General features: G+C 38.6%; 16 protein-coding genes, 2 long non-coding RNA genes, 1 other non-coding gene and 3 pseudogenes across 20 annotated transcripts in view; 13 read left to right on the top strand and 9 right to left on the bottom strand.

Annotated features, from left to right (window-relative positions):
* Positions 1-2,401: 2,401 nt before the first annotated feature.
* On the bottom strand, positions 2,402-9,467 carry LOC131796397 (cell adhesion molecule Dscam1-like). The gene is made up of 8 exons (XM_066168615.1): positions 9,446-9,467; positions 6,807-6,909; positions 6,419-6,571; positions 5,955-6,275; positions 5,475-5,786; positions 4,455-4,796; positions 3,829-3,989; positions 2,402-3,159 (listed from the first exon to the last, which is right to left on the bottom strand). The coding sequence occupies exons 2-8, from the start codon at positions 6,898-6,900 to the stop codon at positions 3,097-3,099; spliced, it is 1,446 nt and encodes a 481-aa protein (XP_066024712.1). The 5' UTR covers positions 6,901-6,909; positions 9,446-9,467; the 3' UTR covers positions 2,402-3,096.
* A 2,504-nt stretch (positions 9,468-11,971) lies between these two features.
* On the bottom strand, positions 11,972-15,058 carry LOC131796438 (uncharacterized). The gene is made up of 2 exons (XM_059114024.2): positions 14,848-15,058; positions 11,972-13,582 (listed from the first exon to the last, which is right to left on the bottom strand). Exon 2 carries the CDS (start codon positions 13,563-13,565, stop codon positions 12,678-12,680), a length of 888 nt encoding a protein of 295 aa, XP_058970007.1. The 5' UTR covers positions 13,566-13,582; positions 14,848-15,058; the 3' UTR covers positions 11,972-12,677.
* A 391-nt stretch (positions 15,059-15,449) lies between these two features.
* LOC131796424 (inactive tyrosine-protein kinase PRAG1) lies at positions 15,450-26,184 on the bottom strand. The gene is given in 5 exon segments (XM_059114008.2): positions 15,450-18,194; positions 18,386-19,839; positions 20,634-20,915; positions 23,991-25,676; positions 25,679-26,184. Coding segments are annotated over 5 exon segments (4,830 nt in total). The 5' UTR covers positions 26,073-26,184; the 3' UTR covers positions 15,450-17,180.
* A 1,400-nt stretch (positions 26,185-27,584) lies between these two features.
* On the bottom strand, positions 27,585-27,712 carry LOC131796470 (U11 spliceosomal RNA). Its single transcript, XR_009341135.2, has one exon. It is a non-coding gene; the product is annotated as a U11 spliceosomal RNA (small nuclear RNA).
* Positions 27,713-29,022: 1,310 nt separating this feature from the next.
* On the top strand, positions 29,023-36,214 carry LOC131796381 (methanethiol oxidase-like; annotated as a pseudogene).
* Positions 36,215-36,230: 16 nt separating this feature from the next.
* Positions 36,231-37,383, bottom strand: LOC131796383 (uncharacterized). Its single transcript, XR_009341132.2, has 3 exons — positions 37,180-37,383; positions 36,848-37,062; positions 36,231-36,510 (listed from the first exon to the last, which is right to left on the bottom strand). It is a non-coding gene; the product is annotated as an uncharacterized lncRNA (long non-coding RNA).
* A 19-nt stretch (positions 37,384-37,402) lies between these two features.
* On the top strand, positions 37,403-42,020 carry LOC131796382 (uncharacterized HIT-like protein Synpcc7942_1390). The gene is made up of 4 exons (XM_059113962.2): positions 37,403-37,651; positions 39,035-39,139; positions 40,878-40,953; positions 41,110-42,020. Exons 1-4 carry the CDS (start codon positions 37,403-37,405, stop codon positions 41,199-41,201), a joined length of 522 nt encoding a protein of 173 aa, XP_058969945.1. The 3' UTR covers positions 41,202-42,020.
* Positions 42,021-44,280: 2,260 nt separating this feature from the next.
* LOC131796443 (microfibril-associated glycoprotein 4) lies at positions 44,281-46,594 on the top strand. The gene is made up of 4 exons (XM_059114033.2): positions 44,281-44,568; positions 44,815-45,198; positions 45,665-45,965; positions 46,401-46,594. Exons 1-3 carry the CDS (start codon positions 44,361-44,363, stop codon positions 45,934-45,936), a joined length of 864 nt encoding a protein of 287 aa, XP_058970016.1. The 5' UTR covers positions 44,281-44,360; the 3' UTR covers positions 45,937-45,965; positions 46,401-46,594.
* Positions 46,595-48,750: 2,156 nt separating this feature from the next.
* On the bottom strand, positions 48,751-51,081 carry LOC131796431 (uncharacterized). The gene has a single exon (XM_059114016.2). It carries the CDS (start codon positions 51,003-51,005, stop codon positions 50,511-50,513), a length of 495 nt encoding a protein of 164 aa, XP_058969999.1. The 5' UTR covers positions 51,006-51,081; the 3' UTR covers positions 48,751-50,510.
* Positions 51,082-51,658: 577 nt separating this feature from the next.
* Positions 51,659-52,485, bottom strand: LOC131796449 (uncharacterized). Its single transcript, XM_059114039.2, has one exon. It carries the CDS (start codon positions 52,408-52,410, stop codon positions 51,937-51,939), a length of 474 nt encoding a protein of 157 aa, XP_058970022.1. The 5' UTR covers positions 52,411-52,485; the 3' UTR covers positions 51,659-51,936.
* Positions 52,486-53,090: 605 nt separating this feature from the next.
* On the top strand, positions 53,091-53,889 carry LOC131796398 (uncharacterized; annotated as a pseudogene).
* Positions 53,890-54,418: 529 nt separating this feature from the next.
* On the top strand, positions 54,419-60,260 carry LOC131796419 (large ribosomal subunit protein uL4B-like). The gene is made up of 7 exons (XM_059114001.2): positions 54,419-54,459; positions 55,702-55,974; positions 56,740-57,036; positions 57,376-57,539; positions 57,722-57,811; positions 58,688-58,771; positions 60,025-60,260. Exons 1-7 carry the CDS (start codon positions 54,457-54,459, stop codon positions 60,194-60,196), a joined length of 1,083 nt encoding a protein of 360 aa, XP_058969984.1. The 5' UTR covers positions 54,419-54,456; the 3' UTR covers positions 60,197-60,260.
* A 7,280-nt stretch (positions 60,261-67,540) lies between these two features.
* LOC131796455 (leucine-rich repeat-containing protein 74B-like) lies at positions 67,541-74,816 on the top strand. 2 transcript variants are annotated; one of them, XM_066172945.1, is made up of 8 exons: positions 67,628-67,661; positions 68,006-68,043; positions 69,600-69,878; positions 70,369-70,539; positions 71,502-71,693; positions 71,815-72,090; positions 73,224-73,515; positions 74,307-74,816. In XM_066172945.1, exons 3-8 carry the CDS (start codon positions 69,674-69,676, stop codon positions 74,791-74,793), a joined length of 1,623 nt encoding a protein of 540 aa, XP_066029042.1. In that variant the 5' UTR covers positions 67,628-67,661; positions 68,006-68,043; positions 69,600-69,673; the 3' UTR covers positions 74,794-74,816. The 2 variants fall into 2 exon arrangements, with proteins under 2 accessions (XP_058970026.2, XP_066029042.1); XM_059114043.2 differs by lacking the exon at positions 68,006-68,043 and having other exon boundaries at positions 67,541-67,661.
* A 2,147-nt stretch (positions 74,817-76,963) lies between these two features.
* LOC131796444 (uncharacterized) lies at positions 76,964-79,804 on the top strand. Its single transcript, XM_059114034.2, has 2 exons — positions 76,964-77,103; positions 77,872-79,804. Exon 2 carries the CDS (start codon positions 77,975-77,977, stop codon positions 79,562-79,564), a length of 1,590 nt encoding a protein of 529 aa, XP_058970017.2. The 5' UTR covers positions 76,964-77,103; positions 77,872-77,974; the 3' UTR covers positions 79,565-79,804.
* A 2,128-nt stretch (positions 79,805-81,932) lies between these two features.
* On the bottom strand, positions 81,933-89,232 carry LOC131796460 (uncharacterized). Its single transcript, XM_059114050.2, has 2 exons — positions 87,368-89,232; positions 81,933-83,107 (listed from the first exon to the last, which is right to left on the bottom strand). Exon 1 carries the CDS (start codon positions 88,936-88,938, stop codon positions 87,391-87,393), a length of 1,548 nt encoding a protein of 515 aa, XP_058970033.2. The 5' UTR covers positions 88,939-89,232; the 3' UTR covers positions 81,933-83,107; positions 87,368-87,390.
* Positions 89,233-97,826: 8,594 nt separating this feature from the next.
* LOC131796459 (melatonin receptor type 1B-B-like) lies at positions 97,827-98,999 on the top strand. The gene has a single exon (XM_059114049.1). The coding sequence runs from the start codon at positions 97,827-97,829 to the stop codon at positions 98,997-98,999; it is 1,173 nt and encodes a 390-aa protein (XP_058970032.1).
* A 4,272-nt stretch (positions 99,000-103,271) lies between these two features.
* LOC131768822 (piggyBac transposable element-derived protein 4-like) lies at positions 103,272-105,289 on the bottom strand (annotated as a pseudogene).
* A 1,469-nt stretch (positions 105,290-106,758) lies between these two features.
* On the top strand, positions 106,759-108,743 carry LOC131796400 (G-protein coupled receptor 161-like). Its single transcript, XM_059113980.2, has one exon. The coding sequence runs from the start codon at positions 106,824-106,826 to the stop codon at positions 107,898-107,900; it is 1,077 nt and encodes a 358-aa protein (XP_058969963.2). The 5' UTR covers positions 106,759-106,823; the 3' UTR covers positions 107,901-108,743.
* Positions 108,744-109,506: 763 nt separating this feature from the next.
* On the top strand, positions 109,507-111,087 carry LOC131796454 (G-protein coupled receptor 161-like). The gene has a single exon (XM_059114042.2). The coding sequence runs from the start codon at positions 109,823-109,825 to the stop codon at positions 110,837-110,839; it is 1,017 nt and encodes a 338-aa protein (XP_058970025.2). The 5' UTR covers positions 109,507-109,822; the 3' UTR covers positions 110,840-111,087.
* A 7,736-nt stretch (positions 111,088-118,823) lies between these two features.
* Positions 118,824-120,520, top strand: LOC136283554 (uncharacterized). Its single transcript, XR_010718833.1, has 2 exons — positions 118,824-118,953; positions 119,916-120,520. It is a non-coding gene; the product is annotated as an uncharacterized lncRNA (long non-coding RNA).
* A 5,421-nt stretch (positions 120,521-125,941) lies between these two features.
* LOC131796428 (uncharacterized) lies at positions 125,942-135,884 on the top strand. The gene is made up of 10 exons (XM_059114012.2): positions 125,942-126,045; positions 129,483-129,814; positions 130,255-130,475; positions 131,018-131,125; positions 131,442-131,536; positions 132,255-132,408; positions 132,846-132,909; positions 133,344-133,612; positions 134,278-134,473; positions 135,426-135,884. Exons 2-10 carry the CDS (start codon positions 129,496-129,498, stop codon positions 135,596-135,598), a joined length of 1,599 nt encoding a protein of 532 aa, XP_058969995.1. The 5' UTR covers positions 125,942-126,045; positions 129,483-129,495; the 3' UTR covers positions 135,599-135,884.
* Positions 135,885-137,245: 1,361 nt separating this feature from the next.
* The window catches only part of LOC131796461 (lysophosphatidic acid phosphatase type 6), a 9,910-nt gene continuing 6,245 nt past the window's right edge, over positions 137,246-140,910 (top strand). The window contains exons 1-3 of the mRNA XM_059114051.2: positions 137,246-137,579; positions 138,855-138,985; positions 140,721-140,803. Coding sequence (XP_058970034.2) covers positions 137,247-137,579; positions 138,855-138,985; positions 140,721-140,803 — 547 coding nt within the window. The 5' untranslated portion in view covers position 137,246. The remainder of the gene's footprint in view (positions 137,580-138,854; positions 138,986-140,720; positions 140,804-140,910) is intronic.

The following is a 140,910-nucleotide window of genomic DNA, read 5'->3' as shown; positions in this document are numbered from 1 at the left end:
ATCAAAGCATACAAACACAAATTAACAAATTTTAGTTTTTTCTTTTCTATTTCAAATTTCATAATAAGACCGATAACATTTCTGCAGGTGAAAACAAGACGAAAATGTTGAAACTGTTCAAAATGTGGATGCGTTTAGCAGCTGAACATTCTGCCACTGTCATATTTATTTTAGCTGACAGCTTGGAATGTAAGATATTTTTAAAAACTTATAACGTTATCCTCTAAGTTCACCTTGACCCTTGTAAATAGCCCGAAAAAAATTTAATAAGGGGTAAACTTCTCGAAGTTTCTAAATAGGTTACAAGTGAAACGTAATATCTGACAAAGTGCATAAAATGCTTTTAACGATTCGGTGACGATATTTAAACTAGACCCTGTGAGCAGGGTAACTGGGATACCTGGATAGTACTGGATCCTTGAAATCAAGTGTAGTGATACTACGGGTGTCGGACTAGTATACTGAAATAGTGAGCTCAAGTCTGGCCAAGGGCGTACACCTACTTCAAAACATAGGCACGCTATGCATGTAAGAGTTATTTTTTGTAGGGTGGGTGGATTACTTGAAACATTGTAAGTGGTCTACATTCTTACAAAAGGAAAGAAGAGTATTAACGCGGAAAAGAACGAAAATGTCGAAATACCTCACACACAGGAATTTTTTGGTAGATTATGTGTTGTGCGAATAAATGTAACCAAAAATAAACTGTATTGATGCCACGGATACCTGTTAATACAAAATGCAGACAGCAGACCGCAGACCGGATACAAAATATAGACTGCAGACTTCAGAGTGGATACAAAATGCAGACTGAGAATCTGAAGAGTTTCTATGTCTGGTATATAATAACATGTCATCTTACAGCTTATCGAGCGTCAAGCAATCGCTTTTCCGCGATCAGCCTTCACGATTATTTGCACTATTGTGGAAAATTCCTGGCCCATTTCTTGATGAAAATCGATCGTAATATAATTTCAAGCCTTCAATATAGTCTTCTTACTATGCGCGCCAGTTGCTTAGTGTGAAGTCTGTACAGATTTTACTGTTATGATTGGGCTACCACAGGTATCCCAGTAATAACCCCTTCATTGACATTTCCCTGAAACTAAAGGTCTCTAAATTCAAATCGAGTGAATTGGAAAATCAAGTTAAATACTTAAGCGAAACGTGACTTCTCAACCAGCACTTCTGAAAAACTACCCTAGAAAGCATTTTCTTGTTGTAGCCGACCAAATAACAACAATTTACCTGTATCAACTCGTCCAAACTCTCTTGCAAGCTGTTCCCTAATGTGGTGTTTCGGCTGAGTTAGTAGCTCATCTTCCTGTGGCAGCTCGGAGTTTTTATAGTGTGGTCCCTTTAGCCGCTTCCTTTTTCGCTGTCTGAATCAGCCGCCATTTTGAATTTGACCATATATGGTCTGGTGCCCTAATCCCTTCTTCAAGCTCTCTCTGACAGCTTTTACTTAGGTAGTAAAATAATTGGTAAAAGGTACCCGGAGTTACTTTGGTTTTGCTTGCTCTCTCACCATGACAACGATTCACCATGACAACAACGCGAGAAGACCTGGGAAAGAAGGACAAGAGGGAAAGGAGGAAAAAAGGTAGAAAAGGGGATTGGAAGATAAGCAAATAGAGGAGGTTATTTTTTCGTGTGCTAAGATTACCTTACGTCAGAAGGCCCCTCAACAACACTGAATGCTGAACGACCGTGTGCTAATTCAAATCCATCCTACAAATGAAGTTGGTTGGTTGCTAACTTAGGTTTTTTTCCACATCATCGCTTTCGGAGTTTCATGTAAGCTTTATATGGGAGCGGTCGACAGTAGTCGATGATGCTGACAAATCATCAGCTGCTCTACTGTAATTAGAAGTCATCTTATGTTTTTTCGTTTGGCACGAAAAACGGTAGACTGAAGGCACTGGCTGGCATTACAGGGAGTACGATCCCTGGTCAACGCTATCAAGGCAAGACGAACTTGTAATTAAACAATTGATACAAGGAAAGGAAGTGTAATATTGTGTCAGGACAACGTGAAGAAAGGACAGATTTTCTTGTATCGTGTTTTGGGCCTTGTCATGGTGAATCTCTGGCAAAGCTTGAGACTTTTCTGTAATCTCTCAGGATGGCGAGACAGAGAAAGCATCTTACCAGTCAAGTTGAGACACGAGATCAGATGAAACTGTCGCGAGAGCTGAGTGAGATGATTTGGATCGAAGACAACTGATGGAAGGCAGTTAACGCCAGCTCTCGGGAAATAAGGTATGCTCACGAGTGATAGGGGAAGGACAGTTACGAAAGTGATTTAAATGGGAAGGGCGGTTGGAGAGGAGATTTTTTAAATACCTAAGATAATATTTCTTATTGCGAAAATGCGCGGACTCTCCCTAAAAGACAAGAGTAACGGCTCAGGACTAATTACTTTAATAACAGTTGCTAGGAAATCCACAACACCACACCACTTTTAATTGCAGCCTAGTTGCTTATGGTTCACCTGTACTCCAGCACTAATTACAAAGATTAACAAGTGATCAATTTTAATTGATTCTACTTGTAGCTACTTTACAATGTTTATATCTTTCTAGAAAAGTTCTATGATTTTAAATTTTAAAATTTCTGACACTAGAAATTTAATTATCAATTATCTGATAGCACCTTTTTCTCTAATGTCCTGTGTATCACTAACATCGCTAACTCTTGGTTATCCTTATGTTCTGGATTGTTTCTTCTAACCAGCAGATGAATAAATTAACCCTGTCTATCGGGTATGATCATGAAAAGAGGCGAATCTAAAAACACTACGAAGGATCCATCACTTCGTCAAATTATGGGCAGAGTTTAAAATTTAAAAAAATGCAGTAAATTTTCTCTCGGAACCACGGAAAAATCGATGATTTACGGTAAGGCAAATGCAAGCAGTAAGACTTTTTCGATCAAAAGAAAACGGTCTCGGCACTTTTGTGATACGCTACGGCTCCTACGGGAACTAGAAAGACCTGGGTATTAGTGTATTCATGTGCACGTACAGCAAACTAACGCAAACAGATTAGCACTAGGATTATGCATACGATTCCAAGACGAGAGAGAAATTTGACGCTACTCGATCTGTTTAAATTCGTTCTTTCCCTCCTCACAGTCGTTTGCAGGATTGAAAGTGATCTGCCAACAAATGGAAAAGCATAGAGTATTCATTATTGAGAGTATAGAAAGAAAGACTTATTCAATATTGAGAATGTAGGTAGAAGGACCTCTCTCATAAAAGTGAGAATCTATTATATAGTGTTAGCTCAATCATAGGCTGCTTTTGCATATTTTAAAAACTTGTCGAAAAAAAAAAACGCTTAGAATCACTGAGCGGACTCCGCGGTTCCCTTAAAGAAGGAGGATGATTTGGACGAAACCTAACTTCCTAAAGTGAAGAACATTGTTCGAACTCCAAGGATGATCGAGAGCTTCGTTAGAGCAATCACTGTTCAGAAGGAGTGTAAGGCTTGACCATAAGCAGGGGATTACATGATTCCCCGAGTTCAAATTCCCTTTTTCAGCGGTCAGCACCTGTCGTTCCGATAAAAGGGTGCCGAGAGAGAAAGCTTTGGGAACGCAATTTCTATTCTTAATCTTAACAAATTGTGTTTGTTGGTCCCTACAAAAGATCTAGTGATTCTGCATTTTAGTTAACAACAAGGGTGGCACGGTGAAGGGGGGGAGGGGGGGGGAGGGGGGGAGGGGGGAAGGGAGAAGGCATAGTAAGAAGGTAGGGTGTACAACGATTTGCCAAAAAAGATGGCCTCTTGATTTGGAGAAATTAAAGAGATATTTAAAACATACCTTTCCACGGCGTCTGGTAGTTCTGAGCCAAAACCCCACACATATTCCACCAATGAAGGCACCGACAAAGGTAGCAATTATAGCGTAAGATAAAGTGGAGAAACTAATGTGGGGGGAGGTTGAGCATTTTTCCTTTTCTGACTCTTGGTTTATTTTGGATTCTAAAAGGGAAGTGACAACAAAATATTCTTATCGGGGTGAAAATACTTCAGAGGGTTAATTAAACCGAAAGACTAGCCAGTACTTTCTAACAACTTCGTGCAAAGATCATCCAGTTTCTATTTCTTCAGTGGTCTCACTATGAGTATGAACTACTACCATACATCCAGCCTACTTAGTACGCTGTTAAAGAGAAGGCAAGTTACACGTGCACGCGAGGGCCGACACCCGTAAGTTCTCGCCCGCGCTCGTTGTCATTAAATCACTCGCGCTCAGTGCCTCAACATCCTCCTATGCAGGATAGCGCGTCACCAACTTATTAGGACCCCTGAAGCAGAATAAATTTTAGCCTTGGGTTGGACTAAACAGAGAGAAGGAGTGAGAAGTGAAACATTTCTTTGCAATGTTTATTGGCCAGAGTCAACTGAATAAAGCTAAGATTTGACCACAATGTAAGGGAGTCTTACCTAACTCTTTTATGTACAAGAAAGCCGCTGACGATGTCCTCTCACCATCACTGTTTCTTGCAATGCACTGATATTTGCCATTATCTTCTATCTTCACTTCCGTTATTATCAGCTGACTGTGATTATTTTTGTTCTCTGGAACAACCCTGGCTCTCACATTAGATTTTACCGCATATGAGTCGTTGTTCTTCATCCATGAGATGGCTGGTTTTGGAAGACCGATGACAGTACAGTTAAAAGTTACATTGGAGCCAGTGAAAGCGCTTTGGTTCTTTGGGTTTTCAACCACCTCAGGAAATAGAAGACGGGGTCCCTTTGTTGTGTCAGGTGGACTTGAGTTTTCTGCAAAATAACCAGTCAAGAGTACCATGGCAAGTAAGTGGAAACTTTGGGGTGACGGAGCTAACTTTCTGAACTTTACATACAATTGAGAATATTTCCACATTTCTTTAACATTTGGTTACTGCTGATTAAAAGCAAAAAACTGTGACTTTTACAACCATTTTCAGTTGAATTGCTAATAAAAAGCAAGTAATATGAATTTTAATTCTGGTGTTACAAAACAATGGATCAGCAGACTGTGGAACCTCCAGAACTTCCGGAACCCGTGGTACCATTAATTTTTTTGTACAAAAATTATGATGAAATAGAATAGAAACTAAAAACTCTTCAGTGCTCTTCGAGACTTCGTTTCAGGTATAAAGAAAATAAATATAAATGATAAATATGTTTCTCTTAAACTACTTTGACGTCCAACCACAGGGTGCCAAGTTCACACAATGATCACGGTGAATATAGAAATATATTCATGCAGTAAATTTGCTCCAAATGCCCCGATCACCCCGAAATTCTACCAGCATCACAGGCGATGATGTTACTTTATGCTCATGTTCCTCATTCCTGGGTCATGTACAATGAAGTACAGCTTAACGGTTTGCTGAGAGCATGTGTTTATAAATATTTATTGGCCAGAATCAACTGAATAAAGCTAAGATTTCCAACAATGTAAGGGAGTCTTACCTAATTCTTTTATGTACAAGAAAGCCCCTGACGATGTCCTCTCACCAGCACTGTTGTTTGCAACGCACTGATATTTGCCATTATCTTCTATCTTCAGTTTCGTTATTATCAGCTGACTGTGATTATTTTTGTTATCTGAAACAACCCTGGCTCTCACATTGGATGTTACCGCATATGAGTCGTTGTTCTTCATCCATGAGATGGCTGGTGTTGGAAGACCCGTGGCAGTACAGTTAAAAGTTACATTGGAGCCAATGAAAGCGCTTTGGTTCTTTGGGTTTTCAACCACCTCAGGAAATAGAAGATGGGGTGCTAAAAGAGATAATCAAAAAGCTAAAACAAACGGAATATGCAACTGATAGAAACTAAAACTCTTCAGTGCTCTTCGAGACTTCGTTTTCAGGTATAAAGAAAATAACTATAAATGATAATATTTACCGTGCCCAAATTTATTTGTGTTGGGAATAATCTGATTGTTACCTTTATGAAGAATTTCAACGGATTTTCTCGTGCAGTATCCAGCATAGTCATTTTCTGCTTCACAAGTGTAGTTCCCGAAGTTTTCTATGGTCAGATTCTTGAGAATTAATGGACATTTCAGATTCTTCACTGGTTGTGGTTTGAGGCATTTGTCTCCAATTTGTCTTCCATGGGTATCATACCACTGGATATACTTGATCCATCTCCTGGGAAAAGACACGTCTTTGTACTTGGGCCACGCTTCACAGGTCAGATTAATGGCTGCTGCGATGGGTTGCGTGCGGTTTGGCGGACTTGAGAAGATTTTAACTTCAGGTATAACTGTAAAAGCCAGAAATTTTTAAAAAGCTGGCTTATCATTAGCTAGTTCCCTATTGATTGAAGTGTCAACAATTGTAGAAATAAAACTGTCACTGATGATTATATTCATAGACGAAAAAGACCTGGGTAATAGTTATACTTACCAGATTTGGTGTTACATGTTGCAGCATCGCCTGTGACTGACGAGAAGTGCAGTAGAGAATTGGCAACAAGAACTTGTAGCAGGATAACCTTTGTTGTGTCTCCTCTCCAGAATGTGTTAACCATCATGATATGCTGTCGAATAGTTTTTGTTTCTGGTTCAAAAGAAAGGAAAAAAGGAAAGAACTCCTTGTAACTCCAGTTTTCATACTGGGTGTCTTCTTAATGTGCGGCCCTGCACGTACTTTTGTTTTAGAAGATTACATATATGTGGGAGCAGAGCTGGAAAAAGTCGCACGAGTTTGTAAGTCCCTACAAGATTATTTAACTTCGTTATATTTAGACCGAGATTTTATGTAGATATGCAATTTTCAGAGCTTTAATCATAACCTCGATTTCCGCCGCTCTCTCGTGTCGACTCTTCGCTGAGGGAGGAGCGCGGGCTCGTATTCCCGAACAGCGGCTGATAATTGAGCCCATTCATAACGGCTCCCTGTAAGATTCGAATAAAAAATTCTGTGAACTCATAATCTATCGATAACGTGGTTCGGCCAAATGAAGATAAAATGTCAAATGAAGGTAAATGCCGCTCATATTATTAAGGAAAAACACCATGTTAGTTCTTTCTATCCACCGCAGACCGCAGACTATGTTTAGGCTGGCACAATACGGTAAACCAAAGCATACAAACACAAACTAATCGATCAAAGTTTCTTCTTTTCTTTTAAATTTCATAAGAAGGCCGATAGCATTTCTGCGGGTGAAACAGGACGAAAATGTTGAAACTGTTCAAAACGTGGATGCGTTTAGCTGCTGAACATTCGGCCACCGCCATATTTGTTTTACTTTTTGATCCGAATTAATCGTTGGATCTTCCGAGTAAAGAGAGCGCGTGAATCTTCGCAGCGCAAGGATCTTCTCATCTCTCAGCAAGAAACATTATAGCCGGCAGAGGCAAAGTACGAACTCTAGCATGTAAAATAATTTTGAAAACTTTTGACGTTGTCCCCTAAGTTTTCCTTCACCCCTGTAAATAGCCCGAAACAAAGTTAATAAGAAGTAAACTTCTCGAAGTTTCTAAATAGGTTACAACTGAAACGTAATACCTGAGAAAATGTATAAAATGCTTTTAACGATTTGGTGACGATATTTAAATAACCCCTTCATTGACTTTTCTTCTATAAGTCGAGTCGACAAGAAAAAGCCATTTAATTGGCAGATGGCGAGTTAGCAGTTGGTTGACAGCCAACTTCAGCTAGGAGTGACTGAAATTTCATCTCGTCCGTTAAATTAAAAACGTGGCATCCAAAGTCTTCCTACGTAACATTTTTCAGAAATGAATTTTAAAACCGGATTAGGTGGAAGGCTGAGAAGAAAAACCTACCATGTCCTTGAAAGTCAGATCTAGGGCGAGGGAGAAGTCCGACTGATGAAAATGAAAATGAGCCAGAGAGTAGTTCGAGTAAGTTCTTTAAAGAGCGCACAAACGGCCATCTGATCTTGAAGTTATTTTTTTAATTGCAAAAAGTGCTGAATTTAGATAAGCACTTCCAACACACATCACCAAAGACTTTTATTGGCAAAAACACATTTCTCTAAGGAAAAAAGAATAACGGCCGTAACTTCTAATTCAGTCTTAGCTTTTTATATGTCTGAAATGCTGTCATATAGAACAAGAAATGATTATAAAAAGAAAACAACACACAACTCTTCCGCGCAAAAAGAAAAAAAAAACAGAAAAAGAAAGAGAAAACAGCATTGTTCTCAAGGTGAGTTCGATTTTTGTGTTGGATCCAACAAGAGAAAATACAGATGTTTTGTGTAACTGCGCGTTCATGCAATCAACTGTTCGTAAGTCGATTTTCAAGCGCCGAATTTTAGCACATAATTGTTGGGACACCACAGATGTCGAGTAACATAACGCATATAAAGATTTTAACGAATTTCTCGTCGCCTTATTAAGTATGTCCAGGGTTTTGAAGAGGATTGAAAAACATTCTAGGTGACGCGAAACAATTTCAAAACTCAGGTTACTGTTGACTCAACAAATTTGCATATAAAGCTGTCAAACACTGGTGCAGTGAAAGATCGGCTCTTTTCATCTAACCTTTAGAATCAGAATAATGCGAAGCCGTTTTGTCATCTCGTTATGACAAAAAGTTCTGATATATTATGCCAATCAATCGATTTCCATCAAATTAATACTTTCAGCTGTGAAAAAAAGAAGGAATATAACTTAGAAAGACGAGAAACTTGAGGACAAGAGAGTTGCTCTTATAAACATTTTTTTCTTTATATTTCATAAACTTACAAAATTTAGGGCCGCCAGGAAATTTAATCGTGGACAAAAGATGTGAACAGGCTTGCTGATTTTCCCTCCTTCGTTTTTGAATCGATTCCTGATTAACTTTCCAAAGAAACCGGCGGGGAAAATAACTTTTAAAAAGTCTGCTTTTCCAATGAGAAGCTCTCTAACACAGTCCTTTAATTTCAGCAATTTGACCGAACAATGGACAAGCGCTATACACTGATGATGATGATTTGACTTATTTCATGTCCTGGCATTTCAAATGTCCAAGGCAAAAACGGGAAATAAAGAGTACTCATTTTTCTCGTAGCAAAGAATGAAATTATGATGCAATTCATAAATAAGAATTTGCGTATCTAAACCACTCTACAAGGCATATCATGCTATAAAGCCGACTTGGGGAACGGATTTTCAAGATTATTAAAAATTAAACGAGCGCCTATAGAAACGGTCCGCAAGTGTTCTTGTTATGCATTGTTTTTATGAAAGCCGGACCGGAGAGGAAGGCAAAATTTTTCTTTCTTAAAAAAATGATTTTTTCCTATGGTGGCTATACCAGTTCTAATCAGAATCGTTGCAGCTTTCTTTAGGTCAGGACAAGAATGCCACAGGTGAAGATTGTTTCTCACACCGCTTAAGGTTCCAAACTGTAAAATGTTTCTAATAAAAGACCATAGCTTGACATCTTGATGCGAAACAAAAATACTTAAACTATGCTCACCTCCGCGTGTGGGTGTCCCAATGTTGTCGACTGCAGTATCTGAAGCGGATGTCATAAAAAAACAAGAACAAAATAATTAAAAACGAAATGTTTAACAATTCAAATGCCACTGACGCACTTCATCAAACAAACATTAGGAAAAGGGACGTTTTTAGGGAAATTTCAGTGACAAGTGACAAGTGCCGCGTCGGGAGAGTCCAGAACCCTCTGTAATTAATTGAAACTTTTAAATTAAAATACTTGCTCTCGAGGGAAACAGTTAGCTTTGTTTTTCCGTGAGTCTCGATGTTTTCTTAGACCAAGTAAAGGAAAACTGAGTCTTTCGGGTGGGGTGAGATAAATGTCTGGCATAATCTAGGGCATAATGACATAATTTTACAGTCAGAGCACCGAGCGTAATACCGGTGTAATGACTAAAATTTTTGAAAATTACCTTGATGTTACAGTTCAGCAATACCGAATACTGTCGGCTGTACCTTAAGAATATGATTTAATAAAATGCTGTGTTCTGAAGATTATAATTTTCGGGACAATACCACGTTTTAAGGAGTCTCACTCAAATGCATAATGCACAATTGATCTAACCCTATTCTCAGGAAAACAAAACTGTTTCCTAAGGGACCACAGGACCATGCAGACATTAAGAAGTGCACTTTGTTATACTTCAGCGGACGAACATAAGCGAAATATGAGCATTTGCATCGGTACAACTTTATTTAATATAAACACTGCAGATGTACCACCGAAGTTCGGAGTCCATCTGCTCTAGCAATTTTCGATTTTGCCTTCGATAAAGTAAAAAAGGGCTATTTTTTTAACTTCAGATTGTTCCACTGCGGTTTTCAGAGCTAGTTGCGGAGCTAACGACAAATTACCTGCAATTGCCGGGACGTTCCGAAAGGAGAGCTTCACCGTGAAGCTACTTGAAAAAAAAATTTTTTCCGGAATAATAATTTTCTAGAACGATCTGGATAGGAAAATTTCCTCGGCCTGTCAGGTGTCCATCACGTTCATAACGCAATTTTTTTTATCTTAATCGAAGCATTTAAATTGCCTTTAAAATGAAAAATATTTGCTGGTTATAATGAAGGCTTTTTCAAAATAAATAAGCATGGCTTTTACATTTTAAAATGTGGTCTATCATTTCATAGGTAATTGATTTTTTTTAGCACGTGTCGGTATTATGCAAACGAGGAAAGTGGCGCGGTTATACATTGTGCATCTAGAATAATAAATTACAAAAGCTGTAATATTTTAAGAAATATAAAGTGCTCTTCTCCAGATTTGGCATCATAAGTGTGCGACAGAGAAGACACATGATGATGCCCTTTACATTGTTTTGAGCGTAACACTTTTCCTGTAATAGTTGTTTCAATTTCGACTGAAATGTCCGAAAATATTATTCTTATTTCAAACAGAACTGCTCTGCTTCTTTCCTTGAACTTCCATTGACCCTTGAGAGTGACTGGCGTCTAATTTCTCTTTACAAGATCAGCCCTGAATCAAACTTAAACGTCACGAGAATAAAGGAAATAATCACCAAATGAAGAAGCTCTAAATTGTTCAAAGCTGAAGTCAGTACCCAGAGGCCACGGGGTAAGGCACAATACCAGCTCCTACAAAGGCGTAAGGGTTATGGTGGCCTGCACAACCAGCATCACTTTTTGCCCTTTTCAGGTGAAAGGAGCCGGGCTAGAGCTGATCGCGAGGAGAAAGACGTGCGCGAGGGGAGGAGCGTGTCTCCCTCCATGCGCTTGCCTCGTTTTGACATCTGCTCGCCGGAAAAACGCAAAAAACCGTTCGTGCTGCAGGTTAGAGTGATGGGTTTTGTGCACTGTTTGAGATCACTACACGACAAATCATCGTCATATCAATCAATTTATTAAATGATTATTAGTCACAAGGGCGACTCCCGCAGTTAATTAAAATCTCCAAAACTAGCCTATGAGAAGGTATCTATTGGTTGCAGTCAACTTGCTCCACGAAGTTTAAATCGTCGCTTAGATATTTACCTATAAAATTATATAAGGGTCCAGATTCTTGTTGGTGGCGATAGACACGCTGGTGATTTTCATTTCTAATCTAACCCCTTGAAAAAAACTTTTCACTCTTCGAAAAATTACGATTAAAAGGGGCAATACTTTAAATGCGGTATTTTCGTGTGCCGCAAGGAAAAGTGTAATCATTGGCTGCTAAACTTTTACTCACCTCAATGAAATTCCACGACTCTTTGCAGTTTCCTCGCTTAAATGCCAAACAAAACAATGGACCGATTTTACATTTCGCTCTGCGGAAATTAGAAAAGTTGAATCAGGGCAACTTCCTTTTGGTCGGGATCTGGTATCGGCTGAAAATTACGCAATATACTGTTGCACTTAAACTTTATCCTGGATGTCTTCAAACGCTTTCCTTCACCCTCCCCCTCTCCCCCCCTCTCCTCTCTCTCCCCCTCTTCCCCCCCTCCTTACACTTCCATTATCCCTTATGACTTTCTCCAAAGGAGGTGGAAAGGAGAGAAACTTTGAATGACTCTTTCGTGTTTATTTCTCTGTTTTTCACCGGAACGCCACACAGAATGGTATAAAACAGGTGTTGTTGAGAGACATGACAAGAATTATTAGTAATTTGCTATGAGCTATCTCGAGCTCCTCGTTACTTTGATCTATTTATCGTAATATCTTTACAATTCATTCGTAGTTCATGGAAATAATAACTATTCACTAAGCTAATTTGATAATTCAGTTAATTGTATGACGAATTAACCTTTTTTCAGTTAACACATTTCCAATGAAATTAGAATAAAAAAACGCATTCTGAGCTGGGAGGCTAAATTGACCTTGTGACTTCCTAGCAATTAAAAAACATACAAGTTTTGGTGCGTACTCTTTTTATTAGTGCAGGATATAGAAAGCGGAAATTTATTCAAAACTTTTTAAAACAACGTTAACAATGAGAGTAACAACATCAACAGTGCATTCCTATGTTTACAACTCATGGCTGTTGCATGACTTTCACACCCGACACCTTACTGGTACGGTCTACTTTAAATGGCTTCTATAATAGGATAGGGGAAATTATTTTATGAGAAATGAATAAAAAAAGGAACAAAATTTCTCTCAGAAACAGAGAGACAAAAATATCAAACTATCACGCGAGGGAGACGACTTTTGAAAGGATATATGTTTATAATTTCACAATAAAACCTTCCTAAAAGGGTTTTTCTACCAACTTGTTACTTTTCTTTGCCTTGGTCATAGTTATCTTTGTCACAGGACAAAGACACCAAGATAAATGCAGCGAGGATCATTTCCACACTGATCAGGAAAACGGATAGACTTGTTTCAATCCGATTCGCAGCGCCTAAAACAAAAAGCACTAAAATATTGATTGCCACGCGATAAAAAACACAGCCCTTGTTGAACGTTGTGCTCACTGCTTGACCATTGGAGATATACAGTACTGCATGCGCCGCATTCAGGCTGAAGTAAAAACTCAGGAAAAGCCCTGAATAACCTAAGAACGGATCCAAGCTGAGTGCGTGACTTAAACGAGTTACGTCTTTCAAGTAAAGACCTGCTGAAAACTGCACAATTCCTAACAAGAGAACCGCGATAGAAGAACAAGGACCGACGGGAAATCGTAATAGAAGATCAAATATCTCCTTGAAAAACAAACCCAAGGTTGCACCCTCTTCAGTGGAAATCCAAACCAAAAAAACACCAACAGCCAAGGAATTGTCGAGGGCTGCAATAAACGCAATGCAACGCACTGGAGCTGTTCCCTTCAAGTACAGGATTGTTAAGGACATGTTGACAAGGATCAGTCTTGTGAGCACAGTTATGTTAATATGGCCATGGCCTGGGAATTTATGCTCAGATTTTGAGGCTATCACTAGCAAATATCCCTCGACAACGAAAGCAAGCCCTCCAAGCTGAATGTAGCCTGCGCTCCGGCCAAGGAGCTCGACTTTGTACAAAAATCCCCACAAGGATGGTATAAAAAGCATAGATGTGCCCACAACGACGTATAGTAAAGATGACCACTGGGTAAAGCGTTCTGTTTTGGTCAGCGGCTTGGACCTTTCGACAGATAGCATTGATTTGAGCCAGGCAGTCAACATTGTTAGGCAGGTGGTTCCTAAAAGAAAGGAAAACATGAATTTTAACATTGCTTCCTTTCTCAAGTTTGTATCATCTTCTTTAACTCTGAGTGCTAAAACGTGGGAAACTGATAAAGCCTTCAATAATTATTTCTGATTGCTGTTGATATCGGTGTTTATCAGAATGGGCGCGGTAGAGTCTATCCTTTTAGATACGTTGCTAGACAGCAGTCTTTATATGATTTAAAGAGCAAGCTATGACCTCAAACGTTGACTTTAGGGTTCGAAGAGAAAACTGAATTGCTCCCATAATGATCACACCTTAAAATCATAATTAGAGACCGGTCATTACTCTCGCCTGACGGGAGTGGGGGTGGGGGGTGGGAGTATATAATTTTGAAAAGGATCACATGGTTTTCAGGGAAACAGGAAGACAAGTCGTGACTTACAGAGTATAAAAAGTAAAGAGGCGGCCGTAGAATACTACAGGGCCTTAGGAGGATCAGGTACAACTAAAAACCTTCGACTCCCCTCCCCCCCGCCCCCCCGTCCAGGCGATAAGTAATGACAAAAATAATAAATGGAAATACGTAATCATTCTCCTTCAAGATGGGCCGCGTAACAAGTGATCATAAAATTAATATTTACAATAATAAAAGGAAACACAAAAGAAGTATAGATATTATTCCAACGAACGAGACAATAATAACGGAAATTCTTATTGACTTAAAAAGCTCTCGAATTTTTTTTTTTTTTTTTTTAATTAAAAAACAATACGTTATCATCAATGGATCAATACGACGTGGGTGTACTTGGTTCATTTGCAAATTTGGAACGAAGTAGAATTACTACAGAGCACGTACGCTAACTACTCTCGAGGCCTAGTTCAGTGATCTCTCAGCTTTTCCGACACGAACAACTCAAGGATATAAAACTTTGAAAACTGGCAGAAATAACATAAACGCAGGCCAATAATGTATCTTTTAGAAACAAAAGATTTTGAATAAATTTAAACATGATTTTGACTTCATGCTTCAGTGAAAAGTCATTGTGCTTCTTCGTTAAAGGAAAATGTAGGACTGTTTTACATCAAATCGCGCTCATTTAAAATGAACACCTCCTCCAAAAGTTATACAACATTGTGAACCTGTATGAGTTCTCCTGAAAACTTTTAAGTTCTATAAAACAACCACAGCGATAATGAAAAGGCAAACACAGAGCTAGACACGTACGACTAATTTTCACCGACAAAGACGTATAAGATATTCACAGCCCCGGTAAGCAGTTGTAAAATTCTTCTCACCTCTTCCAGTCTCTACAAGTATTATACAGACAGATCTCTTGCTCTTACTGGTACCCTTTGCACAACAGTACGACTGATTGCACTGTAGATTCCGCGTGGAAAATGTTTCAAAGATATTTTTGCTGTAGTATCTGGTAAAATATTTACGCTGTGATTGAAATAGCTAATGACGTTTAGGAAACCTAAAGGTGACCACCACAACAAAAAGACTCTTGGGAGAAAAGGAGTGAATAGTGCCTCGATTTCAAATCGAGGACTATTTCAAACTTCGAATGCGTGTACATCCATACGACTTTCTTAGTATTAGCTTTATTTCTTGACAGACGCTAGTGCATCCGAAGCAACAGCTGTTTTACCTTAAAATGTCACTTTTAAATAAAAAATGTTACGGAAGAGAAATGTGATAAACATTTTTCAAATTTTGGAGTTAGGAGTTATGCTTAATTTTTATGCTTTCGAAAAATATTTACCCTCTTGGCACGCATGAACCGGTTCTTTTTCTTGTATCACCCCTTCTGTCTTAAGACTAAGTGCACCTATTCCCTCACCTCACAACATTTTACCAAAAAAAAAACTGCAATAGTTAAGCAGACTGAAATAAATAACTTTCCTATTCCTTTAATCAGAATGACGTCAAATAAGTTAAAACCAACTATCCCGTAATTGATCGGGGAGCAAGTCTCGTTCTCGGGAAATCATCGTGAAGTAACAACTAAATTCCAATTCTTTTAGTCCAATTTAAAAGCAGCAAAAAGTTCACTTCACACGATGTTGTCTGCGTAAAAGCACGTGACCGAGAAAAAAAACCTATCTATTTCTGAGGGCTTGTCTAATTGCTTGTCAAGGGATCGTTCTTAGGGCTTGTCTGTACCATTTGACACTGTGGGATTATCAATTTTTATTGTCCTGTACGAGTCTCTTCGAGTGCTCTTTGAAGATCATCTCGGTCCCCAATGAGTTTCATCAAGATCGTCCAAAAACGTCACTTGCTCCCAAACTCTTCTTTCAACGTGACAATTTTCCAAATTTCCAATATTCTTGAAATAAAATACATTTCTTTAAATTCGAGGAAGCAATGAAATTTCAAAGACATTTTAAAAATATACAAAAAATAACGTTGAGCTTTCTACACTACGCTGGGAAATATCTCCTCGTTAAATAAAAGTTAATAATAATTATGCACGTTTCCTTGCTAGGGAAAAAATTGAAAAAAAAATTTTAAATTCTATAGAGGCGTCACCTATGACAACCAAATATAAATATATTTTTTTGGAATATACATATACATATCATTATTCTGGAAAGAAATTCAAAAATAACTTGAAATGCTTGAGAAAACGAAGGCATCCAAAGATAACTCTCTAAAACTTGCTACCCTACAACATACCCACGGGGATTTCAACCTACTCGTAACGACCAATTTTAAATATCACCTCCTTAGAATATCTATGAAATTCAACCAAACATACTTTAGGAGAACCTGGTTTCCCCATTACTCTATGAGTAGCATATGCTGTGTGAAATCATCTAATAAAGTCAATTAAGCATTACTACCCAGGTAGTGGGTAATCAGGGTAACCAGTCACCTCACCGCCAGGAAGACTCGCAACCGAAGTGTAATCGATATCGTTAAGGCGTGTTACCTCGCACGGCTCTGCGGTATTTCCCGTGGAATTCTTATGGCAATGCTCCCGAAGCTCGAGATCGAACGTAAGAGTCGCCTAAAGCTTTGAATTCATGCCAAATTAGCTAGCGACCTCGGTCGCAATTTTAGTGGTGGTGAGGTTGCCTTGATGGCGGGCTCGCTGGCGGCGAGATGACTGTAAACCGCAACGAGGTATGTTACAAGCGACGCGCATGGTTTTTCCAACACACGCGGGTTTCTTGCGACAATCGAACGGTTTATGTGGAAGAAAACCCGCTCACTCACACGTATTAATTTCTTTTGTTAGGTCAATTGTAGACATTTAACCTCGAGCTGTTCTTGGATCTTTCTAAACCTGATTTACTTAACCACGATACTTAACAGATTTTATCATTTACCACAATTTGGTCTTAAATGGAGCACAAAACGAACAAGACGAGGTTTACTGACAAACATACGCCTAAAGCGTAGTACACACCTACATTTTAAACTATATCTGACTACACTTTGCTTATTTAATACCAATATGTAAGCAAACGAACCTAACGTGATTCCTGATTGGCCCAGCGCAAGTAAACTAACATACGGCTGTCAGTTTCGAACGACAACATGCTCGCGTGATTTACATTTGCACAAGTTTATAAGTTAATGAAAAGATACATTCCTTCGAACCTGGTTCAGGACATCCTCACTGGTCGAGATCAAGTTGCTGATAAATATGTGATATTGTCTCCACAGAAGCATCCACAAGAAACTGACACTTCATGTAAGTCTCCAAGAAATCGTCCGAGCTGCAACTCTTCTGGATTTGGTTTCGCGCAATCATCGCAACTGTATGTGCTCGCTCCGTTTCTAGCCAATCGCCAATGGTGCTGTCTATGCTCTCATCGTCAAGTTCTTTCGGCCCCCATAGCAATACCTGAAGCATTTCAATGGCTTCCACAGCAGACAAACGTTCCTGGGGGTGACGTTGTAACAACTGACGAGCAATCGTGCCCAGTCCCCTTGAATATCGCGAATTGAAGGGAACTGGAGGAAGATCAGTTTGGTCATAACTCTGCTTGACAAGGCTCGGGTTAGCAGCAAAAGGATTGTGTCTGTGAAGGAACTCGTAAATTAAGCAACCAGCCGCAAAAGTGTCGCAGTCTTCATAATTCAACTGCTCTGAGTCTTTTGACGCATTCGCTATTTCTGGCGGAAGATGTTCAGGGTTGCCGCTAAAATGGCTCGACGTGATCTGGCTTAAAATAAAGGGACTGGGTTGAGTGCCTCTAGGCTGCTTGAGCGCACACTGGAAATTGGTAATTACCACGAGCTCGCCTTCCAGAATGTAAAGATTCTCGGCTTTCAAGTCGCGATGAACAACGGCCTCTTGGTGTAAATGATTCAGCGCACTCAAAAGCTGAAGAACTAGCAGACAAATTTTCTTCTCATAAGTTTCTGGATCACTTTTGTGTTCGTCAATGGTGCGTTTGAGAAAGTCAGCGACAGTTTCACAAGGTATCTGATCTGTGATGCTCACCAACGTCTCGTACGAATCACAGTCGGGTTGCCCAATTGCATCACCAGGCACGTGATCAATAAAATGCGTCAGCACACGAGATATGTTCACGTGATACGGCAGAGCCTCGCATACACGTATATCCTGCTGGTTAGGTGAAGGTTCCGAAGAGCGAGTTCTGGAATGCAGCGGGTATTCCACCTGATTAAACGAGGATGCAATAATAAAATTAAAACAAATAACAATAGCAATTAATACAAAAACATTAAAAATGCTCTTAATTACTACAACCACCCGACAGAATGGAATGAGGGTATAAACCAAAAATTCTCAAAAATCCATGAACAAATTAGAAATACGTGCATGCAGACCCAATGTTTTACAACACTGACCTTAGCAAGTAACTTCTTGTTTCCTTCCCAAAACATGGCACATTTCACGGGTAGAAGAACAGCTCCATGACATTGCACGCTCAGAGCATCACCACAGAGCTCGTAGTCTGACCACCTCGTATCAGACAAGTTTAGCTCTGGGTCAGGCAGTAGTTCCCCTCTCCAAGACTGAATCATTTCCTCCAGCGTTTGTAACTGCAGTTTCAAAATCTTATTGTAGCGCTTCTCTAGGACATTCGCGGTCATCGATTGACTTCGGATACGTAAAGCTGGGGGTTTCTGTCGGTCTAAAGTTTGTGTTCTTAGACTTTGGGATCGTTCTCGCATGGGCTGTTCCGCTGGCTTTGTGTTTGGCGGCCTAGAGGGAAGTCTGGGGCGAGATCTGGAATCGCCCCTGTCCCCAGACCCGTTGATGAGGGTTGGGGAAACGACCCGTACGGGACGCTTCGGGAGATCTGGTTTGCCAACCGCAAAAGTGTTTGAGCCATCGGAATTTTCACTTGGGAAATGAACCTGCCGGGATCTAGGAATGGCTGGTAGTGGTCCAAGTAATTCTTGCTCCACTCTTGATAGAGCTTCAGCGAGGATTTCAGCATCAGTCAAATTGGCCAACGCTGTCTCTACTTTGATTGTAAGCTCATCTTCATTGGGTTGCAGATAGGTTGGTTCTTCCTCTTGCTGGTTGGTACCTTGGCCTGGCGTCGGCTCGTTGTGCTGCAATGGTTTGACAACTTTGGCCACGCGAGGAGGCTTTTTTGGACGCTCCAGGGTGTCTCCTCCCTTTGACAAAGGAAAGTTCTGGTAGCCAATCCCTGGCTTGGTCTGCATAATGGGAGAACTTTTCTTGCCGTATCTTTCCTCAATGGCTGGTGATTCCACAGTGGAGGGAGGAGTGGTAGATGAAGCATGTTCAGCTGTAGCAGGTGGGAGTACCGATTCAGCGGAAGGGGCAATAGCTTCTGCAGGCTGAACCTGATCTGGCTCTGACGCCCTGGTCTTCTCGGTTTGTAGAGGCTTCACTTCGGAAAAGGTCCGACGCCGCACTGCCTCTTTCTGCTCCAAAAAGCCTGGCACCTCATCATTCACTGCAATAGGAGCACTAATCTCTATGGTCTTACTGTGTCTGTGTTTCCTTTTGCCCCCCAGTTTTTTCATGCTGGCAAAAGCCCTTCTGATCGTCGATTTCGGAGACGACATTTTTGCAGGGCTCGTATCCGTGTCGGCACCATGTGGTTCAGTGAAGCTGGATGATCTACTTGGCTTAGACTTTGACTGAGATTTTGATTGAGATGGACTGGGGCTTGGTGATGAGACTGACTGAGTTTTTTGTGGAGATGGACTGGGAGTTGGAGATGACACTTGCTGAGATTTTGTTTGAGAAGGACTAGGACTAGCTGACTTCACAGGCGTCACAGGTTGGGACAAAGGTGACTTTGGCGGTGGAGGACTGGAAGCTACCAAAAACAACAAATATTGTAAATCACAACCAACTAATAAGCATAAAAAAGATGTGAGTTCAAGGATGTTCATACTGTAATATATAAATTAGTTCTGCCTCGTCAAACTCTGTACAAATTAAACGTTGGCCCCAATAGAGAACTGGTCAATTAGAAGGGAGAATTTTCCTACAGCCAAGAGAATGTTTGACTGGGCAAATTTCTCCAATTTGTTATCAAGAGGGGCACTTTCACGGAGTCGAAGGGCATAGAATCTTTATATTGTACTTCTATGACTTCTTCCTATAAACCTCTAACCAGGCATTACCACTGGATCCCACAGGGAACTCCCAGAATCCTTGCCTGGCACACCTTCCCCTGTGCTAAATTATATCATTTCAACATCCTGCATCCTTCAACGTTGAGTGCATTATGAGCTTGGTGGTTACCAAGAAGCTTAAAATACACATTCCTTCCCATGTAGGCAATCATAAGATGCACAATGAAGTAGCTACTGCTACTAGAGAAAGCAGCAATAAGGCAATAAATTCACCTTTTTGTGCTTCAGTGAAACGTATTCAAAGGAATATAACATCCTGGGCAATGACCCTGGGCAATGAGTAACGGAACTTATATCAAAAGTGCAATAGTAGTTATATGCAGAGAAATTAAATTTGCATCAAAATGTCACCTTGAGAAGTGAATCCTGCTGACTGTTTCAAAGGGGCTGTGTATTTGTTAATAATAACTACTTGGTATCATGGTAATACTCTATCTCATTATTCTACAGTATGTTTATGCAACAAGCTTACCACAAGGGGGAGGTGGTGGGGCACTTCTTTTGGGTTTTACAGGCCCATCCTGTAGCCCCCCTACTGCCACACCTTGCTTGCTGACAGGACTTACAGGACTAACAGGACTCAAAGGTGCACTTTTAGGTGGATTCTCTGGGCTCCTATGCTCCCCAATGTCCTTCACAGGGGGTGGGGAAGAGGCAGGACTTGTCAGAGCCTGATTTGGTTTTGTAAATGATGGCCTCCTTTCAAGAGGGGGTGGGTCTGGAGGTGGGTTGGTGGGTAGGGGTGATATTGAAACTAAAACAAAAATAAAATAAAATCAACAAATGTTAATGTAAATGTAAGCAAAGCTTAATCTATAAACTATAAAGAAAAAAAACATGGTGAAAACAAAATCAAATATGAATAACACAAGATAGCAAACGTAACAAAATGAATTTAACCAATAATATTACATTTGCTTTTTCAGTTCATGTCATGCAGTGTGTTAAGCTCTTGGTACCCCTGGATTTAATCTTTTATGTTATTCAAACATGGTTATAACACAATTTTTACTTTAAAATTGTCTTTGTTTCTTTACTGTATTTTGTGGAACATTACTCCTTCACTTAAAATGAAATGATGGAATGAAATAATATTTCTAACTTAATAATCAACACTCAGAAAGTGATTAACCCTTAACACCCTAGCATAAGTGTGAATATTCTCTATACTGTTCTTCATACATTTCCTATGGTGCTGTCAAGGAGAATTTGTTTAACAGTCAAGAGCCTCTTTAGTTGTTGATCATTTCCTTTATTCTCATGACCTTAATGTTTGATTCAGGAGTGGTATTGTGGGGAGAATTAAATGCTAGTCACTCTTAGGTGTTAAAGGGTTAACAAATATAAAAATTTGTTCAACACCAAAAGAAAAGTATAGAGAAGAATATGAATACTGATGTCAGGGTTAATTCAGTTGTGGGAATTGGTTCCCTTCTTCCCTCCAGATACCTTCCTGCCCAAGAATAACTTTTTTTTTATTGTTTCATCATAGCAAATTAACTTCGACTTACTGATAAATAAAACCTACTGCAGTTCGCTACTTGTGGTAAATTATAATTTTGTCAAAGAATTGTAATTCCTCAAAGACAATATTTATGCAACAAGTGTGAAATAATTCTGGCCACAAAAATTACAATCAATGTAAATGTAAATCATTGTACCGTGGTTATTAGGATAATGGATGAAAAAACTTCTCAAAGTAAAGAAATAAAGTAAGAACAAAATCATGAACTGATTCAGATTTTCCCTGGTAAGTGGTTTGAACAAAGAAAGCATGATCAAACATTTCAAAGAGAAAGCCATGCTGTATAAATAATTTAACACTTAAAAATATTGTACATATGTCTGGTTAAGTCCTGAATATTTCATCAGGAATTGAAACTTAAGCCAGAAGGTTTTCCTGGGTGTACAAATTCATTAAAAATGCTTCTGTTTGTCCCAAGGAATGCAAAAAGCTTTGTCAAATACTGCACAAGCTGGCAATGATGGTGAATATATGTGGTTAGATATTAAGAATATATTTCTAAATGATCTTTCTTATGCTTAGACCATAAACTAACAAGTTAGTAGTCGCGTTCATTCTCCAGATGTGTAAATATTTGACAGCATCTTGGTCACCCAATTAATTTGTCTAGGAACTTGATAAAAGCATAATTTGTGATAAGGACTTCTAACAAAGATTCCATTGTTATCACACCCATCAACCTTATCTACCTCTTTCATCAAGTCTATTAGACATAGCATATGTCGCTTCAGGAAACTTTACAACAAAACAAATACCCAAAAGCAGAGATATCTGGATGAAAAGGGTGACAAGTATATTGGATAACCTACAAAATTAATATCCATACTGTCTGAGATAACAATGTGACAAGACCTGATTCAGCTGATAACAGATTTATTACAGCATCAAAAGTTTCCCCTGCAGGGAATTTGAACTAAAAGGAATAAATAGAATTAAAAATAATGATTTACTGCATCTAACAAGAACTGTAACTTATCTCTGAGGCTAGAAATCCTCTAAATCAAGAAAAAAATATTACTTTGAATCATTGGCTCAACTAATTCATCTCACTGATTAAAACAGCTTGCTGACAAATAGCTATGACTCATTTTTGACCTGTCAATGCTAAACAGGTTTTATTCTGCGTTGTTTACACAGTCTCAAGATGCATGAACATGTGGTGTTTTAGCTGTAGCAGAAGAATAGTTTAAAAATAAATGAGTATAGTTCTGAAAATTTTAAAGCAAAACAGGTTTTACTCTGTGCTGTTTATGCAGTCTCAAGCACATGGACATGTGTTACAACAATTACAATAGAGCTGAAAAATATATGTTTAAATTTCTAAAAAAGTTTGAAATTATACATCATTTGAGACACTTTAACACTATGGATCTCTCTTTTGTTTAAAACACTCAACAAATGTTGGTAAATATGCACAGTTAAAAATGAAGCATTTAAACTCCGCAAGGATTTGTTTTTGATGTAAAGGAAATAAAACAATTCAAATTTGTTTTTCATTTTAGTATACAAACATAGGGCATAAGGGTTGCACGTGGAATAATAAATGACTCTGCAAGATGTTTGATATGAATCACTGAAGTTTTGGTTTCACAACAAACTTGAGATAAGAAAAATATCATGAAAAACTTTTGTCGTGAACTAGCCAATTATAGCCTTGAATTTTTAACTTTTTCATAACTGCTGTCTCAGTTGAATAGGATGTCAGCTCTAAACTAAAATATCACATGTTTTTCCTCAAAAACTGGAGGGAATTTGGATGAATTGTATGAAAGAACAGATAGTTGAATAGTTAAATATTTATATGTGTTAAATCAGGTCTAAGTAATTTGATTTGTACTTTCTTTTGTTTCAGTTATTTACAATACCTCGATTTTTCACAGAAAATACAAACCAAACCAGGATGAATTAATTTTAACCTGAAATTCATTGTAAACCTCATCACATAACTACATTCTCTGTCAGCATTGTTTGACCATCATCATGTATGTCATTGGTGTATTATAACTTTTTAGTCAAGCAGTGCCCTCCCTTATTTTAGGTAAATGAAATATTTAAAGAGCAACCCTTTTACCTGTGGAATTTTCAAGAATTTTGAGCAAGTTTAGGCAGTAATATGGGGTACTAAAAGCAGTATATTTTACTGATTACAGCTTTAAAAGTAGAACACTGTCCAGAATGTGTTGAGTTTAATCCAATCAATATGAATGACCCTATACAAACCAAATCAATGAGACAGCTACCATGTTTTCCAAATCAGGTGTCCTCCTGTTTTGCAAAACCACAACATAAAATCACAAAACTTACCAACTGGTGGGGTCACTGTAACCACTCTTTGCTCTTTGGTGTCCACCTTGACAACTGTGTCGTTCAGAATTCTTGATGTACGAGGGGCAGGTTTGGGTAAGGTGCCAAATTGAGATGGTATTCTAGAACGTGGTCTTGGTGCTGGGGCCCTTCGCACAGCTGAGCTCTTGTCCATTACACTGCCAGAAGCTTTGCTGAAGGATGAGTTTAGAGAAGCACTCACCTTGGAAATAGCCTTTTCATCCTTTTCATTTTTCAAATTTTGTTCTGGGGCAGCTGCAGTCCCATCACTGGGTTCCAAGTAAATATGATTCAATTCCTCAGCTCTATCTTTCTTCAGATCCTTTTCTTTTGGGGGCAGGGGTGGTGCATCACTTGGGCTCTCTGTTGTTGGAACAGCAACACCAGCACTTATGTCAACCACTTTATATGGTTTTGTAATTGGTTTTAATGTTGTATTCACATAAAAAGGTCCAGTATTGCTACTTTGGAGTTTTTCGTTAGGTATGGGTTGTTCTTTTACTGCCACTCTGGGTGATGCCACCAAGTGAGGTTTGTTATTTCTGGTGTTCAAATTTCCAAAGGAATTTTTAGCAGCCATAGCTTCACCACTGTTTTCATGTAAATCTGATGTGCTACAACTGTCCCAAGTGCTGCTTCCCCAAGAGCTACTTGAGGTTCCACTAGACTCAATAATACAATAACCATCGTTTGTTGTGGGAGTGACAGTAACTGGAATATCTGCCAAGCCTACTTCTTGTTCTACAAGAACTGACTCATTGCCCGAGGCATTGTTAAAAGAATCACCCCTGTTCGACTTTCGAGTGTTTTCATAACCCGAATCTTGACTGCCGGACACTGCACTTTCGCTGCTTGAGCTTGAGGCTCTATTTACGTAATTTGGCTCTGTGGTAGTAGAAAATTTACAAATAATCTTGTTAGGATTATCACGATTATTATTCAATTTGTCCGACTCACCAGTGTCTCGATCAGTAATTCTAGATTCGTTGATCTTGTTTGTGATCATGCACAACGGATTACGAAATTCTAAAACAGTAGACGACAATTCTTCGTCGATTTGAGAGCCACATGCAACTTTCATTCGATTTTCGCTGATCGCCATTTTTTTCGAGTCACTATCGCTTTCACAGTTTGGTTTCAAAACATCTGTCTCACGAACTTCTTCACGTAGCGGATCAGATTCGACACCAAACAACACTATATTGCTCTTCATCGGTACATATTCGTCGCTTGAATCGTCGTCTTCGATCGCATTTGTAGATACCGGAGCGGCTTCTTCAATTTCGGTTGAAACGTTATCTGATGAAGGCAGAATGTCACTTTTGTTCACGTCCAAAAACTCCGCATCGTTCTTTGGCTCCCCAAACTCAACTACATCTACTTTATTACCAATTGTCTCGTTGTCTGTTTCGTTGTTAGATCTGTTTTCCAGCTTCGCTTTTTCAACGTTATCCAATATTGACAATCCACTCTCGATGGGAATTTCTGAGGAGGTTGCGTTACATGGTTGAGTAAGGGAATTCCCAAGAGAGTTCTCAAACGATGTGGGACCGTTTAACACATCTGCTGATTCTTGCGGGTTTTCGTCGCGACTTGCGGCGCTATAACTAAATTCCACAGCTCGAGAAGCCGGTCGTGGTTTTGGTCTTGGTGCTGGCCTAGGTTAAGGGCAGTCGATGTTTTGAAATCCTGTGCCTCTTTCCTTGAATCAGTCACAGTGCTACTGCGATCGTTGGTTACTTCAATGGCGTGAGTTGTGCAAGGTGTAATGGATTTATTAATATCGTTCTCACCATTCCCTTTATCAGTTCCCTCCTTTCCTTGTTCCTGTTCAAATAAATTATCTGTCTTTTCAACACTACATGCTTTAAAATTTTGAGTTTTTGGGCTTTGTGGAGGAATCACAACTCGTTTTGGTCTGCAGTTTGCGGAACCACTACCGGTAAAATTGGCGTCTTCGTGTTTGTTGACAGCGTTTTGATGTTTGTCGCGAGACTGAAAGCAGTTCGCGCACTTCCCCTTTCTCCAGAGTTGTTCTACAAAATTATCACAGTTAGACATTTCTAGGTAGCTTTCTCGTAGGGTTCCCACATCGTCGGGTGCATTTTTACCGAATACAACACGGTTTAAATATCAGAAGGACGACATTTAAATATACGAAACACCCACTAAGACTTTCTTGACAGCAGGAGACACAAAGAACCTTCACATGTCAGTAACCAAGAAGACTGGGTTCCAAGGAAGGAGGGTCTACTTCCGGTGAAATAATCAAAGGAAATCACTTATTCGATAAAGAATGATAATTACATCAAATGCTAAGGATATTGGTGAGGATGTTGAATTTTCCGCATTCGAAACTATTATCTGTCGGTTTGTTATTTTCAAACAAAACCTTCTGACAGAGATGAACTCAATATCAAATTTAACCCTTTCCGGCTTTTATTATGTTATGGATTGCTGAAAAAAAGGATCTAATGTGAGAACTTCCGGTCGTTTATACAATGTTTTGAATTCTAGAACCGATATTATTAAACATGACTTGCTTCCGATTTTAAGTGTACTTGCAATTAAAGAAGTGCTCAAACTACCGTAACAATGGTTGCTGGATCCTTCTCATTTATGATCGCCGTTAGAAAAGTAGTCGAAAGGAAGACAAACTTTTAAGTCAGTTTAATTTGATTTTTGTATCACACGAGTTAAAAACTTCCGAGGTCAAGATTGGTGAGAACTACTAAAAGAATTTCGGGTCGAAACATTTCGGATCCTGTGACGCAGAAAACCACGTAAGTAAACCAGCAAAGATAACGTTGAATTGCTTTAAAGATGCTTGGACTTGATGTTGAAAATACTGATATTGGTCCATAAAAATCCTATTTGCTTCAAACAGAAGTGGATTTCGAGCCTGGGTTGGGCTGTTTCCCTCTAGGTCCTAACTTGTTGAAAATCTAAGCCAATTGTTATAAAAACAATGAAAATACCCTCCTTTAGAAAAAAAAACTTCCGCTGATGACATATGGATTGAGTAAGATCCAATCTCATTTAGGGCTAACAAGATTAAAGCGGCCAAGGCGATCATAATAAGTTTAGCAAATAAAATGTCGCATACTTGGTGTTGAAATTATTTGGTTTGATTTTACCGGTCTTGATGTGAGTAAAGAGGTGAGACTGGTGGAAGAACGCCTCGAGAGCGGCTTTTTTGACAGACTGATACTCTTGAGAATCTTTTCGCTTATAGAACTAAACCAATTTTAAGCATAAGACGTGCCATGGACCGGCCAACGTGGATTATTTTCAATAAGTTTGCACGCAACTCTACTTTGTACCCAATGGATCGCGTGAGTTGGAGGCTGGGGTTAAAATCATTGTCTCGTTGAAGAAAGTTATGATACTCGGTTTGAAAATCTATCGTCCTCGTCAAGAAACTTTAGGTTTCCGCTTTTCACGTTCGGCAACAAAATGTTAGCAGTAGAGTGAACGCACAATGTGGAATGACAAGCTACATAAATCAAGTAAGTTAGTTCACAGTAAGAGGACCAAGTATTGTTTACTTGCTCGTGGTTATTGTATGATAATATGGGCGTCGGTGCGAGAGGCTACCAACTGCCACGGGAGTCCAAAGATTATGCCTCCGAAATCTCTGGATGGCGATTCCGCGCGAGCCCCTTAGGTCTCACGTGCCAGTGATGGCAAAGGCCCTTTTGATCAATGTAGAAAATACGTAATTTGATGACAAGCAAAGAACTGCTTTCCTTGTGGGACATTATACTACGGTGCGCATGCGTCGTATAAGACTATATTGCATAGTCTCTTAAAACGGCTAATTTTTTTATTTTGCACTTTATTGTCCCATTTCTGACCACATTATAATCCAAAGGGAGTGGTCCATCTTGCCCATCTAAAAAAAGAAAATGAAAAAAAATAAGTTTCTGCTTCAGCCACATTAGTAGCCCATTTAGTTTCATTTAAAGTGAATTCATCCTCATTTAAATCCTTATTACTGATTCTTTTTTCGTTTTTGTTTTAATGTTGAGCCGTTCAAGGGAAAGACTGTTAAAAATCCCAGACTTTGCAACTAAAACTAACAGTCTCTTACGATCTCTTGCTGTTACGGACGGATGAAAACGGAGGCTATTTTTTTTGACAACGATTACGTCACGGTGTTGGATCCAGACTTTGCCGCGCACGAGCTTGAGACGAAAACAACATGGTGGACATACGCTACTTTAACTTCTTGCAAGCATTATGGCATGTTTTCAGATGATGACTAGTTTTTATCCCACCTGATTATTTTGTGACCAGGAATGCAGAAAGATATTGATTGATTTACTGGTTAACTGACATGTTCAAGCTTAAATTCGGGCTCGCAACAGTTACCTCTTACTCTCGAGAGTCGTGACTTTTCACCGGACTGTTTCAATTTTAATCAACAGTCATCCTAAGACCATCGTATTTAGAGAAAGGTAAATCGAAGCGTACATGACAGTATTTTCCATTTCCTTTCAAAGAAGCTGAGAGAGCGGACATGGGTCACACGAAGCCTGGGGTAAATTTTTCTTTTACAGTCCTTACGCACTGGCTATCGCGTGACTCCAGCTCGGCTCTAAGCTCTTCTCTTTACGCCAAACTTGACGGAGAAGGCTTCTACACAGGCTGGGGAAATCGTGGGTGCATATCACAAGAGTTTAAACCATTTAACTTTAATTTAAAGGAATACATAATTATTTTGTTTTAAGTCATCTTAAGTCTTGTCGAGATGACAACATTAATGGAATAATGGAATAAAACCATGAATTAATCCTTTGTTTACGGGCGGAAAAAACAAGAAGAAGAAAATGATATACAAAAGAAATGCGAAAGAGGGTAATTGAGGAGATAGAAAGAGTAACACAAACTTATTTGTAAAATTTAGGCTAAATTTACCAATAAAGTACACTAATTTTGACCAAGGTCTGCTAAGCTGTCCTGAATTATATGATAATTATGTCCTGACACCCGCTGAACAAAGTATATCTGCAGCTGCTAGCTTCCACTAGCACTGCTGATCGAGTTGAAGCGAAGCTATTGTCGATTGAAGCGTTCTGTAGAGAAAGATCCAGAATCTGCTCATTTTAACCTTCCGCGCAACTATGAATGGAGGTAATTGACTATAAGGCTCTGGAAATGTAATCTTTTAAAGGTCCTTTCTTTCGCTAACAAGTAATAAGGGTATTATAAATTCCATGTGCACGTCGGATTTGAACCTCGCAGTTCATCCACATGGTTTAATTAAATGTCCACACAGCTTCAGCTGGCGAAGGGTTAATCGCAGATTAAAGGAAACAATGAGCGAAGAGCAAACGCAGCTAGGTCCGAATGCTGAGCCGTAATAGGTTTAACTTTGGAGTAATTTCAACCTTGTTTCTCTCTTTTCATCGCGCACAAAACGACTTTCTTCCTCTGTTGTGAATCGTTATGCAAGCGCGCACTTGCACACTTAAGCTGAGACTGAAGGCATTGCTGTCATTTATTGAATTAACTTTAAGCTCCTTCATGTAGATTGTTGTTTAAGGAGGAAAGGGTAAGCAATTTAGTTGTAGTTCAACTGACAATCTACGGATAGTCAATTCGCGATCATATGATTATTTCAAGCTTCAGTTACTTCACGAGACCTTAAATTGTTCAATTTGCAAATACGAATTTTCGCAAATAACTTACAGTACTAAGCGTTGCTCACGAAGTAAAATGAAAAGGGAACGAAGGTCTTTCGAAATAATAGTTTTACCTCTAACACGCTGTTAGTATAGATGATATATAATATGTCGTAAAGAGCAGGTTCTGCACAATGCATTTTGATTGCATAAACATTTCAACATTCGACGGTCTATTACTATAAAAAGCTAAAACTGCACTTAACGTACTTGTAAAAGAAATGAAAGCGGCATTACGTATCTGTTAAAAAACTGTATAACAGGAGTATAAACAAAGAGATGTGGTACATCATTTTTTTCAGATGAAAGGGAAAAACGATAGGTCAACAAGATATCTATTTCTAAAATAAATCACATACGCGCGATGTAATTTTAACATCGTAAACAGGCTTAGGATAATAAGCCTTCGAGACTTTGTAATTTATTCTCTTACAGCACCGCTGCCCTCCCTCCATAATTGGTGTGTCCTTGTGTTATATGTAACCTAGTATCCTCAAGACAGAAAAGATTTGGAGAGATTAAGATCCTCCTCACCAGACCGTCCTCCATTACACTGTTGTCTTTTTTTCCACAGATCACTGCAAATGTGGTCCGGGCTATGCCTCCCCACAGGACGCTATGAAAGGTCCTAGAGAGAAATTATTGTATTTACCATGCATCCTGAGTAACACGGGGATACAAAAGCCGGACTATCTTGCCACTGTTGATGCAGATCCAGACTCCCCTAATTACAGTCAGGTAGGTAAACATTGTCGTTCACTCCAGATTAACATTAGAAATCCCGCAGTCTTCTACTCAATCTTTTCTTCTCCTTCTCACTTAAAGTTTCGTGTTTTGACTCAGGGACTTCAAGGAGAGCAGATAACGGAGGGCGAACGGTTCCTGCTGCTTGGCTTGGAATTCGATTCAGTAAAAACTAGTGTTTATTTGGTGACGCAATCTCTCATTCTTTCCCTTGCTCCTCACTAGAGTTTTCTCTTAGCTCTCAAGCGGAATTTAAGTGGGCTAAAAAACAGCTTCAAACTGAGGATTAATTAGGAGTGGAGGAAAGAAAATGCTGATGGGCAAAAATTGATTGAAAGGTTAATTTCATTTTGCAATTAATGTAGAATTTTGTAATAGGTTATTCATCGCTTGAAGGTTCCTTATATAGGGGACGAGTTACATCACAGTGGCTGGAATGCCTGCAGCAGGTCAGTTGGTCTCAAGAAGAAACTAGGGCCGTCATTCTGTTGGCACACTGAAGAATAAATGAACACTGAATGTTGCAATTGTGATCATTGCTTTTTTCTACCCCAATTACATTAAGGCGAGGACGTGCCTAACGAGTCACACCTAGGTTGTAAAAACTTGGAAAGTTATTAGTTGGATCCAATTTTTTTCAATTTGAAACAAATTCTAATAGGTTAGCAATAATCATGTACTGATGGTGCGAGCGTTTCAGGAGCGTTACAGGCGGTAGTAAAGGTCTTAAAGGCGGTGGTAGAGGTCTTAAAAGCGGTAATAGAAGTCTCACAGGTGGTAGTGGAGGTCTTACAGGCGGTAGTAAAGGTCTTACAGGCGGCAGTAAAGGTCGTACAGGCGGTAGGGTAGTAGTCCTACAGGCGGTAGTAGAGATCTTACAGGCGGCAGTAGAGGTCGTACAGGCAGTAGTGGAGGTCTTACAGGCGGTAGTACAGGTCTTACAGGCAGCAATAGAGGTCTTACCAGCGGTAGTAGAGGTCTTACAAGCGGTAGTGGAGGTCTGACAGGCGGTAGTAACGGTCTAGGCGGCTTTTAATGAAACACCTGAAACTTTGTTCTATTTCAGCTGACAGGGAGATCCCAACCAGAAAAGAAACCGCTTGATTATGCCGTCTATTACAACCAGCAGGATCTACATTGGTGATGTTGAATCTGACCCAAGAGCACCGCGTAGTCACAAGGTAAGGATAACAAAGGAATTACGCTCATCTGAATCGCCGTGATTAGTGCGTCTCAAGCTGTAGTCTTTCCAGCACAATTGATTGCCAGCCAAACTGCCCATGCGTGTGAACAGTTTAGTTCGGACCATTCTAGCTTTTGATTAGCCTTCTGCGCGTTCTAAGTGTTAAAGCGGACAGGAATTCTATGTTGGAAGCTAGCTTAGATGAGGTGGATGATAACTTTCGCTGCCGCAAGCCTTTACAAGAGATGACCTTATCATAGTTTCTAGGTGTTCTCGATAGCCTAGTTGTTCGCGCGCAGTCTGGAAAGATACGGTAAGTCTCCCGATATGTCTTGGCCCATGATGGCTCATGCATCATGGGAAATATAATTGAATCTACTGCTGTTCTGGGATAGATCAAACATTTTGACTTACAGATTGTTGAACCAGAGGAAGTATTTGAGAAGACAGGCCTGCCTACCTTCATACATCACACTGCCTGGGAGTGGCGAGATCATGATCAGTGCCTTAGGTTCGCCGGAGGGAAAAGCCGAAGGTATGGTATATATAATTACTCAAACATTACGTCACTTGAGCCAACAGTAGGAGATTACTCTTTATTTCCAATAAAACTGCAAGGCTTGAAAAGGCTTACAACCTGAAAATATTTCGCCATTATTTTTAAGGAATTGTCACATTTCCATGAATGAAAAATTCAACAATGATTTAGTTAGTCTAATATTCGTATTTCAGTTGACCCTGGACCGCTTACTCACTGAAATTCGTTTTTCAACATGAAAGTCCAGTTAAAAAAAGGAAACATTAATCATGATATCATTATTCAGGGGGCTTCGTTATTCTGGACGGGGAGACTTTCAAGGTCAAAGGACGTTGGGAAGGTGGAAGTGAAAACGCAGCACCCATGGGATACGACTTTTGGTATCAGCCTCGACACAATGTAATGATTAGCTCTGAGTGGGGAGTGCCAAGCGCCTTAGAACTTGGATTTAAGATTGAGGACGTGGCTGCAGGTTAGAAAATTGGAATGATCAAAAGTAAGAAAGTGAACGCGACTGAATCTTAGTATTAGTAGAAATAAAGGGGCAAAAATTCGAGTGACCCACAAAGCCGATAGAAAATTCTATTGAGACTAAGAGCGTTTAGTTCATTCCCTGGTTTGTACCTGTTTTAAAGTCGTAATTAGGGGGATGCGTTGGCATGATATTTCTAGGACGCTGGACTCCTGATATGAGCCTGAGTAGTTGTTTTGTTCTCACACTACATCAGTCTAACCAAGAGTATCGATGGGTATGAATTAGCTGTAGGGAACCATTTGAAAGTGTAGGAATAAGTTAAGAAAGTTGTCCTTTACTATAGTCCATTCAGGGGGAAAAAGTAACAAACGTAGAGTGAAAACCGGGATGAGCTTCGGGAGGATGAGCCATGTTGCTCGTGTGCAGATTGTGTATTTGTGCGTTCGTACGTTCCTTCTCTCGCTCATACTTTCAATCGATAATTCCCTTTAGTACACTTACATTTCACTAGTTTACTAGTGTACAGCTTTTCGTTTTTCGCAATCGTTTGCTACTTTTTGTCTTCAGGAAAATACGGGTCGCATTTGTACGTGTGGGACTGGAACGAACGAACCATAAAACAGACCATAGACTTAGGCAAGGGTACGATCCTCTAGAAATCAGGTTCATGCACGATCCTGATCAGACGCAAGGATTTGTGGGGTGTGCATTGAACAGCACCGTTGTGAGATTCTTTCAAAATGAGGTGAGTGTTCGTTATATATGTTACGCCACAGTTTTCTCTCATATAAGGTGCGCCCTCTAAGTAAATCGCAGTATTTGGATAAAACTAACAATGTTCCCATCTAGGAAAACAATCGACAGTTAAACCAGATTAAGCATAAAATTTTGTAATTTTGGGTTTGTGTGCAAAAGGATGAAAATATTTTGTTTTCAATAATTCAAGCGTGATTTGATTTTTAAAAAACAATTTATCAAAAATAATACTGAAATACTGAAACCCTTTAATACATTTATTCTCTTGTCTGGACAAATAGAGTATAACCTCTTGGTTTGAGGTGTGTAGTACTGCAAATTCATTTTATATGAATGAAACAAGTATGATTGTATAGAGTTTCTCTCAGTGCAGGTTTCAGCAGCATCGAATAACTTTCTCTAATCAAATTATGTTGAACCAGGCATTACCAACTAATTGAAAACGCTAATTTTTAAAACGTTTAGGAAAAGACTTGGAGTGCAAGAGACCGTCAATCAAAGTCCCAGCTAAGAAAGTGGAGGGCTGGGCTCTACCGGAAATGCAGGTGGGTCAGACTTAATGATTCACGTCTCAAAAATAATCCAACTGAACTTGTTGAGGCTTTCCTTACTAAGACCGTCTAAATAATGCGTTTGTTCGTTTAATCCAACTTCTATGATAAATTGTCACTTACAAATTGGAAATGATAGAGAAATAAACGAATGAACGAACTTATGGATGTGATAACACAAAGGAAAAGAAGAATGGAAGCAGCATTCGAAGAGCCGGAAATAAAATGCAGTTGGATCTTTACTTACTCCTCTAAGGAAACGTAGCATAGCGAGGCGGTTTCCTTTGCCCCAGGTCCTGGTTACAGACATTCTTATCTCGCTCGAGCGACAAGGGATTGTACCTTCGGCAAACTGGCTGCATGGAGACATCAGGCAGTGGATATCACAGACACTAAGAATCACTAAACTAGTAGGCCAGGTAAGAACAGATTGATTAAAATACTGAAAGCCAAGGCAGTGAGAAGGATCTCGCTCACTAGGACTCTTACACCCTCTCACCCACAGATCCTCTCAATGCCACTTGAATATGTACCTTGGGAAATATCTTAGTTGTTTCAAGGAGGCTCGGAAAAGTATTGTTGCGTCTCTATACCTCCGAAAGTAGAAGTAGGAGAAGTTAGTACCCTTTTTTCTGGGCGTCTTTCGCTTGAATTGTTAACCTTGCACCGACTAAGTTTAGGCTGATTGTGGCTAACTCCCACGATGAACAAAGAGGGGGGGAAAGGAATCCTCGTTGTCTAGTCCACAGAACAATATTGCTTCCGGTGTTGTAAAGCTATAAATGCATCTTAAGTTATATTTTAATTGTGAAATTTCACACAAAACCCTTGAAGACATTACACCTGGTTGTTTGAACTTTCATCAGATAAATCGCCGTAAGTGTCCTCAAACTCCGTTGGACAGCAATATATCTTGGGAACTCTTGTGATATGGACTATGCATCATTCGATACTTACGATAACTGTTGAACATTGGTCCGAAAGATTTATTTTCTTCGTGCCTCCTTGGGGCGCTTATTGTGTTTCAGGTGTTTGCCGGAGGCAGCATCGTCAGTGACGGACCAGTGAAGGTAATTGAGGATTCTGAACTGAGCGCACAGCCTGAGCCATGTTACGTGAAAGGGAAGCGAGTTCAAGGAGGACCGCAGATGATTCAGCTGAGTTTGGATGGAAAACGGCTTTACGTCACAACATCACTATACAGCGTTTGGGACAATCAGTTCTATCCTGACCTCGTTAAGTAAGTGCAAAGGGTCAGGATATGGTGAAACTTCATTAATCGGTTGTATAGAAAAAGTGACAAACTGCTTCTCAGTTCCGCGCGGTAGTTTCTTGATACGCTTTCCATTGAATCACCATGAGCAAAGATTAGCATGGGGAGCCAGTCAACTAATCCTTACACATGATCTATTTTCTTTCGAAATGTTTAAGTATACTGAACGTATGAAATGAATATAGGATAAATTAAATAAAAGTTTGGTCAGGAAAAAACAAGAAAGTAAAAAAATTAATCAGAAATACGAAAGAAGAAAAATTGACTCGACCGAATACTTCTCCTTAAAATGTAAAACGATCAACCCTTTCTTTTCTTCAACTACTTTTGTTTTTCCCTCATCGTTACTTCATTTTATTTTTTTCTCGCAGGAAAGGCTCTATGCTACTGCAGTTTGATGTCCATAATGTTAACGGTGGCCTCAAGTTAAATCCTGATTTCTGTGTTGATTTTGGAGACGAACCCGACGGTGCAGCCCTAGCTCATGAAGTTCGTTATCCGGGGGGAGATTGCTCCTCTGATATCTGGCTATAGTAGCCAATAACATGTATCAGATAAATGTTACTTCACCAGGTCCAGAATCAGTGAAAAAGGAAATTGTACCCGCTAAAATTTAAATGCCCGAAATATAACTTTTTTCTAGCTAGCTTTTTTCTAGTTTCTTCATTACTCGTATTGAAATAAAATTCATATGTAATTGTTTTTGCTAGAATAGTCCTTTCTCTGTAACAAAATGATCAACAATTTGACAAACAGCTTTCATGTTGCCGTGAATCTGTTCAGAAACAGATCACAGATGAATTCAAAATGTGGTAAGAACAAAAAAGTGGCAAACCAGGTGCAGCCGAGTTTGTCATTGATCTTCTTACCACATTCAAAATTTCTATACTACATGTTATATGTAATAAAAAAGCAAGATTTTGTTGCTGTTGTGACTTCATCGATGTAGTTCATAAGTGAGAACACATTAAAATGCCTGTATGATTATACTTATTAAATAAACAGTAATTATTTTATCCTAATAGGTACGTGTCGGTATTTTTTTTGGCTCTTTTTTTTGTCTGGAACACCATGTCACCATTTACATACTATCTAACCGGAAGGGACTGAAATAGAGTACATTTTTATTCACTCTGTCTGGAACCGGGGTCTGTGCTTGATCCCCGTTAATGACACCAGTTTTTCATCGTTTGCCTCTTGTAATATTACGGTTCAATTCGGGAATTGAGCAGGGACAATCAATCCTACAAGTCTGAAATGATATGAAGGTTTCAAGAAAGTTGCCTCACTTCCTGTAAATAGAAAGAAAAATCTCAACTTGGCTTGATTTTACTTTTTACGTTTAAATCATAACATATGTAGCACATAATTTTCTTTCATGTTGATGAATGAATAATTTAGTGAAGAGACTGCATTTTGATCTCAATCGAAGAATTTATCGCCAATGGATCGCGAGCCTATTTTCCTATTTAGTAGTGCTGGTGCGACAGACTATTTTTTTGCACCAATCGCTGTGATTTTTCAATTCACTTGGGAAACTGGCTGCATGGAGATATCTGGCATCATGACATCACCGACACTAAGATTCCTAAACTAGTAGGCCAGGTTAGAACATTATTGATTTAATACTTGGAAAGCCAGGGCAGTGAGAAGGATCGTCATTCGCGCACTCTTTTTCACAGCTGATCCCCAACTGCCATAGTGATCTCATCACACAGAAGTAGAAAGCGAATTAGGAAGGATCTTAGCTGCATCAACGAGGTACGGAAAAGTGGTGGTCTGTGCTCGATGTTCAGTCATGACCCAACTTTTTCATCGTTCCTTCTTGTAACTTCGGTTTAATTCTGAAATAGAGCAGGGACAATCAATCTCTTATGTCTGAAATGGTATGAAGATTTAAAGAAGTTTGCTACACTTCCAGTGTATCACACCTTACCCCGAAAGTAAGAATGCCTTTGTACCTTACAGAAAGTCCTGATTTAGCTTCTCTACGCGTCTGATCCTTAACCAACCATACGCCCCAAACTTCCTCTCAAGCTCCAACGTCCAACTAGTGGGTCCCAGACCCCACGGACGATAACGCGAAGTGTTCTTTACACAACCCAATATTCTATGTTGTGATTTGTCCGCTGAACAATTGAATTTTGTATTTTCAGAAAGTCTAAAGATTTATCGAGTCGACGCATGGCTTCGATTATATTACGCCGAACCAATTTTTACGCCAGTAGACTCTTTTTAACAGCGGCTGCAGCTCTGAGTGTAGCTCCAAAGATACTTACGGCCGAGTTCTGCAGTACTGGAAAGTGCAATGATGAAGTTGAGAAAGCCAAACTCGCCTCCGTGGCGGCTGAGAAATATCAGCCCCAAGACACAATTTTCGGCAAGATCTTGCGAAAAGAAATTCCTGCTGATATAATTTATGAAGACGATAAGGTCAGTATGTTAATGCAATTCGGTGAATGATTCAATGGTTATTCCTCAAGAAGCCTACATCTACCTAAAACTACCCCCTTCTCCCCAAACTAGTTTCACCCCTTCTTTCTTTTGGCTAAACTTCAGAATACCCGGCCACTTTGGTCCGCCACACTTACATGTGTCGGGAGGCTATGAAGATCGAGGCATATCACAATAGACACCATTCTTATTCAATGACATGTAAATGAGTGGCTGGGTATTCTGCAGTTGCTCCCTTCTTTTAAAACTCATATTTAAATAGCCTTAGGACTTTACTAAGGAAAACTTTATTAATTAACATAGTCGTTGTTATTGGTTTTCAAGTTGTTCTTTGTGCTTGAGTTGTCCTTATTATCATGTCTTCCATTTAAATTCCCACATAATTTGTCTCATAAACCTCAATATCAACAAAAAGAAACAAACAAAACAATGAAGTGGAAGAGATTTACATTCAATGTTTACCTGTAACTATTCCATTATATATTATAAGGGGTCACAACAAATACTGGATGTCGTAAACTTTCAATAATTTGTAAAACTTGGGAGGCTACCTAGTGTGTAAATATTAAGGTTGTTGGTTTTATTTTAGTTCTCTCTTTCCAAGGGCATAGATCATTCAATATAGTGTCTTGAAATTGGCCTTGTCACATGGTAGGAAACAGTTAAAAGTGTCTATGATCAACTTTATTTGTTTGCTAAAACTCCTTGGAGAGTTATATTACTAATATAAGTTGCTAGTTGTTGTATTATTGATTAGTGTTAAAATGAATCTGTCCTAGATGAGCAGACAGAAAAAACATTCAATTTGCTCTGAAGAGAGGCTAATCGAAACATCAGCTTAAAAGCTCTTAATTGGGGCCAATCTACATTATTAACTCAGTTTATAAAACTATGTTATTTTTTTACTCTCATTAATGCAGCACCACAATTACTTTAAAAATCTACCCCCTTTAGACAGAAAAACTGCTTTTGACTTGACTCCAATGTGAATATGTATATACAGCAGTTTATGCTCATGCTGGCAAAAAATACTAGATGGATTCTGAACTCAATTAGTGTGAATAAATCTGTTTTCATTTTGTAATAGGCACTTAATCAGCTGTGGTAGACTGATTGTGTCACACTGATCATGGACGAAACATACAATAGCTACAAACATTTGAGTGTTTTGCACTTGTAATTTGCATACATACTTGTAGCACATGAAAAGAACTATTCATGGTAAAGCTGCTATACATGTGGCAGTGTACACACACAATTATAACCAATGGCAGGACTTTACTTTTTAAAGAGATCTATTGGTTTTATCACAAGCAGTGAATCAATTATTGTACTGTAATGTTTGTATGGATATGTCAACAGGCTATTGCTTTCCGCGATGTCAATCCTGTGGCACCCACACATGTTTTGGTGATTCCACGTAAACCTATAACACAACTAGCGGCAAGCACTGAAGAAGACATTCCTGTAAGTAACAAGAGTCTTTATTATCCATCCTGCAGAGTAGGCTTGAAATATTCAGGTTAGGAGTGGTTTATATGGTTATGAGCATCAGATAAATGAACTAATTCTCTTTTGTTGTGCATTTGGAAAATGGAAACTATTCATTTTATATGATGAAATGGTGATGTCATCTATGTGCCTGTCCTCTAATAGATCATAAGTAAGAATGAATCAAAATGCATATAAAATTAAGCTTATTATATGATTACAAATAGATTCACATCACAGATGATATCAAAATGTGGTGGGAACAACAAAAGTGGCACACAAGGCACAGCTTCTAGGATCTTTCCCTGAACAGATGCACTGCAACATGATATCAATTTGTTTTATTTGATATAAAAGCTAATTTTTGTTAATGATGACACGATCTATGGGTCTGTCCTCAAATAGATTATAAATAAGAATCAATCAAATTGTGCGCATAATTCAGCTTATTAAATAAAGTGAATTTGACCTAGATCCTCAATAAGTTCTGACTGAACATTTGTCTTCCAAATGAAGTTTCTCATTCTAGTCACCTAAGTTACATGATTAGGAAGTGACTTAAATAGAAAACATTTTCTGACCAGTTCATCAATATTCTTATGTTTTATGATCAAGCTGTTTTCATTTGTTTGAAAATCATTAATTTTTAACCCTCAATATGTTCTTATCACTTCAAATTTGGTGTATCCTCTTGGGGAATCTTTTCGTGTTGAAAATCAAAGTAGTATTTACCCCTTTCTTTTCTGGTACAAGCAACCAAGAACATCTTGATTGGTTTATAAGAGCATTTATGTTATCTTTTCAAAGAATTTTGCTTCCTCCAGCTGGTCTCGCAATTCATTTATCTGTTTAGCAATAAGTGATAACTGATTGATTTTGCTTCCTTTAGCTGGTCACGCAATTCATTTATTTATATAGCAATAAGTGATAACTGATTGATTTTGCTTCCTCCAGCTGGTCACACAATTCATTTATTTATATAGCAATAAGTGATGAGTGATTGATTTTGCTTCCTCCAGCTGGTCACACAATTCATTTATTTATATAGCAATAAGTGATGAGTGATTGATTTTGCTTCCTCCAACTGGTCACACAATTCATTTATTTAATACATAGCAATAAGTGATAACTGATTGATTTTGCTTCCTCCAACTGGTCACACAATTCATTTAATTATATAGCAATAAGTGATAATTGATTGATTTTGCTTCCTCCAGCTGGTCACACAATTCATTTATTTAATATATAGTGATAAGTGATAACTGATTGATTTTGCTTCCTCCAGCTGGTCATGCAATTCATTCATCCATTAAGCCATAAGCAATAGCTGATTGATTGCTGTATGTACACAAAGAGGAATTAAATGGAAACCTTATTTCGGCCTGAGAAACTGATGATATAATTTTCAAATCATGGATACCTTGTTAATGAACCAAGACAGAAGTTTTGCTTTAGGTCTGTGATAGTGTTTTTTCTTGTTTTAGAGACTCAAATTAATACCCAACAAGGTCTCGGTATAAAAAGTAATTATGGCTCTTGATATCTCAAAGAGTTCTAAAATTTGACCATTAAACAATCCCTGAAAACCATGATCTGGATGCTTCCATAATAACATTACTTACTTCACTTGAGGATGAGGAAGGAAATTTTTATGCTTTGATGGTAACATTGTTTTATTATCATTATTATTTTATTCCATTTCATCCCTATAAAGCTTTTAGGTCATTTGCTGTGGGTAGCAAAGAAAGTTGCTGAGCAAGAAAACCTGAAAGATAGTGGATATAGGATTGGTAAGAGGACTCAATTCTTGAATTGTATTGTTGCACACTTGGAACCTCTTTTGTGTTACATGTACCTCTAGTCAGAGAATTCCTTACAGCACAAAGCTCAGTCCAAGAGCTGACATGTTTGTATAGTTCTTTAGTTGCTTGATATTTTCATTTCAGTGATCAATAATGGACGTGATGGTGCTCAATCAGTGTATCACCTTCATATTCATGTTATTGGTGGACGACAAATGTCCTGGCCACCTGGCTGATTGAGACATTGAATCTACAAAACCTCAGGGAGACACATCCATCACCTTTAATATAGTAAAATTTGTGATTGCTATAGATTAGTTTATACCACACAAGTAAATAGTACTTTTCATGCATGTTGATTATCTAGCTTGGAAGTGATTAGCCAGTTACAATTCACCTCTGAGCAGCCCAGTTGAAACAAAATGGCTTCACTGCACGTTATAGGTGCCTGAATGGAACTAATTTTAGTAAGAAAAGCAGGTTCTACAAAAATTACATAACTTGGCAGCAAAGATTGGTTTTATGACACTAAGTTGATGGTAATGACATCTTTCCAACTTTGTATTCTGAAACAAAAATAAAATCTTTTTTGAATTGTTGGTCACCATGTAAGTAAAAGATGAAACATGTAATGTTTTGCTGTATTTTCAAACAAGTGAAAACAGCAATTGAAGAAATAGCATCTGGAAAGATATGTATGAGTATCAAGAAGTTGCAGTTATCTGTTGAAAAGAAAGATGGGATTATTTCCGTAAGAAAATGCTTACCATACATTTTTGCCATTTTGATTTCTCCACCTTATGTCAGTTTACTAACTATTCAACTTGTGTGGTATTTCCAAAAAAACCTATTCATCTCATTTAAGGTCCACAGTAAATTGTGCACATTTGAAAGCTATGGAAAAATAGTATTAAACCACAAATTTCATCTCAGGATTTCTCTCCAGTAGGGAACTGTTCCATTTTATTTCAACCCTGCAAAAAGGGGTTAGAAAATTATTATTTGGAGTTACATAAGTCAAAGAGAAATAAAGACTATTTTTGGTCCCTTCTTAATTTCATCACTTTTCTCCTGATTTTCTCATACATCTCTCTTTAGCTCAATGGAAAGCTAGTTCTTTTCTTTTCAAAGAACAACGCACTGCATATGTCAATATAACTTCGTTGGTGTAGTTTGAATCATTTGAATCATTTTGGTAGGAGCAGCCCACTAAACCGCTCAAGGAGTGCATTTGTGTTGCAGAAGAATTACTTCCGGATTGCTTAGTATATGAAGATTATGTCCTATTACTTTTATTATTATTATTGTCATTTTAATTACATCTTTGAAAATTTCAATAAATCTTATCTTTATTTCAACTCAAGGAAACAAGTGGAAATCTATTCCTAGACCTGTAAGAGTTATATCAACAATTTGGATTTCAAATCAGTTCCCAAATCAGAGGATGTTGAGAGGAATATTTTAAACCCTAAGTTGGCAGAAATTAGACTATTTAGCCTAGACACAAAAGACAGAAAAATTTTTTTTTTTTTACATAGCTGTGCCCAAGCAACTACCATGAAGCCTGAAAATAATAATATTAATTCAGATTCTTACCTGGGCAATTATGTTTCCCTCTTCACAGCGCTGAACAACCTGAGAGAGTAAAACTTTAAAATATTCACACGATTTCTTTCGGTTACTGGTTTCGCAACCCATCGCTTGTTTGCTTCGGGAAAGCAAAGTTTGTACTGTGCCTAGCCTTCCTGTTCCCCTGACTTGATTACAGCTTGACCACAACCAGTTGTGATTGTTGTCAAGAGCAGCAAGCCGGGCCCTAGCGACTATGCCCAGGTGTGAGAAATGCCCAGGTTTTGCGCAATACTTGAGCATCATAGAGTGATAACCCTCGAGTCTGCCAGTGTGGCATAAGTCAGTAATCTTGGCAGTATCCTTCATCAGTTAAGTGTTAAGGGCCACTACCTCTAAAGCTAAGAATGCTTGGCTGTTTGGCAAAGCCAACAGACTTAGCTTCGGAGGAAGAAATTTTGCAAAGACAGCATCATTGGAAATGAATATTTCCTTACCACACGTGCTTATCAATGATGTGGTTCAACACCGACTTCCATTTTTCTCGAAGATCATAAACATTACCATTGCAGGTTGCAGCAGACCGCCATAGGTGGTTTGCGATCGTTTGTATCCATGGTGAGAGCTCTTCACATCCCCTTTGATTTGCTTTGTTAGTCAGCTTCTTTACCACCCACTTGGAGAGGTGCCACACATCACTTTGATGTTTTGGTGATCTTTGGCCATTATCTCCCCCTGGCTGGTGATGGACACATGGTGATCTGGCTGATTGCAGTAAAGATATTACCTGTAAACAAAATGGCAGCAGACAACAACAGATTTCTCGGGGGTTTCCTTTTCACTCCTGGCTGGGAATCCTACTTCACTGTGTGGCTACTGTTACAAGTCAAAACAGAAACAACAGGCCAATAATACAAAATTGCTTGGTATTTACCTTGGAGTTATCCTTTAAGTGTAAAATTATTCCCAGATTTATTGGGATACAAGCTGTTCATCTTCCCACAGATAAATTAGCTTTATCGTTAATCATTTTAGTTGCGATCAATATTTACTCCTCATCATAGACAGAACTTCAGGCTTTCAAGGTAAAGTTAAGATCGTGACCTGAGCTCAACTTCAGTTGTTGCTTAAACAGAGATTTTCCATCGAAAGGAACTTGGGAAAGCCACAGTCAAAAAAATCATGAAACCGAAAGAGCCGTTACTTACTGCGAACTCGGTCTCCTACGTTTTTGTATTTTATTATCTATGAAAGAAAACACCCAGCGTTTACACTGCTGTCGCTTTAATGCACATCAGTTCTAAAGCGTCAACTGCAAATTTTCATCTTAATGTAGAATTGCTATTAGAAGCCTATGATAAACTTCTGGCTTAAGATTATACCAGATGGTATTGAAAGAGAACAGGTTCATGGAAAGGAACCCTAAATCTAAAAATATTAGTGCATTTTAAAGAGATATAGTGAGAATGATAAGGTCATCTGTGCGACTTCCCACGGGCTAAAAGCTTTTCTATCATTTATTAGTGTTCTGACAATATTCCATTAAAAAAGAAAAAAAAAAACTTTTCTCCATCTGTTGGCCTAGGCTCCTTCTCCCTCCCCCCTTCTCCTTTTACCAATGGATTTAACGATTAAGCGCAGGCCTCCATCTGAACAAATACACTTTGCACCCACTAAAGACAGGTTTGTATATATGACGTCCATCACAGCAAATCGTATTCCATTGATGCACGTCCGCGCGTCAACTGTTCTTTAAATTTCAGCTAGCATTGAACACTTTATTCAATCCATTCACAGAGACCCGCGGGTAAACGCTAACTCCCAAAATGTTTGTGCACATTTACGGGGCAATTTTTGTTGTTTTTGTTCTGTCGGTCCTCTGCGAAGTACCCGTTGGGAACGCGGCCCCTTCAGAGATACAGGATAAGTATCCCTGTCCTGTTTGTAAACTTTTGAAAAAGATTTTGCAGCAAAACGAAAATATCGAGAAAAAGATCGATTTGCTTCTTGAAGAGGGCGACAACTGTTCACAAGGTAGGGACCTTTTAGCCAGCATTCTGCACCCTAGTTCTCTCATGATTTACGCGGTAGATCAATTTTGGAGAAACAGCTGACTAGAGAGTTTTCCCCGTAAACCATCTTAGCAAGTTTGTTTCACTGATTTTCTGACTACAGCCCACAGGTGCTGAATCATCTTCCAAACCAACCAAATCACAATTTGGACCAGTAATTGGTATTAGATAGCTAGCTCTAATAAGATTCTTTAATCCTTTTTTAAAGTAACAGACTGTGCTGATATCTACAAGAGCGGTCATGAAACCAGCGATGTGTACACGATCCACCCACATGATCAAAAGCCCTTCGATGTTTTCTGTGACCAGACCACTGATGGCGGAGGCTGGACAGTGTTTCAGAAGAGACTGGACGGCTCCGTTGATTTCTACCGCGGGTGGAATGACTATCAGGTGGGGTTTGGGAACCTGCAGGGCGAGTTTTGGCTGGGACTTGACAAGTTACACGGTCTGACTATTAACAACAAGAAGCGATACGAACTGCGCGTGGATTTGGAGGATACCTCAGGCAACCAAGTTTATGCTGCGTATGATTACTTTGCTGTGTCAAGTGGAAATTCCAATTATCAACTGAGCCTTGGAACATACCATGGTAAAAACCTATTGTCATTTACTGCAAATACATATTTTTATTCATTATTCAGTATTTTACCGTAAAGGGTGTAGTTGCTTAAGTATAAGAAAAGGTATACCATTGTTTAGCGCCTTGGGCAGAGTGTTTTTTGAACCAAAACCTTTGAAGAGGGTGAACGATTCGGAGATGCGCTATTAACAAGTGTGGTACTAGCGATTTCTCAAAATTGTAAACAGTTTTTCTGTGTAACTTCGTTGTGGCACAATGTGGTCGATGCGCACCTCTTACGTTTTTTTTGTTTTAAACAGGGTCATGGTTTTAAGGGCTCGACAGTATACGCTACAAAAACCTTCTTGGGGGGCGGGGTAGTAAGATAAGTTCCTTCCTCTCTCTTGCTATAAGAACTTGATCTTAATAATCCTAGCGAGCTTGTAAACTATCGATCGAACGTAACTCAGGTCCAAAAATCTTTTTTCAACTGTAGGAACTGCTGGTGATTCGCTGTCCGGTCACAAAAGTTTGTCGTTCACCACAAAGGACAAAGACAATGATCTTTACAGCAGTAACTGTGCCGTTTTGTACCATGGCGCTTGGTGGTACGGGAAATGTCACTCTTCCAATTTGAACGGCGCTTACCATCATGGCGCCCATGCCTCCTACGCTGACGGGGTAAACTGGCGCACCTGGAAGGGGTACCATTACTCCGCGAAAAGGGCTGAGATGAAAATTCGGCCCGATGATTGGATCCCATTGTAGACCCTGGATACAAAAGCTCTTTGTTTCTGGTACGTTTTTGTACTAATGACAAAATATCAGCAATGAGTCCACTTGATTATAACGATTATTGATGGTGTCTTATGTTTTAAAGAAAAATGCATTTGTGGGCGTGTAATCATTCTTCGCTATTTTTTTTGCCACTGAGGCAATAGTTTTATATTTGAATTTCGCATAGAGGAGATTATATACCTCGCTTTAACCCAGCCAGAGAAAGAGGGAGTGTTTAGGAAAAGAGCTCTTGTAAGGAACATAAAGCCAACTCGAAAGTTAGAGAAAGAGCAGATCGTCAAAGATGAAATAACAATAATGATAATAACAATAATACTAATGATGATGATGGTGATAATAATAATAATGATGATGAAAACCATATACTCCTTATATTCTTTCCAGCTACAAGTGCACATCCGAACAGAAACCTTTCACATGCCTTTCTTTTGCAGGTCCTCAGATGTTTGAAGTTCAAGTAGTCTGTTTTTTCAATGTATTTACCATTTGCTTGTTGTTGTTGAAAAGAGCCATACATCTCTAGGTGCAGGACTCTTTTAAGCTTTACGAAAAAGTAGATGAACTTTGTGTGATTAGTATGAAAAGACTGTAATAAGACCAGAAAATAAAGTGGCTCGATACCACCATCTTCCAGTTGTTATGAACTGTTAACTTTAACTTAATTGGCCGAATTGTTTTGTTCTGTTTTGCTGTTGTTGTTGTTTTTTTTTTGGCTGAATTTCAAGAACTGGCAAGGGTGTAGCTGAGTAGAAGGAAAAGAGGAGAGTACGGGGTCATGGGTGAACACCCTTCCTGTCGAGAAAAAGTGATAGTTACCATACCCCCCGTGCCAGTGAGACGCGAGTTTAGTGCCCGTCTCTACTTACCAGCCTGTCCTCCTCCCTCCCCTGATCAGGGAGGATAAATTCTGATCTCTCTCCGTTTTCTGAGTTTTTGTTGTTGCCAGCCATATGATGTTTTAACGTCTTAGAAAACTTGACCTTTTCATACGTCGCGATTTAGTCTAAAGCTTGAAAGCTGAAATTTTTTCCTTGTGTTCAAAATGCTTTACTTGACATAAATTAGAAATCCTAGCGGCAATTGCTAAAGACAACAAAACTGATTTTCGCACTAAGTCGAATCAAAATGGTATTCATCTACATTCAAAGTCGGTCTCTTTGTGCTTTGCTGGTCGACGTTATAGACATTGGAAATTTGCCGAGGAAATCAATCCCAAATCGCTGTATCTGCCGCTTCTGTTTTGTTCTGTTCTATGATCCTCATTTCTTTCCTCTCCCCTTTTCTTTTTCCCTCTTTTGTTCTCTTCTTTTCCTTTTCCCTCTCTTTTCTCTTTTATTCTCTTTCCCTCTCCTTTTCTATCGTCCGATCTTATCTTACCCATATATGTGTCTTAAATGCCGGACTGTCTTTAAGCCAATTAAGGCAACAAGCGAGTTATTTGAGCCGGGAAAAATTCTGGCACAAAGAGTAAAAAATTGTTCTCTTCTCTTCTCGCGTCTACTCCACTCCACTCATAAGTACATTCTCTTCTCTTCCTATCTCCTCTCTTCTTTCATATCCTCTTCTTCTCTCTTCTTTTCCATCCGATGATATTGTAATACCTTACATTTTTTGTCTTGCACTCGTAAGGCAACAGACAAGTAATGCGAGTCGGATTGAAAATTCCTTGCATGCACTTCAAACGATGATTTATAGTAAAGCAAATAGCTCTCAGAGTAGCTAAAATCCCTTATATAGCTCGCTGTTAGACCCGTTGAGATCCAGCAACTCAGAAACTGCTGCGGACTCACTGTCCTACCATAGAGTCGCTCACTTTCTACTAAAGACCGAGAAAATCATGGTCTTGGTGGTAACGGGGCCTACCTTCACTGCTCTAATTTCTCTCATGCCAACGGGTAAACTTGCGCAGTTGTAAGGGATATCGCTATTCTGCTAGTCGCACCGAGATGAAAATCAATTCGGCCCATTGGCTGGATTCCATCCTTAACAAGCTAAAGAATGATCACGAGCTCTGTTTCTGGTGAGTTACCGAGTTAACGCAGTGGGTAGGATATGTGTAGTTTTGAAATTAATGTGGGCGCTTTGAAGACTGCCTCACGTTTCAAAGAACGTTGTATTTTGTGGGCTCGTGACGAGTCTGCGTTTTGTCAGCATTTAAGACTGAGACGAAATTCTCCTTAAATCAAAAGGTGGGGGATGAGTGCGGGGAAAAAGGGAATCTTAGTCGGTCCAAATACAGAGCAAGGATCAGCAAGAATCCAATCATGCTTGCACTTTTTAAGTTCTAAAACACATGCACCGGAATGCCTACTTAAAAAAAGGAAAATATGTCGACAAGCCAGACGATTTTCATTGAAAAACTTTCGACTCAAAGCTACTCTCTGAAAGTTTTGCGTGAGATGCCTCTTTTTGCAGGTCCTCTCATGTTTGAGAAGTCAAGAATTCCATTCTTCATTAAATCATTTCGTAGCTTTTAGCTGTTGTAGTATATGCAGACATGTGTTAACAGTCCAAGATATCGTTAAGGATTAGATGGGTCGAAAGTTCTTCTTTTTAACTACCCTTGCTATATCCGCTGCATAGGTTTAACAAAAAGCGTGGAAGAAGGCAAAAATATTAGCGATAGATTCAATTCTGAGCAAACGTCTTGGGAAAGTTCGTTAGAAAAATGAAACAATGGTTTTCACGAGTGTTCTTGAACACAACAAAGTAGAATAAAATTGAATATTGCAACCAAAAAAAAAGCTTATAACCACTTAATTCCTGTTTAAATTCATTGCAAAATTTTCAGCCTTCACTTCAAGAATCTATTGGATGCATCAGTTTTCGTTGGAAGAGTTTTAAGAATTGCAGGAAAACAACTGGGAGGGAAAGGGGGAGTGGGTCTCAACTTGCACATGACCTCATTTATTTTGAAAAAAGTCATAACTTCAAAATAATAATCAACTTGCTGCATGGGCTTTAGGCTGGTGAGATGCAAATGTGGCCCCCTTCCCTTGGGGGCAGCTGCTCCAACTTTCCTTCCTCTCAGATGGTTTCCTTTTTAGCAGGCTTAAAAAAGATCAAAAACTGAATGGCCCTACTGCAAGTTGCCAACAGTGCATACCAAAATTGACATGTGCCCAACTTGAGCACCAGTGTACAGATAAAACATTTCCACAGTTAAGTACAACCAACAATTGATGTTACAAGTTTGTTGATGAGAGGAATGTCAAGACAAAGTAATTATAGCATTCAAAGAGACAGCCAGAAAGTAAATACAATAACAAACTACTAATCCCTACCACCCTAATTCCTAACCTTGCTTACATTTTGCAGCTGACCTTAAATATACACTGACTGTGTTTCTTTCAGTCATCACAAAGGAAAATTCACAGAAATTCATACTTTTCCCACATTTGCAAATCAACTTGTTAACTATTTCATATGCCTCTAGTCTCCAACAACACAACATGAAAATATCTATACCTCTGGCCCTAGTTATTCAACAGTTATCCACTGTATAAAGCCCTATCCAGAGGTTAGCACAGTGCCTTTTGTTAACTCCAATCCACTGGAGAGATATTTGTCTGGCCTCGCTCGTTCAAAGGCTGCATAGTGCTCTCCAGTAGTTAAGTGTTAACAAAACACACTACAATATCTGCTGGATGACAATTTATCCAGTGGATAGTGTTATCTACCCTTCAAACAACCAGGGCCTGTCGAATGGCATTATCTGCCCTTTGTACAACTGGGCCTTGAAACACTTGACTACCTGCAGAAAAAAAAAGTGACCCCTAGGGTATGTTTAGAAGTTTAACTCGTTACTATGACAAACGTTTATGCTACAGAAAAATTGACCTAAGTGGTTAAGTAAACCTTACCAGCAATTAGGAGTTCTATCTTAGCTAGGAGAGCACAAAAGTGTAGCAGTGTTGAGTTGGTGGTTAAGAACCTTGAGCTGCTGCTGCACTCTTGTGCTCCTTAGAAAAAGGGAATATCTGATTGTAGACCAATATGAATCCATCCCATATCCTGTATGATATCAAACACTAGGTTGATTACAGATTGCAAGCCTAGTCCGCTGTACAGATGTCTTATTAAGGCAAATAATCTTACCAAGCTCACAAACATTTATTTAACCAGCCAAGTTTGACTGATAGTTGGAGAGGACAGTGGGGGAAGGAGGCAGGGAAATGAGAGAAGTAATTTCTTTTGCACCACCACCCACCACCTACTGAATGTTACTCACCCCATTTAAATTTCTTTCTCTCTCTCCCCCCCCACCCCCCCCCCCAGCCTCTGCTGTTGTAAAAATCAAAGATGGCAGCTCTAATTTTCACCTAGAAAATACTGAGCACTCTCTCTTGAAAGCTGATGAAGGTAGATAAATTCCATGTTGTGAATTTAAGAAAATAAGCAAAATCCCCCTTTTGTTTCAATAAACGATACGCCCGCAGGTTACATAGGTGAAAGAGATCCATACTTCGATCGTAATAAAACTAACTACTGCATAACATAATATATTTATGATGTCATGTGACTGTCACAATTTGTCCCCATCTTCACCAGAACTTTTTATGGCCACTGGAAAGGTACAAGACGTATCCCACAAAAACTGGAAAGGTAATAATGCTTCTGACCATGTGATAGCTGTTCCACTTGTCTATGGTCTCCCTTACGACACCCTCACTCTTTCTGGCGGTCACTTCTTTGTCGTAAATGGGGTCAATCGAGTTTGGTTTCAGAACGAACAGCGTATACGGGAAGATCGTTGCAATCAGACCTCCTCCGACAAGGAAAGGAAGACCCTTTTTTGGGTTACAGTAGTATGCACCAGCTCCAGAAATTATAGAGACTAACGCCAAGCGACTCTGGAAAACCTTCGCTCGATCGAAACTTTCCATCCACTCTTTGTGACAAGATGAAGTATCTTGAATCGTCATTCGGGCGGGATGTTCAACAACATTGATGTACACCGCACCTCCGACAAACATACCCGCTGCAACGGTGGAAATGACCTCGAGATATGGAAACAAGTCGTCCAAACCAAACCCCATTTTCCTCTATAAAGCTATCTGACTTAACCCTAACAGAGCTCAAGAGTACAACACCTAAAGCTTTTGCCTGCGCGTCAAGGACCAACGCACTTTGTCAACACAACAGCTGCTTCATGGACATAGCGTGGGCGCAGAATTTTGAAAAGCACCCAACGAGCCTTTGTTTGGCCTGTCTGTTAATTTTTTTGGGAGACGGAACTCAATTTGAAAATGGGGGAGCTCCTTAATTCAGAATATATCATTAGAAAATAAAAGGGATCTTTATCTTTCAAACTTGAATATTTCACGTCACCTATGTTTTTACATTGTTTTGATATTCTAGCGAGGTGTTTATGCACCGTTGCGCCACTCTAATGTGGATCATAATCACATGTGCAATTTTTAATTCAGTGACCAGATGAATAATTTCATAGAAAAAGAAAATTTGGGTATACGATTGTAAAACCTAACCGAGCGAGTCATAGTTAGCGACACTCCGATCATCTATTTAATATAAAAAAACACCTGCTTAGTTGACAGCTAACAACAGCACTGAAAGTCGAGACAAAAAAATTAACATTTCTTTCTCCGGACTTAAACTCATGGTGCAAGAGGCACGAGAAAGTATAAATTGTTGCTTGACTTAAAAATATAGATGAAAACTCAATTGTATCTCATTTGACTTCTTTTATTGTGATCCATTATCTGCACTGTACCGTATTGCACAAATTAACGTACAGGTTTACAACACTCCACGCATTAGCGACCCCACTCGTCTTGGAACACTTCTATTTTTCAACATAAATCAGACAAACGCTTTGAAAAGAAATATCCCAAACGAATATGAAAGAAAATTCTCTCCCAATACACCGTAATTTAAGGGTTATCGCCATTCGACAAAATGTCCCTGATTTTAAAATCCATTCAACTCAGTTTTAAACATGGCCGCCACTCAGTTGTAAACAAGATTGTACACACACCAGGCCAGTGTAGACACATCTATTATGGTGCGGACTTTGTGAAAAGTGTTCCATTTATCCACAGTGTCTCTCACTTTTCCGGGATCCATCTTTGCAGCAACTTCATAATCATAAATGGGATCTATGACGCGCGACTTCATGGCGAGAGCTGTGTACGGCATATTGAATGCCATCAGCCCGGCAGTAATCAGCCAAGGTTTCCCTTTGCTCTGATCGATAGCAAATGCTGCTATTCCTCCAGCAATCGGCAGCAGCGATGTCCCGGCCATCAAGTACTTCGCTCGATCGAAGCTCTCTCGCCATTGGCGATGAAGCGATTGAACATCATCAAGTTGCATTCTTGCAGGATGCTCTGCAAGGTTGATGTAGATTGCACCGCCAGCTATAACACCCGTGGCTACCGTTGAGGTGAATTTTATCAGCTTCAGTACATCTTCAGCGTCCATGATTCAAGAAAAGTCGGCCTACTATTCCACAGATTCGTACCAACACGCACTAGACCTTAATTTGTGCCCTTTCAATTGAATAATAAATGTAGACAGATCGATTTACATATTAATGACATACGCGTGCATAATTTGATTTTTGTCACGCGTTCTCAACTCGTGACTGAGAGGCGTATTTGCAGAAACTTTTATTCCTTAAATGAATGACCATCTTAAAGGAGAAACAAACCGACAAACAAAAAAATTGAACAAAATAAAAAGTTTTCCCATCCCTTCTAGTATTTTCAGGTTTATCTGTCGAGTCGCACGATCAGGAACAGTGACGCGTACTTGAGGGAGCTCCTATCAACTCCCTATGCGATATGCATGCTGCAAGCCAGCAAACCTGCCTTGATAAGCGACAGCTTTTAATTTCTTTTATCTGCAGTCTGCAGAATTACACCATGGCTTGGTCTATCTTGAAAGAAGATTCTAGCTTTGCATTTTTCATCATAGGTGTCTTTTTATTCATCTATCTTACTTTGACGACTATTACAGATAATCGTTCGAGCTCCTGATGCTATGGGAAACTTCAAATTTCTCCAATTCTTTCACTCTATAGAATGAGTCTTAAACATTCGTCTTTTTTTTTTTAACTGAAGCGCAAAGTAACCGAAATAACGCGAACGAACCGTGTCATAATGAATTTGGTCACGGTTGCAGAAGTTTTACCTGCTGGAGAGATAATGATTCTCATAAGTATACTTTAATTACTATTAGGCAAGAAGAACTCTACTCATTAGTACAACGCTTTCTTTTCAAATGTAACACAATGGGCAGGTGTCATACTTAATTTGCCTTTTGTAGTTGCCATGTCACGCTACCGCGCAACGGGTAACCCAGTCAAGGGTGTGTTTATTTGTTTGAAAAGGTTGATCCGCGTCCGCCGATAAATGTGCGTGAGTTGGTAGTCAGAGAACACAAAGAGAGCTTAAACTAGAATTTTTTAGAATAGTAAACTTGAACGTAAACCCAGAAAAAGTCTTCACGATTGTCGAGTGTGTGAACACGTTTCTTTGCGGGCTCAGTATGACAGGAATAGCTGTGTATGTGGTTGCCGTGGAGCAGCCATCAAGAATGACTATGAAGGACGCTGTAGCAATCCATCGCCAATGGCTGACGAGCTTCCATCGCTGTGCACGACTGATGATGAGTTTGTCTGCATTCCCTTAGATCTCCGTCGTCGTGTTATACTACATGGACCGTACCCGTGGTCTGCCGTGGCTAATTGTCGCTGGGCTGCTTTTATTTAACATGCCGTACACTCTATTAGTTCTAAAGCCCTATTTCATCGACCCTATCATCCACGAAAATGTCTGTTCGAAAAAGGATCCTACCTACGTAGTGGATCGTGTTGTGAGGTGGAGCAGGGCTCATTTAGTTCGTGTCTTGATCAATAAGATTGCATTCGCAGTGTGCATTTATACAATCGTATACTAGCTTAGCTTGTACGTAACAATCTGATTACCACTTTGACATATTCCGTGTAAATAAAGTGCTTGATGTGGTTTTTCCTGAGGAGAGAAAAACTCAAAACTGCTCACAAGTTTATCTTGAGCTTCTCTAGATCGTGGAACATGAGGATTGATTTAGAAACTCTTGAAATTTTTTTTGTCTTTTTTTAAGTGTTACGAAAACATAAAATACAATCAACTTTGCATAGATTCCTCTTTATATATGCACAATATTCAGTTCCGGTTAGAGATCGCTGATGTGATGATGATTAATTAGAATTAAATTACAACCCTATTCAGAGAACTGTGGACTTACAACTCTTGAAAGAATACTACTGCAGTTTGTTGTTGATTTCACGAAAAACCTAGGAGTGTTAAATGAAAGTTCAAGCTTACCAAAATACAGTAAATAAAAAAATGTAAAAAAAAAAAGAAAAAAAAAGAGGGGATCTGGGCACTACAAACCCTTCGAGATTCCCTGGGCAGCCCCACTAATCTTTACACACGTGGTACTTTCCCTCTCTTTCGCCGGCCATCTTGAAATTACGATATAATGGTGGGTGAGAAGACAAAAAAGTCAAATTATTTTAATCTGTTACCCAGCCAAAACTTCCTATCGTATCATTTAGATTCAATATAAACTAATCTGCAAATTCACTAAATTTGACGCTAAAATATAACATATTTGGCATGGAATTTTGCGTTTAGTTTCGTTACGGTGCTGTTCGAACTTGCGTTTAGACTTAATTTTGGGGGGATCACACGGAAAATGCTCCTTTAAACCTTTCACGATGTCGAATAGAAAGCTTAATTCTGAATTTGAACGTTAAACTGTGTCCTTCTATGTATAAAATTGCCAAGGTAGTTTGCTCTTGACGGAGCAAACGAAGAAAAATGTACTGGTCATCAGATAAGCTGGGAGAAAATAAGGCTGCCTTTGAAATATATCCACGGTTTGTGTTGTATTTATTGAAACACATACAAAGAAAATAGCAAATGGCAAGAAGAGTGTTGTTAGTCTAAAGATGAGAGACAAATTTTCGTTTTTCATCCGTAGTGGTGAATCATATGCAGTCTGTTAAAACTATTTGGAATTTATGATGTATGTCTTGTCATTAAAGTGTTTCCTCGAGGCCCCTGAAGTCTAACCAACGGTCAAATAGTGTCTCTCCTTCAAAATTGTTGAAGTAGGAAACACTCATGAGTGCAATAGCTTATATGATCTCAAATTTTTTCTATGTGTAGAGCTTGTGTCTGAAGAGATGGGATATGTTCCCTTGAAAATAGTTTAACTACAAAAATCTATACTGACCCGAACAATCAAGCTGTATAGTTTTGTCCCTTATAACAGGCCTTTAGCTTATTTTTAGTTACTGTGGTCAAATTAAGTCTCATATGATCTTAAACAGAGTGGGATCATAAAACTCTGGTCAAATTATAAAGTCTCGTGTAATTTTAAATATAGTGGAACCATAACACTAGAGTAACTCAATTTAAGTCTATCATCTTTTTTTCTCTCTAGAATGGTACACAACCAGTTTAAGAAGCTGGATTTTGTGTATTTGGTGTGACACAAGTGTAAAAATAACTTGGGATTCTTTGCATTGTGTGTCATTTTTGAGGACTGTACATTTCAAAAAATTCTGCCTGTGACTATGTTCCCAGACACCTAAGACAGTTTCTGAAGCTCTTTTAAGCCATCCATCAGCCACTGTAAGAATTGTGCCATCCAATTTACATTAAATGGATAGCCATGATGTAAGAATGAAAAATACATGCTTGTTGTCTTTTCTTCTAGGCGGCTAGACCATTAATAACAGTATACGATGAGGCAGGAGAAAATGTTGGACAGACCACCCTGCCTGCTGTTTTCAAAGCTCCCATTCGTCCTGATGTTGTGGGCTTTGTCCACACCAACATGGCCAAGAACAAACGGCAACCTTATGCTGTGAACAAGCTTGCAGGTCATCAGACATCTGCTGAGTCCTGGGGTACTGGTCGTGCTGTTGCCAGGATTCCTCGTGTGAGAGGTGGTGGTACACACCGCTCAGGCCAGGGTGCTTTTGGCAATGTATCCTTGAACTTGAGATTATTTAATGCAAACCAATTTTTTTCATCATATGTATTGTTTAAATTTCCTGAAATCAAAGTCCAGATGGTGATGGGCCTAAATCATTTGTTTGTACTGAAGGAGTTTGAAATAATTTTGTCATACCTCTGATGCTCTTTTTAAACTTGTGCTCCTGACTATTTATGCTAGGTGTGCATCATGCATTTCCATGTCTAAGTGTGTTATGATTTCAAAGGTCACAGTTACTTGCTATCTTTTTGTCATGTAGGTGGCATTTGACAATTTGGTTAATCTGGCAATATGCCAGGCATGTGGCTTACCTTAACTTGAATTCCCTTTAACCCTGTGTTAGATTTCTGTTTGTTCTTAATTAATGCTAATTAGATTGCATGCTTTTCTGTAACATCAAATATGTTATAATTGGATTGGAATGCAAATGTTAAGATAATCCCATTCATGGTTGAACTCTTGTCTTTCATAGATTTTGGTGTCTAAATGAGGAGTTCTAAGTCACTTAACACAAACCACATTCTCAGCCAACCAAATAATTGACCTTGTGTTGTTATCCTAGGAAGATCTTGAAGTTCATAACATTTGACTGGCCCAAATCTATCCTCACTGTATGTGCATTTGCAGTTATGACCATATATAATTGTATGCTGTCTGAAGGGGGTTTCTTATGAATGAGAATACTATATGCACCCTATTTAGGAGTTATGGTATGTTTGCTGCAATAGTTTTGTACTTCCTTTACTTGCAACTTAGATGTGTAGAGGTGGACGTATGTTTGCTCCTACAAAAACCTGGCGACGCTGGCATCGAAAGATCAATCAGAAACAGCGCCGATATGCTATGTGCTCAGCCCTGGCTGCTTCTGCCCTCCCTGCTCTTGTGATGGCTCGTGGTCACCATGTTGATGAGATCCCTGAGGTTCCATTGGTTGTTTCAGATGGAATTGAATCCCTTCAGAAGACTAGTGCTGCAGTGAAGCTCCTCAAGTCAATAAATGCTTATGGAGATGTAGAAAAATGCAAGGAGTCGAAGAAGATCCGTGCAGGCAAAGTAAGTTTGGACTGAAGAATTTGAAAACAGTTGAGCATTTCTATGTTCTGATGGAGGGTTCAACCTAAGTGATTCTTGATAGAAAGAGGATGAACCCCTTGGTTGTAGACCAGCCAGAAGGCATTGCAAAGGTAAAAGATGGTATTGCGATGATGCAACCAGTTGCAAAACTTGATATTCAGTACTCTTTACATGTTAACAACATTGCCCTTCCTCATAGTGAATGGAAAACTAGGTTCTAATTTTAAAAACCAAGTTAATCTTGAGTATTTTTCAATTGAAGATTTCCTCTCCTATACATTTGTACCTTGGTAATATTTATTTTAAATTTGCTATCAGGGCAAGATGCGCAACCGTAGAACTGTGATGCGCAAAGGGCCCCTCATCATCTACAACGAAGATCATGGAGTGAAAAAGGCTTTTCGCAATTTACCAGGGGTTGATATCTTGTCAGTGGATCGTCTGAATCTTCTGAAGCTTTGCCCTGGTGGTCACCTAGGCAGGTAGGAGGACACAAGATGAATATCAAGAACATGAGTTTACGTTACTCCACATTACCATGGCTTGTACACTCTTAAAGTCAACACACAGTTAACTGCTGCTTTTGATATCAGTCTCAATAGTTTAGGATATCATGAGCGGTTGATTCAGATCTTCAATGTATTTTGTTTGTTCTGTCTCATAGGTTTTGCATCTGGAGCAAGGGAGCAATCGAGAAGCTTGATGCCTTGTATGGAACAGGAAAGAAACCATCCACAGAAAAGAAGGATTTCAAGTAAGAAAACTTTAATTTCATTTTTGTTAAGTTGAAGTAAGGGGATTTCTGCAAATGTAGCCCACTGCACATAAGATTTAAAGTGTTAAAGCTTACTAATTTTGCTCGAGCCTTCTTGCAGTTGCAACTTTAGACTTGACCACAGCAATGTGGGAGAATAAGTTATCAGTTGTACTGAGAGGCTTGACAAATGATTCTCAAACTCATTAATAATTCATGCTGAGAAAACAAAGGAAATTACAACCATGAAGGAGGTTTGGATATGTGATCTTAATTATCATAAAATCTGGTGAACTTTTGCTTTGATTTTCTCTAAGAATTATTAATGGTTTGAGAAGCTATATCAAACATTCGAAAGGGTGTTTCATCCGATATCCAAACACCTTGAAGTTGATTAAAAAAAACTCGGCTGCGCCTCGTTTTCTCAACCACTTCTCGGTGTTTGGACATCGGATGAAACACTCTTCCTCGTGTTTGATATATTACATGAAGGCATGGTGGACTCTCCCCTCTAGGTCTAATTACTTTAGAGTATCGAATGAGTGTGTTGAATTGGTCTGCAATCACAAGCATTTCCCAGAAGAGTTAATCAAAATTGGTACTTAATGTATCTTACCTAAAAAATTTAAAATTAGCTGAAAAGCTAGAATACCAATTGAAGTGCCTGTCATTGTTCCTTCTACTAAAAGTGCTTAGGTGTCTTTGAGACTTGTCCACAATGATTGACTGGAATTGGTTCAGGGTTTTTGAGGTTCTTAGCTTGAATCACCCATTATAGAACTCAAGTGTTTTTATGTGGTTTTGAGAGGTTGACATGATAATTATACCAATTGCATGTAATGAATTGACACAGCTTTCTCGTTTTACCCTTTAAAGTCTTCCCAAAACAATCATGAGCAATGCTGACCTCAATCGCCTCATCAACAGTGAGGAGATACAGTCTGTTATCAGACCTGCTGGGTAAGTAATAATTAGATTGTAGATGTGTGCAAGGTGATGTGGTAGCAATTGAGTGTAAATGTTTCCACTGTACTGCAAGAGGCAAATCCAGTTAGTTGATGACTGTAGAAAATTCAAATTTGTGGTGTTGAAACTTTTTCAACAGCCTGTATGGTATAACATTTTGGCAGACCATCCCTATTCTGATGTGATGGGATTTGTATGGTTTCAATTTGATAGTTCTTTATGAAAATTTTAACGGGAAATTCCTAATCTAAATGGAAGGCACATCATCTACATACCCTATTCTCAAATGTTGTAACTATTTACAGGGCAGCTATGGTTTCTAGGCTCACTTACAAAAAAAAAGTACAATCCCATTTGGAACACAGGCTACATGAATGAATTACAGTACATCTTTTTCATCTCTGTTTGCTTTGGCAATAAGCATTGGAAGAACTTGATTAGTAGCAATTAGAGTTCACATCTCATAATATCATTGGAAATTTTTTCCTAAGAGACCTCATTCACAGTGGTGGCTTTGTGTATCCCAGATTTGATTGACACATACACATGTACCTTCTCCCTACAGTGTAAATGTGTTTTTTTTTTTTAATGTCTTTTTTTGTGTATCTGGAATAAATTTAGAAAGATTTTCTCAGAGTTTCATTAACTCTCTCCATACAATGTCACCCCTGAATCACACATTAAAGTCAGGAAAAATAAAGGAAGTGTTAAAGCTCTTGATATCTAAACAAGTTCTCTTTGTCAGCACCTTAAGAACAGTATGGAAAGTTTGTATACTGATGTTAGGGTGTGAAACGTTAACGGTTAATAGAAAATTATATCAGCCTGTTGGGAGAGGTACCAATCAGATCTGTTGGGGTGAAAGGGCAAGATAAACTGAGTTGTCGTTCTTGAGGTCATGGGTCCAAATCCCTTACAGGCCTGAAGTTTTCTTTCAGGCCTCATTTTTACCACTGATTAATTGGTGTTCATTCCTCTGAAGATCGCTCTCATTCATTTCTTAATATGCATTTCACATATATCATTTTAATATATTCACAATCATTTATTCATCAATTCACGGGTTTATTACGAACCAACTTAATGACCAGCTCCCAGTTGGCTTGTTAACTCAGTTGGTAGAGCACTGCACTGGTATTGCTAAGGTCGTGGGTTTAAATCCCGTACAGGCCTGAACTTTTTCAGAAGATCGTCTTCATTTATTTCAGATCTTAATGCTGATTAAAATTGAATTTTTGATTTTTTAGACCTAAGAGGACCCGCCGAGCAATCCGTAAGAAGAATCCACTCAAGAATTTGGGCGTGCTGATGAAGCTGAACCCTCACGCTAAGAGTGTCAAACGTGCTGAGATGCTGACTGTAGAGCGGAGAAGGGCTGCTAAAGAGGCAGTACTGAGCAAGAAGAGAGAAGGAAAATAAATTGCTCAACTGTTAATGCTGTAATGAAAGGACGAATAAAACAGCAGTGAATTCAGTGTAGAAATCGTATGTTGGTTTTAGGCTCATTTATAACCCCAACAGGTTTATTGACATGATAAATTTCCAGTGTATTCGTGTTGTTTATCTGGAGTTCAAAAGCAATAGCTTATTCTAAGATTTCATTTGGCCCCTACAGCTTGATGAAGAAAATAATATATTAATAGTTATTAATGTTAAACTGACATACTAGCATGACAGTTCACTCTAAACACACAGCACAGATTCTCTTGTAAGGATTGTTTAGACCAGCCCGTTCCAGTCTGTAGCCGTGTAGAAGTCCACTCCCAGGTCTTCAACGCTTGCTCCATGTTCTCTCAGAGAGTTCCTCCTCCTCTTTGCTGAGGAAAAATATTTAACAGCATACTCCAGCAAGTCTTCTGGCTTGTCACGCAAAATTACAAGTACAAATCCTTCAAGGAGCTCCACAAGTCCTGGAGGAATTGCTCTCTCTCTCGGGTGGGATGCCATGTTATCCATAATTTAGTGAGCAGTTCTTCCGTCAAAAAATTATGAACTATGTCGTAATCTGATTAGCGCGCGCAACCTCGTCCTTAGCGAATACTCGGTGGGCGTGAACTCTAAAGACCCTCTGACCATCGCCAAGGCTCGTAGGCCCACTATCTCCCTGAAGCAGTGCTGACAGTTAAAAACTACAGCGCTAGAGACCAGACGGAACCCCATCCTAGGTCAGCCGCGGAAAAGCAACGATCGTACACACCACTTAGCTACTTTAAAGCTCGCACATGCGCAAATATTTGGCCGCTGAGAGTTGCCTCGAAAAGGATGACGTGCTCAGGCCGCCGTATAGAAGCTAGACATTTTCGTTAAAGTCTGATGATCAAAACTAATGGAGTGGTCATGGAAAATCTTTATGAGAAATGGTGACTGAATTTATGCAATAAGATAAAAGCAAAAAAAAATTAAATGCCGGATAAATAACATCCAAACTGCGTTTGCCGTGCGAAGTTTCTGTGCAGGAACGCTCACGACCGGTGATATGGGGCATTACGTCATAGTCGTTTTTGGGGGACCTTTAGCAAGCTGCGACGGCGACGACAACGAGGACATGGCAAAACAAAAGATCAAATGAGCAGAACAATAGCTCAGCACGTGCGTTTTAAAACTGTTTACATTTCTAAGCCGTCCTCTGTGAAATAACGTGAAATCATCAAAATTTGCGTGGTCGAAGAAAGGAAACCCCGACGGCAAATTATTTAAGTTTCCGTTTGGAACTCAACGCCGCTCTTATACGTTATGCTGAGATTAACTCGCGGCGCCGTAAGAGATGGTGAATACATTCTGTCAGTCGCGAAATTCCAACTAAACAAATATATATTCATTTTTAAAATCGACGTCTTCCTTGGCGTTGCCGTCCTAACTGCTAAAAGTCCCTAATATCTCGTGTTACGAACGAGAGAATTATTCGCTTAAGACGTCTGAAACCAAGTTAAGGGAAGGTTAAAGTGCTAAGGAAACTTCACGAAATTAGAGAATTCAAAGAAATAAAGAAATGTGAGGCGTAGAACGACGATATAGCTAAAACAAAAGCACGGTTGTGTGCGCACGCGTGCAGGAAATTCATGGAAAATTTTGTGGTCAAGGGAGTTATTTCCGGGCTTGTCTTTCGTCGTCATTTTTGTTTATTTGTATAGCCCAGCAGGGGTTGTAACGTGAGAGAGGGCGTGAAACACGCTATCAGCGAAAACCTAACATTTATTATTCATATTGGATGGCCAAGCACATTCTGGTGATAACTGAATTAATGAGATGCGTCAAAACTTGCATTTAGCAGCTTTTGCCTGCATGAGTAGCGTAATACAAGTTTTCTGGTGAACAGGCGGTCCCCTAGTTGGCAAGGTAATTTAAAAGCTAAGCTTCTGGATGTATAGAAAACTAACACCTTGACGGGCGTTCACACATGTCTTCCATTAGTCATTGACCGAATCTCGACCTGGTATTGTCTTAGTTTACGTGCATTGAAATAATTCCTTTAAAATCCCAGCATGACTGTTGTCGCATAGGATTTTATCGGATAATAAGTTATGTTTTAAGATTATAATCTCTTTCCTAAGTCAATTAAGGTGATTAAATGCCATGAGAGAGATAACTGTGGGTTTTTATCATCGCAATTGGTTAACCAAACCGAGTAATAACAAGAGCTGCATATTTTTATGAGGTGTCCGGTCAATTCAGGGTATTGGTGGTTGAACTGGACATTTATATTTAGATCTTTTATCCAATTGTTCACATATTCACCGTCTTGAGAAGTTCGCGTGAGGGCTTCGCAACTTTCCGTGATAAATACTCAGGCTGACATATCGCCCTATTTAAACTTGTGGGATTTCATTGAGAGTGGCCATAACGTATTTTCACAGCAAGAGGCTGGGAGCAAGGCGAAGGTCCATTTCATAAAAAAGTTAAATTCTTTGCGACGGCTATTTGAAGAAATGCATCAGAAGATTGCTGCCAAACATGGGAAGTTTTCGTCTCAGTTAGTGAACCCGTTCAGTATTACAGAAGATCTTATTTGTCTCCTTGAAGGTTTCACCATAACAGCTATCAATGAAAAACCCCGAAATGAAGACTTGGTGGAATTTGCAGCCAGTTATTTCGAGGAAATACGAAACAAGAGAAACTTACTGGCGGAGAGAGGGATTGGTAACTTCAGAACTGGTTTATACCTCAGTAAGGACTGGAATGGGCAAGTTTGACGCTGCTATATCATTTCAGACTTCAAAAGTTGTTGAATTCATATTTCGAAATTTAGAGACTTAAAAAGGACGAAATGTGACGGGATTACTGTCAGCGGAAGAACGGAAGCGCCATCGAAGACAATTTTAAGCGTAGTTTGGATGAACTTTTGAGTAGGCGTAGGAAATCCATACGGCATTTAATTTTTGTAAACAACTCTGCCGAAAAGTTTGAGGGAAATACATGATGTGCCAGTGTTATTACGAACAAAGTAAATTAATGAAATATTCTACACTGAACTGAAGAATTATCTGGACAAACAACAACCATACGCTAGTTTTAAATTCAATCTTATATCGTACGCATTGCCAGTTCACTGTGCTCCATTTGAATAAGAACACTATGAAATGTTCTGTCGCGTGAGCATGGAACACGTCATCAACTCGAAGCATGTTCAAGGTTTTTAATATTCTTCGGTTTTCACTGCAGGCGAAGAGGTCGGCGTATCAATTTTCAGGGTTTATGAATGAATTCGTCCGAACTAGCCAACTTCAACTTGTGAAAGTCCGGTCATAACAAATTAATTTTTACCGTGACTCGATTCATTAAAATGCTCCACCAATTTTCCCATTAACTATATTGTGTAGGATTCTAAGTTCAAAATCGTGGTCATGAAATAAATACAGATTGACGACAACATATGCAGTAGAAGTTTAAACAAAAGTTTGCCAAGGCCTTAAATAGCATTTTAATCTTGTTAATTTGTTTACACTGGGAATTCTAAAGAATTTATTCAAGTCGGAGCAAGATTCCTTTAGGCGATGTCTACGGATTTGTACGGGAGATAACTGTCTAAACTACGAATGAAGAGGAAATGGCACAGAATTAAAACATTGGAGGTCATCAACGACATGCAATCAACAAAACAATAGGACGCAATTTTTTCGAGGGGGCAACCTAAACAAGAGAAACTCGCATCCGTTTTATTTAAACTCAGTTGATGCGTAGGAGTGTGGAAAATTTTTGCCGAAACATCCGGAAAAACGGATCTGAACTTGAACTTGTTTCAATACTTTTGGAAGACCACGTTCGAAACAGTCAAGCCCATCTTCAAACCACAACCCTCTTTCTTAAAAAATAACTACATTTTTGGGGTTTTTGTCGACTCATCAAGAGCTTTTAATCTTTTACAAATCTCTCCGCACCTAGAGGTTTTACTTTTTGCGACCTGTTACTGTTTGTTATTCGGTGGGGTGTTCATACAAAACTGTTTAATTTTTTTAATCCGCATTTCCAGAATTTTCTTCCTTCTTTTTTTGAATAATAGATTTACAGTGTTTATTTCAGATAATAACAGAAGCCGTCAAAATTTGGTGAAGACAATTAATGACTTGCTTGCGGCTCGAGTGTCACGCTTTTTTTGTAACCAGATTTCAAGTCTTCTGTGATTTACAACTGAAACAAAACACGACAGTTGCAAGCTATTATTTTGTTAAATGGATCAAACTATTAGGTAATGTAAGCCACTTATGGCGGACGGTCTGTAAAACTATGGAGGACCAGACATGCACGGAAGGACGATTTCAAGATAAGCGTTTACTAGTCTACAGATACTCTTCATGCATGCCCATGGCGGCTGGCTCGTGAAAGTTTCATCTTGAGTTATACCAAAGAAAACCGATAAAATAGCGAACGATATGAAACACCTACGCTATCACACCTTTGGAAGGAGACAGGATGTAAAATACTGCCCGCCCGAGGGAACCAACGCTTTTGTTGTCTCGTTCCTATTTCTCTTTCCAGTAACGTTTATAAATATTTGTAATTCCTGACTTGACTCAAAGCCAAAAATCTGTCAGCTTCTTTTCTAATTCATTGTTAATCTGTGACTATTTTGCCGTTAAGTATATGCATTGATAGAAGTCTCTTGAAAAGTTGCATCAATAGATAATAATTAAGCTAATTAAACCAGAGAAAATTCATTGCCTCATAAAAAGTAATGATCATTGACTTCAAAGATATAAAAGACTACCCACCCACCTACCCCAAATTATTTTTGCCTGGGTACAAAGGTCCTCCTCAAGACCACAAAAAGTAAACAGAGACTTATTATGGACTAATCATCATTTATTGCCTGGGGGGAGAGGGAGGAAGAGGGCTTGAGATTTTGGGATCATATATTTGGTTAAGGGGGAACAGCGGGGGCATCAGTCGCCTCTAACACTTAAAAGGGGGGTACTATAGGAAATTGACTGCTAATGGGAGGGGAGGGGTTATTAGAATACTACAGAGCCTCGTGGGGGGGATCAGGTAAATTTTATTGTGACACAAGCAAAATCCTCCCACCCCTCCCCCCCATGATAAATAATGACCAATCCCTTCCTAGTAGCTCAGATCTTCCTCAGACGCGCAGTCACGCAATTTCAACTGATACTTTACATGAAAATAAAAAGTTTCAATGGAATTGCTTCGACTTGAGTCTTAAAATGTTTTCTCTGAATGGAGTCAAAAAGCCTGCTATGGTAACCAGGAGAAAACGCCGCTGCACTTAAGCACAAACTTATGGTGGCATTACTGGACAGGTTTTGAAAATACTGAAGAAAAAAGAAATTGTGTCCACAGAGAGGAAGCATCGCCGGTATCAAATCAAATGTCTCCACCTGCCAAGTGGACTCCAACTATAAACCTGGATACAACTTAGGTAAATAGATAGATAGATAGATAGATAGATAGATGACCTTTATTCGGATAATATTTTAAGCTGCAAGCTTGTGAGGTCTTCAAGAACCCTACAGAACTAAACCATATTTTATAGAAGTCAAAATTACTTTAAAATAAAATTCTTTCAATATGTTCCTGGAGAGAAATCTGGATCGTTTCAGCACGTCCAGTTTATTAGCAAAGCCCCTTTGGTTTCCAGTACATGTGGTACCCAGCTGAGTTTCTGGTCAACTGTCAAGCCCAACAAGCGTGCTTTCGTAACGTTCCTAATAGCACATCAGGGTTCCTTTACTGAGTAACATAACCTCACTCTTGCCTGGATGAGGAGTTAAACGATTGTTAAGGCACCATGCATGTAACTCTTGCAGCGCGGCATTTAAATGTGCGATAGCTTTGTCTGCAGTTTCTCCTGTGCAATAGACCGTAGTATTGTCTGCATACATATACAGTGATCTTGAGCTTCCAAAGGGTGGAAGGTCGTTTGTGAATAGTGTGAAAAGGGTTAGTCCTCGCACCGATCCCTGGGGAATGCCTAAAGACACAGGTAACAGACCTGACTTTAGTCCATTCACCACCGAGAATTGCTGTCTTCTATTGAGATCGTTCCTAATCCCATCACTAAACTCGTCCTTAGTCTAATCCAATCATTTGACTCGTCCTGCGCCATCTCCCATTTTTTAATACGCGGGGTCGCGAGAGACTTGCTCTGCCACAACGATGGAGAATAAAATGGAAATGAAGAAAAGGGAGAAAAAAAAAAAGACTTTCCTTTTTTCCTCTCTTCCCATCTTCCCCCACGAGTGCCTCTCGCGCCCTTCCCTCGTTAATATATGAAAGCGGAGAGACGAATGAGGATTATTTAGGGACACCAAAGATTTTTTCGTAACTACGCACGGCGAATTTGCCTTTCAGTTGGTTGCTGCGTGTAAAAAGGACGAAATGAAAAGGGGCGCAAATAATAAAGCCTCGATCAAACTCATGCCGGATTGGACGGGAAAATGGAGCAATGCTAGAATAGTCGCTCCTTGCCTTAGTTTATTAGAATAGAAAATCTTGAGTAAGCTGATCATTCAGATTGATCGGCGTTCCAGTCAATCAAAGAAAATTGAGAAAGGTTCATCAAAGGCGACTTCTGGATACACCGGTCAACTAATCTCCTTCTTGTCCTTCGGACAAGGGTTGAAAAAACATTTTACACTAAACCCAGGGGCGTGATAAATCAGGTCCGGACAGTACTCCTGGATTTTTTGCGGCCCTTTTTCGCGTTACTTGCCAGTGACGGGAAGCTAACAAAAAAAAGGCCGATCAGTTTTGGTCTTTTGATTCTCCGATAATTACACTTCTAAAGTAATTGCGAGCATTTTGAAATACTTGAATACTTTTCTTCGTGGGCAAAACAGCTACACGTTCGTGACGAGAACTGTTCTCCAATCTCTCTGAACGAAAATAGTTTTTCTCGAGCACTTAGTGCACGTTCAGAGCGAGAGGATATAGACCGGGACGAAGTAAAAAATATCTGACGATCTATTCAACTGAACTTTTATCGATATTTCCCTTCTCTCGCTAAAAGTTCATTTATGGTAGAATTTGCTCTGGTTTAAAGTCAGACTTAATCTATACTCTACTTTGTTATTTGTGAACAGGAAATAACAGTTGTTTTGACATGGTGCCAAAGCGCTTTATTGACTTCTTCTCTGGACAATAGCTAAGGATCACAAGTGGACATTAGATAATAAATTATTACTCTTTCACTGCGAGTCTTTCTGCGTGAAGTCTCTTGAGAAACCACTAAAGACAATACGTAAAGCAGTATTTATCAAATAAGCGTCACTGTTGCTAGGCAACAACCCAATTGAACTAATTACACTCAAGTGTAACGTGTTGGTCTCTAAAGCAGGCAATAAATTTAATGCCTTTTACACGCACGTAAACTCGAGTAATTTCATCCAGAACTTAAGGGATTTAGCGCGGAGGGCAAGATGTTGGTTTGAAGGTGAGATATCTTGGCTGCTTGCATCTTTGAGTCCGACAAAAGTATTCAGGAGATATCATTTTCATTGTTCATTTGGATATTTTATACTGATATACAATATAGACTCATTTGTCTGTTATGAACCGAACGTAGGATTGTTTGTTTATTGCTCTCTTGGCATAATATGTTTGCTCGCGTATACCACAGACCTATTTGTTTACAAAGCAATTAGATAGGAACATCGCTATTTGATGACAAATTGTAACCTACTGGTGTAAACACGTCTGTGCCATGATATGTGAATGAAGTTATTTCATTATTATTATTCGACTTCTACCTGAATGCAAACTTCTATCTGGTCCTAGGCGGCAGCGATTTTACAAAGGCTACTTGGCAACTGTGTGTGAGTGAGCAATCGTTGGTGGATGCATACGCGAACTGTCACTGCATTGAGTCAATGTTCAAATTCTCAGCCTGAGATGACGATAATCGAATGTTCTAATGCTGAAAGAACTAAAAAAGATTGGACACGGAAAACACGTTGCGAATTTTGCTGCCGTTGTACAAGGCAATCGTAATAAAGTTGTCTTGAACAACGTACATAAAACAGAAGCATGTATCCACGAAGATCGCAGCTCTGCCAGTTCGCGTAGAATTATTTTATAATTAATCATGAATGATTCTTAAATTAATGGTATTGGCGTTTTCGTCATTAAGAACGTCGCATTTCGCAATTGCACATTTAGTTTATTCGGCGAAGTTGCTCCCAACTTAACCGAGTAATGGACATAATTTCATCGCCGTTTCGTAAAAAAGAAATGAAATTTAATGTCAAACAGTTAATTATCAAAAATATCACTAATTGGTAGCTTTTTATATTATTGATTTTTTTTTGACCACGCTGTTTACATAGCCTGCATGAAAAGCTTGTATCTGTTAAGCTAACATTCATAACAATAACGTAATAAATTTTTACATCAGATTGTAGCTCTTCTCTCAAATGAAATTTTCCGCGTTCGAAAAGATTGCTAAACTATAGATGTTATCTACAAAATTAACTGAGTACCTTTCAGTCAATCCGACTCAAGCCAACACTCAAAATAAATAAAGGTTAAGTTTCGAAAGAAACTCGGTGCTACGTCAGAAGATGTTATTACAAGTTAATTTGGATTCGCTCTGACGAAGGGTTAACACTCGAAACGTTTGCTTTAGAGTCTCTCAACGGTGGCTAATTTACTCCTGCTAAAACAGTAGATGGCATTGAAGGCGCACTCTGATTGGTTACTAAAACTGCGAATATCCTTTGCCATTCACCTCCAAGCAACGCGCACAGGATTCGTTCCCGAAATTATTATAATCGTTGCAGGAGTAAATGCGTTAAAAACATCTTTCTGTTCTTTATTATCTCACTGTATACACTAAAAAAACTAGTCACCTCCACTTCGGAGAGTAGTTGTCAAGTATAAACTCAGTAGATGATACCAAATTAACTAGTTAAGACAAAACACGCTTAGACGAAACGACACGGAAAAAAAAATGGCAGAGCTAAAAAAATTCGAATGAACAAAATTTGAAAAACAATTAAGATCGAAATTGACGCCTTTAAATGAAACTTCTTCGAGTTTTACAATTAGATGATTGAGTATGTTCCTTTTCCCATCTGGTTTCTGCAATAAATTTATTTTATGTCAAATAAAATTATCGGCTGAAGGCTTTGCCTCAATTGAAATACATTTTATCTTTCAATCAACTTTTGGAGAATGCAAATATACTTTTAAGAGTGTTAAAATGAATATTCTGCTGAAATAATGAACACTTAGAAGTTAAAAGCTTCCGGCCTGTTCTGAACTGAGCCGGATAACAAGAAACATCTGGCTTCAGTTTTCCCTCAAAAAAGCTAAGTTAACATATCATCTCTGTCATTGCCTATTCCAAGTTATACTTGTTAATTGTTTACAGGGATCCGGCTGATAGACTGTGAGGTTATATTTGAGAATCAACGCTGTTCTTCCAAGAATCAAGCTAAAAGCGATATGTCCGCTACAAGTGACGATGACACAAATGTAGGTCCGCACAACGTACCGACTCTCAATGTACAAGAGGTGGCAGATTCCAATCAGAATGTAACGGCAATCAGCTCGACTAGAAGCAGCGCACAGATCGAACGCAAGTCAGGAATTATCACCGAAGGAGATTCCGAAAGTCGGCAAAGAAGCGGGCGAAGCCGGCTGTCGAGCGGTGAGTCAGAAGAGATTTGGTTCTACTGATGAGTCAACGAAATTCGAATCACGATCAGTATTGTGTTCAATTGAAAATGGCGGAATTGAATAAATCAGCTTTCTTGGAAAAAGCTTAATTTGATTCAAATCTTACTAGGAAGGTAGTTCGCGGATCACAGCTTTTCAAAGCGGCCATAGAAGATTGGTGTCTTCGAGCTGCTGAGGAAGAATATTAGCCGATACTGATGGTCTAGCAGTCTGTATATTTTATCAAAAAAATTTGGTTTTAATGTTTCGATTATCACTCTACAAGGGGGGGAAAACTCATTTATAAGAATTTCATGATCACCATTTCTCTCTTAAACTACATTCGATTTCTTTATCAGATGGCGAATCCAAAAAGTTTTCAAACCTTTTAGACAATTACTACAGTTAAAAGTAATTGTTTTCCTATTGCAACAAGAAAGCAAAGCGCTGCAACGACCTATCTTTTTCCTTACTTTTAACAGCTAAATCTAAAAGAGCAGGTACAGGCAAAAGCAAGCTGACCCCAGTTCCCACACCAGTTGATAAAGATACGTCCAAAGGAGAGGTTGGCTCAGATGCAGAAGCTGGGGAAGACAGTGATTATGATACAGATCTGGAGTTCGAAGAACCTCGTCCAGAATACGACCCAACTGGTAAAATAAATAGCATATCAGACTTCCTTATATCATGACTGCCGCGAAAGTATTAGTCCAGTGGCATAGAGAAGCTTTATAAAAAATTCCTATGTGGTAATGAGGAATTTGTAGTCATTATCTTGTTGAAACCTAGACTAGTAGCATTATATTATATTTAACAAATTGCCCACAATTTTCCATTGTCTAGAACCTTATTAATCATAGAAATGACGTCCGCAACGTTCAAAACTAAAGTGAAACCACGAAGCGCAGCTGAATACGTTGAAGTGTGCGTTTTTTATTACGCGCGCGTGACACGATCAATCGTTACTCTGTTTGTTTTAATTTGAGATACGTAAAGATTTATAAAATAAGTACAGGTAAGAAATGGATGGCGATAGACTCTGTTGTTCTGAATTTTTTTGTTTCCCACTTAGTTTTAATTTTTGTGCTGTTTGCTACAGCAACGACAAGTATTTCTACGGGGCCGTCCGTCTTTTAACTTGGAAACCGAGAACCGGATTTCTGTTCCTGAAGGTTTTCCTGCACTTTTTCTTCCATCACGAAAAGTTTTTCTTCAAACACTTCTCCACGTATACCGATCTTAATATTTTGAAGTTTGTTATCACCCAGTTTGTTACCATCCAGATCTCAAAATTTGCAATTGTCTTTACGAGATGAAGTTCTTTTCTCTGACATGGCGATGATTGTCGAGCGTTGTGTTACATCATACATCTTTTTTATCGTTTATCACCTTATTAGCAACAGTTTTCGACCGATGCGCGCGCGAGAAGTTCTACAGACATCACAAAAATATTATATAATGTATAAAATATTATCACATATCTATACATTCCATTAGATATATTTTCAATTGAAACGTTGTTTTTCCATAATTATTATCCCTAGGTGGATGTTTGATAACAAAGACAGCCAACTTTTGTAACAGATTTATATTTCTATTCCACTCCGACTACTAGGTCGAAAAGCATACCGGGATGCCTGCTCTCAACTCGGTATCATTCCAGTCTCCTTTGTTATCGAGCACATCACAAGGGAGGAGATTAACATTAAACACCATGGCCTGGGTCCAACCGGAGCCCAAGCCATAGCAGCTGCACTTATGCGAAACACGACAACGACGAAACTAAATCTAAGAGACTGCGCAATAGGTGAGATGGTTTTTTTTTTCTTTCATGCGTGTCCCCAATATTAATTTATTGAGGTAGATCCAGATCATATCATTACATTTTCACTCTAGCATGTTTTCCTCCTTTTCCGTCTTCCATTTAGATCCAGAAGGCAGTGTTTACATCGCCAGATTACTTCGAGAAAATTTTTATATCACGGAGCTGGACCTTGCTGAGAACAAAATCAAAAGCCCTGGCGCGAAAGCTATTGCCGAAGTTCTTAATGATAACAACACCATAAAAACTCTGAACTTATCCTGGAGCGAGTTCAAAGACAAAGACGCCGCTTGTCTGGCAGAAGGAATTCGTGTAAATCAAACTCTGGTGTGGCTCGATTTGAGTCATAACAACTTTTGTGAAGAAGCTGGAGTTTTATTCGGTAAGAAATACAAAACTTTGATCGAGTAGAGTAATCGTAGAGGGCCCAGTTGTACAAATAAATTGCTATCTGGTGGATGAGTGATAGCAAAACGTATAGCGTTATCTACCGTATAGAGTTTTATCCAGTGGATAGCGTTATCCAACATTCGAATAACCGGGGCCAGGTGAGGTACGCAGTCTGAAAAGGTCTGTTGTTGGTAACAGTGACTGACACCTGCCTCGACAGCCTAATTACAGAAGTCATCATTAGAGTCAAACGAAGCGCTGTTTTCCAGTCGTCTTTCATATTTGTAAGCCTGGCTTCTTGACAGTGTTCAATTTTGCCGTCATTTTGATTAATCTTAGGACTCACCAACTACACTTTTCGTTTAGTTGCTCGAGAGATTCGAGAGATGCGCGCGCTCTGATTGGTCAACTAATCACTGATCATCTAGAACAAGGTGATTATAATACCAAAGCGCTAATTTTCAAGATGGCCATTGGGCATTGTCCTCGAATTGGTCTCCAGGGTTGTCATACAAATAGGCTTTTCATCTTTGCGGAATAATTGTTCAACAACTTCAGACATACAAGCTGACGCTAATGGTGACTTCCACTCAGGTCGACGAGATGTTAGTCAATTGCGATCCCCGACGTCAAATTTTCGAACTACTCACTGCCAGAGCTTGAGATCGCACTTCATAATCGGGCTAAAACCAATTAATAAGTGTTTTTTTTTACTAAAGGTCATTTGACGCGGCAGTTAGAGAGGGTTAAGGTTAACTGAGATTGTATCATCCATGCAGTTTTTTCTGAGGGGACAGTTGCTCTCAAGACAGTTATTCTAAGACAGTTACTTTAAGCTATCTGGTATTACGAAAATAATATCTACCCGCGTGTTTCGTAAGTGTCCTGATGCAGATCAAATAGATCTTGGAAGTTAAACGACGAGCTTAGAACTAACAATTTAAATCAGAGGAGGATTTTCTCTTTGAGTTTAAGTAAACTCACTATTTTAATATTTTAAACAATTTTAACAGACTTGAGTTGTAATTTGCCTCGAGTTTATAAAAGATTTTGCGTCTTATTTACCCAACTATACCCTTTTATTTGTGTTTGCACAACAACAATTTTACAATGTTTTTACTCTAGGACCGGCCATTGATGCAAATGGTGGATTGGAATATCTCAACCTTAGCTGGAATCATTTACGAGGAAAGGGTGGAATTGCTATCGGCAGAGGGCTCCGCGCCAACTGCAGCTTGAAGACACTCAACCTATCTTGGAATGGGTTTGCTGATGAAGGTGCAGCTGCGGTTGGAGAATCACTTAAAGAAAATAACACACTTACTGACATAGATTTGACTAACAACCGGATTTCCACTCAAGGTGCTTTGGCGCTTAGTAAAGGAATTCAAGTCAATAACACTTTAAAAATATTAAGGTTTGTAACGAGTGTACTATACCTAGATACATATTGCATACTGACGAGATAACGATGGATGGCGTAGAGACCTATTTTGATTGCGAGTTGATTAAAGCGGTGGGCGAGATATTCATGGCTAGAGACATTTTTAATCCTACCAGACTTACATAAGCAGACTCAGAAAAATGCTAAGTGACGAAAGCCCTGGCGTAACAGGCCTAACGAACGAGTAGTGTTCCTAACTACTTCAGTTTTACAATTTTGATAAAAAATTTGGGTTATTCCTTTAGTTACAAATAATGTAAATTTTTCCAAAGTAAAGAAATGATCCTCGTTTGAGAGTCTCGATAGGGTTAACTGCTGGCCGAAAAACGGCCAAAAAATTTAGCCTTATGGCGTAATAATTGACAAATTTTAACCGATAGTCGTAAAAATGCTAACAGTGAAAAAATTCGTGGTGACAATAATCATATTAACCGTTTGCCGTAAAATAGCGAAAATTTTTACCGTTAGCCGTGTAAGCTATCGCCCCATTGAGACCCTCTCGTAAGTGAGTTACAGTTGAAGCAAAATACAGAAACAGAACTTTCAGGCTTCGACGAGATTCGAACCCGTGTCTCCCACATACTATAGCTGGGCGATGTTACCAACTGAGCTACGAAGCCACACGCGGGGATTATTTCTTCGTTTTAATCTCATACGCAGACCAAGTTCGGATTTATTTCATTAATATTGATGATGTTTGTTTCTTAAATGTATGACTTGAAAGTACTCATTAAAGATAACCTTCTCGCGTTACTTCATTGCAGAATTGGAATGAATCCCTTACAAAATGCTGGTGCTTTTGGCCTTCTCACAGCCATGAAGAACAACCTTGATACGGCGTTAGAAAAAATGTTACTCAACAGTGTTGTGGTGACCTTAGAGACCCAGGCCCTCGTAGAGCTTCTTTTGGGCCAACATCCGGGACTCACCATTACCTGCACTTATAGCAAACGTTCAGGAAACCTATCGGAAGAACTTGACAATCTTTACGGAAAAAACAAGAAGAACGACTTGATTTATATTCTCAAGCAATACGTCGAAGAGAAGAATTATCGGTTGGTAGATTTGTTTAACCAGTTTGACAAAGACAATAGCTTATCAGTGACCAGGGAGGAATTTCGGCAAGGGCTAAAAGGCATTGGTGTGCCCATGACCGATGATCAGCTGACCGCATTGATTGACATGTTGGATGAGGACGGGGACGGTGAAATTGACTACGGTGAATTCACGTGGATAAATGAAGTAGAATAAATGACGTACTCCTTGCATGTGTTGACGAAGTTTTTTGGAAATTGTAAGCGAGTGTGGAACAACAACGCGAGTAGTAAACATCTCTATAATTTTTTTTATTGGATACTTGATAAGCTCTAATCTGGGACCTGACGAACGATGCCTGGAAGAAGAATCTAAAAACGCTTCCTTCGAAAAAAAAAATTGCTTTTTAAGAGACATGCTCGATAAAGAACTTGAAAATAATAAATTCCATCAATTTATTATTAGTTGCTCTCAATCTCGATCTTAAGGGAATCTTTGTTGATACTTAGAGTACTACATATGATCATAGGAATTCTCAACCGCAGAAAAAAAAGGTTTTGGGCCGACTTTTTTTTAAACTTTCCTTGCATATGCCCCGATAATTTGTGTTTCAAGAACTACCTTGCTTGCAAAGGAGCAGTGTAAATAGATATGCAGAGCCAATCTTACTAATTACTGGTACCAATGTGATTGAAATTATGCTGAATAAAAAATTATGGGTCGCCCTACTCGGTTAAGGGAAGAAGACCTGTCACAACTTCTCTCGAGTGTTTTATGAAAGTCTAGTCTCAGCATGTATGATCATTATACGCCCATATTTATGCCCAGCGAGCTTGCCGGTGAGAAAAAACACGATGCTAATTAATGTTGCCATTTATTTCTAATTACGTAATCTTATGTGCAGAACTGGATGTGTATTGCAATACTGAGGAATCATCTTAACTGTAAAATCCACTAAAACCTCTGGTACTTACCACCATTTCTATCAGGGCACATTTGCACCGCTCCCTCATCCAATATTGGGGTGGTGCGATGGGTTTTATTGCTCCTACTTGATCTGTCCGAAATTTTTGATACGAGAAACATGTTATGTAATGTAGAACAACACGTGTTTCTAATGATTACGTGAGGTGACATGTCTTCTTTTCCCCTTCTTGACAATTCTGAATTGAACATACACTAAATGAAAGAGAGGAACATGGCTCAGTTATTGTGAAAACTAACTTAAACCCTCTTTTCCGGTTCGTGTACCAAGCGGTACACAGCACAATAACCTGTGCTTACGTTGTGAACTTTGATACCTTAAGCCCGATGAACCTCAAAACCGGCCCATTTACGTCAAAGATTTTATGAGTTCGCATGCACATTCAATCCCCGTTAAGTCGATCTATGTCGTGATTTTATTAGTGTAGTCATCTTACGAACGTGCCAACCTTGTGTAACTTAGTGTCTTTTGAGTCCAACCCAGCTGTTGACTTAACAAAAGTTTAAGAAATGAAGTGTCAAATAAAAATTCGTGTTTTGAAAGTTGCTGTTTGAGGATAATGTGAGGATACAGAGAACAAAGTAACTAAACATAACAAAAGCCGTGTAGCTGAGGGCGGAGATTAGGGATTCAGCTGAGCTGTGCTCCTCCTAATTCCTAAGTAATTGCAGGTCGGTGAAATGATACCATACTTGTTTGTCAATAGCATCACAGTTCTCATGCGCTCGTTCTTTTCTAATAAATGACATGATTTTCAATTGTTGCTGTGGCTCTTTGCAACGGACGCAAAGCCGGTTTGCTGAAGTAAATTTTGTTTTGCACACAATCACCAATGAAGCCAAACACGAGAAAGTTGTTTATATTTCAGTTTTAATGTTAACCTGGAAAATGAAACTCATAGGTGTTTTTGTTGCATCGGTGCAGATGACATTTCGCCGGATTGTTGTTTACATCGATCGCGGTAACGACAACACAAACAGGTGAAATTAAATCATTTATGGCCTCACGAGATTTTCTCAAATTATTTTAGTTATTAACGTGAATGAAATTCTTTGAATGAAATGCAGAGTACGATTGAACTAGGTTGGAAATTCTTGTGGACGTGACTGGTACACATTAAAACAATACACAGAGATTTCTTTTTGTTCACGACTTTGTACGTGCTCCCGCCCAAGATAACTTCAATAACGTCCAATCGTTCACTCGGGTACTTCACTGATTTGTTTTACTCTTGAGGTATTTCTGTATTTCCATGACAATTACAAACGATCTGGTATTGTTATTGGGACCAATATGAGTACAATGGCTGCCTTCTTCTCTTTTGTAGTGCACATGATGTGATAAAAGAACCATCGCCTGATTCATGGGAACCTGTTTGATGGATTAACGCAAGGAATGAGCTATTGTTAGCTTTCCCTGTTATTCATCGAGGAATGTTAAGTACTTTTCACAAACTAATAAGAGACTTTGTGCTGGAATTCAAAACCTCAGTTTCTTTAGCTCGCTAGTAACAAAACACCTCCATGGATATTGCATAACAGGTAAGACCACTGTGACATTTCCAGACCAAACTTCAAGTCTTATCTTTGAGAAATTGGGAAAAAAATGTCAATTCTGTATGTACGAACGAGCTTATCGTCTGTCGAAGGATCAGCCCGATCCAACTACATTGTATTGATAGCGCTGCATTCAGCACAGCTAGATGGTCAACTTTTTCTTATTGCAGAAATAGTCGCTGAAAAGAGCTCGAAAACAGACCTCTCTTGAACTAAAAAATAGCGCGCACTTTTGTTTTAAATATGTGACATCACATGGCATTTCGTGGATGTTTAAGACTTTTCTTGTATAAAAACTGTATAATACCGGCTTTTTGTTTTTGTAGACCATCTTTGACAAGTATGGCTCTAAGAAGGCTCTGTTTCGTTGTATTTGCATCCAGTTTGACACCTCATGATCCCTTGGTGTCAACTCAGTATTTTTGCTAAGAGACAAAAGGAAAGCAATCACAGCTAAAAGCTTGGACTGCCCCAAAACGGAAGTCAAACAATATTTTACCCACATAAACTGAAAGCTTTTGTTATTATTACATTATCACGTATCTTACAAAGTTGATACGACATAAACACTCGGTTACATAAGAGCTAACTAGATATCTGTTCGGAGCTACTGATTGAAATACGAATGTCAAGGGAAAAAATTCCATTAGTCCATTTGAAAATTATTGTTTTAATTATTTCTGTTGAAGCTTTGTCTAGATTTCGACGATTAACATACCAGGTATTCATTTTCTTGTTTACGTTCCCCAACAGATCTAATTTACCACAGTTTTAAAAAGTGTAAAGCTGAGTTCATCGGAATTCGAAACTAGTAGTCAGCAGTGTGGTACAACGTGAATACACTTGTGCTGGGTAAATGGTTCTCGAGATGTCCACTGAGAAGGTGGGTTTACCAAGTGAAGGAATGACTGCTAAAGTAGAAGATTCACTATTCAGATTTCGCAAAGAAGAATTAGACATTGAAAAGCTGCGTACATTTTCAAGATCTCTAAATGATATCACTTCAGAAACATTGTACAGCAAGTGGAAAAGAGCGCGAGGAGAGGGAACCAAGTCACCCCGGCGCACAACTCGAAGTATCTCTCTGATTACACCGCCAAATATCGCGCGCCAAGAAAACCTACAACAAGGTAAACCAGCTAGGAAGAACAGCTTTCATGTTTTGCAGGAGAATGTTTTCAGGCCACGGGGTTGGACTATAGCGGCGAGTCCCATGGAGGTCATCAGCGAGCATTTTGCAATGCATACACTAGATGTCAATAACAACAACGACACGCGAGGCTTAGATGGACAAGATGCAAAGCGTCCGTGGGGAGAGAGAAGAAGGAATAGGAAACAATTCAGGGTATCAGTGCAGATTCCTCAAAAGAAACACAGTCCACCAACGTCTACTGGAGCCGAAACAGTTACTCAAGGGAAAAAGGATCGTGTTGATCGTAAACAAGAGGTCGGAACCGGTTCGGAAATTTTTACCAAATCCTCTCAAGTGGCACGATGTGTTTCCGAATCTTCACGAGGGGACGGAAACACTCCGATAGTGGCTCACCTTGTGAGTGAAGTAGATGATGCTCCAAAGGCAATGGAGGACTCATATGCAGAGAAACCTGTTTGCAGTTTGTTTACCGAAACAGTGAAAATCGAGCTTCCACAGCAGTCTGTTAGCATTCCCGCATCGCCAAACTTCCCAATGAGAAAGGTTCCTGAACATGCGTGGGAGGAAGTCACAAAAGACTCTGATGGGGGGCAAAGTAAAGAAGTAATTGTCCAAGACGCCTCTGAGATGACAGCAAGCAGTGAAAGGTCAAAAGCATCACAGAATACTTTTTCACTTGGCTGCACTTATGCAGTGGTCAGCCAACCAACGCGAGAAAATGAAAACACTGTCAAACAAATAGCGAAAATGAACAGCACAGTGATCAGCAAAGAGCAACGTGCCGAGCTGGAAGAAGAATTCCAAAAGTTGAAAAAAGCTTCGCTCGAGTTGGATAGAGCTGAGTTTGAAGAGGGAAGATTCGACAGCCCAAATGGAGTCAATTCAAAGGACATTTTAGAGTCACAGCCGTTTAGACGATTCTCAGAACTGAACAATCCAACTGTATGGAACTCATCTAGTCAACCAACGGCCAGAGCTATTCTACAGAATATTAAAAACGTTGCGCATAAAACAGAAAAAGAGAGAATCGAGGATATCGAGTGGGCTTTCGAGTGGATCAGAAAAGAACTGGCTGAACTACGAGCTCAAGATAAAGATATAATGCGAACATTTACTAAGATTCAAGCCGGGATAAGAAAAATTAAACTCCAACGTGCATTGAACGGCGCCTTAGACGAGTCGTACGAATATGACATTGTGGACCATTCTGTAAATTTAAGCGCTAGCTTCTCGTATGTTCCGTTAGTTAAAGAATTCCACAACACGTTCCCGAGAAGAGCAAGTCTTATATGAACTTTTAACACTATCTAATCAACCGTCAAAAGACAATAATGAATTGGTTCGAAATAGAGGCATGTCTAGGCCCGTCTGCGCTTTATAAGTATTGACTAAAATTAGAGGCTTTAATCTCTGTTACTGTAAGAAATACTCAGCCAAGTGTGTTTTTTTTCGAGTGCAATTATTGAGTGCCAAGATCAATGCAGTAGAAAGTCCAATGCTTTGAAGAAAGGTACTTTCGAAATGATAATAAAAGAAGCGTGTTTCACAGCTTGCTGAATGTAAGCTAAGAGAATTTATTGTGTTGTAATTTTTTGACTTAAAAAGTTTTAGACGCAGATTATGAAGACTTCGACCACGTGCAGAAGTCATTTTCCTGCTGTGAGGTTAACGAAATGTCAAGCAAATGGATGACAGATACAGAAATTCAAATTGCTCCCTTTGAGGTCAATTTGTAACAACAAGATATCGGTGGTCGGGTATGGCACAGAAAGCCATCATTTCGTGCTCCAATTCCCTGAGCGTCTCTTGCTCAATTCTATTGTTTGAAAGAATTCGAGTGTGTAAAGTTATTTATTTTCTGCTTCACTCGGAGGAAAAAACGGAAGCCTGCACATGCCTCAGAGGTATAGAACAGTTGAGATTTACACCTAGAATCACGGCGATGCAATAAAGTAACGCTTGCGTTTATTCGTAGTAAGATGTACGCGTCGAGTGTTTTGAAAATGCAAATAATGATGTTGTTGATAAAATGTAAATGATACAATAGTTGTGTAAATGAAATGAAATCTGTTAATTGCTCCCTTGATCTGAGTTGTTTCCGGTAAACGTGAGTTCTTTTCTTTCGATCATGCAAGGTGAACAATTTTGAACGGGCGTGAAAGAGTTGACAAAAAGTTTCTGCTTCTGAAATTTCCAAGCAACCAAAAAGACACGTGGCTACTCTAACGTTGGTGTCTTTTCAAAGAAATTTTGGAGCGTTGGTGTGGTAACTAAGAGCAGAGACTAGTTTACAATTGACTGTGAAATGTTTATTGTAGTATAACGCAATACTATTGAAAATTATAAGATTACGGGTTTATTGAACAACAGAAATGTCCAGGAAAATTTCCAGCCCTTAAACGTGACTTGTAGTCTCTTTGCATGTGAAACGAGAATTGTTCAGGAGAGGATACGCAAACGGCAGACAACAAGAACCTTCTTTCTCTGCCTTTCCAGTGTTTTTTTTTTTTTTTTTTTCAATTATGTGAAGAAATATTTAATCCTCGGTGAACAAGCAAAAATTTTTGTTATTCTTTTAGCGCTATCAGAAGGATTAGGAGATAAGGGATCGTAATCACGTGCAAATTTTCCGTGTAACTTTGCCGTGTGACAGACAAGGGAAACATTCGATTTAAGTGTAGGGCCTTTTTCTTTCCTACTAAGGAGGAGAGGAGTGGCAACTTTTAAGGCATTCTCTTTTTCCATCCTCAACCTTCGAAAGATAACTAGACAATAAATTGGCCAGTAATTAAAGGCTACAAAAGAAAACGGAAGAAATTATCGCTAGGAAAGTTGACGCATTTTGCATTTGAAACCAATATACCATTAGGCAAGATTACGAATTAGGGGTCACGGCACAGACACAGCTGGTGTTCAGCTAATATTGCATTTAGAAAAATTTGTAGCCCTCTAATTAACTAATAGTCTCGTTGCACGTGATACGAAAATTGTTCTCGGAGACCTTTGGGAGGGAAATGAGAAACCAAGCCAACAGCAGGTAACAAGAACCTTTCCTTCTTTGCCTCTACAGCATTTCAAGTTAATAGCGTGAAAACATATGAACATTTTCGATGAACAGGAAATATTTCTCTGTTATTCTATCAGATCTACCTAGGATGAGAAGCCAAGGGAGCGTAATTCCGGGTAAATTTTGCCGTGTGACTTTGCTGCAAACGTGGAAAGCATTAGATCCGTGTGTTGAACTCCACGCCCCCTCCCTCCTCCCCCCCCCCCACACCCCCAACCCAGGCTTTATACTGAGGGGGATGAAGCAGGTTTGAAGGGAGCTCAGGCTTAATAAGGGTGAAAACCTCTAAGCCTTTTCTTCTTTTTCCTTTCTCAACCTTCGAAAAGATAAAAAATAAATAAATAAATAAATCTGCTTGCGAGCGATGAATGGCCAAAAAAAAAATTCGAATATATACAGAGGCCCTTTTTGCACTAACTTAGCCAAGTCTGTCTGCCTTTGTTTCTATGTAAGTGTTTTCTGGGGAAAATAGAGATGACAGTAAACTCAACTTCTCATTTCAATTTGAATTCGTTTGTTTGTTTGTTTGTTTTTTTTTTTAAACAAAAACGTCATTAATTTGTTTCGAAGATTCAGTTCAGTATTTCACAATAATTCAGAAAAATCGAAATTTTACTCAATACAAGAACTAAAGAGCAAAACAAAAAATACACCTTCCTTTGGTATTACTGAATATAATGGTTTACGAACGCCGAATAGTTTAGTCTGGGCTAAGTACTTGATATTAATTATTCCATCAATCATCCGCTTTCATATACGGTACAAGCTTTCATGGTATAGACTATATGTAGTTAAAAAAAATAGATACTCTACTTTTTGTTTACGAAATTACATTTTTGTTTTTTCTTACGATGAGGTGAAGAATTCTGCGTTACAGTTAACTAGTTCTGAACTGTGCCAAACTTATACAAGTAAAGACTAACTTCTGCTCAATTCAAGCGCCACATGCCGGGTTTCATTGAGGACCACATTGCATAAAATATACGCTCATATTATTCTGAAAACTGATGTCTTCCTTTCTTGGGTGTTTTTCCCTCACTCGCGCTTGAACGACCTGACTCTTTTCAGACTTCACTGGTTCTGGAAGAACTGTGATAAATCGTTCTTGCAAAAGTCTAAATAAAATTTTACACGACCAGCTCATTAACTGTAATCTCTTTCTATATTCTCACACCGCAAAGATACTTAAAAAGAAAAACGGGGGGCGAAAAAGGGGACGAGAATTCGCTTCTACCAAAAATCTCGTTGATTTTTGCTCGCCCCCGCTTTCCTTCGTCTACTTTGATCGAGAACCTGAAACAGCCCGGTCTATTTAATAGCTGTGTAAGAAGATCCACGGACTTCTTGTTATTATACTCTCCTAATTTTAGAGCGAATTGAAGAAAATTCATGAGGCACTCCTAATTGTCAATTCCATACCACATTATCAGCTTCACACTTTCAATATGGTTAATAAGTAATTTGCGATTTTGGCCTGATGTAGTAAAACATAGATGAAAAATGCTTTATAAAAACTATTTTACCTATCTACTATACAATGCCTCTTCGTTTCACTTAAATGTTACGATAGTATCTAAAGTATCTTTAGACCTCGTCGCTTTCCTCTTCAAAGTCTTCATATCTTTTTTCTTTGTCTTTGTTTATGTTTCTTTTCTTTTCATTTCATATTTAACTTGGCAACATTTGTGAAACATTTACCGGCATCAAATAAATCTCCCACGAGATAAAGTCTGGTCGACCGCATCTTTCTGTCGTGGATGTCTAAAAAGCTAGGGAGGGAATAAAAAACAGGAAAGGATGAGGACTTGATATTTCCAAATTCACTCAAGAATACAAGGGAGTTAATTTGCTGCTACAAAGAATCTCCGGGACACCGAGCGCATTCACTAAAACTCTATCGATAGTACACTCTTTTACGGAGTGTAAAACTGGGAAAACGATGTTTGTACTTCGTTAAAATCACTTTTCATATTGTCTACGTAATCAAGTTCTACTTTACTAGCACAGATCTGTCATGAATCTATTTTTATTGCCTTTGTTGTCAAATATACCAGCTGCTACAATTTCACGGACAATGCTTTCGAGGTCACCCTGAAAAAGTGCAATTAACTTTGCATAGCTTTACTGATTCAGTGATCCCTGTGCGTGACACTTTTTGGCAACGGCTCTAATGCAGCCACACTCGCAGCAAAGAGAGTAACAGAAAGAAAAATTAAAAAATATCGTCAACAACGAACCCAAAATTTCAACTTCCTACGTGTCTGCAATATAATTCTGGTTCAGCGAGCTTGCACTTCACTTCCGTTGTTTACCTCACGTATACGCTTAAGAAGCTTTACAATCTCAATTACGGTTCACTTTGAAAACAAATGTCTTGGGGTTTAAAAAATTATGTCACGTATTTTGATTTCCCTGAGGCAGTTTCGCATGCTGTTTTCTTGGTGTTCTATCAACCCGATGGGATCAGTTACCGCTCACCGCTGAGAGACACTACATTCCCGTCACAAAATAATGCAACTAGATGTATTGTTTTTAGGAACTACTCTGCCGCGACCAACAAAAACATTTTGTGTATAAAATGTCTATTATGGCCACCTATGATAACATAGTTATAACTGATTGTTTGAAGTTTGCGACGTACGAGAAAGCAGTCGCTAAAGCTTTCAGGGAACTGTTTGCTATGGAAATTAAAGATTACTTCTAATGAGGAAATGCCTTGCTGAGTTATTTTACGATTTAAGTTTCTCCTTTTACATCCTGTGTTTTTCTATTCACTTAAACTAAACCACGGATTTAACAAATTATCTGTCATAACAATCGAGCCGCGCTCTCTTCATTTTCCTTCATTTTCAGTAAAAATACCGTAGGAGAGTCTTTATGTCACGTTTTTAAAATACAACGTGACTCGAAAACGGGTATGGGTATTGAAAGATTCGAGTCTGTCGCAACAGCTCGTGAAAAAGAGCATGAAAAACTTCCAAGTGTGATCATAAAAATGAACAAAAAATTGCCCCATTGTAGTGACATGTCAAAAAAATCCATCTTGCGTCTCATATTAAAACTAAATCATAGATCACTCTTCCTTCAATTCTTTCATGTGATCAGTTTGCAAAAATAGTAAGGGGGGATTGAAAGTACGCTTTTTTGAGAAAGTACCTGAAATGTGAGATGAAAGCCACTCAATATCTATATTTCATTTTTTTGATCCTAGCTGTACAAGCATGAGCCAAATAAAGCCAGCAGGCTTAAGGGAAATCCAGTGTACCTACCTCCGGATTTTTGCATGGAAATTAGCATGAAAACAGAAGCACTCACGATCCATTTATCGGATTTATCTTCCCCTGGATTAAAAAACATTTTTGGGGGAGGGACCAAAATTGCCTTCATTAAAAGAAATTGAGAGTTCGTCATTGTTTTTAATGTCTAGGAATCTTTCTTAATTAACAACCTATTATGATGCGAGCTTTATATTGCAGCGGAATAACGATTAAAGGGCGCCTTCAGTCTGACATTTGTCCGCAGCGGCGTAAACGTGCACTATCAGAAATGTCTGTATGTAATACTCTGAGATTCCATTTTGTTTGATCGATCAAAAGTAAAGAAAAAACATTTGTAGCTTAGTTTGCACAGGTGGTCGACACTGCTGGTATAGTACATGGTCAGCAAAGGTTTTCGAAGAGCCCTGTGCAATGAAACACTCGACCTATGTTGGTTTCGTATCGTGCAAAACGTGACTACTTTGAGACACAGAAAATATATTGTGAATAACATCCTATTAGATATACTACATAGGCGGTTAAGCTGCCTTGATGTCTATTTTGAGACCACTTGTGATCAATGGATTATCTTTTCAGATCAGCCAGCCTCATGCACTGCTGGCAGGAACAGAGGTGCCTTTTGATGATAACGCTAAAAATTGGTGAAGTGTTTCATAAATAAACAGTGGAGCAGATATTGTAGACAAATAGGAATTCAAAGTGAAATCACACGATAATGATCCAAATAGACCGGGAAATAAAGACTTCAGATGGAATGAGTTAGAATTTAAGGAGGTTAGAATGTAAGAACGTTAGAATGTAACCTCAAATCCATTCATCCATTGAGTTGATCATCAACTGAGTTTATGAAATCAATTTAATTCATTTTGAAAAACAGTCGGGTTTTCATCAAAATGATTGCAAAGCGCAAGGCGAAAAGTACATTGAGCGCTGATTTAAGCGGCCGAGCTCTAGGCTTTTTGTAGATGAAACGTGTCCTTTCGTAGAACCATGAGGAAACTACAAACTCATTGGTTTTTAACCAACTTAAACCTTACTGATGAAAGTTCGACGTAGAGTGAAAGAGATCTGAGTTACAGTCAGCACAATTCTTATGAAAAAAAGTCTTTATAAAATTTATTGCTCTGTGTAAAGTAAGAAAACTAAGTTATGATATCATTCAAAGGTGACCTTGTGAAACGAGCAGCTGACATGGAATGAAGAAAAATAACATAAAAATGAAATGAAGAAAAACGAAATAACACAAAGCTTAAAAAATACCACACAAAAAAGTGTAAAAATTCGTATAACTATCAAAGTTCACATACGTGATAGTAGTAACTATGGCAACCGCTTTAAGTAAATTAGATTTTCCAAAGCAATAGCCCCTAGATACGTGATGTTTTGACTAATCCGAGAAAGGGAACCAGAACCGTGAACTAAGAGAAGTTGATATGAACTTCCGATGGACGTTACGACTTCCTTCAAAATCCCCCGTATAAGATAACACTTCAGTTTAATCTTACGTTTAACCAAAACTATGCGATCCATTTCTAAATCGGTTTGACACCTTTATCGGTTCATTCACTCACGTTTTCGTTGCGATGCATCAAGAACAAGTAAAGATTTTGATTAAGATATATTTTATTTACTTAGAACATTTTTGAAATTGAAAGAATTTTTGCGTATCTCAAACTGAAAATGCGGGAACGTTTCATTCAAAGTTGATCATCGAACACGGTGAAAATATTCAATCCACGCCCCATTTTTCAAGTTTCTCTACTGACAGTAATGCCCCAAGGCACAGGATACACCAAACATTTGATTACCAAATGAAATGCTTTAATGGCTCGCACCAAAACAAACTTGAAAATGTCTAATTGATTTGACGTTGTGGTTAAATGTTTGCATTGCGTTTCTTTTGATCAAGGATTACTGCAGTTTCACCTCGTGACCTGCAAGGCGTAATATTGCTTTTCAAGAATGACTCCTCTTTCAGAAACACGCAAAGTCAATTCAAAAATCGACACTAATCTATCAACATTTCCTATAGGTCTTCTGCCTTGAAGTTCACTACTGTCTTAAGCATTAAAAAGCTTTGGAAAAGGTTTCCTCTTCTATTCATAGTTTGTTTGCCATGAAATGATGGCCAAATTAATTGTTCAGCGGAAGTCAACGAACATCTTGAAGTACCTATTTGCCTCGTTATCTTCCACAAGGGTACTGTTTTCTTTCAAAACATTTTTCGTTTATAATTTCCATACTTGTTTTCCTAAATCTAAAGTGTTTACGTCCAATCCTGAGCCTTTTAGGGAGTTCCAAGTAAATTTACAACACAAAAGGCTTTCTTTGTTAGAAAAGAAAACAATGAGTTGTTTTGGTTTTGAAAAAAACTGATCAATCGTTTTACATCGAATGTTGCGCTAGAGTGCTTTTTCCCACGAAAAATGTTTTTGAGAGGACAATAATAATCATAGCAAGTCAGAGTTCGAGAAAAAGAAAACGCACCTTGGAGTTGTTGATATGGTTCACTTCTGGGTGATACGACTAAAGAAGTATAATGTACACAGAGACTGATATGATTTCGAGGTGCGATACAAACAATTATTGCCGGTCAACACAATTTGATATCCGTAGCGCGCGGCTGAGTTAGAGCATTGAATGTATAATAGTAAGCCAAGTTTTAAGTACCAAAGCAATGTACAACTCATAGGAGTGTGTCGGAACAATACATACAACAAAGAAAAACAATTTTCTCAACAATTTACTTACCTACAATAAAGAATATTTTCTTTTCAACACCAGCTAAATCGTCTCGAGTGAGCGTGTGTCAACCTTTCCTCAGTTAACAGAAGTGTTTGGACTCGTGGGGTGCTGTCCACTTCATTGCGGTCAATACAGGTGGCATCGAATTCTTCCGCTTTTAGTTCACTTTTCAAGTTCACTATTTTCGCCCGCAGACTGATAAATAAACTGACCAGGTCCCTGTCTGGTGTTTTTATACGATTAAGTTCCTCAAGGATCCACTTTAGCGCTTTACTCAATTCGTCCAGTCTTTCTTTTTTGCTTTTATACTTTCCTTCTTGTTGCAGCCTGCTGAGTAACTGTCGGGCGTGTTCCAGTGCGCTCTGCGTGCTGTAGCCGGACAGCTTAGCTGTAGCATTTGAGTTATTAAACGAGCGTGCTGGGTTTAAAGTGGCAACCGAATATCTACGTGCGGGATGGTTTCCACCTGCAGGGTACGAATCTAACGATTGCACCGAGGAAAATCGTCGGATTGGCCTTACGGTATTCAAACTAGTGTGGCTATCGTCCTTGAAAGGAGCTAAATCGCCGGATATCGGCTTAGCTGTTAATGTGCTGTAGACGGCACTATCGCTGTCAGACGATGAGTGATAAGAACTGTTTGATGAAAACGATGCCTCGCTGCTAATGTCGCTGAACACGTCCTCCATGGAGCGACTAATGTTTCCTTTAACGTCCTCCACCTGTAATCCTGGTCTTACTTTGCCAACCCCGTTTACTTTAGGTCCTTTGAAACCTTGCGCTTGTGCAACCAATTTCTTCCACTGATCGTCGTCTTCGTTTCTGCAACAATCAGCACTTTCTGTATCTTTTCCTCTTACATCGCTTTCACACCCTTTGTCATCAACATCACACTCATCAGAACCTTCATTCGTACTATTTCGCGGCCTCGGCAACACGATGCTGACCTTCTTGAAACTTGTATACCCTGCGACGTTATGAAAGCTACCATCGGAAAATCGGCGACGATTCAGCGAGGAAGCCCTGCTGATGGAATTGTTTGGGGTAATTGAATTAACCTTGACGCTGTCGTCATCAGTGCTGTGTTCTTCTGAGACAGCGCTAAATACTGGAGCGCTTGTTTTCCCAGAGAATCCAAGAAAACCATCCGAAGCGCGTCTTCCATTGCGGGTCTTTGACAATTGTGATAGAAACGTTACATTATAAGCGGGAGTGACACGTCGGATCGGCTGCTCGATAGTAATTTGAAATTGGGGTCGCACCACGGCCTGCGTATCCGTTTTCACTTCCCTATTCGTTGTGCTGTTCCTCGACAATTCTCTTCGCTCGCTGTTGTAGAACCGATCTGGGTTTTCAATCCCTTCGCCTTTCCTTGTGGTTGGAAAACCCTCCAATCGAACGTCTCCAAGGGAGATAGAATGCCTGATCTTCACTTGATCCCATCCGTTGTGTTGTTCTCGGTCGTGTGTCCTACTTACTTCCCACGTTTTGTACATCCCGTCGCTATCCGCAGTGCTGTTTTGCCACAGCCTGTCTTTATACCCGATCTCCTTCATGCTCGCCACTCCACACAGCATTCTTTGAAAATCTGGCGCTTCACACACAAGTGAGAGCAAACATTTTGTGACGTGGTGTACTTCATAAACAAGCGCATGTGATTATTCAAACGATACTAATTTCTTCCTCGTGGTTGTTTAGCTATATTAAGCGACTAACCGCAAATTAGTCTGATGTCTAGATTGTTCGCCTGTCAATCTCTACACAGTGAAACATTCCACACGTACTGCAACTCGGACTATGCAAGATAAAGAGAATACTTCTAGCTGTTAGATTTTGACAGCTTGAAAGTCACCCACCTATTGTGCGGTTAATAACTTTTGTATTTAGTAATAGGAGCAGCACGTAGTTCATGAACCTTGCGGAGATTTGGTTACCCCCCTCCCCCAGGGAGGCAAAATACAGACAAAGAAACTCCGCTTTAAAGATTACCACAGTCACTGCGGGGTTTTTTTTTTGACGCACCTGCAATACTGGTTGTTCGTATTGAAGACTGCAATATGCAAATAATCGAAGAGTTTGTGTTTTATTCTGGATCAATATAGTTTTCATTTTCAGTGATAACCAAGCTGTCTCTTCATCGGTTCGGGGTCAAATTGGTCGGTTTCTTTTGTAACCGCTAGTCAGCTTAGATACAGTGAAAATCATTTGACAGGTCAAGATGTTTCTCTTAGCTAGCCATAAACTGCCATCGATTACCAGAACAACTTAGAGACGATCTGTGTATTGCTGGGCTCTTGAACAATGATCGCAATTCAAAACTACAAACATTTCAACTCAAATTGAAATAAAAATGTCGGATAAAACGACTAAATACATTGGAAATTGCTGAAATTCTTACGATGTCGCTAATCTGACAACAAACATGTTTGCCACTGGGATCAACACCCCGAAAGATTCAAATAACTGAGCGATTTTTAATTAACTTTGCTTCTTTTGTTTTTGAAGTAGTGCAAATACAGAATAAAACTTACCAAAGAAAAATTTGAATAATTGCCCCTAGTAAATCTTTGTTGAAAAGTCAGCATTTCTGACTTCACTAACACAGACATGCAGTTTCAAAGAATCTAAATGCCATTTTAAGCCGTTTAAAGTAACCGTTCCACATACTTGTTCCAATTAAGTAATAATGAAGCCACCCGGCTTTGAGAGAATTTGCAGTTCAAAAAAAATTAACCCTTGTTGTTATTTGTGTCATTTGACTCCTGAATTGTTGAGCTGGTTACTCTTTGGAACGGAAAGGAATATCATGCCAAATACTTCGATTTAAAAGCGGATATCCGCCTCTGAAGTTTTTTTTTAGCGCGCGCGCCTTGCTCAGTGGCAGACGGACGGTTTCGACAAAGGGCCTAAAACGTATGGCGCAATTTCGAAAAACAGAAATAGAAAGCGTAATTAATTTCAACTGCTAACTATTCGAAGAATTTTAAGAAATTTAAGAAATTCGTTAATATCACGTATTTTTAAGTATCCTAACTCGATAAGTATGTTCTAATTACAAAGCGATTTAGAGCTAATGAAGTCCTATCGCACTTGCAAAAGCACTTGTACCTGACTTGCGGGAATGGGGTGGGGAGACTGGATCGGGAGGAGCCATAAAATTGATACTTTTCTGAGGGGAGGAGGTAAAAGGATATGTTTATATTCACAGAATTCACTTTGCTACCACTGTTCAATCAATCCAAGGCGATCAACAAAAATTTTTGTACTGCTCCATAACCAAAAAGTGCTTTATCATTAATTTCAAACTTATGGCTCTGAATACTCACAAGCACAGATGAATATTTGAGTACAAATTAATGGACTGACTCGAAAGAATCCTGAGACTTTTCGTATAAAAGCGAGATATTAACTCTTAATTAGTTTCAACTACAATACCATGAATGAAGGAAATCATTTGATAATCGAGCTACGCCCTGTTAAGCACTTTATAGGATTTGGGCTCCAGTTCGGCGTGTAGAAGGCGATACTGATATAATATAAAGATTCTTGGCGTAAGCGTCCTCTTACTTCGTGAGGTTTGAGGTCCCTGAATTGGACTGAATGATTATTCACTTAAGTCCTTTTCAAAAACCTTCAACAAATAGTTTTAGGCGAGTACAAAACCGGTCTGCGTTACCTTTCATGTTTGGACAATATCTGAAGATCTAGAATCTCACGGTTGCTTTGTATTAAGAGTAAGGGCTTAAAGCAAACCACGAAGGTAATGGAAAGGATAGAAGTGGTGAAACAAAAGATTTAATGAATAGAACAATAGCTCTACCTGAGTGCTTTAAAATTTTAAACATTTCACTGCCGCCCTAGATGAAATATCAAAGTGAAATCACAAAAGTTTTCGTGATATGGAAACTGGAAGCGCGACGACGAATTGTTAACAGTTTTGATCAATTCAACGCTTCGTTCACATGCCATGCTAAAACCAGGGTCTGGCGTCGCGAGGGACGGTAAATACATCCAGCAATACGAGAAATTCTACAAATAAACATAATTTATGCTTTAATCAATGTTTCCTTCAGCGTTCCCTTCTGACTGGCTAAGGTCGCTGGTTCCTCAAGCGACGTACGATGTAATAGAACTGTCTACGGAATTAAAGTTTTCTTTTACTAATGTTAAAATATGGTTGGCAAAGAGGGAATAACCACGCATTATTTAACAATTATTTCGTTTACAAGTGGCACATAAAAATTCGAATTCAAGTCTTAAATCATTTCGTTATCGGTATGTTCATTTAGTTCTAGGCTAATTCATGTTAACTCTCTTAGTTTCACTTGAAGAATACTTGACTCAACTGAAACCCAACATCACTGTATGTGTGCATGTTTTACTAAAACAATTCTCTTTTGTGATCAGCTGTAATCAACTATATGGGCCTTCGTGGAGACACGTCGTATAAGACAGACGACCAGAGATGATGCATTTTTTTAGATACTATTCCAAAACACTTGAATATTAACGACTGCTACTTCCCACGAAGTTATTATCAGCTTAAACGATCCAATTTTTCCTTAAAAGTAATCTTCCATAATATTGTCTTTATTCTTCAAGAATGATAAATTTACAATATCTTTCAGAATTATTACGTCGTAATCAAATTCTACTGCTCGAAATACACTATCGTAGACTTTGAGTTGTGCAATCTGAGAACTGCGGAAGATTTTAGCCTGATCGTTTAATTAGTTGTCATATTTCAAACCAACTATTGACAGTCGAAGAAAATTGATATGGTTTTGCTAAATTTTCATGATCAGACGTAAGTAGAGCAAAACCATGGAGATTGCAATTTTTTATGGATAAACTGACGACTCTCCGGGAATATAACACACCCAGCCCACAGTTGCTCAACAAACTGAAAAAGTCTGGCTGAGCTTCGTTTTCATTACTTCAATTCCTCCAAGCAAAGTATAATTCTGAGGGACTGTAGAACCTCAGAGAAGTCCCTATAGTTACAAAACGTTCATGGATTGAACTTTACAGTTTAGTAGAGGGATAGATATTTTAAAGTATACCGAACACTTAGCAGGTGGCAAGTTTTTCGCCAAACATTACGAGATCATCTCTGATGTTTCAATTACCTTTCCGACTGGGCCTTTTGTTGTTGGATCTTAAACGAGATTATCAAGTGATTAACTTCTCTATTCGGACGTATGACTATATTTGCTTGAATGAAAACCCTGTACGTGCTGACAGTTGTTTTATTAGTGTCTTGGAGCAATATTTTAGATTTCGACGATACTTTAAGATTTGACCAGCTTTGGTGTTAATGATCGAATGGGTTCATTTACACATCATTGTGTAGGAAGTAAATATAAACGTACTAAAGATTTTTTACGTAATCAAAATATGTAGAGAACAGATATGGCCTCCAAGGACTTAATATGAACATACAGATGATGCTCTCATATATTTTCTTCCTCACAGTACTTTGTGAAGTGCTTGTAAAAAAGTGACTCACAGGCGACAGAATATCTTTTATTTCACGCAAATTGATGCACACTTGACCCAAAAAAGCTCAGTAACTGAGCTTAGCTAAGAGAGAGCCCACTGTTATTTTAGAGTTTTCAGTCTGGGAGACGAGATCGCCGGAAAAAGGAGGGTTGAAGAGGGTGGGGGAAGGGCACTTTGAGAAAGGAATGTAGGAATTAGTTTCCAAGGAACCTGTTGTGCTGCGTAGGTGGGAGAGTATAACAAGATAATTTGGTTGTATGAACTGAGTCTCTAACGGTAAAATGGCCACCGTAAAGAGTTTCCAAAGCACTAGAAATTCTTCGCGGTGACCAATTTGCATTTATTTATCAAATCAAATGAAGATGAGAGTGTTTATCGCATCAACTATCTTGATAAAACAGAATAATTCTATGGGAGAAGAAAGCTTTCGAGAAACTTTAAGTAAGCCTACTAGCGAAGGGGAGGGGTTCATTCGAGCGTTTAGGTACATGATCATTATACTTAGAGTCAATTAACACCTCGACGTCAGTAGAAAATTATCTTTGCGCGACTAGCAGTTTAGTTCTGAGGAAGGTAAATACGTATCCCAAGAGGTAAGACAATCCTTTAAGAACTGGATATTCTTTAGTGGTATTTTTAGAACAATAAAGAATTTAAAAATAGACATGCTTATAATTATTCTTTTCATCGTCACAACCATTTGTCTTGTTGTGGCACCTTGTGATGGCGAGACATGCAATCTTGCGTTTAAAAGGTTGGTCTTTCAAACTCATCGCGGACTCTGAAACCATAGACTTCGGAACACAGACGCTGTTCACGTTCGGAAGCAGGTTTAAAAATAAGGCGAATTAGAACCACTAGATACGATAAAAACGATGCAATAAAAATAGATTAACAAATTCAAGTTCACCAAACTATGGCAATCGTGAAACGACAAACAAAAGGCAACGAAACAAAAGCGAAACACACGGTTGATGACGAACTTAACAAGAAAAGTAATCAGTGATACCACGAACTATGAAAATCACCCTAACTTTCCCAGCATTATCTGATCGCGCGACAATATTCGAAAAGAACCCTAACTTATAACAAGAATGAGGAGCACAGAAAGACCAATTGGCCAGCACATGCGCAATGAGGCGTGAGGTAAGAAATAATCAGAGACTCATTAGGCAAAAGGTGCTCATTGAGGCGAGCAAGCTCTAACGCCGATCGTAATTAAGATTCATTTGCTCGGGGAGACAAAAGCCCTGTCCACACGTATCCGGATAAATTTGAAAACGGATAAATATTTATACGGTTACGGGTTGCGTCCATACGTAAACGGCGTTTTCACACACCGAAAACGGATGAATTTGAAAACGCTCTCCAGAGTGGATAAATTTGAAAACGCTGGCTAAGCGTCTCCGTGTGGACGCCTTATCCGGATAAATTTGAAAAACTATTTGAAAACGATGACGCGTGCTCTCGGCCGATCGACCATTAGTGAAAACATGGCGAATAAACAAGCTCTAGTTTCGGTACTAATGAGTCTCATTTCAAGCTGGAAGCTCCAATTGTTAAAAGAAGATTAGCTGAAAGTGCACTGTTTTCCTTGTAGTGAGTTTGCGACTCGTTTGTAATCTAAGACCGAGTTCGACATCGATGCGCGTGCGTGGCGGCCATGCTGTCACGGGTTTCTGGCCATGCGAACACTGTTGATAAGTTTGAGAAGCCCAAGAGCACAGCCAAGAGGATTCGGGCTCAGGATACGCGAGACTGCGGGCACATGTTTTGCTCTAAAGAACATGCTCAGTAGGCGACGTCATCGTTTTCAAATAGTTTTTGCGTTTACGTGTGGACACCAAAAACGATTCACAAACGGCAACGTGTGGACGCGGATAAATTTGAAAACGGATAAATATTTATCCGTTTTCAAATTTATTCGGATACGTGTGGACAGGGGGGCCAAAGTCTAAAGACACGAACAATGCTCTACTTGTTTCGACTCACGTCATGGAGTTATTTTTTGATAAATCTTGTTACAAGCAACAATCAATAATATGTCCGACAGAGAAGTTAGGCGGGATTCCCAGGAAAACAAATTACCTATAAAGTCCCTTTGGAAAGGAATTGCTTGCGTTAAAGGAAAACAAATTGGTGGAGGTGGCTTTCCCATTGTGAGGTGGCTCTCCCATAAGCCCGGTGGCTTCCTTGGTCTCCTCGCCTTCTAGCTATAATCGCTGTAAATAATTTTTTTGTACTGTGTAAATATGGCAAATAAAAGATGATGAAATTAGTAAATTGATAGAAATAAACTTGAGTAGTTGCTGCATTTGTAGTTGTAGCTTGCTTTAAAAGTTATCATGGCACCTTTAAGACCGAACAAAGAAATCCCCTCTTCAATTTCATGTCTGTTTCGTAGAGTTCTAGTTTGCTGCTCTGTGTGACACTTAAAGCTACTGCTCAAATATTATGTCCTACGCGCGCAGCCCCCATAGATTGCTAGGGCCTCTTATAGGGTGTGACAAATGTAAGATTGTTTTCACTAAGATATTCTTTCAAACCTCAATTTGTAAGTTTAAACGCAGTTTCCCGAAGACGCAAATATTATATGTTGCGTCTCATGTGAATTTCTTAACCACTTGAAATAAGTAATGGAATAGAAACTTAGGTTAGAGACGAAGAAGGAAAAGGACTAGGAGATTGAGAAGGAGAAGGAGAAGGAGAAGGAGAGCAAAAAGGAGAAGATGAAGGAGAAGGGCAGGGGAAGGGGGAAGAGAGGGAGAGAAAGAGAGGCAGAAGGGGAAGGGGGGAGAGGGAGAGGGAGAAGGAGAAGGGGAAGATGAGGGAAAGGGAGAGTGAGAAGAGGAGGGGAAGGGGAAGGGGGAGAGGGAGAGGAAGAAGAGGAAGGGAAAGGGGAAGGGGAGAGGGGGAGGGATAAGAAAAATGAGAAAGAGAAGGAGTAGGAGAAGGAGGACTAGAGTGAGAACGATGACGATAAAGAGTAAGAGAATGAGAAGGAGAAGGAGAAGAGGATGGAGAAAGACAAGAAGAATGACTGCAATAACGATAATGATAAGAATAACGATTTTGAAAAAAAAGGAAAAAAAACCATAATAATAATGACAGTGATGTTGATAATGACGTGAAAAGAAATGCTGACTTTTCTTGTCAGTAAAAGGCTATTGTGTTTATATGATAAACAAAATAATACACAGCTGCTTGTAGATATGAAATTTCTCTTCTCGTATTTAACTCAACATCTCACTCGTTCGCTGCGCTCACCCGTGAGCTATGGAGTTAAAACCTCGAAGGGAAATTCTCATATCCCATGTATTATTCTCTATATTTCACACATACTGTGAGTTGCCTTGTCCGTGTCTCGGATTGGACAATGTCAAACTCGTTGCGATGCATAAAACACTCACTCGTTGGCTGTGCTAACTCGTTCGTTTTTCTGATGCATCGCAACTCGTGAAAGAAAAAATCGTTTGTGCGTATTTCCATGGAATAAGCTCTCTAAGTTGACATTTTGTTAAATTCGCTATTGGGGGGAACATTTCGTTATTTCCTCCCCATAGGTTATTTGTTAACATTTCAAAGCCTCATAACCTAAACGACGGAAATTTGGAACGTGATAATGTTTATTTTCATAAAATTTCTTACTGTGTAATGCGTAGTTAGAATATGTCGCGAACTTAAAAAATATTCTGCTCACTTCTGTGAGTGCACATCATAAGACAATACATTTAACTACGTACTAAAATGCCTCCGTATAAGCCTTACTTTGATTGGTGTAATATAAACAATAAATTACAAAATAAAACATTCAAACAGACGAACGCTCTTGATTTGTCGTCTATAGTCACAGAGCAGGTGCACAGGTGCGTCATCCAGATAAAGAAAGCGCCGAATAGCAAATAAAGATCTTTTTCATTTTATTTACAATTCATTTAAAATTAACAAGTTTTGTCGCGACAAAGCGAAGAGAACAATTCGAGTTGTAAGACCTGATGGCTGGAGAGACGCCTCTGAATCTTATTATCGATTTAATCTCTTTAATTCTAAAAACGCTTTGCAATTTAAGCGACCTTATGATGTCTGGATTTAATTCTCTGTCGAGCGGCGCTAAGTATTTAGCATGCTGCAGAGAGTAAATTTAAGTTTAAATTCTAAACGGAAAAACAAACAACAAAAAAGAAAACTGAAAAAAGGTAATTAGAATCTCGTTAATTAACAAGTGTTTACGAATTATCGCGTCAAGCCGTAATAAAAATTTTGCTTGAGGGTCACCAATGGGAGAACAGCAGCTTTTTCGCATTAAGTGAAATATGCTTTAAAACCGATCTGGTTTAATTTGCTTTTATAAACTAAAACTCTCCGACAATGCAAGCGATCGAGCGATTTACACGTTCTATATTCCATCAATATCGTATAGCGGCGACAGGATCCTACGGGGTCCTGTAAAACTTTCATCAACAAACACAAGAAAAACTCTGAGATGCAACCCGTTGAATTACGTGCTATCACGGGTTCAGACGTTTCAGCCATAAATCCTCAACTGTTATGATCCTATTATCGTATTAAATTAAACTTTTTTTGTGGTGACACTATTTATAGTTTACACAGAAAAAAACACCACGCTCCTTCATTGAAAAAACACTGGTTGTTTTGAATATCCTGTTAAATCAGGTTGAAACTCCCATAGTTTTTCTTTGTACTTTGAAACAACTGTCTCGATATCGAAGCAGGGCGAGTAGGTTGAAAATTTCTCCAGAATTCGACCGACGCACATCCCTATTTCAAACGCGTGAGACAGTCATCATTGTTAGCATACCCCTTTTAGGGGATAAGGCGAGTGGAATATTAATGATATCCATTTGAGTAAACTCTTCCGTCTTTTATTAAACACAACACTTGCAACAATAAACAAAGTAAATACAAAGTTCGCTTTTAGCGATCAGCTTACTGTCGTCTCAAAATGACGCAAGAAACAGCTTCCATCATCGAGGCAACCGTGCTTATTTTCATCTGTACAACTTCTATTCTGGGGAATATAAGTTTGTTTTTTGTCTTCACCAGAAGAAAAATTCTTCGCACCATCTCCAATGGTTTTCTTCTCAACCTGGCATTTGCTGATTTACTCGTGTCCATGTTAAACATGCCTATAACTGTGGTCACTATCATCAAAGAACGTTGGATTTTTGGAGATACTGCCTGCGTTTTCTTTGGATTCATCACGATGCTTTCGTTTGTTTCATCGGTGATGTCGCTTGCCATGATAGCCATTAACAGATACTATTACGTAGTGCAGTGGAAGACATACTCCATCACGTTCACAACGAAGAAGTCGGCTTTGTTTGCCGCAGTCGTGTGGTTAATATCTGTGTTATTATCCGTCCCACCGTTGTTTGGCTGGGCGGAATATCGTTATATTCCCGGGAAATCTTACTGCTTCGTTTTCTGGCCTTCTGATGTTTATTACATGTATTTTATGTTAACGATATGCTTTTTCGGTCCTTTAATTGCCATGTGTGTATCTTACTTTAAAATTTTAAAATTCACAAGGGAAGCAAAACGAAGGGTTAATCACTGGCAATTAAATTTAATACAGCCACCACATGAAATACAAACATGTAGAGAAAATGGTATTGCTCCTCATGAAAAGCGTAGAAATTTCTTCAAAATGACTCAAGAAGAAGTTAAAATCACAAACACTTTGCTAATAGTGGTGGCCTGTTTTATGGCTTGTTGGGCACCATTTGCCATCACAATGTTTATTGATGTTTATCACCCTCGCCCATTGCCAAGAGCAATTGACATCGGCACACTGCTGCTTGGGTACGCGAACAGTATGTGCAACCCTGTTGTGTATGGAATAAGGAATCAAGCTTTCAGAAGAGAGCTTATTAAGCTTGTCACGGGCTGTAATTGTGCACGTTTCCGTGTAACTAAAGTGGTGAACGTGAACAATTTTCAAGTCAGTCCCATGATGGCTTGCCAGATGAATGCGGTACAAGCGCCAGTAATGCTTGAGGTATCAAAACTGTTTATTGAAAGAGCGTGTGAGGAATCGAACTCACTAAGCTATTTATCCTCCCCTAAGAATGTAGAGAATTTGACAGACAGCACTCATATTGATCAAGATAAGTAGAATAAACTGAATCTTCTTAGTCTTCTCATCTCAAAGTTATGTGAGGACTGGGACTTCGAGTGGGTGTTGTAATATTAAGAAAGTATTCCATGCATATATTGCAAGACCAATTTATCGAGAAGATGTATTGTTTGCTGGTGTTGAAAAACACCAAAGAGGAAAGAATTATCCAGAAGAGAGTAAGGATTGTTGAGGATAAAGAGGATTTAGCTGTTGAATAGCAATAAAGGCGTTATTAGCATCCCATACAAATAGCAGTGATTTTCATCCTTTAGACAAGTGCTATTCTTGCGAAGTGAAATTTTAGCATTGAACAATTGTGACAAATATGTACGCCCTTTCCTTTAGGGAAAATGGATTATAAGCTCTCGCAATATTGAGCAAAATAGAACAGCATTTATTTCATAAAATCTGTCTCAGTTTACGGCTGAAACGTGCAGCACTGGTTCCTATGCGGTTGCCGGAGCACGTCATGCTTTCTGGAAAAGTGTAACTTTTACAGTCTATAACTATGTGAAAGTAATCTGTTACATTAAGTAAGAACAAAATTACTCACCAGATCTTTGTCACGTTGACCGCTTAACCGTTCAGTGTTGACTTACAGGAATAAAATGTTGCGACATGCTTCAAATGAGGTCAGCTGACAGACAGAAAGAGACTTCAAATCCATTCCTAGTAGTAAAATCTATCGAAGAAAACGAAATGAGTGGCATATGTTCCCCAATTTACGCACCACCCTTGCGAATTAGTTGTCACACACAACTTTCACATAAAATCAAGAAACCAAACCACAAAGAGCCATGAGAGTTTGCTTTACTAAAGTAACAACTGCACGGAAGCTTTTGACTCATAGAACGATATTTGATTTTCAAAAACTCCAGCTATACTCAAAGCAAAATGAAAATTAATACCGCCAGAAAGACGTATTTTTTCACTGAGTTGACCGCTTGAACACCGAGGCTTCTACAAGTAGTGTAGCTCGTTATACCAGAGGGTTGTCCGCCAGAAAATAGAGAAAGATCTTCAGTTGATAATCAGTCTGTCTTTTAACAAGTATGTATTTATAGCAACGTTGGGTGGAAAAGCTGAGCAAACCACGCTTTGCAAAAAACACACAGATTGCATCTTTCATTTCAATTCTTCCCTATTCTCTGTGTTATCTGTAATCAACGAGTCACAACTGCCATATCATCTACTATTACTTTCTAACCTGTATTAGCATATACCACACAAGTGAATAGCACTTTTCGCGCGCGCTGATTGGCTGATTCAGAGGTGAATAGCAAGTATTATTCACCCCTGTGCAGCCTATGAGACAAAATCATGCGTCAAAAGTTTAATTTCCGACCATATTTTGGTATATTGAAAGAAATTAACATATTTTTTTGGGTATCTGTGTGATATATATTACAATATAGTTACATTGTAAGGCGCGCTCTGATTGGCTAATATTTTATGAAAAGGAAATGGAAATGGATGGTTCATAGGGATGGGTCAGGCTGACGTCATTATCGGTGAATTTCTTGCCAGCGAAAAATTTTTTCAGCACTTTTTCTTAGTAAAACTTAAATTTAGCTATTATAATGGATGCTAATAACCCAACATTTGAGCTAGGGTTTCTTTATGACTTTGAAGATTAAGAAGACGTGTCTAAAATGGTTACAAAAACATCGCAAGCGTTTAAACATCAACAAAGCGAAAGTGCTACTAGTTTCGCAAATTTATCCGAGCGGGATTTAAAAAAATACTCGAAGATAAACAATAAAACAAGACCAAGAAAAGCGCTAACAGGTGCGTTTCTACGTTCAAGGGTGAGTTCCAATTTTAGATAGCTTTTTTCTTCTTATATGATTGAAAATAAACAGATGATACAAGTTCTGTCTCAAATACAGTACAAATACAATGTTTTGACAATAAATCGATGGATTACCTTATTTTCTTGTAATTGACACCATAGTGCAATGAGAAAAACATCCAAACGGAAACTGGGCGCCTTCCGATCCAGTGTGCCGACCGAAGGACATTGGTCAAGCAGCTCAGCTGTCAAGAGTTTATATTAACCACTCGGTCTGTGCCACAGCAATCACCCTCTGGTTGAATGCTGGAGTCCTTAACCGCCATATCATGGCGATTTCAGGCCATAGGAATAAGCAGAGCTCGGCTTACCACAACACACAAGTCCTTCGACCGCTCAGCCTTTGCAATGCAGCGAAGTCCTTTCCAGCCGTATTCAAGGTCCACGGCTTACGTTTCGGTTCAGCAATCAACAGTCTGCTACAGTTATAGAAAACCAGCATTTGAGGCCAGTGTCGTGTAATTTCGACTCCATTCTCAGAAACTGCACGATTCAGAATGTGCTACTCGTTGTCTCTTCGGCGAGCCCTTCAAAATGACTTGTAAAACCCCAGACTTTTTAAAGGCTGCATCATTTTGAATGAATAAACTTTAAAGGAACTTTTTCCTTGACATCTGAGTCAAATAGTTTTAGCTGAACGGCTTATGTGTGTTATTTTGATACGCTTATCTCGTCACTCGCAAATGTAAGCGTGTAAAAATAAATGTTTTGAAAAAAAAAAATCGTTCTATTTTTCGTCCGCACCCGCAAGGTTAAGAAAATTTTCAATTCAATCAATAAAGAAAAAGCGACTTTTCAGCGTGAAAAGTGACTCGCTATGTTAGAAAAACAATGGACAGTGTCAAGCGTGCGTTTATCCAACTCGGGATGCACGTGGATAATTGGGAGAGCCCGAAGGTAGCTTAAAAGATGCTATCGGCTGCGCCTCGAGCATCTCTTACGCTACCTTCGTGCTCTCCCTACTACCCACGTGCATCCCGAGTTGGATAAACGCACGCTTGACATTGTCCATTCCTTAACTCTAAAATAATTATTCACCCCAGTGCTGGTAAAGAGGTGGTATTTATCTCACCACTTCGTAGCACGGTAAATATCCACCACTATTCACTACTACTTCGGTGAAGAATTGTTAACTAACCTCTACTGAAAGTGGCCAACTATTGTATTGGCTTCCTGGAATACCTAAATTATCGCCACGTGTAGGTTTGCTGTGTGTTAACGCTATTGATGCTTGTCTTGTCGTGTAATGAATTTGCAGAGTAATAGACTAACCCTGTGAAGCAAGAGAAGATCAACTGTTGACATTCTCTTGTGTGAGGTTGAACCTTTACTAATAATTCACAACAACACTCTCTAATGATCAACTTTACATCTTTTTTGGTGATTTTAACTGTTTTCCAATCAATTGTACCCTATTTTTCGTCGTTGTAGATGAAAGCAAGCTAATCACCCATTGAACTTCATGGTTCAGTTCAAACACTTTTTTTTCGATATGACATCCTTTTACCACCTCGGCGCTAATTGCTTCCTTTAAAATCACTTACACTCTACACTATTCAATAGAATGGTAATAACCCCTCAAAAAGGAACTATTGATTCCACAATTAAACATGGAAATGATTATGTAAGCTACAAATCTTTTGAATCTTGCGTGTTTTTTTCCAATTATTACTTATCCTTTTACCATTAATTCAAGTATGCTCAAACTAGGCGGTGTCGACGAAGAGACTCCGAGGCAAAACTTTCCTTTATCATATCGGTGAACCCAAGTCACTCATAATGAAAACTAACACTTTTCATAATTACAGCTTTTTCACAAATCTAATACACTACACCTTAGATGGTCGATCGCCCTTTTAAAGGATACTTTTCGGCTCCAAAAACCATTTTATTCTCACTTCAAACTCGCACTACATATCCCTTGACATGCCACGGGTATGTTACTTTTTTTGGAGAAACCCGAGTGATGTTTACAAAATCAGTTGTAGATCAATTTCTTTTTAATAAAGCCCCATATGACCATATATGTTCATAACCAGTGGAAAATTTTCTATCAATTTATTTAACTTATTATGGGATACACATCATATGATGACGTCACGACATGCATAATTAGCGTAATTATTGGAAGTTTCAAGAAGGACTAATTGAAAGAATCCTGTAGCAAATAAATTTCAGAACTATTGCTTTTTCTAAAACAAACCATGATCTTCACACATTGAAAATATCATTTTGAGGGTTAAAAACACTTCTCTGCACACAAATTTGACCCATTAAGATTATTGTAATGGCATGAATTATCCTATTAGTAACAAAATCTAATCTTGAGAAAGTCTTAGAGTAAGTCACTTTCATTGTCTCATATATCACTTTGCCTTTGTTATTTCTTTTCAATTATCACATTTGTCCATGCATGTTCAATTTTGGAGAACTCTTCCTCTTCCGCTGGTGCGAGGCCTCTCTCCTCCTTCTTTCAGACATCTGGGGCCTTCAAGATCTTCATCATTGAAATAGAAGTCCCTCAATGTGTGACATCTGAGGAAACAGGGCTCCAGGCACATGCGTATTCCACGCACTGCACAGCTATAAAAGGTATCTACACACTGTAAGTGAACCTTGCAAGTAGATCTTTTGTCATTGATTACCAGGTGGTGAAAGTGTTCTTGATTAAATCTAATTTCAGAATTGGGTGATGGCCACATTTGAGTGTCCCTTCTGAAGGACTTTCCTTCAATGAAGTCACTTATCAATGACTTTCTGAAGTCTAAAGCAGTTCTATTGGTATGACATGGAGATTTTCTCTCCAAAATGTATGCATTTGAAACACACACTTCTATGATATATAAAAAAAAACTTATAATACCACACAGCACCTCTCATTAGCCTTGCATATGAGCTGACTCTCTGATCAGAGACATCAAAACCTCCTATGTAAGTATTATAGAGGCTAACAATACCAGGCCAGGCAAAGTTTTGCTTCACCCAGTGGCCTTTTACCTTCACTGACCTTTCCACAACACCAGAATCATCTTCACTTGTGGGTACAGTGCCTAAGAAACTGACAGGTTTTCTGTCACGCCATGTCATGCAAGTTAAATTACCTTTCTGTCTGTAAAGGGACTCTCCTCTTTTCAGACTTTTAACCTTGCTTGACTTCACATCACAAATGTCCTTGGGCAGGCCTAGCCTGTTAGACCTCACAGTGCCACAAGCCAGAGTTTTCCTTCCCTCTAATTCCTCAAATAACCCAACAGATGTGTAATGATTATCCATAAACACATAGTAGCCTTTGTCAAGGAAAGGTTCCATCAATGACATAACAGCCCTTTTTCCTAGATCTTTCTGGACTACATTGGTTTCCTTTCCAGTGTATATCTTGCTTCCTAGAACATAGCCACTAGTTGATCCAGCCAATGTAAATGCCTTGATTCCAAACCTGCCTGGTTTAATGGGGATGAATTGCCTAAAATAAACTTTCCCTTTGAATTTTATCAAGGTCTCATCGACAGCAAGTTGCCTCTCAGGACTGTAAACTGCCCTAAACCTTGGTATAATCAGATCCAGCAGAGGCTGAATTTTGTACAACTCGTTAAAATCTGGTGAATCAGGCCTGGGAACCAGGGAATTATCAGCAAAGTGAAGATAGCGTAGAATTTGAAGAAATCTTGTTCTTGACATAGTGGCACCAAAGAATGGGGTGGACAGCATGGGGTCAGTACTCCAGTAGGAAGGGATATTTGGCTTGTTAATAATTCCCATACACAAATAAATGGCAACCCAACCTTTCATTTCTTCCACAGACACTGGATACCACACAGACTTTTCTGCAGCTCCTCGTTTCTGATTCGCATACAGATTAGTCTGAGCAACTAACAACTCCCATACCTGAGCAGTGAAGAACAGATCAAAAAACCCTTTGCTTGATGTCAAAGATCTAATGTTTACATTTGCTGCCAATCCTACGAGTTCACGGAAATCAATATCATCCCTTCTCGTTATTTCTTCGCTCTATGCCGATACTTCTTCTTCCTCCCCTGGGTCTTCATCTTGTTCACTTTCCAGTTCTTCTGACTCATCCCCGCTAGATTTTGCCAAATCATCGGAGTCAATCTCTTCTTCTGACTCGGGATTCTCCAAAACACTGATACAAGCCAAAGGTAAATTGTCTTCGTCGATAAATTCGATTCCCACATCGTTTTCATCGCTTCTAGTCGCACAGAATGCTTCAGGAGATATTTCGCACGCCGCCATTTTTAAAAAACCACAGACAATACACACTCGAAATTTAAATTTCCAAATTCTTTAATACAACTCGCCAAATCGGCCAATTTCTTTCACTGCCTCAAACTGTAATTTATGTTAAGTCATTAGAAATGAAACACCAGTGCCCAAGCCCCAATAATTCACCACAATTGCGCGTTAAAATCACGTCGTATATTTCTACGCATATATGCGTAGTTGGTAAATTAAGGGATATACACATTACCCACTTATCGCGCTTTGAGGTACCAATTGGAAGCAATTTAGTACCCTGGTCGAAGACGGTTGAGGTTCTAGTCATGTAAACTACTGCTGGGATGATCATCGTAGAAAAATGTCATTATTTAAGTTAAATTTCTCATTGTTGTTTCAGAAGATCGCTAGGAGATGGGAATAAAAAGGAGTACAACTTTATCAAGTCAAGTATAAGCGGCCAGTAATTTAGTGTTAACAACTGGGTTGAAAACGTAAATTAGCCACCGTAAAGAGTAAAAAAGCTGACGTTTCGAGCATTAGCCCTTCGTCAGAGCGATTGTTAACACTAACTTACCTGCTATACTCTCCCACCGACGCAGCACCACAGTTTCTTTAGAAACTTACCCCTTTATTTATAAGCGGCCAGGTTGCTAAACAATATTCAAAATAGCGGCACATGTAGTTATAAGATTACTGCATTTGGAGACAATTTGTGAATTTGAAAAGTTTAATGTCAAAAGGTCGCAAAACACATTCAGTGTCATCATTTCATTTATAATTCATAATTATGGAGGTAAAAATGTGATGAAATGATAGCTTGGCTTTTAAAGTGATAGATGCGTAACAACCATCGAGATGCGTAACAACCACACCTAGCTCACCTCACAGAGCAGGTTCATAAAGAGACATTTTTTCGAGAACAACTGAACGTAATATTCCCACTTAATGAGAGAGTATTTATAAGTGCATGTAGCTGAGAAAAAAAATGAAACTCGCCACCAGCAATGCATCGATTGGTTATTTGTTATTCTGAGTCTTTGTCAGGCAATGATGTTTATTCATCAGTGCCTTCCTGTATTTAATTTGATAGATTTACATTACCATGTTGTTGTCTGTTTGCCTCCAGCTTTAACTTTCATTCAAGGGAGATAATAATGTTGATATATAAGGCTATTTGAGGTGGCTGGTCTACAGCAATGTATACATATCAAATGATCTTTTTACGCTTCTTCGCCATTTTTTCGCTCAGAGTAAGAGTTTAAAACACATGTAGTGTGAGGGCGTTATTTGTTGGCGATCGCCTATTCTAAGAGACGTATTCAGGAAAAACGGGGTAACAAAGAGATACCTCACCGAAGTGGTAATTAGTGCACAGTATAAAAAAGCGGACAAGTTTTTGAGTCTGGCTGCATTTTTATTTCTGTTCTTAGCTAAAACGAAATTTCTACGATGGGAAGATATTGAAAAAAATTTATAATTCCTTATGCTTACGCCAGTGGAGAAGTGAAAAATATTTACATAATTTTTCGCCAAATGAATTACTATTGTCAAGGCCTCATTTTGCTCCATGGAAAGTTTAATTGAATAATAGAGTCTGGCAGGAGGCAAGTACCATGATAAAAACCCCATAAATATTGATTAGCTCTATATAAATCCACGTATGAAACACGTTCAGAAACAAACATCTCAAACGGTGTTACTCTGACATGCTTTGATAGTTTTAATGTTCAAAAATGACGCTTAAATCAAGTGCAATCATCGAGGCCACCATTCTCGTTGTTATATGTGTAGCGTCTGTTTTTGTAAATATCATTTTGTTTGTGATACTCTTGAGGAAGAGAACGCTTCGCACCATCTCCAATGGTTTTCTTCTCAATCTCGCATTTGCTGATTTGCTCGTATCCATGTTAAACATGCCTATAACTGTGGTCACCATTATCAACGAAAGTTGGATTTTTGGAGATACTGCCTGCGTGTTCTTCGGATTCATCACGATGCTTTCGTTTGTTTCATCAGTGATGTCGTTGGCTATGATAGCTATCAATAGATATTATTACGTGGTGCAATGGAAAAACTACTCAACTAATTTTACGCCAAAAAAATCCCTCCTGTTCGTGGGAAGCGTGTGGATAACATCTGTGTCATTATCCATTCCACCACTGTTAGGCTGGGGAAAATATGATTTTATTTCTGGGAAATCTTTCTGTTTCGTATTCTGGCCTTCTGATGTTTACTATATGTATTTTATGCTTATTATATGCTTCTTCGGCCCTCTAACTGTTATATGTATAACATATATCAAAATTCTAAAATTTACCAGGCGAGCTAAGCAGCAGATGCATCGACATAGGGAAAACAACGTGATCGAGGATGCGAGTAAAAAAATGGAGGAAAACAGAAGACGTATAGGAACTTCTCAAGAGGAAGTCAAAATCACCAATACTTTAGTGATCGTTGTTGCATGTTTCGTCGGTTGTTGGGCGCCTTTTGCTGTCACCATGTTTATAGATGTCTACTTACCATCATCACGCATCCCAAGATCAATTGATATCAGCACACTGTTGCTTGGTTATGCCAACAGCATGTGCAACCCTGTTGTGTATGGGATAAGGAATCAAACGTTTCGAAGGGAACTTATTCAAGTCTTTACGATCTGCCGAAGACTTCAAAGAGTTTCTGTAGGGAACATACCTTACCCATCTAAAAGGAGAGCTTCATCCAAGATCAGAACTGCAAAGAAAATGGGAGTGTCTGAATTACCACACCTCGCCTCATCATCCAAAGAGACTGCTTCATCTTCTCTTTCTTAACATTTGAATTTCTCGTCGAAGGAAGGACTTTAGGAGGAAAGAAGCAGATAAATTTTACCCATCCTAAATGGAAAGCCTGAATTGCTTAGGGTTAGCAGTAAACAATGTTTCATTTTAAAGGGGGTAAGTTTCTAAAGAATCTGTGGTGCTGCGTCGGTTGAGGAGCCTCATGACGAGCTTTGTCCTCCGAAAAACTTTATGCAAATTAGGCTACGGCAGATCTGAGATCCGTCTGGCAATTATTGATTGTAATAAAAGAACTGAGTTCGCGCCCACAATACGATCGAGGAGATAATGTAAATAGACCACCGTGAAGTGTTTAAAAGCTGACGTTTCGAGCGTTAGCCCTTCTTCAGAGCGAAAGAGCTCTGACTTTTTTAAAATTTTAGTCAAGTAGTTTTATGTAGATGAGATCCAATTCAGTCGCAAAAATATTTCTTTTGGATCGGAGTAATTTAACAAAATCATTAACTAATTGAAGTTATTCAATATAATAATTCCGAGGAGCACCTGCTCAGCAAGCATGAGATAATGGAGTCTGCCATGTTTCGTTTACGTAGTGAAAAAGAATTATCGAACATTGACGGATAGACTATGGGTTACTATAATCGAGACCTTTTAGATCCTTGATCAGAGGGGTTTATTTTGGCCCCCAAATGGACCACGGAGAGAGAAAATGACTGAACACACCGGCAGCTTGCCAGCTTGCCTACATTATGCAAAGTTGTCCACGTCTCGGGTTTACATAATTTTCTTGAATGCACCCAGTACCCCCGTGTGTTTAGATGAAGTTATGGAAACACGGAAAAGTCCTCCGTGGCTTTTTTTTTTTTATTGTAGAAAACTCCGTATTGTAAACTTTTTTACTCTAGAAGAGTTTGCGTGTGCATATTTGTTCATATTTCGCTCGTTACAGTGTTTAGATTGTACTCGAAGTTTTCTAACTTTGCTGGTTTTTATAGAAAATATAACCCCACAGCATTGCAAACTAAATAGGATGCCAAAAGGGCAAAAATTCAGGAAAAGTTTAAACTTTCTCCAAAGGCATAGATCTGGAAAACTCGGCCAAATTTTTAAAGGACACAACCTGAACAATATACGCTGTCCAAAGACTGAAGATCATGTGATCTTCTATCTAAATCTCAAAATGAAGGCGCAATCCGGAATGTGGAATAAATTTTTTAGTCGATTCGCCATCCATTTTATTTCTTATTTTTCTTCCAAAAATTTTGAATCGGTGTGTTTTGTAAGGTTATTCATTTTCCGATAGAAACCTACATGATGTAAGACAAAGCCGGATTTTCGAATTAATGGAGTTCGGAAATTACTCGCAAAAACGTCGGAAACAACTGGCCCAGTTGAAGTGTTTGAATTTCACATAAATCCAATTATCATGTGACGTATGTGTATTCAAAGGGGATCGTTAATCTTTTATGAACGACTCATAAGATATGGTTTTGCATCTGGAGACTGCAAAGCTAGACCTGAAACGATTATAATATTCACCAATTATTTTTAGAAAGTCTTTATTTGGTGGGCGGAAACTTTGCTCGGTATCATAATCGTGAATCAACACACTGAGTGTGCATTCTGACATATTTCAATCGTTCACCGCCCGAAGACACCGCCACGCCAATATTTAACTGCCTTAATGGAAGATGCTGAAATATCCTATTGTGAGAGATGGCTATTCTACCTTACAAAACCATTCGAAAATTTTACTTTTTACTGGATAACAGGTTAAACGATACAGAAGGAACAATGTAATGAATTACGAATCAAATTTAAGAATCAACCTGAGCAAACCATCATTAATTTTATTTGGCGCTCATTTTCATATTGCCTTAATTTACGTCAGCTGGCGACTTGCATAAAGAAGATTTATCTTTAAACACTAACAATTTGAGTTTAATGAACGAAAAATGACTCAAAAGGTGAGCACGATCATCGAGGCCATAGTTCTCAGTTTTATCTGTGGAGTTTCCTCTTTAGGAAATGCTACTTTATTTTTTGTCTTCACTCGAAAGAAGCATCTTCGCACCATCTCCAATGGTTTTCTTCTCAATCTTGCATTTGCTGATTTACTCGTGTCCATGTTAAACATGCCTATAACTGTGGTCACTATCATCAAAGAACGTTGGATTTTTGGAAATACTGCCTGCGTTTTCTTTGGATTCATCACGATGCTTTCGTTTGTTTCATCAGTGATGTCGCTTGCTATGATAGCCATTAACAGATACTATTACGTAGTACAGTGGAAGACATACTCCATCACGTTCACAACGAAGAAGTCGGCTTTGTTTGCCGCAGTCGTGTGGTTAATATCTGTGTTGTTATCCGTCCCACCGTTGTTTGGCTGGGCGGAATATCGTTATATTCCCGGGAAATCTTACTGCTTTGTATCTTGGCCTTCTAATGTTTTTTACATGTATTTCATGATGGTCATATGTTTTTGTGGTCCACTTATCGCGATGTCTCTCTCTTACTATAATATCTTAAAGTTTACGAGGGAGGCTGCGCGGCGGGTAAATCAACAAAGAGGTAACATTCGTGAAAACGAAGAATTAGGCACGGAAAGAGAGCATGCGACCGTATGCATTTGGCGTCGTGAAAGAAATAAAACGGTCTTCAAGATGTCGCAAGATGAAATTAAGCTCACCAATACTTTATTAATTGTTGTTGCCTGTTTCATGGCTTGTTGGGCACCATTTGTAATGACCATGTTTTTGGACGTTTACTATTTAAACCCACTTCCAAGAGCGGTAGACGTTGGTACACTGTTGTTAGGTTACGCGAACAGTATGTGCAACCCAATGGTGTATGGAATAAGGAATCCAGTTTTTAGGAGAGAACTGGCTAGCTTGTTTTCGTCATGTACTACAAATCGGACAGTTCATGTAAGTCAACCAGTAGTTGCTTTTGCTGAGAGCAAGAAGTAACACTAACACTAAGAATTAAATAATTACATAGAATTATTCAAATATAATTAGTGAAAGCAGGACATTCGGAATCACTGCGAATATCAACCAAAAAATTTCAGTATAGTGACTCCTCAAATTTTCCTCTAAAAGCAAACATATCAACATAGTTCGACGTGAAGAGGCAGCTTTGAAGTGAAGCTGTGATATTCCTATGGCTATGAAATCACATTTAATCACCATTGAAACAAAGAAAGCATTCCCAGCAGGTCACGAAAAACTTCAAAACAGTACACCAAAAGTGATAAAATGTAGAGTGTGTGTATTTGTGTTGAATATATTAAAAAAAAAAAAAAAAGAAAAGAACAAATGTCATTAACTTGACAGGATTTCTTGTTTGAAATTGATTATTAGGTAAATAAAGCAAGGCTTCTTTCAATCCTTGCTCAAATTTGCATACATCAGGATTTCTCCATTACACCTCGGTTCACAACAAAATTGATGATGGCCCAAATCAAGGGATAATTTTTTTAAACGATTTTAAAGTTTTGTTCTTGCAATTATTTTAGAGCCATCTGTTGTTTGGCTAAAGACATGCTTCAATTGTTTTTCGCATTAAATGCTCTGTTGATACCATTTAGCTGTCGTGGGTGAGCATTGTGAGTGTCGTATTTGTTTTGGCTTCACAAAATGAGCATATGCTCACTTCGAATTCGAGAAAACACATATAAATTTAAATCTTTTAAGTCACTTCGAATTTGAAATACGTGACACTAACCAAGAGCCACTTAACGAAATCATGAGGGAAAAAAAGAGACTTTTATTTTTCAGTATTGCGCAATACAAATCTTAAATTCGGTAAAACCGATGTAAATTTAATCTCTCTTATGTTAGACCATGTCTCTCTATTTTGAAGTGACATGATACGATCAAGGAGCCCACTAAACGCCAACTGGATTGTAACCAAAAAATAACAGGTGGATGTAATATGTTTCTTTATTTTGCGCAAAAATGGCCAAAATTTTGGGTTATTCATTCGCGAAACTATCACCTTTTGAGCTGCTTTGTATCAGCAGCAAAAATGTTTGACTCACTTTCCTTATCAGAGGATTAAGTAAATGGCATCTCTTCCCATCGTTATGTCTCAGATTACATTCCAGATAAATGTTGGCCTACATGGTCTTTTTGTTCCTGTGTCAGAGGCTTTTCATGTTATGATGAAATAATCAGTTAAACGACATAACAACAAACCACGAGTCAATCATTTGTTGGTTGACCGAATGGTCTTATTGACCAGCAGGGCCGCTTTTTTTTTTTTTTTACGTTAGTGTTCAGCTGCTGGGATTGGGTATGTTATCAAATCAGCGATATTTTGGGGGAGTCAATTTGTTGGTGACCTGCCTGACTAGCTCTGATTTTTTTGCCGGTTTTAGTCTCACTCTTTATCATTTGAATGCACGCCTAGTTGTGCAATTGGCTCTGTGATTCATAAAGACACGTTTTCTATCTTCGCATCAGCTACTGGCTGCCTATTGTTTTCTTTTACTTTTTTTCAAGAATTTTTATTATTTTTCAGATGATTCGCTTTAGCCTGTAGTAGCAGCAAACGAGCAAAACCGCAGGCGCCTGAGGTGGCGAGGGTCTGGCACCGAAAAATGAGGAAGAGAGCCTGCAAGAATTGTTCCATGAAGCTGGTGTATCCGAATGAACTTTTCAAAACAAATCCCGCAAGTCTTCCTTCTGTACCCAAAAACCAACGCTATTGAGACATAGTTGCTGGTAGTCACACTTTAATTTGTTAAACTATTTCCTTGTGATTGAGAGTACATGTCAGGAGAACATCTTGAAACAAAAAAAATTCGTTGTAAAGCTGTTACGATGAAAGAAACGCTGGCTCTCGGTTGAAATCCTGCCATTTATAACTATAGAGCTCCTCAAACGTCATTAGCAACCGTATTGCAAGGTCTAAGATGTTATTGTAAGTTATAGAAAAATTGTCATTGAAATGTGGTCTCAAAAAAATCTTTAAGACCTTTAAATAAAATGTCGGCTTCGTTCATTTGAAAAAAAGGTTAAATTTTAATCATGATCAGTACCGTACTACCTACAGAAGTATTCTGTGTTATCATGTTATCATTACGAATCAATATAATTCATTTTTACGATCGAGGCAATATACATTTTTCCTTGTTCCGTAATGAGATATACCCAAGATGATCCGACTTCCTGGTGATGTAATGTCTTTCTCGTAATCTGAGCAGCTCATCAGATCTGTACTTCGGTGGTTTCAATTTGATCTCTTTTCCCCTTAGAAGTGCAGCTCATATCTAAGCACACTTGCAGGGAGCAATGGTAATCGTCCTTAGCACATGACGAAGGACAGTCATCAATAAAGCGACAGTTCCTGGCATGGTTCGCACATGCAACACGGCATAGTTGATAACCAGAAGGGATTCTATTAGAGGATGAAAGGGTTATGATCCCGAATAAAAAAATTGTCGATAAGATGAAAGATGGTTGCATCTGAGGAAAGAATAATAAGAAAAGAAAGTAAAGATATTACGTGACTGAGGCTGATAATTCAGATGTTGTTTTAATGGTTATAATATTTTCGGCCTGTTTCAATCAGGCTCTCAGCTTGGGAATCCGTTTTTACAGTTATTATTACTATCATTGTAAAAATAGTTACTATTATAATATTTTTTATTATAATCATTATGTATTCAATTTATTCTGTCATGGGGGGTGGGAATGGTTGGGGAGCTATTTGAACACTTCATTCACCATCTTTCATCTTTGACGGTTGAATTAATTATTCCTAGAACAACCTTAATTTACTCTTACAATCAACGGTCGGAAAATAAGGCTGACTGCTTTTCCTTACATGTACTTTCGTGATGATCATTTCAAAGTCAAATTTCCGCGAGCTTTTGGATCTTTTCAAATCCATATTTATTGTAGAGACAAATATTAATTAATCAAACTTTTTCGAATTCTCTCATGAACTGATCAGGCAGGCTGCTATCTCCTTTTATTTCAGCTCCAGTACAAAATATGCAAAAAAAAATGGCTTTTAAGGTTCATTTCTCATTGTACTTTCGAAAAATTCTGTCAAATAAGGGAACATTATTACAGAAAAAAAAATAATTAAGTTCGTAAAATGACAAAAGAGAGATAAACCAATATCGGATCAAATTAGAGCTGGCCATGGAGTTGTAAAATAAACTTGAATAATACGCCTGTTTAATCCTATGGTCTCTTAGTGACTGCTTTAACTTTGAAATCAAATGAATTATCAGATAAACAAAGAAGAAGCTCATCTAAATATTCAATTTATTACTTCGTAGGCTGAAGGTCGCCATGCCCAATCAGTCATTACCTCTAGTCATCGAAAAATGGTCGAATAACAACGAAAATTTTGTTAACAGTTTTTATGCTCAATATTGAATTCAAATCCCTGCTAAATCACGATTAATTGTTGTAACACCAAAAACTCTAATATTAATGGACTGTTAGGCCGTTCAAAAAGTGTTTGTACGTCGCCCGTATGGTGCCAGAAACGATATCTGGTCATTCTGTATTGAGAGAAAATGGATTGGTAAAACTATTTACATAGAGGTCGGTGAACTAGCTTCTAGAATGAGAAATAATTCGTGAACCTTACGGTGGTTGATACTATTCGATTCAGGTTTGAAAGTTTCTTTATTTTAGTAGCCGTTTTTGGTCATATATGCTTGATGCTACAATTTATTTTGTGTATGTTCAATCCTATTTGAACTTACCTTTGCTAATGACAAATCAATATGTCAAAGATGAAGGAATGAGTCACTCAGGTGCTTTCACGAACAAGCTTCTGGTCTCCTTGCACTGGCGTTGAACAGTATCACAATAATAAAACGCTCGCATTTTAAAATATACTTGGCTTGAGATAAGAAAAATTTCAAGATAAGCCAGTTCACTGATAGCTGCTCCACGTGGATCAGTGATAACGAACTGATTTTTAATTTTTCACTCCCTGTGAGTGAATTAATTAGATTATCTTCAGCCATGTGTCAATGGCACACATGACAAACTTTTCACTTTATTTGTTTGAATTCTCAATACTGTATGAAGTGCAGAAATTTGCTGCCTTCACGTCTGCCATATATGACAAATATACTTAAATATGATAACATTCATAAAATTGTATGAAATTTGGCTTTTATTTTTTTTGGATGAATTCTTTCGTACAATCGAAACGAACTCAGATTGCAGCCTCAATTAGACAGAACGATTTTGCTTAGAAACAACAAAAAAAATGAAATATAGCAAACAATGATTGTTTGCCAGTTTATTGAATGATTATAATTGTCAGCTTAGGCATCGTGTGAACAAAGCTAATGGTGAAATTATACATGTATACAAAATGTTTTAGTAAGAATTAACTTTTCATAAATTGGAATTTAATCAAGTTCGACCCGCACGCATGAATATTTCATTTTTTCCGCTATGACGGTGTCGGTAATATGCTGATATTGATCCATGCTCTCAAGGAAATGTCGTTAACTGCTGGCTCGATGGGAATACATATTCAAAGCGAACCATTGGAAATGAAAATGTGTTATTTATTTATTTCTGAAAGGAAGCTAACAGATGGCTTATCATTAAAAGCCAGGTCAATCGATTAACTAATCGAACTGAGAACAAAGAGATTTGGAACCGATAATTAAACGAATAAAGCTGCTTATAGTTTCTTAATAGAATTTGCATGGATTTTCCTCCACAATGAAAAGAATAGTTGACGAAATTTTAAATTTTAAACTGAAGTTTGAACTGAAGCATGCTCTTGATCGACTGATAAATGTACGCGCGTCTCTGTCTTGGTTTTGTTATATTTTTAGGGATATTTCATAGCGGGGTGCTGCTGATCGGACAACTCTTCGTCTTATTTTAACAATTCAGTAGCGAGATTTAAACACCGTAAATGTTGTTAACGCGATTCACATCCAGAACTTCCACATCGGAGATAATCGTTCTTTAATTAAGAAACTTTGAGCACGTTTTAGCAGACTTTTATAATTAAATTGTTATTTATAGCATGTATTTCGGATTCGGAGGAGTCTAAAACAATGCTGCAATCTGTTTCTGAGAAATTCAGGTGAGTTTTCTTCATAAAAATATGGCAATAAGAAAATGTTTTCGTCCCAAGACTTCCTTGATTGCTTAATAACTTTTTTCCCCTACTTTTCGGTATACTTTCGTCGTGCCTACGAATGTTCACGTTCGATCATCGTACGATCTTTGTAGAAAACCGCCCACGATCGCTAACGATCCTTCGCGATTATCAGCAATGATATGAACATCAGGGCGTGGGATTAAAACCTGAAAAACCTGATGTACTCCCAAGTAATTAATTTTATTCTTACATCCGTGACAAATAAATAAGTTATTTAAATCATCTTTCTCTGTCCGATGATCATAGCGTCCTTACAACTTTCCAAATCCTGTTGTTATTGAATGAAAAATTTTTGTTCAATTAAAAACGAACTCAAATTATTGTTGTGGAAATAGGAGAACTTGAGACGTTCTCTTGGTGGAAATCATTCAAAGTCAAACATGTGGCTGGAGACGATGTACTTACTGTAATCATGTGATATTTTGAACTAATCATTCCATGGTGTACGTGAAATAACAATAATGGTACATATGGAATCTGACTGCAGAAACTGAAGAGGGTTTCAGTGGGGTGACGGCTTTTATGGGTAACGGTTAAAATTTCGGCCGATTTAGGGCTAACGCTTAAAATCTTTCTACAAATTCTTTCTTTACGTTTAACTTTGTTTACGAATTATGGTTAAAATTTGTCGATTTTTACGCCTAACGATCAAATTCTTTGGCCCTTTTACGGCTAATGGTTAATTTCATTAATACCCTCAAAGAACATCAAGCTTGTTTTATTTTTTTATATTTTCAAGCGCATTCGATGATTCTTCCATGGAATTTGCCCCATAAAAATTGTAATCATCATTTTAATTATGTCTTGAAGTTATTTCAAACCAATTACTTAGCGAAGTTGAGCAATGATATGCTTACCATAGACAAATCACGAGTTTTGGGGATAGCCGAGTTAAACTGCTATTTCATCCGATTTCCGAGTTGGGTGTTCAAAATTATTCTCAGGAATCTCTATCTCTCATCTCAGGGAAGCGATCTTCCATTATTTATGGTGGTAAATCTGTACATGGCAATGCAATCTGCTTAATAAGTCAATGAATCGAGAAGACTCAACAGTCAGGGAATTTTTATGCATGGGGTTTTGAAAATCAACTGATTAGATTATAAACGAGTAAAAAGGAATTTTGCTGAAAATGGGAAATACATATGAACTAAAAAAAAAAAAAGGGGAAGAATGCCGAGACCCGGGATAATTCAGAACATATTACAGTTCTCCGGATTTGAACCAGGGACCTTCAGATCTTCAGTCTGACGCTCTCCCAACTGAGCTATCTCGGCATGTAACGGAGGATCTATGTTCAAAATCTAAACCGATTTACACCGACGCTTACTACTCAATTTCGACCTTCAACAAATTTAACTACAATGAGATTTCGTCCATTATTGACGACAATTTACCGGTAATAATATCGATTTGAAGTAAAAATCCATTTCTCTTTGCATATCGACCAATCGCGCTAATGCTATCGATCAAGGTGGTAGGTTTCATCGACAAATCATATTGAGTAACTAGAAATCGGCGCATGTTTTGAGGCATTAAACTTTAATGTTACTGGCATTTTGTGTCATTACCTCACTGATAGATTAATGTCCTTTGTGTCTCCCTATTTGGCTGTTATGCACTGACAGATTTTCAAAAAAATTCCTCTTAGCTGTGTTGCATATCTAGAAAGGAAATTTTAAAGGGTCAAGAGGTGACCACCAACTCTTTTTAGCTGTTTTACGTTACGATCTCAATCAACGGCCCTGATAACTTGGATTACGTATCAAGAGTTCACTTAGAGTATTTTCGTTCGTGAAAGATTATTCGAATCACGTCATTTACAGCAAGTTAACAAACTTAACCCAAAGGTACGATCAATGCGGTTGGACTTCGCGTCAGAGAATTTTTGTCTCTATAAGAAGAAAAAAGTCCTTAAACAGTCAAAACACGAAAAGCCAGGAAAGTTCTTTCATAAGAAGATGTAAATTTTGATATTTTATCAAACTGCTTGAATGTCCAAAATCTTTCATCACGTGTGGGTGATCACGGCTCGTACAGAGACATTTTATCATGTTACGATGCATGTAAACTACATGATACTAAATGTTACTTATCATCAATAGCGTTTTTATCGTTGAAAACAACTGACACAGGTTTCAATCGCGTGTGAAAAGTTAGTGAGGTAAAAATAATTTTCTTGACACCAGATATAAATTTAACAGCAGCGCTTGAGAAGCACCGCCGCCTATCGACTTCCTTGTGACTGACGTAATTCACTGAGATCTAAATTTAGCAGAAAATCAAAATTGTTTACTATAGACGTGATAAAAAGTATGAACATTCGAAAGTTGTCTTCAAACTATTGAAGATAAGGCAAATTATTAACGCAGTAATTAAAGTTTTCGGTTTCCGAATTAATCTGCTGCGGAAGAAGACAGCGGCTCACGAGGAACGCACCTAGAAAGATTAACTCAGTGTTGTCATGCTGGTAATACCCTTTCGCCGTGTTTGCGATTCCTACCTAGATACGATAGTTAGCATCGTCAACTTTCTCCTTTGCAACACGGAAAGAAAGATAGAAATTTAGCCCTGCTTTTTTATAACGCGCGACTCCGACAGAAGTTTAATTAATCTCGTACAATTAATTTACTACGGGTTTTTTTTTTCTGAGCTGAGTTAAGTCTCAAGTTAAAAATATGGGAGCAATTAAGCAGGCATATTCAAAATGAACTAAATTCCGTCACGCCTCTTATCCGATCATGTACTCGGAAAACACCCAGGATGTATCGTAAACCGAGGAAAGTGGGAGTCAACTTTCCGAAGAACTCCGACGATATAAATTTGGAGTAAGTTTGAGGAGGGTCAGAAGTCTAAGCTTCAGAGCAGAAGATACTTCAAGAAGAAAAGAAAAAGGAAACTCGACTTAAGGACTGCAAAGGTAAGAATTTAGGACTGTCTCTGTTCTGTCTTTTTCGTGATCAGAGTACCGATAAAGTAAAATTTTTTTTCGCCTAAGAAAAACAGATTATGTCTGTCGATCGATTTCCGTTGTCTCTGTTGATCAATATCCGTTTCTTTGCAAAAATCCAATTCTCATGTAAAAGAACCACAGGATAGGAACAGTTTCTTCTCTTGTAAAGGTCTTAAAGCACTATAGTCTGTATTGGTAAAAAGAATTGCATATTTTTGGCTCAGCATGGTTCACTGTTATAAATTTTGTTTAATGGGATGTTATTATGCTTTAGTCACAAAATTTAGTTCACCAAATGAAGTATAATTAAATTGAATCATCGCTCATAAAATTGACGTGACTCCGCTGTATGAAAGAGTTAGGAACAATACGTTCGCACTGATGGCGTAATTATAAAAACCGGACGTATAAACTTCTCCGGCAGTTAACTCCCCACGAATCCAGTTTTAAGTCGCTACAAGTAACCGACGATTCCAAATGTTGTCGAATGCCACCTTTTACTATTAAGTATAACTAAACTAAAGTTCATATGCCAAGAATTAAGAAGATTGAGTTAAGTAATGGCCTGTATGCTGAGTATGGTCATCTTATTCTAAGTACATGTTTAGTGCAAACCCTAAGGAGTTTACTTTGGAATACTGTGTACTTAGTGACCATTCATAAGATATTCGGACTGTGGTCGGCCACGTGCAAGTTGTGTACCCTTAAGTATTGAAAGAGGAAATGTCAATTTTTTTTGTGCTTTTGAGTTGACCATTTTTTTTTAATAAAACAAGACGATACAATTTTATTTCATTTTAGTATTTCATTGTGACCTGAGACTTAAGGGGAACGCAGCCGTGAAATCGTTATTTTTATATAGGGAGGAGCTAGATGACGGACATTCGATGCGAATTTCAAGTTGCTTGTTTTTTTTCTTTTGATCTCAGATGACTTTACCAGTGAAAGTGATCACGATCCTTAGCCTCGTCATGATGTTGCACTCCAGCAATGACGTAGATGCATTCATCATCAGCAGCAATATTCAGAGATGTTTTGATAACTGTGAGAATAAGTTCTTGGACTGTTTAATCTTCTGTGATATGGCCAGCGAAGAATTGTGTGAAAGAAGATGCAGAGGAGTGTTGAACGACTGTGCTGCCAACTGTCCGGCGACCTTCGTCAGATGAAAAAACGTATTGCAGTTGACCTTATAAGACAAACCACATATACATTGGAATATAAATATTTATTTTCGTGCAGGGAAGAAGGAAGAAGAAGGAAATTTGTTAGATGCGAGACATTTTGAGGGCTTAAATGTCAAATGTTGGCATACCTCAACGTCAGACAGATAAATGATATTATCAGTAGCCAATATGTTATTGCCATGTTCTGACTACTAGTAGACGGATGAAGTTACGATACGCTCGTTTGTTCATTCATTTCAAGCTAGAAGCGAAAATTCAACTGAATACGAAATCTGTAAATCAAGTTTATTGCAATCGGCAGTATTCAACCCAGAGAAATTAAATTTGTTGAAAGGCATCGTATGTGACGCATGTAGCTTGTTTTATCACAAACATAATAGAACGTAAGCTTAATCTCGTACCATAACACGCATACACCTATTTAGTGTAAGTCAGTGACTTAAAGCTTTCGGCAAAGAGATTTAGAAATCCCCGTAAATATAGGGATACACATGTTTATATACGTATGCAGTGTTCTAGTCGAATGAAACTAAACAGAACCGTTTAATAGAATACAACGGACGTTTGGTCTATAGTTCTGTCAATGTATTTAGAAATCAGAGTTTATACAAGCGACCAGCGGATGATCATAGGAGTTTCTTGTCAGTCGAGACTTTTATTTATCTAATTCAATGCGGAGGATGTTTCCTGCTTTTCTCAAGAAACTATTGCGGGAGACATAAATTTGGAGATTTGCACAACAGATAGAGATTGAGAACTCGTTTCCATATATTTCAAATTTCGCTAGTTAGATGCCCATGAAAGTAAGAATAATATTTTCTAAACTGAATTAACTGAAAAAAAAAAAAACTGCCCAGACATCTACCGGCATCATTAATTTGTTTCTATATTAACAGCCATTTCAATGTCACCAGAGACAGTAAATGATCTACAAAATTGTTAATATCTTGTCATGGCACGGTCGTGCAGGAAAATGAGACAGAAAATATAATGGTTTAACCTAACTTAAAACTTAATGTGAAGTCATCCGCTGCTACAGTCGTCTCCTTTAAAGACGTTACTGAGGATGCAATGTAACGCCCCTCCCCCTCCCCCTACCCCTCCCCGCCTCTCCACGAGGAGGATGGGTTCTGAGCAGGACGCTTAAATGAAGCCGTGAGAAGGGAATTGAACAACCTAGAATTTCACCGGGACATAAAAGCATCGTCATGGTAATCATTAAATTTTATAATATTAACCTAAAGGTGATCTGGTTCCTCTGTATTTATATAAAATAAGGATGTAGTTCACCTTTGATCTCCATATCCCTTGTTCCATGGGATGCCCGTGGCAAGCCCACCTCTGGTTTGCCCGCCGTTCCTTTTACATCGTAAACGCAAATCGAAAAAATTCTTGAAATACTTGACATTTCCCGTATCTCTTACCAATGAATGAGTAGCCAGTAATCGGATTACAAGATTGATAAAATGGCAACACATAAACCTTGACACCGAGGCTTCAGAGTACGGGAAATTGTCTCCAGCTGTTACCGCATGGATGTCATTCTGACAATTTTCTAGTACTTGGTAAAACTTATTTATTGAACTTGAAAAATGACGAATTCTTTTCTAATTAAAAGGCGTCTGTTCTGCTGTCCAAAGTGACAAGACTTATTCTCATACGCGTCTTCAGTTTCAAAAAGTTCCCTTTTGGTGACCAAAATTGGTCATTTTTTTCCCCGCTGTGGTCAAAATACCAAATTCAAGAATAATGAAACACGAATTCCTGTCTGAATTTTGTTTAAAGCCGGAAAACCGTACAAGTATTTAAAAAGAAGTGCTCACCTTTTTCTGAAGGTTCTCTTGGCTCTCTCTTGTGACTTAGTTTGTCGCGAAATACTGTGAAGTTCTTCCCACAAGCCACGCCAAATTTATATCTGCCTCAAAGGTACAAGGACTGCAATTTTCTTTAATAATTAATTGGAAGTTCCCTTTAAAAAAAAAGGAACAGCGACCTGCGTTCACAGAAAAATTCCATGGTGAATGGAATTTTTTCAATGGTGAAACAAAATCACACTCTAATCCGGTTTTCAGTGAATGAAATGAGCATCCTGTTAGAGCAGAAACACGACAGTTCACCACGATGGAAAATCTTCTTTTCTCGTTCTTAATATCTCAGAAAAAAAAACATAAAATAAAAAAAATAAAAATAAAAAAATAAAAGCATAAAAGAGTAATGACTGTCCTTTATTAATATACATAGTATTTTCTGTAATAATTATTATAATAGGGAAAGGGAAATCAGTAAGTGAAAAATTTACTCATGATGTCAAGTTTAATACCTTCAAATTCTGCTTGCCGTGAGTAAAAATCAATGACACAAAATCAATACCCGCACTAAACGTGCAATGAAAGATCTAAAAAAGGTGAAAACTTAAAAAAAGGGAACTGTTGGAACTGTTAACAACCAAACTGAAATAGGAGACATGCATAAAAAGACTTAGAATCAGGAACACCGGAACACACTAGAACACCAGAACACCCCGGAACAAGCCGGAACACCAGAACAAGTCGTAACGCTATGGGACAGTTCCTTGCCTGAATCGTTATCTGACAGAACGCTGGCAACAAAAAGATAAGCACTTAATTATAACACAAAAAACAGAAACATGACGGGGGATTGATGTGATCACCGCAGTTTAATTTGCGGTACTCTGGTGCTCAGAGTTTTCGTATGTGTTCAAATGAGCCAGTTATAAAAGTTATCTGAAAACGGCTGGTTTAGTTCCAGCATGTTATTTTGACCGAAGTCCTGACAAAAAAAGTCACCATAGGCCTTCCTAAATGTTGACAGCCATACATAAAGTTTGTTTAGGGGTTACAGGAGCGCAATATCCAAGGTTTATTTGAATTAGATAATGAAATTTAAACATGATGTTCTAATGACTTCCAAAACCATATACTTGCATATCTAAGGTGCTACAGAAGTGCCATAATAATGCAGAAAGCGCCTAATAATATCATTCATTATGAAAAAAATCAACTGTTCGGTTCGCTGATTGCAGCTATACAAGAGTAGTACAAACGTAACTCAATACGCGAATTTCGTTCTTCGTTCTCGCAAAAATTCCTCAAAAAATTTAAACAAAAGTCGCTGGGAAGATTCGAGGGATTTTAATCGAAATTTCCAAAGAACATTGAGGCGCTACAGAACATCATAACATGCACATGTCGAATTTTGAGGATCCATATCAAACTCATGGGGTAGAAATAGTCTTAACATGAATGTAGTGACTACGCCCAGTTCAACACCCCACTCAAATCGAGTGTAATTTTCGAATGTTTTACCATCGTGCGGATTCTCTACGGAAAAAGCACTCAATGTACCTCTGAAATATTAAACTATAATATTGTGGCTTTCTATTTCGCTAATTTTCTAACTTGAAGGTAAAGTTTTTCCCTCGTCATTTTTACCTTTTCTCCGAGCGGTTGCGTGAAATTAACAAGGCGTTTTTGATCAAAACACGACCGAGCGAAGGGTCTCGGGCGATATCTCTTTTACGCAGGCGCAAATCAAAAATGTACTGCCAGAATCAGAAAGAGGAACAAATTTCCTTTGTTTTGATATGTAAAGTGTCGAACAAAAAGTAGATTTACCCTCGTCAAATGGCGTTTCAAAACAGCTGTATCTTCCTCCTTTTGATTTTTTCCTGTTTTGTAAGAGGAGAGGGATCGGGAAACTCGGAGAGCGCTTCGGGAATTAATCTGCCATCGTTTACTTACAAGATAAACAAATAAGATTTGTGAAGTTCGTTGAAGTATGAAGTCTAAATAAATGCCTTTTTTAAGCTTGTTTGCTGGATTTTTCGTAAACTTCCCTGATTCATTTTTCGTTTCAGCTTACTAATCTATACTATTTCAAAGCAATGTAAAGACAAAGACGGAGAACCACGAGTCGGTCTTTTCAAAAATCGTAAACAAAGTGTTTGAGTAATCAGGTATACGAGGTATAATAATCAATAGCCGCACATCAGAAGTCTTCAGAAATAAATTATTCTGTCTTCAGAAAGCTGTCAAGAAAGCTAGTGGTCGTGGCGGAAGGCAATTAAATGCACTTCTTAGCAAGTTGGGGCCCTCGGTATCGATTTAATATCATATCGATCTCAATATCATACAGTTTTGTATCTTTCTTCCGTGGATTCACCTTTCTAACGAGGGTGTATGTTGAGTATTCATTGCAAAATCGCTTTTTTTTTTTTTATTTCCCTCTTTGGCCTGTCCGCCATTTTGAAAATTCGTAACGGAGAGCAAGCGCATTACGTGGGGTTAGTGGTTGCGTACACCTGGAACCGAGAAAAACAAATGTTCGTCCCACTGGGGAAAGAGTTTGATATGTTTCTAAAAAAGATGTACCTGAAAAAAACTGATAACTATTAGCCTTGTTTTATTCTAGATGAAGATCCTAAAGATATTATGCACAAATATCGGCAGAATTCTTTGTGAATTTGGGTCGTGTAATAGTCAGCCTTTTTTTTCTCTTTCATATTATGATATTGAAACATAATTCAGGGTGGATGGTAAATCAACAATGAGTTTGGAATGAATGCAAGTTCTGAGGGATCTACCATTGCCGATTCGAAAGGAAGCTTGAAGAATGGAAAGAAGCATCAGTAAACTTTCGGAAAAAAAATTGTCACGAGAATATTCCCTTCCCCCTCTCAAAAGAATTGTTTTCTGTCAACTAAAAGGTCTAAATCCTTGCTTAATGGTGCAATTGTCTTTCTTTCACCTGGTCAAATGTTGTGTTAGATTGTGAGCTCTTTCATTGATTGTTAACATCGTAAAGGCTCGTGCGTGTCACCGTGAAATTTCTGCAAATCCTTCAATATAATGCAGCTTTGCATTAGGTGTATTTTTCTATACTCAATAGGCTCCAGCTAGTTAAAGTAATTGTTCTCGCGCCAAACTGCTTCAATATAATTCACCCTTATTGAAAGCTCGGAGAGTGGGATAATCTGCATCAAAAGCACCTGCTAGTAACGTTTTAGCGGCTTACTATTTTCTTGCTGGGGGAAATTAACATAAGCCTTTTCGGCGCCGAAGAAAAAGTTATAGTTTACAGAAATGAAAATATAAATTAGTTCACTTGATCGTACGATTTTTACGAAAGAAGAAAGTTGCCTGCCATTTCTTCGACCGTGTTGATTTCGTGCAATCAACAATTTTTTAGGCTGCTTGCATCCGTTGTTGATATTAGAATTAAGATATTATTTTAAATGCAGAAAAACATTATTTTGCCAAAGTAGATAATTTCTTGCTTGCTAAGCCGTCGTTTTTAACATCATTTATAGACTTGGCAAATTAAGCAAATATTTTTAAATATTGAAGACGAGAAAATGATACTAGTTCAGAAAATATCTAGCAGACCTTCTTTTGACTTGGTTTTACATTAGCATGTCATTCAATAATTTTATGCAATTTTCTGTTTGTTTTGAAGTGTTTTGTTGTCGCACTCAGTCTTCGAGTTAATAGAGCTAATCTGATAAACAATGGGATGAAAAACTGTTACTGTGAACGCTTCCACTGACATGTCAAATGTAAAATTTGCATTCTGAAATGTGAAATCCCTTGCTCTTTGCCATAAACCACTGTTTTTTTGTATCTAATCCTTTTAACTTTTTGTTATTTGAGTCAGACAAACCTCTTTCCGTATAAATATTTCATCACTCAAGGCCGCTCTATGTTATTGACATGCGCCCTATAAGTCCCAAAACACCTGAAATTAATGTTTAGAAATGCAAATAGCGCAAAGTTGAAAATTACCCGAAATGTAGTATTACATATATTTTACTCCTGCGACTCGCTGAATCCACCAGTTGAGATCGAAAATAAGGGTAAGTACACGTAACATGATTCAACATGATTCAAATTCAAGTTTTGATCCATAGATGATTTCGAAGGCTATTTTCAAGATTAAAAGTTCGATTATGAATTACCCGAAACAAGCCACTAAATCCAGCTAAATTCAGTCGATGAAAGACGCTGACCTCAGAATTCAAGGTTGTGGAATACGATAGAGCCTTACTGTTGATTTTGGTCGATGGTTCAGCCGAATTTTCCTTTTTTTACTAACGAAGTTCGGTTGTTGGTTGATTCACCTATGAAAGAATGAATTGCAACGATCGTGCGTGCGATTCTGTGCGTTAATGCGAATATTAATGCACTTCATCACAATATAGACAAAACATTTTCGAAAATTTTTTTGTTTTTTAAGAGTTTGTGAACCCGTCCAGCTTAGTGTGCTGTAGTTCAACAAACGATATTTCTGCGAAAGTTCGGCGAGTTATTGGCGTCACCTTTTCTGAAAACTGGCTTAATTCGATTCGGCCTCATTGTTAGCAACAAACATACTGAACTGAAACTGTAGAAGTATACTAAATTCCGACAGAGTTGTAAAATTACACCGAGCATCAAAAACTTAAAAGACATTTTGGATCCTTTGGAATTCGTGGCGCACTACGTTCATGACTCCAAGCACAATATTAAAATTTTTTTCCCCTGATGGTAATTCAAGATGGTTAACCTGCATCAAACTGCGGGAGATCCTTCTATTTATTAACGTCCTGCTTGCTTTTACGTTCAGGGCCTTTCTTTGAGTTTGCAGCTCGCAGAAAAATATCATTGATATTACGTGTCAAAATTTATTAGATTTTGCTTTATTTCATCGCATGTTTACAGACTACCAAGTGATTCAATTTTTCGTTCATGGCACCGCGAAAGAGGCGTAATGAAAAGTACAGTAATTTATCAGTTTAAACGCTTTCCATTAGTACATATAAAGATAGTTCTACCAACCAAGACAGTTAATTGAAAGCGATGCTGTGATTACAACAGAAACACAGCGAGTCAGAAACCAGTGTGAGATTTTCTCTGCTAAAGGAAGTAGTCGCTCCAAAGCAATAACTTTAACAATTTCATGTTTTCATGGATCTCAATGATGTTGCACTGATCAGTTGAGGCTAAGATTAACCCTTTCAGCCCTAAGAGCGACTAACATCTAATTTGTCCTCGCAATAACTCCCCTGAATCACACATGAAGGCCACAAGAATAAAGAAAATGATCAACAACTAAAGAATTTCTTTATTTTTAAAAAAATTCTACTTGTCAGCACCTGAACACATTAGAAGTGTATGATGAACAGTATGAAGAATATTGCATGCTGATTTTGGGGTGTAAAGGGTTAACCAAAATTTTAAGAACATACTGAGAACACACCCGGGCTGAGAGTCGGTTAACAACGTCTTTATTTTGCTTTTTTTTGTGAAAAGTATGAATAAAGGTAACAGAAATGTAAAACTGTGGTCGAACAGGAGAATTAACTCACGTCCGAACTGATCTATTGAAACACAACATCACATAACTTTAAGAACAAGTTAAGAACGTTTTCGGGCTCAAATAGAAAAAAAAAATAAGAACGTTAAGTCTCAGCCCAAAAATTAGACTTTCCTATATCGAAAAAAGTGTATTCCCCTTTTATCAAATCTTAAGCCTATTAGCTTTTGATGTTCCGACAGCCTCTTTAATTGTAGTCCCTCGATAATTGAGAATGTAAGAATAAACTTGAACCAGAATATTTTATAATAATAGAACAGTTAGTCCGGGGGTCAGCCGATACGTTCGAATCATTTTCCTATTCTGATTTTAAAACAACACATTTTTCGTAATTTCAACTTGAATTGCTCCCCTATTATTTCTTCGTTGTGATCAATATTATATTTGATATATCTTGCCAAAATATTGCCATTTGCCCGATTGATTGGATCTCGCTGTTTGTAGATTAACCATGAACCAATCGATACCTGTCAAGGCAAAGCCCACAATAGTTTGGAAGTCTTCAGTTAAGCTGTGACGCGCTCCTTGCATAATGCAGGACTGTTATCAAATATGGAATTAAAACAAGGCCTCCCTCATCATCGAGATCTTGGTATTAGCGCAGTTGTAGAACATTCGAACACGAAATCAGAAGGTCAGGGACTCGATTTCTCATGCAGGACTAGGATCTTTTTTTCGATCCCAAGTTCGTAGTAAAGCGAACAAAATCTTTCTCTTCTTTTTCTTCGACGAATGAGCTGAAATTTTGCCCTCTTTCTTATCCCATATTCAAGAAATGAATAAGTCTCCGAATTGTTACCCGACGTTCCGGGATTTATTACCTTCAAAACTATCAAATAATAACTGGTATTTTCTTACAAGGTTATACAGCGATAGGTTTTCGTAGCAGTAGAATGAACGACCTCAGATGAGACTGGACGGGAGCGTTCGATCTAAAATGCTTCAATATTTTTGTAGTACCTATCATAACGACCAATTCAGAAACATATGAAGGAAATTTAACAATTCAAATGAAAGTTTGGGAAGGATATCAAGTATATCTTTAAGGAAAAGGAGAACTGAAGGGCTTCGGAAATTACCATCGTAAATACGTCAACAAAAGACACTAAGAACCACTGCAAGCTGATGGCGCATATACAGCTTTAGCTCAACCCAACAAATGATTTGCGACAAAAGGAATTTTGTCCTTTTCATTCCACCTACCCGACCACGCCAGTAAATCTATATTGACACGCCAACCGAAAACCACCCGTCATTATTTCAACCGCACTAAAGCCTTTGATCCCAACACAAAGGACCAGGTAATTGTAATTTGCATGGAAAATTTTTTGGTATTTCCAATTTTCCTTTCGCAATTTGAAACTTGTGCCGTTTAATTTTTTTTACACCATAATTGTCACTGAAAGTGAACCATCAGCCACCAAACAATTCAAGGATCTCCTGCGGCGATGGGCGTTAATTAATTATCAGGCTCGCTATTCATCAGAGTCACATGCACTACCGTTTGCTCTTTCTTTCCTCGTCCCTTCTTTTCCTTTTTTCGTCCCTAAAATTTCCTAGAAAGACAGATCATTTATTACAAGGAAATAAATCGGCGATTGTAAAAAAACCTTCTCAAATTAAACCACGTATGTAACAGAGTCAAATTAAAGAAAATGGATGTATACTGTATTCTACACGGAAGCGTTGCCATCATGCTTCACAACTGTGAACCATTTCATCAGAATTACCACTCTTTAGGGGGCTCTTAAAGGTCACCTTTTTGAGGGAACCGTCCCTTATTCTGTTAAATATTATAAACGTATTTCAGAAATTTTAACACCTGGCATTTCGCTGGACTTTCGCTTGAATAATTGTTATATTTCATCATTAACTAACCATATCCTTTTTTTAATCATTTTTTATTTCTTTTTTTCATTAAACGTACTCTTTTCATAGAAGTACTCCAACAATGATGTGCCGTTTGACTGTCACCCACATGGTATTCTTGAGCACAGTGTCTGTGTCGAACGCATTGTTTGTTGCATGGGAAAAGGACGCAAATTTGACTTCAGATGACATATTTATTGACGTCAAGAACACTTACGTACCTAGAAGATTTGGTAGGATAACACAAGAATTCAGGAATCTGACCTCCCACTCTCTGGACGAGCGCTGTCAGAAGGGCATGGGACTCTCCATTTCGTGGAGTTTGAATTTACCGTACGCTGGGATCTTGGGACCGAAATTAGGCAAAAAGTTTGGCTTTGCCGCACGAGGAATATTTCCAAGTGAGTTACTGTACGTTCCTCTTTCCTTGTCGAATTTTAAGTCACTGAAGGTTCTACGCGATGAGGGTACTAATTTGGGCGTGGTCGTTCTCAAATGAATAACATTCGTGGAATGAAACACAATGGAATTAAAACTTGATAGCTTGGGAGGGCGGACAAACAAGTGGGAGGTAAGAGTTACCCGTAAATAATAGAGGATGGCTAAGAAAAAATGAAAGGTTTAGGCAAATTTAGTCAAGATGCATCAGCCGTGACGTACTCTCTTTCGGGTCTCTTTCGTCGGCCGTCAGGAAACCATTGGAGGGCGACTTTGGATAGGGCTTCGGTGACATTGGGAATTGGTCAAGTTGCCCTTAGGAGTATTCAACAAATTTAAAACTCCTTAGGGGAGTAATCATGAGAAAGTTTTGATACTAATGGATATAAATTCAAATCAATAGATGTCATCAACAGAATTGTTCAACATTGTTGCAACGGAAGTAAAATCAAGTACGGTGCCTTCGTGAAGAGTATTTGGGAAGCTGAAGATTTTTTCTCTGAACAGAAGTACGATTTTACTTTTCCTGTGTACATCGCCAAAGTAGACAAGGACTCGTACCGTGATCAACCGTTTGTCCCAGTTGTCACAGCACCTCGGGTTATGTTACTAGTCTCTGAGAAGGTATAGACATGTTTTGATCACAGTTATAACTTTTAGTTTGGTGGAAACAGTTCGTGGTGTCACTAGGGGAATGCACCGACGTGGATATTGGTTTAGTGGACTCGGAATCGAGAGATCCGAGCTCTAGCCCTGGCCGGGTCGTTGCATTTTTAGGAAAAAATTCTTAAAATACTGAGTATCTCTTTCCAAACAAGATCAAGTAGACAAAGGAATTACAAGTCGGGGCCGACCTTCATCATGATTAACGAGGTGAAGCCATACCTCTCTTCTCCTTTCTATGATTTTTGATATAGCAGTTTGTTGTGCATACCACTGAAAGTTAGAAGAGCACGTAGGATTTTCAGCTGAGGAATTATCTGAAAAAAGAAAAAAAAAACAGATAAGAGATGTCTGGTGTTCAGGCGGTCTTGGTGGTATGAACTAGTGAACATTCTATACTTTCCTAGTCTCGAAAGTTTATTTAATAAAAAATTCTTGTGTATTAATCATTTTCACGTATCAGTAATCAAATAACAATAATTTTATCATGTTTTTCCGCAAAGGGAACAAAGAAAACAAAGAATTTCGCGAGCACAATATTCGATACTTGGCCATTCTTGGTATTTATTCTGGCTGCAGCAGGCGCTTCTGGAATGATGGTGTGGCTACTGGTGAGCATATAGATAAGAATCACTGCAGGACTTAAGCTCATTTATATGTCATACGAACTAAAGAACAAGCAACCAACAACACAGCAGAAAAATGTTTTTTAGCACAAAGTAATGATTTTGTCGTGACTTAGTTAAGAATCACTCTAATACTCACTTTTATTCAAGGTACTTTTCACTGAAAGGAAAACCATCTCCCTGAAAACCATAACAGCTGTGAATTGCTTGCCTGCTTCTTCTCTCGTCCTCACTCAAAGGCTGAAATGGTAACTGGTTATTGCAAGTAACACCTTTAAATAATCTTTTTTTTTTTTTACAGGAGTTTGTTTTCTTCTCTAATGAATTTTCCAAGAGATTTGTGAACGGAGCCTGGGACGGATTTTGGTGGGCGGTTGTTACCATGACAACAGTAGGGTAAGTGATATACAAATATTCTACCACTTCCTTTGGCTAAAGTTAGCTAAACAAGAGGGCTAAATGAAAATTACCCTCTGTAAAGATCCATTTTGTTGGCGGAAAAATTATGATTAGAGGAAATTGAATACTGACCCGTATTTGTGTGTGAACAGCTACAACCATACATGTATTTTAACGTTTTATGCAGTAAGCCACGAAACAACATTTTGATTCGTTCTGAGTACCAGAGAGAAATAATTTTGTCAAAGTTTACATAGATTAAGCCATGAATCGTTTTGCAAGGTCCCAAACACCAAAGATGCGAGGATTTAAGGATATCTTTGAAAGTGACTGAGGATAGGAACGATTCACACATGGCCGTTGGAATAACGAACATGATCATTTAACAGTAAATGATTTAAACACAAGAGTAGTAATTGATCATGTACTTTAACAGGACTTTATAACCTGTATAATTTCTCGAATTTGATCACCCGGCTGGGAGCGATCCGAAAAGGACCGTTACCTGGACACAGACAACGAATGACATTTGGACAATCTAACCGGAAGTCATCATGACCGGGTTAAGTGTCTTATTCAGATTGCATTAAGTTGTTGGATATGAGATTAAAAAAAAAAGGCTAACTCCTTTTGAGAACGTTTCTCTTACGTATCATTATTGGAACGGTACATCCCTTTTTTTAAACTTGATAGTGTTTTTTTTTTGTTTTACCAGGTACGGTGACAGTTCCCCTAAATCATTGCCGGGTAGACTTTTCTGTTTCATCTGGATCATTACTGGAATAAATATAATATCGATATTTACTGCATTGGTCACAGCCTCTGTTACAGCCACAACAAGACCCTACTTTAACATTCATGGCGCTAAGGTACTTGCTTCAATCCTTCTGTAACGAGCATGGACCCCGTTCGTAGGTTAAGCCAAGGCAAAGAGCGCAGCGCCAGTTAGTTTATTTTTTCGAGTCTTTTTCTGGTCTTCGCCTGTTGGGCGGAGTTTGCTTTAAAGAGGGTGAGAGATCTTCGCACAAACAATCAGTAGCGTTACGCCTTGTTGAACAAGTTTGGTACTAGTATGTAAGAAGTATAGGTGATTGTCCTTTTCTGAAATTAGGACTGATGTGAGAACGAGTCCCTGATATACCTAAAAAAGGTCTTTCTATTTCCACTCATCCTTTAACTTTGCGGGAGAGTTGAGGAAGAGACCCAAATACCTATCTCTTTCGTAAACGATAAATTTCAAAAGCCAAACAGCCCTATATTAATAAAATATATCAATCTAAACGTTTAATCGATTCATATCCATCAGATTGGTGCAGTAAACGGCAGTGAAGAGTTTCGACTTGGAGTCAGCATTAACTTTGATATGCAAGGTGAGATGAGATAGGCCAGGAGATTAAAACGATGGCAGAGCCTTTAAGTAGGTAGCTTCTTAAGTAGCCGGATATCGAGCAACGTTCCCTCTGGGGAAAGGCTGCGGAAGGGATCATTAAGCAAGTCAACCGTCAACGATCGATGCTTTTACAAATTACTTTTCGTAATAGACCTCGCTTACCATAGAGTCTCAGTGGCTCAGTGGCAGAGCATCGGAACGCGGAATTCGAAGTTCCGAGGTTCGATTCCTCATGGGGATCCTTCTTGGTCCAACGCTTGTGACAAGACGAAAAAACATATTTCTTTATACTATTTACTTGTTTGTTTGCTCCTTTGTTCTTCGATTTTATTTTCAGAAATCTGTAGATGACAATTTAAGTGTCAGACCAATATCATCAAGTTTTTTTTTTATTCCTTTCTTTTTCTGATATAGCATTTAGCACTCCGGTGGCGATGACTAAAGCCGTGCAAGACTTCAAAATTGACGGTCTTTTGATTGACAATTATGCTTTGACAAGGTTTTCCCAGTTCCTGGAGAAGGGTCAGGGATTGCGAGTAGAACGCACGATTGAACATCCAATCACATACGGCCTTGTACTTCCATCCGGGGCACCTCAAACCACGCAATGTGTGCGACGTTACATGAGGAACTACAACCATGAAATATTTGATCACATTGCAAAATATCTCATTCCTATCAAGGTGAGGAACGAGGTGAAATAGAGAATTAAGGTGGACGAGAGAAGAACAATTTTAAAAGTTTTCAAGACAAGAACGCTTTTAATTGTCACTAAAGAGACTTCTCTGCTTAGTCAGCGAGCAAGTGAAATGCCACGTTTGTCATCAACAGTTAGTTGATTAAAATAGATACCTTTCTCTTTCTGTTGATACAAGTATTCACCTCTAAAAAATCTCTTGATCAACTATATGAACTAGTCGGACAGATTCATGATATCAGTAAACAACAGAAGTATAGTTTGAAAATCTGAAGTTTATCCCCAGATTAAGATATTGTGTGAGATGTCCTACACTTTTTTAAATTTATTTATTTTGTTTTGTTTGTGTGCTTATTGGTTGTGTCTTTGTTTTTTTTCTCGGTGACCTGTAGAACAGTCCCCATCACAATTCTCTGCCCGAGAAGGAAGCAAAGAAAAGTTTAAATTACATTAGGAAAGAACGCATATTAAACTCCTATGAACTCAAATTAATAACTCTCAGTTCACTGCCTTTAATAGCCCGTGTATGAGACACTGCAGATGAACTGGTAACGAGGGGAGAGTCTTGTCAGTTGCCATTTCTAAAGTGCTTTGATAATGCATGTTACAGCGAATATTCAAACTAAAAACTGATCCTATTTCATTTGCCAGACCAAACAAACTGATAAAAACTTGGCAGTTGAAGCGACGGAAGCTCTCTTTTACCAACAAACAACATTCGTGAAAATTGTCAGAAATGGGGTCATTATTGTGGGCAGTCTCGTAATCATTGGACTCTTATGGGAGTTATATCGAAGATACAAACAAGGACTCTTATGTGGATTTCCATGTCGAAGGATCAAACATGGTAGGTCATTAGTGGTACCTTTAGCCGCTATTAGTACCGCTGGATCAGCTGAGTGACTGGCTGACTAAATGACAGACTGAATGATTGACAGACTGAATGACTGACTCAGTCACTCTCTTGCTGGATAACTGACTGACTCAACTGAAAGGTTGATCGATTGATTGGCCATCTGACCGACTGACTGATTCAATCACTAACTTGCTTACTCACTTGCTCATAGACTGACTGGCCTATTCACTGACTGATTGATAGGCTAAGTGAATGATTGACTAGCGGACTGGACTGATAGACCAAGGGACTAACAGCGTAACTAACTGACCTACTGACTGACTTTCTGACTTCTAGACGGACTAACTAACTGACTGACTTGCAGACGGACTGACTGACTGACTTACTTGCAGACGGACTGACTGACTGATAGAATAACTGAATGATGACCGACCGACTGACTGACTGACTCACTTACTGACTTACCGACTTATTTACTCATTGACTGACTCACCGAGTTATTGACTGATTTCCGGACTCACTCACTGACTTACTGACTCACTGACAAATTGACCAAACGACTAACTGACTGACTCACTAACTTACTTACCGACTCACTGACTCATTGACTGACTCACTGACACACTGACTTACTGACTCACTCACTCACTCACCGACTCACTAATTTACTGACTGACTGACTGACAAATTGACCGACCGAGTAACTGACTGACTGACTGGTAGAATAACTGAATGACGACCGACCGACTCACTGACTGACTCACTCACTTGCTCTCTCATTGCCTCACTAACTCACTGTTTCACTGACTCACTAAATTACCGACCGACTGACTGAAAAGTATTGACCTATCGACTAACTGACTTACTGACTGACAGACCGGCTGACTGAAAATGGCGCACTTGCTACTTTTCATTCATCGGTATACTTTTTTTTCCATTTCAGGTAAATCGAAATCAGGCACGCTGGTTCCCAACGACGCCAAGCAACAAATGATTGCTCTGCAGTCAAAAAGTGAGTCAAAGAAAGTCAACGCCGAAGAGCTCGTGCTTGGCTTCAATAAGTTCCATAAACACTGGGTGGAGCAGTTGGAAAGCGTGAGGTCACGTAAACCGTAAAGCCGGAATAATTCCATTCACATTTGCGAGGCGAAACCAGATTTAATAGCAGATATACTAAGATGAAATAGACACCGGTCACTAAAAAAACCAAACTGAAGTGATAAAGACTTCTGTAAGAAGTATTTTAATCGATCCATGAATAAAGCTACCGCCCTCAAACCTAAGCTGGACTGATTTGAATTAGTTTCAGAAAAAGTTCGCTCTTTATTTATCGCGTACGTTATATTTGTTTGTTAAGTTAGTGTTAGGACACAGCCAATAAAATTACCTTGGTTCAAGTGTTCCACGGCAAGAGTTGAAATTCTTCTTAACGATTACCTCATAAGAACAATATCTAGAGTTTTTAGGACGCAGGGCCTCATTCCATATCCTCCGGTTTTCTGGGCTGGCTTGGTTTGCTGAGATCTCGGCACTTTTGCCTAACCCAACAAAAATCAATTTCGTAATTACGTGACAACCGAGCCAGCCCGGCTCAAGCAAACAAGCGCTTATTGACAACGTTGCTATTTAGCCGACCAAACTGCCTCTTGAATCACTTTCATGCGCTGTAGCAAGTAATTGATCTAATTTAACATATTTTTCTCATAGCTATTACAACATTTTGTTACTCCAGGATGTCCTGCAATATTCCGAAATATTTTTGGTGTTCCATGTTCATGATTTTCTCGATGACCACAATTCGAGCTCGGTCGTGTAATTGAGGAAGATGTTATCCGTTTATCCCGAGCACGGGACAATGACATATGCGAGTTTCTCAAAAACAATCGCACCCCAGACCATAGGGTTCGAGCTCCGTTGTTTAAAGTTCGACCACTGAGATACAAAGAACTCGAAACGACTTACTTTCTCTAAGAGATTAAGAATTCTTTTTTTATCACTCTCGTGACAGCTTAAGTGAAAGAAATCAACGAAAATTCGCGCCATTGTAACTCATAAAAGTGAACAAAGCTTGATATACACTCTACTTAGAGGATTGCTCGGCCGCACATGTAAAGAAAAGTGCTTGTTCGGACACTCTTACCCGTCCGTTTCTTTTAAGAAAAGCTTCCATGTATGTAAGCTTTTCGGTTTCTTCCGTGCATGTAAGCTTTTCGGTTTTCAATTTCAATTTCGGCCAATTATGCCAAACTGTCTGTTTGGTAAATGTATAAGTAGGTTCAAACCTTTATCGACTTTTCCTTTCGTATGTTTGAAAATTCTAATGGCGAGAGTCAGTGTAACTAGTCAGCCTCGTTTGATATATTTTCATAGCCGGGAAAATAAAGACTGTTTTGTTGTCATTTTTTTCAGTTTTAATTTTGTAAATACCCTCCAGAGTGATAATAACAGTGATAACGTTTGTGTTCCTTAGCATAAATATGTTTGGGGCCTTCTCAGAGTTCATTTTAACCTTCGTCTAAGGACTTGGGCCCGACTCTATTGCTATGTCCTTGTATTACACATTAAGTCTAACGGCTTAATAATTATGGTTAACCCAGGATAAGAAACTGAAAATTCTACTGGATGAAATTATTTCCGCCTTGTAAATCCCTTCTTCGCCGTAGAAGTAGTGGAGTGACCAACGAAGTCGAAAGAACCTGGAAACTAATCCTCGTCCCCCTATTTGGCGTGACTCACTCACGGGTCACATCATCAGGTGATCAAGATGGCCGCCATAAGTAAGGTTTTCCGGCTTTCCACTTTTTCACTGGCCGCTGGTGGTATTTTAAAATTATCCAAGGATATAACAGAAGGTTCAAAAAAGGGTTCAGTAAACTCAAACCTAGAGCTGGTCTTGGTTCAAATTGCCTTCCGACATGGTGCCAGAACGCCAATTTTTCAGGCGCCTTGTAAAGAGTTAGAGCCGATGACGTGGAATGCAGAACTTTTGATGGGAGCCCTTCCGCACACGAACATTGATTACGAGCTTAAACACTTGTCTGGAGGTCCTAAACCCTTCTCTAAATACGACGATCGCCAGATGAAAAAACTGCTTAAGGTAGTATAAAGCTTTCTGCTAATTTGAAGATGAGTGGCTTTGAAGATCGAGGCCTAACACAATAGACGCTATTCTTATTCAATGACATGTAAAGGAGTGGCCGAGTATTCTGCAGTTGCTCCCAATTCGGCTAAACTTCAGAATACCCGGCCACTTTGGTCTGCCTCACTTACATGTGTCGGGAGGCTTTGAAGATCGAGGCCTAACACAATAGACGCTATTCTTATTCAATGGCATGTAAATGAGTGGCCAGGTATTCTGCAGTTGCTCTAGAAATTCCTTGTGAATCGAGAAATTTAATTGCCCTCTTGTAGAATGCAACTGCAATGAAATGTGGTGGCCTTCAAGTTTGTGGGCTGAACTTCAGACCACAGATCGGATGGTCCGGGTTTGAAGCCTGACTGGGCCAGTGTGTTTTTGCAGTAGGCACTCCATTCTGAGTTTCTACGCAAGTAATCGTAGGCACCTGTAGTAAGTAGTTCAGGCATGTTGGTCGTACTGTAGTGTTGTTTAGCCGTAGTATCAAAGTGTAGGAAACAATTGTTGGTAGATGTAGTAATGTATATTTGTTTTAAGCCAAGAAAAGTCTGAATAAGTACTAAGTCAACTCTTAAGAACAGCTGACAAAATATTGAGCCAGGGTAACCCTGCATTCTGTTGGGGGGGGGGGGAGAACAGCATTACCTATAGTTCATATTCGCTTTATGCTACTTAAACAATGTGAAACCCTTCTGGTTCATCAACTGACTTAATCAACTGGAGAAAGAGGATCCATCATTACAAGGATTAAAGAATTAACTGTAACATGCTAAAAATGATCTGTGACCTATTGAAATGCAACTTAAAAACTGAGTTGCTTAAATACACAAACTCCAAAGGGTTTTTGTGATGGTAGTTAGAGTGCTGTTATTGCTATCATTTGGTATCCATGTCATGGCCACCTGACAACTAATTTGCCAAAATCTTGTCAGGGTTATGAATGGCAGGATGTGGCTTATGGCCTGTGACCTGCTTCTCAAAGAGCTGTAGTCTTTATGGTTGCCAACCTGCCAGCTTGCAGCAATAGCCAAAGGTCTAAGCAGAGTCCCTTGCAAAGCACCTTTACCTAGCAAAATGTGGTAAAACCTATCAACCTGAGAACATTTGGTAGCAATGTAATGGATGCAAACGTGTACTATGTTACAATAACCACTTGCATGGATAAAACCTTTCACTTTGCTAATTATACTCAATTCCTCATAACAGAAATGTTTCATTTTTCTTTCTTTTTTTTAGGGAGGAAGTCCAGTTGGTCAGCTTACTAAAGTAGGTCAGCAACAAATGTATGAACTGGGAAAAAAATGTGGCAAGCTATACATAGATGATCTTAAATTTGTACAAGAAACCTGTAATCCTCAAGAAATGTTGTGAGTATTAATATTTTGTTGGATAGAAGTATTCCATGGGTTAAAAATCAGCTTTAGAGAATTTTCTCCATAAACAGGGAATACAGCACCAAATAAATAATATCACTTCTAATTAATCCTTTTTTTTAAGGTAAAATCATCATAACATTAGTGTGCACATTCCCCTTACTATTCCTCTATAGTATACTCTTGCTAAGGGGCCAATAACAAGACTTTGTCCAACAATCAAGAGCTTCTTTGGTTTGTGATCATTAATTTTATTCTTGTGACCTAATGTTTGAGTCAGGAATGATATTGTAAGCTTAAGGTTACTTCCCACCTTCAGAGGCTCAAAAAATTGATTTTTCTTATATTTGACTAAACTGAATTCAAACATTCAGCCTAATGTTCCATTAAAAAAATTTCTGAAATATTTAAAAGTACCTTAGATATTAAGAAAAATGTGTTTTCAAATAAAAGTTAATAAATCAGGAAGGTGTCATAATCTCAGACCTGGGAAAATCCCAAATCCAAATTTTTGCAGCAACTGCTCATCTCAGAGCTCATTTTTATGTTATTTCCATATTTTGTTTACATTGTGCACTTTACAAAATTAACACAAGGAAGCTCTTTGTTTGTTTTGGTAAAACAAGAAAAAAAAACAGGCCCAAAGAAGAAAGAAAGAGTACCATTCTGTTAAGAAAAGAAAAAAAAATTCCTTTGTGAAAGTGACTAGTAATGGCAGAACTCCATGCTAATGTCCAGACTTCGAACAAAGAAGTTGCTATCAGTCACCAAAGTTTGCCTTACATAGTGTTAAAAATGAGGTTTCCTTTTCTTTATGTAAGTACCAGCCTTGATACTAAAACATTATCAATGGCCTCGAATCATAATTTTGAAAGCTGTGTGTTGATTCATTGTCTTGTTCCTCAGCACATTTTGTGGTTTTTCCATCTTTGCCATGGGTTTTGCCTTAGCCTCTGGCAACTTTGCTCATTATTGTGTCATCCTCCTTAATGCTCTTCTAAGCGATCAAGATTTAAAAATGTTTCTGCAATGGGTTAATTTTCCCAGGAAATCTTAATCCATCATCATTGACGCCAGGAGGTCCTGTTATCCCATCGGTTTGCGGTTTCAGGAGGCAAGATAATCTCCTGGTGTGGCGCAAGTTGTTTGTGAACCTTAATGAGCTAAAATCTCGCATTTAATTTTGGAAGGAGTACAACCGCTTTGAGTGAATTTATAGCGTATGTAGATTTGGCCGATTTTTGTCAAATTTTGCCAAAACTTTCTAGGAATAATAACAAACGAAAGTCTGTCCAGAAATTTTGATATTTGAAATATTTGTCCATGGTGTCTATTTAGGCAACGCGCCTTGCATATTTTTAGCTACTCCAACTTCAGATGCCAATATCTAAAAAACCAATCACAATATCGAAAAAGCCTGACACACTTCTGTTTATTGATGCCTTGTGAATATTAGACTGTGCAGCCATTTTGCTCTTGCTCCTACATCTGATACCCGATAAATTCAATAGAAGAACCTTCGGTCATTTCATGCCTTACCAGCTCCTGACACTTCCTTAAAGGAAAATTTGCTTAAGCTTTCTTCTGATATATAGTCTGCTAGGATTTTGCGAAAACTAACACGCATACAAATTTTTTACCAAAGGATACCTGTGAAGGTGAGAGAAATAAGAAATAAGATGCCAGTCACTCTTATTGGTGAAAGGGTTGATTTGTGACATTTTTTCAGTATTCGTACATCCAATATACAAAGGACTGTGGATTCTGCAAGATGTGTGTTAGCAGGAATGTTTGGAAAAGAGGGTTTTAAAGGTGATTTTGAGTCTTTTTGATTAATATCAGCAATATTATATATTGATATTAAATTCATGCGACTTTATGAACTCATACTTTTTATTCCTACAGTGCAAAGCTCTATA

This window comes from Pocillopora verrucosa, chromosome 1, assembly GCF_036669915.1.
Source record: "Pocillopora verrucosa isolate sample1 chromosome 1, ASM3666991v2, whole genome shotgun sequence".
Lineage (NCBI taxonomy): Eukaryota > Metazoa > Cnidaria > Anthozoa > Scleractinia > Pocilloporidae > Pocillopora > Pocillopora verrucosa.
This window is presented reverse-complemented; position numbering and strand designations above follow the sequence as displayed.

Coding starts and splice junctions, on each gene's coding strand:
- LOC131796428 (XM_059114012.2), top strand. CDS start 129,496: ATGATGTGCCGTTTGACTGTCACCCACATGGTATTCTTGAGCACAGTG. Junction 132,409..132,845: donor TTAACATTCATGGCGCTAAG/GTACTTGCTTCA, acceptor CATATCCATCAG/ATTGGTGCAGTAAACGGCAG. Junction 133,613..134,277: donor AATATCTCATTCCTATCAAG/GTGAGGAACGAG, acceptor TTCATTTGCCAG/ACCAAACAAACTGATAAAAA.
- LOC131796455 (XM_059114043.2), top strand. CDS start 69,674: ATGTCCGCTACAAGTGACGATGACACAAATGTAGGTCCGCACAACGTA. Junction 71,694..71,814: donor TCTAAGAGACTGCGCAATAG/GTGAGATGGTTT, acceptor TCTTCCATTTAG/ATCCAGAAGGCAGTGTTTAC. Junction 73,516..74,306: donor AACACTTTAAAAATATTAAG/GTTTGTAACGAG, acceptor ACTTCATTGCAG/AATTGGAATGAATCCCTTAC.
- LOC131796438 (XM_059114024.2), bottom strand. CDS start 13,565: ATGTTGACTGCCTGGCTCAAATCAATGCTATCTGTCGAAAGGTCCAAG.
- LOC131796454 (XM_059114042.2), top strand. CDS start 109,823: ATGACTCAAAAGGTGAGCACGATCATCGAGGCCATAGTTCTCAGTTTT.
- LOC131796431 (XM_059114016.2), bottom strand. CDS start 51,005: ATGGGGTTTGGTTTGGACGACTTGTTTCCATATCTCGAGGTCATTTCC.
- LOC131796459 (XM_059114049.1), top strand. CDS start 97,827: ATGACGCAAGAAACAGCTTCCATCATCGAGGCAACCGTGCTTATTTTC.
- LOC131796444 (XM_059114034.2), top strand. CDS start 77,975: ATGGTTCTCGAGATGTCCACTGAGAAGGTGGGTTTACCAAGTGAAGGA.
- LOC131796443 (XM_059114033.2), top strand. CDS start 44,361: ATGTTTGTGCACATTTACGGGGCAATTTTTGTTGTTTTTGTTCTGTCG. Junction 44,569..44,814: donor GGGCGACAACTGTTCACAAG/GTAGGGACCTTT, acceptor CCTTTTTTAAAG/TAACAGACTGTGCTGATATC. Junction 45,199..45,664: donor GAGCCTTGGAACATACCATG/GTAAAAACCTAT, acceptor TTTCAACTGTAG/GAACTGCTGGTGATTCGCTG.
- LOC131796460 (XM_059114050.2), bottom strand. CDS start 88,938: ATGCTGTGTGGAGTGGCGAGCATGAAGGAGATCGGGTATAAAGACAGG.
- LOC131796382 (XM_059113962.2), top strand. CDS start 37,403: ATGGCTTCGATTATATTACGCCGAACCAATTTTTACGCCAGTAGACTC. Junction 37,652..39,034: donor TAATTTATGAAGACGATAAG/GTCAGTATGTTA, acceptor ATATGTCAACAG/GCTATTGCTTTCCGCGATGT. Junction 39,140..40,877: donor GCACTGAAGAAGACATTCCT/GTAAGTAACAAG, acceptor ATCCCTATAAAG/CTTTTAGGTCATTTGCTGTG.
- LOC131796449 (XM_059114039.2), bottom strand. CDS start 52,410: ATGGACGCTGAAGATGTACTGAAGCTGATAAAATTCACCTCAACGGTA.
- LOC131796419 (XM_059114001.2), top strand. Junction 55,975..56,739: donor GCCAGGGTGCTTTTGGCAAT/GTATCCTTGAAC, acceptor CTTGCAACTTAG/ATGTGTAGAGGTGGACGTAT. Junction 57,037..57,375: donor AGAAGATCCGTGCAGGCAAA/GTAAGTTTGGAC, acceptor ATTTGCTATCAG/GGCAAGATGCGCAACCGTAG.
- LOC131796397 (XM_066168615.1), bottom strand. CDS start 6,900: ATGAATGGGCTCAATTATCAGCCGCTGTTCGGGAATACGAGCCCGCGC. Junction 6,572..6,806: donor AGAGAGCGGCGGAAATCGAG/GTTATGATTAAA, acceptor CTTTTGAACCAG/AAACAAAAACTATTCGACAG. Junction 5,787..5,954: donor CGTTGAAATTCTTCATAAAG/GTAACAATCAGA, acceptor TATCTCTTTTAG/CACCCCATCTTCTATTTCCT.
- LOC131796400 (XM_059113980.2), top strand. CDS start 106,824: ATGACGCTTAAATCAAGTGCAATCATCGAGGCCACCATTCTCGTTGTT.